The 142049-nt window shown below is 41.9% G+C and overlaps 2 protein-coding genes across 2 annotated transcripts; both read left to right on the forward strand.

Moving 5' to 3' along the window:
- The first annotated feature begins 50441 nt into the window (after positions 1-50441).
- On the forward strand, positions 50442-65604 carry API5 (apoptosis inhibitor 5). The gene is made up of 14 exons (XM_042868324.1): positions 50442-50572; positions 53623-53784; positions 54680-54773; positions 55683-55748; positions 56080-56231; positions 57143-57349; positions 57865-57969; positions 58617-58706; positions 59265-59446; positions 59593-59686; positions 60491-60547; positions 61439-61515; positions 61878-62014; positions 63478-65604. Exons 1-14 carry the CDS (start codon positions 50504-50506, stop codon positions 63555-63557), a joined length of 1572 nt encoding a protein of 523 aa, XP_042724258.1. The 5' UTR covers positions 50442-50503; the 3' UTR covers positions 63558-65604.
- Positions 65605-66436: 832 nt separating this feature from the next.
- On the forward strand, positions 66437-117505 carry TTC17 (tetratricopeptide repeat domain 17). The gene is made up of 25 exons (XM_042874881.1): positions 66437-66652; positions 77035-77124; positions 78870-79039; positions 79942-80053; positions 81177-81308; positions 81935-82044; positions 82303-82447; positions 82810-82949; positions 83188-83348; positions 83945-84057; positions 85561-85701; positions 86092-86207; positions 86726-86900; positions 87452-87529; positions 89547-89771; positions 91949-92135; positions 104676-104846; positions 105246-105496; positions 106091-106256; positions 108508-108628; positions 108949-109108; positions 109586-109669; positions 111776-111895; positions 113773-113916; positions 116390-117505. Exons 1-25 carry the CDS (start codon positions 66437-66439, stop codon positions 116519-116521), a joined length of 3660 nt encoding a protein of 1219 aa, XP_042730815.1. The 3' UTR covers positions 116522-117505.
- Positions 117506-142049: the final 24544 nt, after the last annotated feature.

Below are 142049 nucleotides of genomic sequence, written 5' to 3' on the forward strand. Positions count from 1 at the left end.
AGTACAGGAATGCCGTCCGGACTTGCAGATGTGGGATCAGGGAAGCCAAGGCGCAGGCATAACTGAACTTGGCAAGGGACGTGAAAAACAATAAGAAAACCTTCTACAGGTACATTGCCCAGAAGAGACAGGCCAAAATGGGCGTACCTACTTTGGTAAATTTAAAAGGAGAACTGGCTTCAACAGATGAAGAGAAAGCTGAGGTGCTGAATGAGTTCTTCACCTCGGTCTTCACTGGTGGCCAGGATTCTAGTCTTTTTCACGTCCCTGAACCCTGCATCCCCAAACCTCTTATGTGGGGACCAAGGAGGTAAATCCCTCCCCACTGTAAGGGCAGAGCAAGTCCGAGAGTGCCTCCTTAGACTGAATGAATACAAGTCTATGGGGCCGGACGGCGTGCATCCCAGGGTCCTGAAGGAGCTGGCTGAGGTGGTTGCCGAGCCGCTCTCCATCATATTTGAGAAGTCGTGGCTGTCAGGTGAGGTCCCGAACGACTGGAGGAAGGGTCATGTCACTCCCATATACAAGAAGGGGAGCAGGGAGGACCCGGGGAACTACAGGCCGGTGAGTCTCACCTCCGTGCCTGGGAAGATCATGGAACAGATCCTCCTGGACAACATGCTTGGTCACATAAAGAATGAGCATGTGATCCGAGACAGCCAGCACGGCTTCACCAAAGGAAGGTCATGCCTAACTAATCTTGTGGCCTTCTATGATGGAGTGACGGCATTGGTGGACGAAGGGAAGGCGACCGATGTCATTTACCTGGACCTGAGCAAGGCCTTTGACATGGTCCCCCACCACATCCTCATCTCCAAATTGGAGGGAAGTGGATTTGATGGGTGGACGACCCGATGGATAAGCAATTGGTTGAAAGGCCGCAGACAGAGGGTGGTGGTCAATGGCTCTATGTCCAGGTGGAGGCCGGTAACAAGTGGTGTCCCCCAAGGGTCTGTCTTGGGACCGGTGCTCTTTAACATCTTTATTAATGACATCGATGAGGGAATTGAGTGCACCCTCAGCAAGTTTGCTGACGACACCAAGCTGAGTGGTGCGGTTGATACGGTGGAAGGAAGGGATGCCATTCAGAGGGACCTCGACAGGCTGGAGGGCTGGGCTCGGGTGAACCTGATGAGGTTCAACACGGCAAAGTGCAAGGTTTTGCATTTGGGCCGGAAGAACCCCAGGCACCCGTACAGGCTGGGAGGAGCGGTCCTTGAGAGCAGCTCGGCAGAGAAGGACCTGGGGGTCCTGATGGACGAGAGACTGAATATGAGCCAGCAGTGCGCTCTGGCAGCTCGAAAGGCAAATGGGATCCTGAGCTCCATCAGGAGAGGGGTGGCCAGCAGGGACAGGGAGGTGATTGTCCCTCTCTACTCGGCTCTTGTGAGGCCCCATCTGGAGTACTGTGTCCAGGTGTGGAGCCCTCAGTACAAGAAAGACATTGAGATTTTGGAAAGGGTCCAGAGGAGGGCGACTAAGATGATCAGGGGGCTGGAGCACCTCCCCTATGAGGACAGGCTGAGGGAGTTGGGCTTGTTCAGCCTGGAGAAGAGAAGGCTGCGGGGTGACCTCATTGCAGCCTATCAATACCTGAAGGGAACCTACACCCAGGTGGGGAGTAAACTCTTCAAAAGGGCTGATAACAGCAGGACTAGGGGAAATGGTTTTAAGTTGAAGGAGGGAAGATTTAGGTTGGATGTTAGGGGGAAGTTCTTTACTAGGAGAGTGGTTAGGCCCTGGAACGGGCTGCCCAGGGAGGTTGTGGATGCCCCGTCCTTGGACGTGTTTAAGGCCAGGTTGGACGGGGTCCTGGGCAACCTGATCTGAATGTGTATGTTTGGTGGCCCTGCTAGGCAGGGGAGTTGGAACTACATGATCCTTGGGGTCCCTTCCAACCCGGGTGATTCTGTGATTCTGTGATTCTGTGATCCACCAAAGACTGGCTCACGAACCTAGGAATGCATCAATGGAACTACATGCATTCAGTTTCCCTGTGATGACAGTGCAGTTTCCTATTGCAAATACCAGATCCTTAGAATCAGCAAATTAAAATGTAAGTTTTCTTGTCCTTGCATTCTGCTCAGTTTCAAAATAAAGGACATGAGAAAATGACCAAATTAAGCAGTTGCCACATTACCTGCTGTGGCATAAAATTTCAGTTAGTAATAAAGAGTAAGAAACTTGTAATTATCTCAGATTTACTTCAGGTTCAGCCATCCATGTAGATGGCTACTGGAGAAAAGCTTGCATATTTTTCTAAATTGTGAAACCATTTTAATAGAGTAATGTAGGACACTTCTGGTGCTTAAACACCATGATAAGGATCTTGAACAGAACAGGGCTCAGGATCAAACCCTGCAGTATATTTATTTCCAGGGACCTTTGACCTTCCAAACCTGATCTTTAGCCAGTGTTTCACCTCTCCAGTTGTCTGCCGGTTCAGACTATAATGTTCCAACTTGGATACAAGCATATTGTGAGAGACTGCATGAAAGCTTTGCAAACACTGAGGTAAATGACATTTATAACTCTCTCTTCATCCATAAATCCAGTTATTTGATCATAAAAGATAATCAGGTTGTTATGGCATGATTTATTGGGCAATTAGTGCTGACTGTTTCTAGGCACCTTCATCTCTTGCCCAGAAATGTATTCCAAGAGACACTCCTTTTCTTTCCAGTAATTTGTATATGACTATATAACCAAGACTCCTAGGTATTTTTCCTAGGAAAAACTTCGGTATTCCTTAGTTTGGTCAATTTGAAACAAGGATAAACTATGACTGCAATTAATCTCATGAGAAGTAATTCTGAATGCATGGATAAAGCAGAGAAGGCAGCATACTTATTAACATGCTATTAAATATTTTACATTTAAATTCTTATCCCATGTTGACAAAAGCAAAGCTGCAGACATTACTGTAAAATAAACTCAAGAAGTACTCAAGAAGTTTCCCCGTATTACATATTTCTGTGCAGTTCTGTTATTTCCACAAGGATGCTTATTGGTATGGCAAAGATCCATTGTCAAAGAAGTTGAGAGTACCAGTCAAAAGAGGTTGAACATTATTCTTCTCACACTGAATCCTGTTGCAAGTTAGTGCAGTAATTAAAATGGACACAGCCAGGAACCTGCTCAGAAATGTAGCACTACAGATAGTCAGCAAAGACTGATTTCATTATGAAATAAAAACATAGCCGCAACACCACGACAAACCTGAAAGAAAGCAGAGGTGAAAACAGAGTCATCTGCCTTGGCAGCCTGGCATGTCTTCATTTGCAAATCATATACTTGGCAGACACGTATTTGACTCTACTCTGTAGGATATGCTCTAGCAACAAAATTATTTTCTTTATTAAATGACTGTAAATTTATTTTTCTCTGCAAAATGATTCAGTAACACAAACCATTGTACCAGAAAATGTGTGATCAGGATACCTAACACCTTCCTCTTCCAGCTTTATAATATTTCTAAAGCTCTCTCTCCCACTGCTCTAAATAAAGTACAAAAAGTGCCTTACAGCTTTCCCTTATTTCTTAAGGATTTCTCAGTAGACATTTATGAAGCTTAAGAATAGACAACCACGAGGCAGCTAACGTATTTGTAACTTGCTACACACATATGGGGGACATTTCTACCAAAAGAGGGGAATAGGTGGGGTATCAGGAACAAAAATCTTTATTTCTTTTTGTCCTCACTTAGAACATTAGGCAAGTAGTCAGGCATCAGCCTGATATGCATTACAAAAAAAAACATCTAGGCAGCAGTGAATATTTAGAACAGTGATAAAGTGCAGAAGTGAAATCACCTACTTTACTCAATTAAGTGTGCCTCTGAGAAAACAATTTATTTATTTTAAGTGGTCCTGCTGGATATTTTGAAATATCAATGCTTTTTAGTTTTTATTATGTCTTTCATCCCAAAAGATCTTTAGAGGCATGTCCATTTGCACAAGCTCCTTCAGTTTTGCTTGAAATTAGGTTTTACAATCATTAAATATGTGACCGCTTAAGGCAGAAAGTAGTAGACTGGAGCAATTAAGTTTAAATTTTCTTCAGGAGTTGAGACATTCTTTTTATGTAGTCTTCAAAAGGAATCTTTGACTGTTGCCTTACAAGCAATGGAAACTCTTAAACTCCTTCCTTCCTGGCTCTAACAGGCTTGAAATAGGTTCTAGATGGATTAAATATGGATTTAAGTCTTTTTACCAATACAGATTTCTCTAACCCTGTCAAATAACTAGTCAGACAAAAAGGTATTATGTTAGAGTTTATGAAACCATGTAGTGTTCACTTGTAGGAGAACTCAGTTTTTTGCTGGGCCTGAGTTCAGTGACGTTGGTGACTGGTGGGTCAGCCAGTTCAGAATGCTCAAATGATAGCTAGCAGACATCTCCATCACCTCTAAGATGAGTCAGCTGGGCAGATCATACCATAATATTTATCCAGTTGACATGTGATCAAGCTCTATTTTACTGTAGTGTATTTTCTAGTAATCAAGCATTTTACCTATATTCTGTCTTCTGACTGTATTAAATTATACACTATGTCTGCATGCATAGTATCATGTTGATAAGATTGTGATGTTTCTAAAGCTCTCAGCTAACCCACCTGTACATGTTTAGTCATCTAAAACATTTAAACATTTAAGTACTAACACACTGAGATACCAAAACTAGTAGGAAGGACTGTACAGTATTCCTAAGATGTATTTCACCCTTCATTTTTTGACTATCAAAACACGTGCTGTTATTATGTAAATACTAGTATGAATATTAATTATCGTGCAAATTAGAACATGCTTAATTTGTGTTCCAGTTCTACATTTCTGTACTCCTAACACAGATATGCATCATTTTGCTGATTGTGCAAACTGCAACTGTTATTTACATTTTATTCATAGTAATTTTGCAGGAGTGAAACAGTCTGTGAAGAAGCTAGCACACAGGTCATCAATAATATCGCTGTACAAAAAAAGGTAGAGTCCTTCTGGTTAGTAGCATGCAAGCAAGCATGAGACTATTAAATCTAAGATTTGGTTTTAAAGTAGAACATTTTTTGCATTTGTTGGATGAACAGATTTAATTTGGAAGTACAGGAAGGCAATAAATACACAACCCCAAGGTGACATTTTATGACATTTTATATGAATGTATGCTGGAAGAAAATATTTTTTAAGCACCTGAATGTATCATAATATTCCTGCTTTTACTGAGTTACAGACAAATGGCAAATATTTTACATTTATAAAAGTAGTAGTCTTAAGCATCCCTAGCTGTGATTTTTTCATTCAATTTAAGCAGAGTTCCTGTGCTCAGAATATTACTCATAGGTTCTAAGATTCAATTCCCAAACAACAATCAAAGCAAAATGAGAAATACCAAATGTTACAGTTAGAAGTCATAGGTCATGAATTTTCACCCAAGACACCCATAAGTCTAACCTTTCTGTTCAGATCACAAAATTAGTAAGTATGGAGAAAACGAAACAGTCTGTAAGAGAAGCCAGAAATCTTCAAAATAGGATCTACAAAGCATGGGTGATTGCATTAAGAATATAATCAACCTTTTAAAGGTTATCGAGTAATTACGTCTCTAACTTTTTTTGAATGTAGATCAGTTCACTATGCTGAGATCCATGAGAAAAGGGAGATCCCTGGAGTTCTGCAAGAATTGTTGAAAGAATTTTAATTGCAAGAGAACAATGGAGATGCTTCTTTCAACAGAATAAATAAAATAATGAAAAGTTACTAGGAATTTTCATGCTTATTGTGAAGGATATCAAAAGAGGTACTCCCAGAGAGCCACTTTGTTCAGTATAAATGCAAAATAATATTCCCTTTTTTTTTCCCCTAAGGAGATTATGTTGGGTCCATGGAAAGCAAAAAGATCAATCTCAAATATCTTAATAATAAGGTGGAGATACTGAAATGAAAGGAAGAGTCTGTTTTCATGAGCAGTACAACTCAAAAGTGCTTGATGGATAAATTAAACTGATCATCCAGATAAGGCAGTCTCACCTTGAGGTTGATTTTATGTGGTTATTATCTACAATTTCCAGCTGTCTCAATGAATTAGAACAAATATTTCATCACAGAAATGTCTGTGAAGTCCATAACAGTGGAAAAACTATGAAAACTAAAAAAAGCTATACATATACATATACTTTTCTTCAGTTTGATAGTTCCTCTTAAAGTTTTTTCCAGAGCTAGCAAATATTGCAAGTTAACACACTTGATGTTTTTTTCATTGAAATTCTCTTGGCTTTCTCACTTGGGTGAATCTAAGGAACCTCCTGATGGAAAAATCAGACACTTCTGCTTTACACTTTTAACATCTGAGCTATTTTAATGGCTCAGTCATTTGCAGACCAATGTATCACAAATAATCAGATTTCATGAGTGGGGTACAATTTGAGCACCGAAAGAACTTCCAAACCTCTGTAAAATCATCATGTATTTTGACTTGTCATGAGAATTTTGGAGAATTTCTGTGTATGAGTTTGTTTAGTTAGTTGCTTTTTCCTCACATTAAAGAATTAAATATTAGATACTTCTAAAATTATCCTATATGACCTCCTAGGACAATGATCACACAAAAGGGATATGACAGGGATATGTCTTTTCTGTTATATAATAAGTAAATGATATCCCTCTGCGGTGACAAGTATCTTCCTTCTGCCTTTAGAAAAAGAACTGGCCAGGATTTTGCATCCAAGAAAGTGTATAAAAAGGGAGTCACCATTTCTAAAATATTTCAAGTAGTTCTTCAAGTAACAAAAAAGAAGATCTGTTTGTTAATAATTTCATTCTAATTAGATACTTGATTTGCAATAGTGGGACTGCATAAAACATGTAAATGAAACATCAATTAACCTTTAGTTCTGAGATTTTTTTCCTTCCAACTAACATGGGTCAGTTACCATAGAGATTATACCTACAAGATCTGCAGATGTGACTCAAAAATGGCTGGAATCTCCATCTCAGCTGCAGCTCGTGTGGCATTAGGATAATTAAAAATCTGCTAAGAGGGGAGTAGAAGTTCATCTGAAACGCTAAGAAAAAAAACCAATTAAAGGAAAATGGTTATGGGCGGCAAGCACTTTGAAACTCTAGGGGAAAAAAGTCTCCTCTCATCAAGACAAGCTGTCCTGGCCAAACCGTGAGAGTCTCCTCTGGAAGTCACCATGCTGAGAATATTTGGTTCCTCCACGTTGTTCAGAGAGCAGCTCAGCACAAGACCTGTACCATTCACCTGCTGAACTCAAAGTGTTCAGCACTCATTTCCAAACCATACACTAATACCGTACACTTCTATCACAGAGCAATTGATTCCAGCTACCTCTGTCTGTAGCTCTCTGTGACTGTTCAGGAGCACACTGAGACACTAGAGTAATTTTTCTAGTCAATGTCTTATAATGAACGTAGTTGACAGGAGTGTTCATCGTTTCCTGATGAAACTTCAAGTGCTTGACATCAGCTTCCTGAAGAGTCTAAAAAAGAGCTAGAACATTGCAGGAGTGTGCTGTAAGGAATCAAAGAAAAAGAAGCTTTCCTAGTTTTGATTAACCTTCTACTTAGATAGAGTTACATTTTGGTTACCCTTCCAGAATTATTTATGTAAGTATTCATATGATACTTGCCAGAGTTCAGCTATGAGCTTGTACACAATCTTCTAAACGGAATAGCTGTTTGCACAACTTCTTTTAGGCATCATGTGAGAGATTTAGCTAAAAGTTCATTTTACAATATGTTCAAAAGGAACTTTGACTCCACATTGTTCACTTTTATAGCTTGTATATCATTGCAATAAGTAGTCTGGGCTTCAAGGAGTGTGAATGGTGCACAGAGTGCTTGAAAACAGATGGCCTTTTCTTTTGAAAAATAAAGGCACCTTAATACACGAAAAGAAAAGCACTGTCTGTGTCCCATAGATTGATCCACACAGTGCATCATCAATCACAGTTTTATTGAAATCATCATAATGGAATCATGGAATCAGAGAACACTTTTAGCGTAGTGTCACATCACTCGTGTTGGTGCATCACAAAGAGCTTTTCTGATTGAAAAGTCATAGACCCACAGAATTATAGAATGGTTTGGATTGGAAGGGACCTATAAGATCATCTAGTTCCAACTCCTCTGCTATAGGCAGGGACACCTCCCTCTAGACCAGGTTGCTCAAAGCCCCATCCAGCCTGGCCTTGAATGCGTGCATGAAGGAGGGAATCCACAGCCCTGCTGGGCATCCTGATCCACCCTCACAGTAAAGATTTTCTTCCTAATATCTAGTCTAAATCTACCTTCTTCTAGTTTAAAGCCATTTCCCCTTGTCTTGTCACTACCTGCCCTTGTAAAAAGTCCTTCCCCAGCTTTTCTGTAGACACCCTTCAGGCACTGGAAGGCCAGTGGAAGGTTCTCCTAGAGCCTTCTCTTCTCCAGGCTGAAGAGCCTCAGTTCCTTCAGCCTCCTCATAGAGGATGTGCTGCTCTGATCATCTTTGTGGCCCTATTCTGTACCAGCTCCAACAACTCAATGTCCTAAGAACATCCAAGGAATTAAACAAACTATGTTAGCATAGTAACAGAAACAATTTATCTGAATATTTATGGAGATCTATAAAAGGGGTATCACACTAGTCTGTATGTAGTGCCTTTTAGCTGACAATTTCCCCTTTTTATTGGTTGGAAAACTAAGGCAAGGATGTTTTGTTCCTTTCACTCTGAAGTAATTCAGTCGACACTACAGCCCACATTGCCTGTGCTTCTAAACAAAGCCTTGAAAGTAAAGTGGGTGAGGGCAGGAAAAACAGAGCTGAAGAGATAAAAGCATAGAGAAGTTAGAGGATTTTCAACTTAAATATGAAGAAAGATATTGAATAAACAAGGCAGAGAGACACAGTGCAGAATCCTGGAGAAAAAAGGCCTTTTTTATTTGGCTTTCTTGGGGAGATGAGATAACTGTGTACCGGAATTCTAGAACTCCAAAAATGTTACTTGATGCCTTGAGGAGCAGGAGTCAGTAGGGCATCCTTTAAACAGCCATTAACAGCTTAGGTTATGTGCCTTGTACTACTAGTTACAGCCATCTAGAAATAAAAATGGAAAGGATTGATTACATGGAGCCTAGTACATCCTTTCTGAATTCTATTTCTGAGATTATGATGATAGAAATTCTTATGGGTTATTAATACTTCAGAATGTAAATCACTGTTTCTTTGCAAGTCCTATGCATTATTAATGGTATCATCCCAAAGAAACTAAACATCTTTATTCTCTGGGCAAAATATGTAGATATTAACAAGGAAAATAAAGTAGTTTTTCTACAGAAGAAGAACACAGCTCTCCTCTTTGAAGTGAGTCCAGGAAGTAATCCCAGATGGAGATGTAATACTTGACATGGGAGGCTGAATATCATGAATGATACCATACTATATCTGCATGTGAGACACTGGAAGTGCCATTGCTTCCACTTGTGCATGAAATCTTATTCAGACTGTTTCAGTGATATGGATGGGAAGGATAAACCTGTCACTTGGGATTGCTTAATGAACACTGTAATTAGCAGCACCAATTTACTAATTGTTAACTTGCCAGAATGTAGTATGGAAGCAGCCAGCCTGCCTGTATGTGTTGTCCCAAGTGATGTTTTAAACTGAGGGAGTCTTATGGTATACTAGGACTCCTTAACCTTGTGGTTTGAAACTGATGGCTTGGCATTTTTCTAATGCATCTATCTTTAATGGAGAAGCCATCTACCTCTTTACAGAATCCCCCAGTACCCATATAAGCACCGCCCTGAAAAACTTCCAAGATGGTAATCAGAAATTATAGAAAGGCTGATACAGCCAGTTTCAGAGAAATCCTGTATCCTGAAAGTAATTGTAGTTTTTAGGAACAGGGTAAAAGACAGATTCAGCTGGTATGAAATTACAATCCTACTCTAGGTGCACAATGCATTAAATCCATGCAAGAGCTTGCAGTCTTGGACTTTCCTGTCAACAGACATACTGCAGGACAGCACTGCACACCCATGGCTGACACTGAGCCCAATCTGTCTCAAAGAATGTGCTGCAGCTCCAGGGAAGCCTCCCACACCCTCTGTTTTCTGTTGCTTCAAGTCCAAACTTTATAAATGCATTGTAAATGCAAATGCTTGCCAATGATCTTGTAAAAGATAGGTCTACTTTAACTACAGCCAAACACAAGCAAGTTTCATAGAAGTGATTGCTATAATATGTAGCAAATTGGACCTTTGCCATGAAGGAATTAAAGGAAATGGAACTTTAAGAGAAAGTTGCTAGGGCTTTCACCTTATTTCCTGCAGATTTTAAGCAAAATGCACATTAGTTTCTGAATGAATCAAACATAAAATGCTCATTCAAATAAGGAGATGCAATAGCACTAGCTAAATTTAGATACTCTGTCATTTTCTTGCAGTCCCTAGGCATTTCATTCTTAAGTTTTACTCAGGCAGGCACAAGTCAATCAATGAGTGGAATTGTGCCCATGCAAAACTTGGCTTTTTAGTCATGAGCCACTCTCACTGCTCTACTAATACGTTTTCAACAGCCTCTGGTGCCTCAGGCCCCACATCCTTCTCAGAGTGTTGTCAGTTTTAGCAGTCTGGATGGCTCTGTCTGAAAATGTTATATTTGTTTATATGTCAAAAGCATTTCCATGAGGGATTTCAGTGGTTTTGGACTCCCTGTAACCACATCACACAAAAAAATGCAACTTCTTTCCAAAAACACTTGCACGTAGGAAGATGTATAACACTAAGAAGCAAAGAAAATTGAATATGCAGTCTAAAATGTTAATTACATTCTCTCAGCCAGTCTATTTAGATTATTTCTAATGTATTAACTTTATGCAATGGAATGGGCTAACATTAAGTCTGAATCTGGCAGCCATTCAGTGGTACAGCATAATAAAATCAACATGCCAGAATGTTCTATACATTCTGATATGCTGCCTCTGATTCTGATGATATGGCAGGGATGTTTGTAGTCTGCAAAACTTGATGCGGCTTTGGAACAACCTAACATAGATACCACAAATAGCCTAGTTATGGTAGCATAGATCTCCATTTCGACTCACTTACACTTCACCCAAGCAATCTTTGCTGCAGTAAAATGTCTCTTTCTGATGCAGTAAATTTATGGGGGAAAAATAGGCTGCAATTTGCAGTTCCATGAATGTGGACATAGAGCCACGAAGAGCTGAATGTTGGTGAGCCCTCAGTAGGCAGAATTTTATCTCTAAACTGTCAGTGACACAGGCTACTGGTGAGGAGTTACCATCAATTGCCTCAACAGGAGAAACCACTGACAGCACAGCTCCAGTGGCAGCAGCCTGCCTGCTTTACAAAGGCTATTTGCTAAGCCCAGCAACATGCAGCCTATGCCACTGCCTGTCTTCTGGTTCCTGATGCACCCCCTGCACTTCTGTAAAGCTGTTTCACGTTCTTTGTGCAATTCTGCAGCCTCACAATGCCACAGACTGACCTGAGCTCTGACTTGTCGAGCCTCTGGACCATTCAGGAGCAGACATTCCTGTTACTGCCAACAAGCCTCACTGAACGCATATGATATTTGCAGGAAACATTAAAAGAAGAAGACACTAGTCTATTCTCTTGCTGGCAGTTACACAGTGGTTTCTACTTGAGTGGGCCATGCATCACAAACAGCCTCTCTCTTTCAGCAGAGGCTCTTCTAGGCACCTGATAGTCTGCTGTGCCAGTGTCCCGATAAACTGTGACTGTGAGCCTCCACCATATCAAAAAAGCTAACACCTCAATTAGCATCAAATTTTGTCCAAGTATTATATACCAGAAATCTTTTGTTTGACTCTTTTAGAGGGGTAAGATGACATCAATGAATTTTACAGAGTTTAGAATGCTGTTATCTACCCTTCACTATCACTATGTGTCCTATGTTAGCAATCTCTATTAGGGAATACACATCATGATGTTATCTTATTTTGAGCCCACAATAATAATTAAAAAAATCCAGACCACCTAGCTGTGTGCCAAGAGCACATCATTACTTATCTTTTCTCTTTTTAGTGTAAGACTGAGATTCCTTCATTGCCTGAAGGTTTTTTTGTGGTTGTTTTTTCTTTTTTTTTCAGCTTATCTAACTTCAAATGTGCTTTGTAATACAAACCTATGGTTTCACAATAATGACTCTTTCACATCTTCTTATCGCTTTTGGGAAATTAAATCTGAAAAGCATTGATATATTTGAATGACAGCTTTGGGTCTTGTTCAGAGAGACATTCTTAGCTGGGGCATCAGTAGGTTTGAATGGCACAGGAAGGACAGAGGAGCTGCTCCATGCTGTAAGATGCCCTTAGAGAACAAGAAAGTGGGAAACGGCATAACACATTTATCTAAGGGTAAATCATTTGATAACAAACTGTATGAAGGAGAAGCAATGAAGTTTGATACAAAATGTTCTGAAGGGATAGGAATTTTTTTAAGCTGTTGTCCTTTGTATTCTGAGCATCATGTAGTATCCCAGACAATTGAAATTATTATTTCTCATTTCTAAACAGGAAAAGCAAGCAGACACATTTTATCTGTTCGAGTTTGCATAACTAATGACAAAGAGGAAGAACCCAATAAAGAAGAATTTGTAGCAACAACCAAACGTGAGAGTGCTGGGTATAGAATTTCCTGACTCCAAATCTGATGTTGTACTCAAAACATTTCTTTCCATTTGTTCCAAAATCTCTTCTGCTTCTTGAAAACGTTAACTGCTTATTGGTAAGAAGCAACAAGTAAACTTGAGTTAACAGATATGTTTCAGAGAAGCATCTCATGGGAAGTATGGGACTCTTGAAAATAATTTCAGATATTCTAACTTCACTTTGCCAGAACTCAGATAATAGATGAGTATTGTTTAAATAAAATGGGTATGTTAGTACTGGGCAACTTCAGGTATTTAGTGTTTTATCTTCCATTCAGGGCGTGAATGCAAAAAAGACTTGCATTTTTTAAGTGGAAAAACAAATGACGTCTTTCATAAATAACTTCCTCATTAAGTTTTCCTCTTCTTTTGTGCTTCCCAGTACACTAGATTACTCTAAGTTAAGCTTCCAGTACAGCACAGCTGAACAGTCTGTATTTTTATCTTCTTCCCTGGAAACTGTCAAGGTCAATCTACTAAGCAGTTCATTTTTCTCAGAGATCCACAAGGGTTGATTACCCCAAGGGCATCACTAATTAATATTCAGGATTGAAATAGAAGACAGTTAAGCTTGATACTAATTAAAGCTGGAGAGTGCCATACCCAGAAACCCTCAGTGAAGTTAGTTTTAGTGCTAAAAAGTCTACTGCATTAGCAGTTTGTTTTTGCTCTTACCCTTTCAGAAATTTCTTCTGGGATAATTTGTGCCAGGCTATTCCTCTGCCCAGTTTAATAGTCTGAGACATGTTTGGTTAGTTTTAAAATCTCAACTATTATTTCATATGTCATCAGACACCTTACACTGTGTTTAGTTCATGGAATTTGGAGGGACGTATAGGAACATTCAAGAAACCCCACAACTTAAAACCCATGACATACACATGCTGCTTCCTCTTGAGGCTTCTTCCTTCACAAAGTATTTTTGTGCATATGAATGAGTTTGGAAGACTTGAGAAATGGCTTTTGGCCTCACCCATACAAAGCTGGTTATGATACCCATAATATAAAGCTCACCGAAGACCTCTTCTAAACTGTAAAATCAGTGGGAGGACTGCCATCTATTTAAATGGACTCCAGATCACACCTTACAAAGGCACACCGAATTGAAGTTTTATATGTCCCTAATATATATTCATATTTTCAGATATCTTTACCTTACGGAGTTCCTGTCATTCCTCATTTACCCCTAGATACATAGAATAATTATTCTCGATACACTTCAAGAGCTATCAATAGCCTATCAACTTGTCATTTCCAGGTCTATACACAGGGTGCTGCATCATCCTCTGTGTCACTGACATTTGATGTCCTGTATTTGCTTTTCTTGATGGGGTCAGGGTCTCTATGGGACAAAGGATTGGAAGTAATGTGCAGCACCCATTAAAATTAATTGCATGCAAACATTAGAAACCAGCCACCCATTTCAGTTATGAAATATGGATAAGGATTTTCTGAAAGCCATTTATATTAAATCACTTTTATGATAATATTTAACTTTTTGATATTAAATATTTAGTGTCCTTTTACCACCCCAATGAGATGAACCTTAAAGATCCTGTATTTTTGGAAGAACTGCAGAAAGTGTCCCACTAGTACCTTCAATTCTTGTCTTCGTGCCTATATGCTTACTCATGAAAGTGGGAACAGGCAAATAAGCTAAAAGCATGAGTGCTTGCATGATGCAGCACTGGACTAAGTGCCAACCAGTTCAGAGTAGCATAGTGCATACATTCATTCTATCCTTCCTCAGAAGATCTCAAAGAATATCAATAACGTGTATTGATATCCACCACATTTTGCATAAAAGGTAACAAATATCTCCAATTTCTTTCACATTAGGCCTTTGTCACTAAATTATCTTTTTCCTGACAGTGAGTCAGCAATGAGTGGATGCAAAACCAAGTTCTGCCCCCTTGACCCTCTTGACCCCTGGGCAGGGATGCAGCCTATGACTGTACTTGTGTGTCCAAAGCACTACACCCCACAGTTGGTCTCAGCTCAGGGGTTTTGGAAGAACTCACTGAGACTACGTGCCATCCCTTGTGTCATCAGAGAAATGTGAGGCCAAGTGCAAGATATCAACATCAAAGACTAACTCCAAATAAACTTCTCTGTTATTACCAAGAAAAGTTAAAAGAATTTTGTTAAAGCAACAGAACCATTCCACTCAGCTTTAAGCTCTTACTATAGTAAAAACTGAGCTTCTGCTTATATAATAAAGTTTCTCTATTGCATTTTTTGTTGTTGCTTCACAGTAATTTAAAGGAAAAAAAAATCCATCAAAAGCAATTCTGCATCTCATCCTCAGTCCTCTTCCCAATTTACACAAACTTGATGTTGACTTCATCTTCCTGGTTAGTTAACATGGGAGCTTTCTATGTACCAGCTACCATTGCTACTATGATGATCAAAATCAATAGCTCAAATTATATTCTACTAGCAGCAAAAGTTGCTGCTCAGCTGCTCGTAAGGGAAAGACCAGAGTGAGATCTGCATTTATGGTTTTGAAATATTGGCCTCTGAACAGCCTGGAGTGATAATATGATACACAGAAAAGTACCCAGCTGCTGGTTGTGAACAGAATCTCAAGTGAAAGATCATGCAAATAAAACCTGTTTTATCACTGGCAGTATCAAAGATTATAGAAGGAACATTCACTGTGCTACACAAAGCTGCTCAGTCCTGTGGATGCAGAGGAATTAACCACAGGAACATTAACTGACAGGGAAAAGCTTTCCCTCTTGCTAAAGAAGTGTATTTGTCTAGGTGGCTGAAAAACTGTCCAGAGGAGTGTAATCATGTCTGTGGAAAATATTTTATGTCATCCATGGATATCTATGCTTCATTTCATATTTAATTTCACTTACATTAGAAATTATAGCACAGTGTTGAAATACTAGATTAATATTTATAGATGTTTACTTAGCATTAACAGCAAGTAACTGTGTTGAGTATATCTCTTGTGAATATAATAAAGGCTTGCAAAAGCAGAGGTGAAATTGGACTCATTCTGTGTGAAGACAGCTCAGAGTGGGTTCCAGCTATTTTGTGCCTTTCAGTCCTCAGGTAATGACAGAATACCTTCAATCACATTGCACGCCTCTTCAGTCTCCAAGAGAAGCCTCCCCCATCTCTTCAATCAGAATAATTAGCTCCTTCTCTCTCCAATCTCCTCCACTATCAATTTCCTTAGTCTTTTCCCTGAAGGTATGAAAAGCTGGGCACTGCCTAAATAAGTACTGCAGTATCTTTTTGAAAATGTCTACACATGTTTCTTCATTTGCTCGGATTCTTCAAGGAGAGTTTAGAGAACACAAAACAATCAGTCACTGTCAGCAATAATCAGAGGAACAGCTCTGTTTCTCTTTCCTGTGTCCAGTCAAAGCTCACGGATGAAAAAAGGTGATCAAAGTTGAATGCAGACAAAACAGACCAAGTGGCTGACAGCACTGCTCATGGATTACACCGTTATGGTGCAGGCAACTTAGGCTACTGATATAAAAGCACCTTTGGTGAAAAGTCTGCATAGACAATTTTCTATGTCCTCAGTCACATATGCTGAATTCTCACAACACTTCTTATGAAAATCCAACTAGTAAAGAAAGCTACAATACATTACCTCAGCCTCAGTGGTTATGGGAAATCCACCTACCAGTCTTCAGCTGTGTACATGAGCTTCCCAGAGTACAAGGAATTAAGTTCTTAGTACCAGTCTCTATCCTCAACTTGGCCTTGATTTGAGGCCAAAAGAAACTAGAAGCTATGCACCCAGAAAATGAGAAACACACATGCTGTGTTTAAAAGAAAACAAAAACCTGGTTTAAATTACTTGTCAATTTCATAATAGAAATTTTCTATTAATATTTTTACACAACAGATGAAGAAGCAGAGGAGCAAGCACAGAATATGCTTCTGTGCTACCAATTCCATTTCTTCATGACACTTGTCTTATTGACTGCACTTAGGTTAGCATTTCAACATATGACAAAAGCGCTGTACATGGAATGATTTCATGCACTGTGCAAGCCTGACACGGTCCACAAGCAGGGCCCTGCTGTGCAGTGAATGAGATTCCATGAGAAAAGGTATGCCATAGCATCATCAAAGAGCACGTCCTAAAACATAAAAGAATTACAGACAAGATTTCAAGGGCAAGTTTGGCTACATCTACTTTTCTTGCTGGGGCTAAGCCCTGTATCTGAGATTTCCTACTTATTTTGACAGCTTAATGACATAGAGTTAAAAAATGAGCAAATACTATACAATACAGAAATCAGCTTGTTTGGTCTTGAGTGTTACCGAGGCCCCAATTTATTACAAAAAAAGCCAAAATTTTTCAGTATTTCCTAGGTTTTTGTTAGCTGAATTCACAGGTTACTGTTTCTCCTGTCTTGTGTAGCCTCAAACTTTCCAAAAAATTGTTACCAAAGAGCAGTAGCTGAAAAGCAAGTTCTTCTGTGGAGGCAAAGCCAAATGCTAAAAGAGAGTGATGATCCACCAAGGCTACCAAACTGTTCCTAAGAACCTTGTCCCTGTCCATAAAATTATTTCTTTTTTCTCCTGTATCTTAAAGGTATCTTCAGATACCTTTAGATCTTCAGGTACCTTCAGATACCTCTTCAACTCTGTCAGATGCCTCACCACTTTACACAGGGTAGACACCTTACTAAAACCTGTTTGAACTCTTTCAGTTCATCTAAATCTTTCTAAAATTTATAACTTGAAACTCCACATGCTGCTAGTGAGGTTTCTGTTTCTCCTGCCCTCTATGTTTTCCTTCGTATCTTCTCTAGGATATTCTCTAGGATCTTCTCTAGTGCATTGATAGAGCAGAAAGCAGAAAATGTCCAAGGTACTCAAGTGTCTCCAAATTCTTATCACAGAAATAGGAGATAATAATCATGCCTCCACACTCACTGAAACAACAGAGTCTAGAGGGATTTACCAATCAAAGAAAAAGGCAGTAAGTAACTTTCCTAACCATCTAAAGGAGTTTGTGTCTTGGTGACAGCATGTTAGAAATATTTCAGAGAAGCTGCTTGTATAAAATCACAGTATATCAGGAGCATCTTCTTTCCATCCAGTAGTGTGGGTCTAGTTGCTGAGCTGCATTTCAGCCTTCTTCTTGTAATGTACAGCAATCCTCCAGCACTGAGCCTCCCTCATAACATTTCACACTATGGCCAGCTGTTCTGACCACGATCTGCCAGATCCCAGTGCTTTCCTCACTCTGCTCCTGCATATTGCTTCCTCACTGGGTGAGTGCAAGGGTGCTGTGATTCCTTAGCCCAAGGCTAATCACGTCCAATGTCAGGCTGAGAACAAATGTTGCAGCGTATGCCCAGCACTCACGAAAGCATAACATTTGCTTCAAATACAGCAAATAACTTTGGCTGTATGTACCATGTCTTGGCAGAGTAAACACAAGTCATTGAGGCTAGTGACATTTTGTCTGCCACTTCATACAGATGCTCACTTGTTACAAGTAAGTGTTGTGTTTATCTCCTGCTTTGTATTATTTGTCTCTTTGCTTGGATTTCAGTGAAGTGGTTTGAAAAGAGACAATGGTTCATGGCAAGAGAGGGACAGCTTAAGAAATGGGTTTGATGTCAGCCCAAAGAGCCATTAGAAGCAAAAGAAAAGCCAATCCAGAGCTGGCAGGGTGTTATGAGTGCTTTGAGCGCACACAACTGCGTGATGGATGTGACAATCAGATGATGTCCCAGTCGTCCTTTCTTATTGGAAAAAGCTTAAATGCACCATCATTCTCTGGGAGATAAAATTATTCTAGGGCAAAAAGGTTTTGTTTGAGGGTTGAGAGGATACTGAACGAGCTTAAACTTATTTAAAAAAATTATTCATAACCACTGTTTTTATTAGAAATTCGCAAGGGAAGATGAAATATAGCAAGAAGGTGCTAAAAGCATATGCATAAATTTAAACCTCTACTGAGTTAAGAAAGCAAGCTTATGTAGCTTTCCTGATTTACCTGATATAATTTCATGTTTTCATTAAGTCCAGTTCCGAAATCATTTTGGTTATCCCAATCTTCAGAAATGCTTACAAGAAAAATAATATTTTATTATCAATAAAATGATGTTTTCTGGTCAGCCTGTGAAAATTTCAGATCACAATGTTCTGAATATTACTATGATGACGATTTTTTTCTAGAACAACTCATAATTTGACCTCATTACCTAGAAAGACTACTGAACTCTGAGACAATCTCATGAAACTAGGGCCTTTTAAAACTACTGTAGCTGACTCTGGCAAGGAATTCCTGGAACTGCTGCCATCTCTACTGAGCTCCTCCAATTGTCCCTGTGGAGCCCTCTCTGGTATATGGCAAAGGAACAGATGCCCACACATATTCTTCATCCTTCTGAGGGAAGAGCTATGCTGCTGTAGGCACAGCTGTGGATTGAGTATACAGCAGGGATGGGCATATTCTGATTTGATTGAATGCTGAATTTTGCTGAGCAGAAAAATATGTGTAAAAATATCTTTGGCAGAACATCATCCTACAGCGTTAATCCTCCCTTCCATCTCTGCATATCTCTGCATCTGAGGTTCTCTCCAATGTTATTCTAATGCCAGAAATCTTGCTCGTGTCACAGAGCTTTTGGAGAAACAAATACAAGTGCATGTATGCCTGTGTAATAAAACTTGGAATATCTCCATCATTGTCCATGGAAAGGCATCAAGAAGGGGAGGATGCAGAACATATGCAAGAACTGGTGAATTAGTCACCTTTACAGAATAATTTGCCAGAAATTCTCTTCTTTAACACTCCACACTCCCTCTCCCTCCCAGTCCATGTCAGCAAAATGTGCTTAATGGATCATACTGAACCTTTACATAATAGCAGCTGCTCATTTTACAGATTTAATAAATTAAAAGCCAGATTCAATGTGCTATGGGTCTGCTAGCACCAGACATTAATTGTTCCAAAAACACATGCTAAGCCTCTTCCGTGACCTTCTTTTTCCCAGACTACTGGCCAAGAACTTGAGCTAAATGGATAGCCACAGCAATAATGAATTGAGAGTTTGTCAAAATCAATAAAGAAGGTCCCACACTTGGAAGCCAAGCTCAGTCCTATTCATTTTATAGTTCCAAGGTATATCCCAGTTTAGAAAAAAGAAAAAGTCTGCATTTATTTAACAAAGGACTTGTACTATTTTCAGTGGATTTTGAATTTATTTATTTTTTTCTGAGAATTTCCTGAGTCTCTCTGGTATCCATTCTTGAGCTGGGTTCTTAGCCAGAGAAGTCAGTGTGAGCTAATAATGGTTTTGGTCCAAGGAAGCATTCAGTCACATCCTAACTTTGACACTATGATTAGTCCTATTAGAATCAAACTCACAGCTCAAATGCTCAAAGGTAGACACACATAAAAGTATTTTTCTGCCTAAATCCTCCAAATGAAGAGCTAACATTTATAAACAGTAGGCAAGCTGAATAAAAGCACAGAGAGATCCAAAAATGGAGACTGGCAAATGCATTTGCAAAGTGTTTCCAATCAAGAAAGGAAGTAGAGAGAGACTGAATGGATGCAAGACAGATCGCTAAATGTAGAGTAGATGTAGTAAATGAGCTGCTGTATTGAATAACAGTACTGCTGAAGGACAACTTTCCCCAAATGCTTGACCACAGTACTGCCACTGAGGATGTAAATAGAATTAGATTAATAGGAATGTGAATGTCCCCTTTGAAAATATAGCTGCTCACGTACACAGTTGCAATTATTTTGTGTTTAGCAGACAAGAGAGATTTGTATGTGAAATTAGCAACAAGGAGAACTATTGCAAAATAAATAGGATGGGAAAGTACAAACTGCACAGTCAATGCAGCAAAGATCCTGTGTTCAGCCTATGACTCAAGGAATGAAATAGAAAAGTTAAGGGCTCACGCCATGAGCTCCCAGCAGCGTGACTGTTTATGTGCAACAAAAGGACTAAGTAAATACAAGGAAATGGGGAGAAAAAAGTTTCATTAGCAGTTTTTAACCGTATGTTCTCTAATGGAACAACCTGTCATGGAACTTTAGCTCCACTTACTGGCTGTAAATTAAATTCTTCATAGATACACATTCAAAGGACAGCTCTCAATTTTTGCTGCTTTCAGTCTGGTCTCCCTCACTGTTCAGCTGAGCCACCCAGACTTTCCTTGATACAGCACTGTTTAGAGGCACAGCAGCCAGCAGAAGGCAGTGAGGTCCACGTGTGACTGGCCACAACAGAATCCATCATATGTGTGGTGCTCTGAGCCCTCTATGCTACCTACTGCTATTAAGTGGGTCCACACCTAGCTAGACAAAAGAGCATGCCTGGGTATGCAACCATGGTTCATGAAGCAGAAAGATCCTATAAAAGCCTTCATGCAGTTGCAAGACATCAGTGTTTATCAGCATGACACAGTGGCCCCACCTACTCAGTAGAAAAAATCATGGAATCATAGAATCATGGACTGGCCTGGGTTGAAAAGGACTTCAGAGATCATCTAGTTCCAACCCTGCTGCCACGGACAGGGTCACCAACCACTAGATGAGGCTGTCTGGAGCCACAAAGCAGACAAATCCCTCATGAACTACAGAGAATTGGGAGAAAAATACAAGCTATCGGTGGTCAGTGTAAGGGCATTGCATTATCCTAATTAAGATTGAACATCAAAGGTCAAAAGTACAGAGCCACCTTTACAAGCATCATAAGGTGGACTCAGAAAAGACTGAGACAAACTTCTGCCACAAAAGCACACCCTTGTGATACCTGTAACATCACATCATCCTTGAAAACAGAAACAACTTGCTTAGTCAACCTCCTGTTCTTCATTACTATATGTTCCGGACATGTGTGTAGCTTCACAGTTACCAGTATTCATAAACATTTTTCTGACCTTCAGAAGGGAAAAAAGGGGAGGAATTTTCCTACAGACTCCTAGCTGTGCCCTGTGGGAGGAATCTGGAGTGAATTAACCGTCTGCTCTTTTAGCTCACCCTCACATTCACCTCACAAGTGCCTGATGCCTGTTGCAATTTGGGAAGCTGTGGTGGTATGTACAGGCAGAGGGTAAAGCAGGAGCATAGGTGCTACAAAGCACTACTGTTATGAACACTGAGTCTGCAGGGAGTCAAGACTACCTCCTGACCTGCTCAATTGAGGTAAAAAACATTGCAGCACAACTACATTAGCAAAATGGTCATCTTTATGTCAGAGTTAACTGCACCCAACATAACCTTATTTCTGCTCCTTTTTCTAGCCTAGAAAAGCCCAAAGGAATTATGCAAAGTAACATGCACTAAGAGGGACTACCTTGCAAAGGTTACCTCTTCATTTAATCATACATTTCAATTAACATAGCTCATGCATTTTCATTCCTTTATTACAGCTGCAGTATCTTTAGACTTGAAGTTACATGGCTCTGTGCCAGGCATTTACTGTCATCTGCTCAGATAGGTAAATCATTTTCTTTTGTGTAGACTGTCAGCATGTATCCTTTTGAAATAGAGGATAATTTCTGTGGTCTTTCATGAGGAACTACGTCTGGTGTGCAGCACAGTGAGAGAATGCCTGCTTCTTCTCAGCTCCATCTGAATTTGGGTGGGAAGTATGCCCGGCTGTGTGCAGGTTTGGGACCCATCCTCACCTCTAAAATCTTCTACTCATCAGGAGCTTTTGTTTCTGCACAACTGGTGATATCTAACCTCTCTGCCATTTCAATGAATAAGACTCTTCAGAAGTTCAGAAAGAATGATCAGGAATTTCATAGGCAGAACATCTCTATAATACATCAAATTACCTCAGATCACAGAGTGAAAGATTTTGCTTGCTTATACAATAGTTTGCCATCATGATTATATTGCATCACACACTAGAGCACACAAGTGAGAAGAGATCCCTAGGCAGAATAGTTTGGCAGAGCCCTGGAAAGAATTAGCTGTAGCTCATACTGAGCTTCTTGCCAAGGTGGTCAAGCTGATGTCAGGGCAAAAGCCAGTATCTCCAGACAAGGTTGCACAGCAATACAGCCTGCTCATTGGTTATGCAGAGACCTCAGCCCACACTCCAAGGCATTGTAGATGAGACTTCTGTTGCTTATGTTCTCAGTGAAAAGCATTTGTAACCAGGGCAAGTGAGTCACAGTTTTTGTCTAAAGTGAACTCTGGCAGCATAAACTGTATTTAAAGCATCTCCTTTTTCCTCTCCCAGTGAGGCTCATCAGTCACTTCAAATTCAAACTGTCCTGTATCATGCACACAACAGCTACTGCCCGAGCTGCTTGTCACTGTAAAAGGCGGAATCTTAAATGGAGTGCTATAGAAAATATAAACTGGGTTCAAAACAGGAATTCTACAATATACTGTATCCATCTTTTGGGATATCATCTTCCATAGGGAAGATCCATAGGAAAAAAATGCACATTAAATAATAGATACACAGTGATGCAAAGCTACTTTGCACAAGCAACTACTGTGTTCTGACCCACAGGGCTGTTTGACTCAATTGCTAAACTTGAGATGATGCTGTTACGGGGAATGGCTTCTGTGACTCCATATGCAGAATTGAAGGCCTTAATCTTACATCTTTTGCCTGGATAGGGCACAGAGTTTTTATGTTAGCAGTCTCCACAGGTAAGAATTATCCTCAACAAAAGCCAGGACGAAAAACACAATCACAAAAGTCTCTCTAATAGGAATGCATTGGCATAAAGGAGAAGAAGAAAAAAACTTTGAAACTGAAGATGGCTTTGCTTGCCCAGAAATACTTAGCCATTTAATATGAACCCTCAGGAAGGAAACGCAATAATCTACAATATTATCACTGAACTGCTGTATTATCTAAAGTGTACATTAAAAAGTCACCCTGCTGTGAGACAAAAAAATCATTAACTTCCTGATCTTTAGAGCAGCCAAGTCCTTCAAGGGATACTTAATATCAAAGCAAACCTATCTCTTTCAGCCAAAACAAGGCTGTACAAAGCATGAGAGAAAAACAGGCCTTATTTCCATTAAGTATGAAAGCTGAAGACTACAACAAAAACTTTTGATCTTCACATAGCTCTGAAACAAAATACCTAAAGAGAAAGAGAACAACTTCATCAAGAAATGGTCCATCTTTTTTTTTTTTTTTTTTTTTTTTTTTTTTTTCAGATTTACTTTCTCAGCATTTGAAATATCAGTTTTCAGTTGGGATATAATTTTCCTTTTCATTTTCTTTTTTTTTTTTTTTTTTGTTCCTTCCCTGTGCATTCCTTCTGGTGTTTCAGATAAAGTTAATAGTGATGGAAATGTGCCCACTAGGTGGAAAAGCCCCATGAATGAGTGGAGGAAAGAATGGTATTCCCTAGGAGAAGATGAGTGAAATAAATAGATTGTAGGGCACATACTTCATTACTTATGAATAATTAGTTAGATTGTGATTCCCCTGGCTCAGAAATTGAGCTTAATGTCTTTGGATTTCTTAAGTCTTACAATGAATATTAAAATCATATAGCAGCTTTGGACCATTCATTCTGAACCCACTTCCCACCACCCTGGTCTTCCACTGCAGTATTACAGGTAGCACCCTGCCTGTATTCACCAGACACACTTCTGCCAAGTAAGGTGATACACAGAAATAAACAGGAGAAAATAGAATTTTATACAAATATGAGGCATTGTTCCATGAAGATTGCTCAGAAATGTCACAATTTATGAAAAGATCGTGGATCTGTCTTGATTGTTATTAATAATGTGGAAAAGACTAAGGGAAATAATACAAAGATAGAGCAAAAGAAAGACTCAGTTCAGAAGCCAGCATGAATAAATGAGCCATCTTTGTATGCCACCTGCCAAAGCAATTTGCAGCAGTTATGTCACAGCCCCACCGCAGCATCAGGAGCAGTACTAGCTGACACTAGTTAGCTAAATATGAAGGCTTTTCTCTTCCTGAATTTTTGGTCATGCTTATGGCTGCTGTATAGCTCTCAATCCTACAGAGATCTGACAGCCAAAAAAGGGCTGTGGATGAATTTCACTTTTTTATATAAAGTCTCAGCTAATTCTTCAGCTGTCACATGGGACTTGAGCAGTACATAGACCTCTCTGTGGCTCTCTGCAAGGAACAAATATCACTTTTTGGTACTGTATAGTTTACTCTGGCTGATTCTGCTATTCATCTGAGAAGTCAGTAACAGAACTATTAATAATGGAACTATTAATATCAGTATAAAATAAATATGAATGGAAATAGGAAAGCATCAGAAAAAATTGTCAGGAAAAAGGTCAAGGGAGTTATGTGTGTTAACTGCTGTGGTACGCTGCAGCTGTGATTTTGTGCAAGTGGCCAAAAAAGGAAGAAAATACTTGTTTCAACATAAGGTGGAGACGGGAACAGTGCTGGAGCCATAAAATACTCAGGTAAGTAAAAGGCAAAATTCATGAGTTTTATCTAAAGCATGTACAGGGCCAAGAAAAAACAAGAGTCAACTTTACGAGCATTATGCACTCCACATAAAGACACGTGTTTCTTACATTCCTACAATAACCTAACACTGCCCAAAGGTTTCAGAAATAGTCCATATATATTTACTTCCTTACTCATAAGTAAGTCATTTTCTCCTTCCCTTTATTATCTGATCTCATTCCAGCCTATCAGCATCCTCTCTTTTTTGGATGTCAAAAAAAGGAAGAAGTATTTCCAGAGTTCCTTCTGTACACACCCTCTCCAAAAACACATACTCTTTCATCTCCTTGGGTAGTTGCTAGGTTTGCTGCGTAAGTGGGATCCTGTAACAGCAAACAAATCATCCCCACCTCAGTCCAGTCTAAACAGACCAGCAGCCAGCTGCCAAGGAGGTGGAAGCACAAGAAGCACTCCATTTTTTAGCCTCGTGAGCTCTGGGAGAAGAAACTGTTGAAGTATACAGGAACAAATGTGTATATGCTTCTAGGTGCAATACACAGCACGTAGCTTTGCTGTCCACATCTAGCACTGGAGCAGTTAAAGAATTGGGACCCCTCAAAGCAATCAAGTAACAGAAGACATTGTTAAGTTTCTTTTAAAGATATAATTGAAGACAGAGTGGGTTTGGATGCCAGGTGAAACACAATTCATTCAGGAAAGAAACTACTTATCCCACTAAATGTCATGTTATTCTGGCCCATGAAGGAGACCATTTATTGACTTAACAAAGGAATATCAGGAAAGCAGTGGGTTAGGAGCAAGACTGAGAGTGATGGGAAAAGCAAGGGAGATTGATCTCTCTGAAGCCCACTGCCACTTAACGTAAGGTACTCAAACTGATGGATGGAGCACATTGTCACAATGGCTAATGCTAATGGCCATTCCTCTATCTGTAGCTACTGCAGTAATTCAAGTTTTGACACCGTGGCTTTCTTTCCTTCTTGTTCTATCCCAGCCAAAGCCCACACAGGGACACAATGTTCCTGCAAATCCACAGGGTGCAAAGAAGCTGATGGAGACAGGCCTGTTCCTCCTCAGTCCTGATGTTCTCAGTTACCACATCCTCTTCTGTGCTTTGCTTTGTGCTGTTAGAATTCCTGCAAGGAAGAGACAGTTGCTTGAAACACCAGCACAGCATGTGAGCTCTGATTTTTGTCTTTACTTCCAATCCACATACCTGAGTCATAGAGTATATGTTAATTCTCTAAGCAATTCAACAGCTTCAAAATTAACACTTTTGAAAATTAAATCTTCCATTTCTTCCATCAGTTCAGCTCTTCTGTATCTCTTTTAGATTTTTAAAATATTCTTATTACAGTTAAAATCAAGACAACAGATTTGCTGTCATGACAAGATGGAAGACTGACGGAGACACTCACATAAAGGCTGTTCCTCCATGCTTGGACTGGATTGACTGCATCTTTCCTAAGAGCTGGATTTCTTTGCTTTTTCAATGTAAGGTTATATAAAGTAATACACACTGCCCAATTGGAGCAGTTTTCATGAGAAAAACTCATACTGAATAACATGGCATGCTTTCTGCCACAATTATCCAGCTGGTGCTGTTTCCACATCTCTGTAGACTCTTGGTGACACTAACAGCATGGTGAATCCAACAGAATTACCTTAGTTTCTGATGTATTAGATGGCAGTTTTGCAGCCTAAGCTCGCTCCTCTTGTACATTTTAAGTCAGCTTCTTCTATTTTATTCTGGGATATGGAACAGAAGGGAGAATACCAGATGATTTGCCAAATGGAGAGGAGTTAAACTGCCAAGTGCTATCTTGAGTTTACTCACAGACACATACGCCCATTCCACAAACTGTCTTGTGGCAATATTTTTCCACTAATCTAAAAGTGGTGCAAGAGGTGTTACTGTGCATTTCTCCATGGATTACATGCTTCATGTGCACTCAGATGCCATTATATTGGTAATATGTGCCCTGCTGTTTTGAAACATGCATTTATGTGTCAGAATGTGGATGACATATATCAGTAATGAAAGCGTTAATGTCCCAGATGCAATAAAGCTTCAGGAAAGTTAGCACCTTCATCAGCTCAAGTTTATTCCTTGGAAGGCAGATAACACTTTTCTGATCATTTTGACTGAATTCCTTTACAGGAACTCAGATTTTTTATGCACCACACCTCAGCAGCAGCTGATCACATGCAGTGGTCACCCTTCTGTCCTGCAAATGAAGAGCATTTGCAGGCCCATAAGTATATTAGAGATGGCTGGGCTTTCTAAGCTGGACTTGTTCAAAAGCATGGTCCATCTTGTAATTGACTGTCAGTTTGATTTACAGTGGCACTTTTGATGGGTTTAGAGACTTCAATCCAAAATGCACTCTGAAATAAATGAAGGGAAAAGTCAACCCAGTGAGGCAACTCACTTTGTTAATATCATCAAAGAACGGGAAACAATTTAGGCAACACATCAGCCCCAAACAAAAAGCACTTAGAACAGAAGCAGCCCAGAGAGAGGCAGTTTATAAAACAAATCACAACAGCTGTAAAAATTATAGAAGCAGATGGAGGAAGGAAGGTCAGAAAGGGGAAGTAAAAAATCTGTCTATTCAAAAGTGAGGCAAGAAATGAGCAACAATTTTTAAGTTCTGAAAATTTTGACTTTTTTTTTGCCTTATGTCACTTGTGGAAAAAGCTCCATTTAAAGAAAAAAAAAAGTATATATGTATACATGGTGGGCTTGAATTGTTGCATTGCAAATCTTCCAGTCAACCACATTTTGCCTCAGAAAAATTGTGCCTTACGATTCAATTTTTGTAAAATGCCTGGAGCCCTGATTATATATTAAGAATACAGGTAAAGGAGAAGGACAGAAAATGCTAATGGAGAGTTCCAAGTTCTTTCACTGTTCTCTGGAACAACAGCCCCTCAACCATTTCTCCACCTCAGACCCTACAGTAATACTTTGCCTGATACTTCTGTATGGAAGCAACCTTTCTTTATGAAGGCAGCTAAGGAGCATTTTCACATTGTTCTGTGAAAAGTTAAGAAGCCTGAAATGAAGTGATTTTTGGAAGAGGAGCTGGGTTATTTCCAAATGCTTTTCAGTAAGTCTACAAGAACTCAGTAAGTCAAACAATTAGCCACATCAGCAAGCAGCTGGCTGGAAATAATACTTAATGCATGCCAGTTTTGAACTTGACATTGCAAACTGCAAGTGCTGTGGTTTGTGTTTGGGTGTATCAATCCTGTCTGTCAGGCAGGTTCACCTCTTTGGTAACTAAAGCACACACAAACAAACATTTATTTTAAAATCGTGAGTTTCTCCAAAGTGAGCTATTGAATAACAGTCACCTTTGTTCTCCTGCCACCAAAGAAGGAGGACTTTTGAATGCGTGATTCCAGTCAGAAAGGGGACTGTATACACATGCCCTGTATACAGGGCAAAGTCCCATTCCTAGTGCCCCAGTATCTGTCTTTCCTGCATACCAATGGCACGCTTCTCCCTCCTTGAGAAGGATTAATTATTTCTGGCTTTAAAACCCTTCATCTTCTTTCTATTTACTCAACTGAGTTGTAAAATTATGTCCATATTGTTTACAGAGACAATATTTACATATACGTTCTTCTTTCAGCTAAAAGGAATATATTTTTTAAAGAAAAAACATTCTGTTCCAATTTCTGTTGAAAAATATTTTACCTTACGATATCAGAAGTAAACATAAAACACAAATTCTGTGAAAATGTGTTTCAAGTAAACCGAAATACGAAAAACAGATGGTGCTTTTCATCAGTCTTAATTCCTTCTTTAGTTCAATTTCATCCCCATTTCTGTCGTTTCCAGACAGCCTAGTACAAATCCATTCAACTGCATGACCATTCCCTTTCCATGACTACCTATCTTCTTGGCTTCATTAAAAATTCTTTTACCTTTCCGCTCCTTTCCACCTCCTATTCTTGTTTTGATGTCTGTGTCCCTCTACAGTCAGTGCCTTTCAGTTCAGATAAAAAACAATGTTCCTAGCTTTAAGGTTCTATTACAGTTTCTCCAATTGATATGAACTATGGCAATGTTCCCTGTAATACAAAACCAGATCCATTAACTAGACATTTTCTTATGATGCCCTTGACCTAACTCATTGAATTTGGCCTTTAGATATTATTACTTACCTGGCAAAAACCTACAGTGTTTCACTAAAATTCCTTGCTTTTGCCCTTCTTCCCAGAAGAGAATGTAGGACAACCATATTAATTAAAATATAGATGGATCCCAAATTCCCAAATTCCCAATAACATACCCCATGAGGAATGTGCTCACAAAATTCCATCCATTCACATTCCTCAGGAACTGGGTTATTTTTTCAGCTGTCTGTAGCCCTCTTGGGATTGTTAGCTGGGGACTGTCTCTGAGGAACGCAGGAACTGCTGCAGCTGCATAATGCTACTGAGACAAATCTGTTAGCACATTTCCATACATGAATTACTTTATTAAAGTATTTTAAACAGAGCTGGAGAGGCTGAGGTTCAAAACCTCCTGAGTGGTTCAAAAAAGTACTAAGATGAATATGGGATTTGACAACAATGATCTTCAGGGCACTATTACAGAAAGGAACAATGAAAAGATTCAAGAATGATACTTTGGGATGGTAGAGAAACAAAGAAAAAAGTATAAAGGAAAAGAATAGGAGAGAAGATGTGGCTAAAGTGGAAGTTTCTAAAAATACTAGAAATCTTTGGAGACAATCTGAGTGAGCATACATCAAACATGGCATCAACTGTGTGTAGGGATCAGGGGGCTGACTTAAATTAGATTTAAATATGAGGAAGTAGATGCTCCCTCCATAGCAGCTGTCTTCTGGAATACAAAGAAAATGAAGAGAAGGGGAAAAAGAAAAAAAAAAAAAAGAGAAAGGATAAAGAATAAAATACCTATAGTTCTCTGAAAAGATGAGATGTGATGAGACAAAGCCACTCTGGGAAAGCTTTCTTTACAGGTTTCTGAAGAGTCACTGCTTTTTAACAGAGAACTCTGCTCCCCAGGAGACTCCACTACTCAGGTCTGTCAAACCTGCAGCCTGGCTAGCAAAGTGCAGCTGCCTAGAAAGTAAGTTTCACTGTGATGCTGAAAGAAGGGACAGTGTTCCTACTTTAACCGTGCTCTGTTCAAAAATGCAAAGAAGTGTCCTAGACTGGGGAAAGCTCCTGTGAAAGAGTGAAGGATTTCAAAGGGATGCACAGGAAGCCAGGAAGTGTAAGAAGGAATGGATGGCCAAAGCCTGCTCTGCACAGAGTACTGGAAGTCTTTGAAAAACTTGGAAAGAACTCTCATCATGTTCGGTAACATTTTTACATGGAGATCTGTGAAGGAAAAATTAACCTTTAAGTTCCTTACCTCCTTTGGATCTATCTGCTTGATTACTGCATCTAAGTTGTTACTTCTGCTGAAAGGATGAAAAGAGAGATACGAATGGAAGTATATGCTCTATGGAAGGTTATTTTGAGTGTAAAGGAGGGAGAACTGAGGACCGTGAATTAGCTCAATGCTCAGGAACAAAACCAAAGTTATGCCATTGGCATCTAAATGACCATTCCTTATTCTGCTGCCATAAATGACAGCAGAATCCAGCTTCAGCCAGTGATGGCCAAAATATCATCTGCTGTAAATGTGTGCGCCAGTTCTGGGCAAGTCCATCATCACTGGACAGAATCTGCACTGTGATTTCTGTTTGTCGGGCAGAAAATAATCTGAGGTTTTTGAGGCATCAGTTTTTGTATGCTGTCAGATACTCTCTTTTATAATAAATGGAAATGAATGTGAGCCAGCAACCTGCTTTTCTACCTTCCGGTCATCCTTCCTTCTACTCATCTACGTGAAGTACAGTAGAAAATCCAAAAGGAGAGGGCAATTGTAGAAACAGAGTAACAACGCGAAGTCCTCCTGAAGAGGTTTGGATGTACACACAAGGAAAACAGGCAAATGATAATTGCCCTAACGTCCTACCTCCAGCAAGGGAGGGAACATGGCCAGGATGCACTGGATGCTGTAAAGCTGAGCCTTTATTGCCAGAGGCACTTTGCAGTTGTGGCCAGAGGTCTCACCACCCAGATGTCCCCAGGCACATCTCCCCCCCTCTCAGCATGTGTGTGCTGTTCCACTGCCTTGTTGTGTCCACAGGAGGATTTCTGCAACATATGGGAGCATTCCTGAGCAGGGAGCTGCTGGAGAGAGCAGGGCAGAGGGGTTTGTATGTGACACTGAAACGATTCACCAGGTGCTAGCTTGATTTTAGGGATACCATAAGCTTTTTTTTTATTCTTTTTTAAAAATGTATTTATTTTATTCCTCTTACAAAAGAGAGTGGAACTTACTCAGCTCAAGTGGAAATCCGCTGACTCATTCTAGGGATAAATTTGCCTCTTATGACCCGAAAGTAAGCAGACAGCATTCTGGAATGATGAAGGAAACACGCCTGAACTGAGAGCTGAGACCATGTCCTCCGCTCTGGTACTTACAGGATCTCTGAAAGTAACATCTGAGTTTTACCAAGGGCCTGTAAAAACCCTTTTAGCTAGTGTGAGGCTTAAAAGATTAAGTTGTTGGTTAAAAGAAACACTGTTGAGACTAGATTGAGATTCTCCTGATTCAGCAGTACTCAGTGTGCCTGAAAGTGCTTATAAATTTCATCACTCAGCACCTACATGGATGACAAATGGAGATAGACTGGTGACAGCAGAGGTGGGGGGTGCAGCATTTCTCTTTGTTTTTTGCTCCTTAGTGAAACAAACGGCAACCAAATAACATGCTCCAAACTCCCCCTTCTCTGCAAGGTAACAGCAGCTGCAGGATGTACTTCTTCATTAGCTCAGTGGTTTGAAATGTAACTCGAAGGTCGGCTGGTATTTTTCACAAGGAATGAGGCTAGAAAATATAATTGGAAGGCTTGATGACTGCTTGAGCCTCATCTCTCATTTCTGTGATTTCGGCTGAGAGCTAAGTGTGAAATTTTGCATACAAAATTATGTTATAGAAATAATGCAATACAAGTGACTGTAGAGCTTTTAAAGAATCAGAAGGCAATGAAACCTTAGTTCTCACATGTTGGAGTATTATTAGTTCTCTTGATTAACTTGTATTATTGACCACTTTTGCCAGTATATTGATTTTGTACTGGTAAAACATAACAGAGCAAGATTCTTGGAACTCTGAATCCTCTATCAGAGGATAAATAAGGAACGTGCAGCAGCAACATGACCTCTCCATCTTTCACTATTAGTGTTTTCTTATTTTCTTTCGTGCAAGAAGCTGCAAAATGACCTCTATCCTTTCTTTAGGCTATATATATCCTCCACGGGTTCTTTGGGTGCAGAGTGAGAAATGCCAGGTTTGCTCCACCCTTTAGGTTTCTTCTCTTTAATGAACTGTTTTTAACCCATGGTCCAGCTGTGCTGGCCTGTTGTCTACATCCTCTTCATTCTCTGTGTCAAAAACACTTGCTATAGGTGCCCAAAATAGGTCCATTTGTCTTTTTTCCTACTCTGGATGTTTGAGTTCTCCCAGCTTCTTCCTCTGTATCTATGCATCTATTATCATTGACCCTGTCACTTTCTGCATTTCATTCACAGTGAGCACATACATCATATAGTTATGGCAATTGTGTTTCTTCATATTCAGCAGCTGTATCTCATCCCAGCAATGTCTGCATTCTGCAATCTGCATCTATGAAAACACAATAGTAAGGGACAATAGTAAAAAATTTGTTGCTGTTTGCAATCTCATTTTCTGTACTTCATTGGGTTTTCTGCTCCTGAAGAAATTATTTTCTTTGCCTTCTTGGAAGATAAAACTTTGCTATTTTTATGGTGTTCTTTTGCTCATCTCAGTAATGGTCTGTTGTTATTTCCCAGAAGGGAGCCCCAGGTGGGACCTGGGCCTGAGACATCAGCTGTTTAAACAAGTGGAACGGCTGTCATTAATCTTTGCTTCTGGAGCTCATAACAGGAAAATGGAGCAAGCAGGGAATTGGTTCTCAATAAAAGAAGCGTCCTTCAGCCTTGCACAGTTTCATGTCCAGCCACTAATCAATATATATTGTTCCCATAGATCACAACAGCAGCAGGTGAGAAATTGCTTGGACTAGAGGCTTGCGTATAGTGGACATGTGAGGATTTCCCATGCACACTGCAGACAAATCAATCTTGTAGAATAAGACTCAGAAGAAGTGTCAGGAAAAGGCAAGAGATGATACCAAGGATATTTGGGAACAGACCCCTTGGGGGAAATATTAAGACAAGAAGAAAGCCTTGCTCTTCTCGTAAGAGTTCTCTTGTACTGCAAAAATCAATACAAATATGTTAGAAAATAAATCTTTGCAAAACTATTGGTAGCTCAGAGCTAACTGAAAAGTGTCACATGGCTGCACAGTAGGATCTCTTTGTGTGAATGACTTTCTGGCTAGTACCTCCAACAGCTGCACCCTCAGGTCCACAAGGAGATCTCAAGCAGCTCTTTGCTCTGACCAACTCACCCCTGCCCCTTACTCCTCTTTCCACCGCAGTTTTCTACAGCAATGCTACATTCATCAATAAAAAGTGATTCTACTTGCTCAGGACAGTTCCTGAGTGCTGTGAGCTGACCCAGCTTTCTTTTTGCACTCATAAACTAATGCAGCTGTTGAAAGTACAATTTACAACAGACTATGAGAACAGCCCTGAGATCCAAAAGGACCATAGTGCTTAGATAATGGAATGCAATCTTCAGGATACTGCTCTCTGAGTCCACAGAGCTGGATTCAGTGTGGCTGAAGCAGTTCCCATCATGCTTCTGGCCCTTTTTTAACAGACACCAATTCTCTGGAGTTTGTGTACTACATTTCCTATTAGAGACTTGGGCTAAAAAAATAAATAAATGAATGAATAACCAACCTGCATCATTTAATTGGATTGAATTGCTTATCTAGCTCTGAGCTATTTCACAGCCCATGGTCCACTGCTGGACAGTAGCACAAGTCAGAGCTAGCATGCACTGAACTGAGCATCCCTGCAGGAGAAGTGTAACGGGCCTAATGGCTGTCTTTTCTGTAAAGAAGAGAGGGCACCTTAAAGTGGGCCACGATAGAAAATAAAGGTTTTAATGGCTAAAAATGTGCCCAGTGGATAACACAGCCCCTGTGGTTTTCTTCAGCTGTCGCACAGGAGAGGTTAAGGCAACAGGCATTTCAATTCCCAGAAGGAAAAAAGGATTTCTGGTTATATTACCAAAAGAAAAAGTGCTGTGAAATCAGTTCTGAGAGACAAGAATTGGTCCTGAATGACTGACTGAGTAAATTTTCAGTACAATTCAATTCATATGCTCGTTTGATACTTTCTTTTTTTTCCTCATAAGCAGGTGGTGGGCAGCACAGAGAGCAGCAAGTTCTTTTTCATGATTGGTGATTTAAACTCTTCAATTAAAAGTATGTTAGCAGGTTTCAGCACATCTCTGTGATGAGGAAGATGGAAGAGTTGTGTGTAAGAAGAAAGTCTTATTTTCTGTGTGCATGAACACCTCCACTCCTGTTTTAATCCTGTCATTATTTGACAAGGGGTAAGGCACCACAGCATGCTAGGGTCAAGGACTAAGCCATCCTTGCTCCTCTGCTTTTGAACACTTTCTAGTAAGCACTGGACTGCTGGATTGCTAAAGCAAGCCTGAACACTGACAGTGGTTTTGAAGAAGATATTTCACCTTTTTTTTTGCTGAATGACGTGCAATGAATAGTCAGATATAGAATTATAGAATTATTAAGGCTGGAGAAGACCACTAGGATCGTCTAGTCCAACCACCAACACATCCCCACCATGCCCACTAACTATGTCCCTCAGTGCCACATGTCACTTGTCACATGTCACTCATTGACACATATCCTGCAACTGTTAATATAAATTAATTTGTTTATCCTATAAATGATAGATGGTAGAACAACCTTATCTCATGTTTTTAATGAGATTCAGTGTCTTTGATGCTTAGATATTTCTATTGCCCTCCAAGCAATGGAACTTATATTGATTCATTTTATAAATAGCCATTATTCGATGGTCATGATTGCTGAGTGATTGTAAGCAAGTTTTTTCTTTTGTTTTCTCTACTTTATTTTAAATTACTCTAAGGAGCATCTCATTGAATGGCTTATATTTTCACTGCCTGAACAGTCCTGGGATGAAAAATGCTTGTTGTCTGTTGGCTGTGAGAAAAGCAGACTTTTATGGCCACGTTAGTATCAGCTGTACTCTGAGCTGGGAATTCACTGACTGTTATTTGCCAGACACTGAAACAACATTGTAAATTGGCTTGGTTCCAGCCCTGCTTTGAAAGGAGTGCATAAACAGTTCATATCGTTCAAACATATCGCATTCCAGAAAGCTAGTTTTGTTGGAAATTGGGGACACAGAGCCATGTTGATACATCTGTATGGCTTCTGGACTACAGGTGTTATTTCAGTTAGCTGTCATGTCCTGTTAATTTAAGGGATGTTCCTATAAAACTGCATCTCACTATCTAAATCTGAATTATTCTCTGAAGGTCCCTCTCCTTCTTTCCCTTGACTATACATATCTTGGTAAATCTTGGTTCCCAGTAAAAGTATCTAGCTTACACATTTTACTCTGAACAGAATGCAGCCAGTCGTGTGCAACCCCTCCTTCATTAAGAGCCATGGAAGGCAATACAACCCTGATGAATTCAAAGAGATTAAAACTGTGGTTTTTCAGAGAGACTGCTAAAGTGTACAGCCTACATCAGGCTGGATCCACAGTTTGGGAAGCTGAAAATATTCCCATTTTAACAAACGTTATCACTGGACCAGAAGTGGCTTGGCCATCCTATATTAACTTTAAATGTATTTAGACAACCAATACAGTGAGCAGTCCATTGTACAAACTTGTGTGGTATTTGGGGTTGGAAGATATTTTAATCAATATTGGCTGTTCTGGAGTATAAAGCACACTGTTGCATCATTTCCACCCACTCCTAGGCCCTTCCAGGTGATGGATTGCTTCTCTGTAAGGTTTCTTATGGCCGCAGGCTGTGTTACGGGTTGATAAGCTTGGCCTTTCCCTCTTTTGCGGTCTGCAGTGGCTTAGATCTAAAATGCACATGCCCAGGCCTTCCTTCAGTTTCCCTTTACGGCAGCAATGATAAAACCTGAGACATGTATCAAGGATGTAGCATTAAATTATTTTGACAGAGCTAAGATTACTTGCCCAGAGTGTCAGTCAGGAGGAAGAAAAAAGATAGCATGAGAAGTACAGCAGCCGAGGCTGGGGTCCAGAGAAGTGACTTGAGAGGTGACAAAGCAGCAGCCTGGGCACAAAGCTTCTTAGAAGAATTAGTCCTGGTAGCATCTGCAAATACTATGCATTGAGTCCTGAAAGAGTCTGAGAGTCTCTGCCCTTTGAATATCTATGGATGTTGAAGATAAGCAAGACACGAGCAGTGGTAATTAGCATCTCCCTATCTTTTGTATACTGTCACTGATTTCCCGGTACCATGGTACATGCACCCTATTGCATCACTGCTTAACGATGACTAAATCAACTCTTATCTGGATTTCCATATGTTTGTTATAAATATTCATGTATTTAGTTTCACAACAAAGCTATAAGGTACATAATTTATTATTACCATCCTGTGAATAAGGACCTTTCAGCCAAAAGACCATCATTTCTGTGTGTGGCTCCAATATACACTTTTTAAATGGAAATATGTCTTAAAGGAACATAGAGTCATAGAATGGCCTGAGTTGGAAGGGATCTTAAAGATCATCTAGTTCCAAGCCCCTGTCACAAGCAGGGTTGCCACCCACTGGATCAGGCTGCCCCAGAGCCCCATCCAACCTGGCCTTGAACACCACCAGGGATGGGGGTACACACAGCTTCACTGGGAAGCCTGTGCCATTGCCTCACCACCCTTACAGTGAATAATTTCTCCCTTATATCTAATATAGACCTACCCTCTTCTAGTTTTAAGCTGTTGCCTCTTGTTCTATCACTACATGCCCCTGTAAGAAGTCTCTCTCCAGCTTTCCTTTAGGTCCCCCTCAGAACTGGAAGGCTGCAATGATGTCTCCCTGGTGCCTTCCTTTCGCCAGGCTGAACAACACCAGCTCCAACTCAGCATCACAAGTAGCAAGTGAAAATATTCTGATGAATCTGTCAGGATAAAGCTCTATCTGCATAAATTCATTAAATATTAAAAAAAAAAAAAAAAAAAAGGGAGGGGGGCTGGAACATATGTTTGGGTTTTAATACAAATAATCTCACGAAATGCAGTTGTGGATAGATAAAGGGGTGGAACTAAGAGGTTATGAATGCTTTCTACCTATTCTTGAAGTTGGAAATTCGGTTCATAGCATTGCCATTCGAAAAATTACTTATTATATTTGTCATTAATTCTAGTTCTTTTTAATGCATTAGCACAGAGTCTATAAGAGCTATGGGAACTGAGACATTGGAAGCTACTTCTTACACATCAGTGAAATAATGAAACTCTGTGAACTAAAAGAGGAACATGAGTTTAAAAGAACAAATTGCATCTGGAAATTTTATTTATGTATCAAAACTAATTATTGTAAGTTACACCTCAGTAGCACTTGGGGATTTCATTACAAGATCTAATTGGACTTATATGTACTATAAAAGTTTTTTATCTTTTAATTGGTAGCAGAGATCAAAGCAAAGAGAAAGAGAGACAAACTTGGTATTTGTTCCAAAAACTCATCTTCTGGCTTCATTTGCATTTACATGGTTCTTTGGAGTTGCTCACAGTGCAGACTTGTATTAGCATGCCAAGAGAGAATCTGCTACTGGTCCTCCAGTTCAGTGCTTCAGAAGTTTGTCAGAGTCATTCATCCAGTCAGATCTTAATTATCAAAGGATGTTGCTTCAAGCTCTCCTCAAGCTTCCCAGGAACATGTTTGGTGAAAAGACAAGTAGCAGCTGTTGTGCTATTTTAATGCATGTTCATGATGAGGTGCAAGCCTATTTTCCCAAGGGTGAATGAATCCTTGGAACAGCTCATCTGAATTAGGTTTGTGGGTCTGGACCACAGCCCTTTTAATCCTCACCCAACCTGGCAGCACAAATATCTTTTTGGTTCTACCTTAAATGTAGCCAAGCTGAAACCTCCTTCAGAACCCATGGATCTTGAGAATGAGAATGGCTAAATTCTGCCTGCACTGTCCATTGAGGTTTTGTGCACTCCACTAATGCCAGCCCATCTAACACCAAAACCAGAAGCATACTTGCTGTTCAGTTTGGATGTTGGTGGCTGGATGCTAGTGTTACTGACATACCATACAACCAGATAGAGCAGTGGGTAGAGTTGGCTTACATGGTAACATCTCCAATATTAGAAGTAGTAAAGCAGCAGTGGGTCACTTTAGAGCCTCAGTGATGAAACCAGTGAGAGACCAGACATTGGTGACACCAAAATATCTGCTCACAAAATTCAAGCAGCATTCTTCATCTGAGCTGAAGTTAATCTGACCAGAGTGCATCACTGGATGCTAACATCCAATATCAAACTGTAAGTGGACACAGAAACAGGGAGGGAAAAAAAATATATAATAGGGTCTTTTGAATGTTGAGCATTCATCCTGGCAGGCTGAGAAGCTGAATGAAAAAAAGCTGCCCAAGAGACTGAAGATTTTGAGTTGTAATTATTACTGATAACTGTTCCTGATTTGATTTGTTATATTTTACCAAATAATAGGTCTAACCTTTCTTCCTTTAAGTTTCTGTTTTATATGCAAACTCAATGTTTACAAGGGAATTATCAGCAGTTCAGGTTTCAGCTGAGAGGAATATAATCTTCCCAGTCTTCTGCATGTTCGAGCCAGTTTTGTGCTACAAGTATAAGAAGCCTACACTGGTACTGTCCACCTAGACTGGAAGAAACCCTGTGTGTTAGAAGTGTAACATCTCCCTATTTGAAACCATGCATGCTGTCATACTACCTTTCTGGTTCTCCAGCAGAAAACAGAATAAACATATTCTGAATCTGCAAATAGAAATGACCATCAGGTTGCATTTACATCACCAGCAGAAGTAGAGAGGATACAGGAGCATTATTTTCAGAAGTTGCTGACCTCCTTGCTGTCACCTTCCTCTGCCACCTTGTGGTTTTTCACTTTGCTGTATTGAAAAAGGAGACCACAATACTTACACACTGTTCTCCGTAGGGTAGAATTCAATTGATTTGGGAACCTTCAGAGAAAATGACTCAGGAAAGACAAAAGACGATGCTGACCCAAATTATACCATCATTTTATCTCTATGATGGTGCTAGGATGTGACCTCCACTGAAAAAGAATCCTGCTCCCCTTGTATCTGAACATCAGAGGAGTATTAAGGAGAGTATCTCTGAGGAAGCCCTTTGTTTTCTTTTTCTCCAGCTCGTTCTAGCTCTTACTCTCTCCTTAAAAAGGCCTAATGGTTTCAATAGTAGATTCTTCCCTTTCTTTTCCAGATATTAATTTAGAAGTTCAATCTCCAATTCATTTGTTATAATAAAATAACCAAGAAGTATAAAGCAATCTAATTTTCTGTACTTCACAGAGGCCAATAAAATGATCACTTTGGGGCTTTAACATAATGATAGAGTTTAAGAGTTACCTAGAGCCATGCTGAAGATTCACATGTTTATGTAGGTTGTGGGTGTTTTATTACATCCTCATTACAAAAAAATTTCTTATTCTATGATGAGGAGTTCCACAGTGACTGAAAGCAGCAGATCATGCTTTACAAAAGCACTTGTAAAAGCAGCCAACTTATTATAGAACGTATGTGCAGTTCTGTCTCTAAATTAATAGTTGCTCCCAGCTAAACAGCTGCAGAACTGATAGTGATCTGTGATACAGCTATACGTGCATTTGTTCCTGAATCACGACAGCGCGCTGCACTAGGATGTATGAATATGATTCTAAGTCAAAGAAAGGTTGCTGCTTCCCTCTCATGGCCAGTCTGCCCCAGTGGCAATGCTGGGAAGTAAATCTCATTCTTAACTTATTTTTCCTAGCTGAGAAAATGTATTTTTGAGATATGATTGTCCACACTCAACATGAAACAGTCCATATTAAGAAAACTGACTGAAAAGCCTCACCTGCAGCTTGTACCTTACAAGATTGAAGAAAAAAACAGCCATGACACACAAAACCACCAGAAAATAAAACAGACTACATTAGCTCCTTTGCTTTCATAACTACATGTTTATTTACTGTGGTAAATCTCCTGTAAATGAGCTCTTCATTGCATGAAAGTTCTCCTCATTCATAATCCTCTGCCTGGAAAAACCTTAATCCTCTGTTTGCACAGGGGTGACCATACTTTGAAGGGCTAAACCACTGGAAAAGGACACTTCACAGACCAATAGCCCAAAAATGCATTTGGAGCTCTGGTGTATCAACATATACATGCAAGCTGATATACCGCTGCCTGGGCAATCATTTTACATCTGTGAAAATTAACATCAAGCTTCTCCATTTTAATTAGTTGAGTTTCAACACTCTTTATGAGTAAGTTTAAATGACAACCTAAGCAGCAAGACAACAAAAAATCAAACACTGTGATATGGATATGCCAGCTCAAAATGGATAAGACAATAATAAAACAGATTAGCATTGTGGTTTTCTTGCCAGGAATCCTAACATAATTTACATACTCGACAGGAATCACAGGAAAATAGATAGGGACATAGGATTGGCAGGGATTGCTTAAGTCATTGAGTCCAGTCCCCTGCTATCACAGGCAACCATGTCATATAATCCCTCTCATAAATCCTTTGACTTGCCAGTGAGATGCAGCGAACACAGGAGAGAACACTGCAGCTGTTCAGTAGAGCAAAGAAAAACCCACAGCCTGTTTACAATAAAATATTCAATTGAAGTCATACAGGGTTTTAATAGGGGTGAACATAAATGTTGGTTTAATTCATCTCTAACTCCAAAGTTTTCTGGCAGGTGTGAAAGGGCTGCATATGAGTATCTGATGCAGGAAAGTCACATTCCTCCTTCACATATGAAGAAGGTCTATGAAAAGTGAGTTTGGGTTGCAGCACCAGGATGGATTTTGAATCATCAATACCGGTCCAGTATTCCAATTTACATATCATTTGAGGCATATGCAAGATGACATTTGATTAGGTTGTCTGCTGGCTCCAGGAAGGCAAATCTGGAAGGAGGAATAGAGCTGGTTCTTAATTCCTATTCTGAGCCAAATATCAGAGACATTCACCTATGACCTGTAGAGTTCTGAGAAAACCACAGGTTTTCTCCAGAAACGTGAAAGCTTCTGTTCAATATGTACGTCAGACATTTATTTTTGTCTTGCTCTATTTCAAGATACAAATACATAAGCCATTGCCAGCTGATTTGGCTGCCAGAAGGGCCAAATTCAGTGGCAAGAGAAAGGGATTAAGTGGAATAGCTCACTGAGGCTGATAAAACTAATGAGGAAACAGTCTGTATTGTTCGCTTCTATCAAGTGCACATTAAGCAGTTTAACTTCTTGCTGTTTCTTTGTCAGTGGCTGATATTTATGTCTCCGTCTTAATAGGATACGCGTAGGTCTCTCTTTCAGAGCTTTTCATGCTCTGGGATGTATTCTTAGCAAAAATATGAGCAGTAAATAATCAAGACCTTTGAACTAGGATAGTTCCCTGAGCAAAAGAGAGCTGCTATCTATTTATTCCCTGCGGAGGCAGTTAATATTGTGAATGACCGAGGAAGAGAAGCATAGCCGTGGAGCATCTTCTCATCTATCTTGCCAAGTCTGGACAGAGAAGTGGCTGCTTTGGTCAGCAGTAGGTAAGGGCTAAGAATTCATTGGTGTCCCGTTGTCATAAGTTCAGTGCAGGAAGAGGAGTGAGTAGGAAATGAGGAAAGTGTAGCTAGTCCACAAAAGTTGCCATTGTAATGCTCATGCTCAGTTACCTTCACTAGCCACAGGTTTGAAATATTTTAAAGGCAGAACTGAGATTAATCCCCTCCAATCGAGCCCTTCCAAACTAACGTGAGATAACATGGTGGGTGTAGCAATGTTCTTAAGTGAGTATTGCACTTCTACTATATATTCTGCTCTTTTTTTCACGTTGGGTGTAAGATTATATTGTGATTTCAGGTTTCCTTTATGAAAGGATATAATTTAAACTACAAAAACAGTTCATTAGGGTTCTCTAAAGGACACAGAGAGAAAAGTGGCACTACATCAAGGAGCAAGTGCTTGTTTAGAATATGGGATAGATAAGATGAGGAAAAGAAAGAAAAATGGCCAGTTTACAGAGCTGAGGTACCATTCTTCCAGAGGTATTAATACAGATGTGTACATAATGAGCTATTCTGGCCTTTGAGCCTTGGAAAAGAGAGAAACAAAGAATAAATGTGAGAAGTAAAATAAGAATTAAAACACTGGCAGAAAATGATAAGCAAATGACTTCGAGTCTGTTAGTGCCAAATATATCCAGAGGGTTCCAGTAATGGCCTGACTTACCAGGAAAGCCCTCTTACTGTCACCTTGTTCAAAACACAGAATGTTGATGTTTCTGTCTGTATATCACAGTAATTTGTGGATATTCAGTAGACTAAACTTTCTGCAGCATTCCTGACTACTTATAAAAGTTAGATGTTAGTGGGTGTTGGGTTTTTTTTGCCATATGGATGAACAGGACGGAGTGGTAACAGTTCCCTTGCCTTTGTCTGTAGACCCGAACTGGTAGACCTCAAACAGAGACTATACCCTTTTAAGGGAGGTCAAGAAATTCAGACATGAAAAACACACAGACAAGTATCTCTAAAGTAAAATAGTAGAGTTTTTGGGGGTGCAAACTGCAGAATGCAAATGCAAATGCAAAGTCTGGAGAGGCTTTGTCAGTCAGCAAGCTTAGTAAACAGTAACACTTATTTAGAAAATTCATGAAGCTTTATGTCCTTCTTCAAAAGCCTTAAAACATTTTGAAAAGCTAGAAGTATTTTCTTAAAAACCTTTCATTGTGAAGTTTCTTTGTTCTTATTTCCACTATTGAAACTTACAGCATCCTCTTCACCAAAGCATATCCAACAGCGCAGAGAAGTTATTTCCATCTCCTGTTAACAGTGGATCTATATTCCCCACATTTCCCTGTCACTTGCTAAGGTCCATGTTTTAAGGTCCATGGAGGACTTTAGGTCCATGTCCCTCTGAAAAAGCAAGGAAGGTCAACTGTGTACAGTATTCCTAACATCACAAAATCACAAAATCTTCACACTGTTGCCACAGTGGATGTAATTAGTGTCCTGTATCTTCTGGGCTGACCAGGTGAGGAGCTGACAGGCCCTCCTCCTGTGAGTTCCTGAGTGCCTTGGGATGCCCAGACGGATATGAGTGAGAGCATCAAAGTGACCAGAAATGCAAGAGGGAAGGCAAATAAACTAAACTGCACAAGAACAGGACTCCGCACACTGGGCAGGAGTGGCAGAGCCCTGCCAAGAAGTGTCACTGCTGATATGTCTCGATGGCTGCTGGTATTTCCTGAGATTAAAGGCTGGGAAGGGATAATTTCTAAGAGCAGCAAAAAGAAACAAAATATAAGACAAGGAGAAACACTCACTGCTGCCACATGTTGGAGAGTAGAGAGAAGAATAAGAGATAAAAGAAGCAGTAGCTAATTAAGGAGTAATGTACTTTGTGTCTCTCCCTCCTCTAATTACAGTCACGCTGGCAACTGACTTGCTCCTCTTCCTCTGCCAGGAAACAGCAATGCTGACAAAATGCACTTAAACAGTGAAGGGTCCCCAGTGCTTTTCCTGCAGAGTGGCATCATCTGTCCATAGAGAAAGCACACCCTCATCACTTACAACTGAGACACACTGTGCTGTTCTGAGGGGAACGAGACGTCACCCGCTCAGTCACTAGCTTTCCTGCTCAGTACCCTCGTAAATGCACCAGATGATACTAACAGGAGTGGACTGAGAAGGGAAATGACTTGTTTCTTCCCTACCTTTCATCCTGTGCAGCACTGCTTACCTACTTATATGACACACTAATACAGCCTGCTGATGGTTGCAACTAGTCTACCTCCTTCTGGGCAGAGCTCCCTTCTGTCTGAGGTACAAGAGCAGAGCATATTGCAACTGTGAAAATGTCACCAAATTACAGCAAGGTGAGCATTTACAAGGGAAAAAAGGAAGAAAAAGAAAAAGACCTGCTAGCCAGCAAGCATTTTTAAAGCATGTTAACAAATCCAGCTTATCTCACATGCCAGTTCTCCCCCGCCCCATTCCCATTCCCACTGAATAGACACTAATTGAAAATTATGTTTTCAGTGTGAAGCCTTTTTCTAATTTGGTCTTGTTTAGAAGCATTTAGGGATCCTATGGTTTGTTGTATTTCTGAAGTGGCTTGCATGAAGTCCCCAGGGAAGCCAACAAAGGGCACTGTCAACACTTTCTGGCAGACAGCAAGGCTTTCAGCTCAGCACAGGATATTCATGTGCTCCAAGGAGGACAGATTTCTGGGGCAGAGGATACAGATGCAGAGCTCCAATACAAAGCATCTAGCAAAATATGCATACAGGGGAAATGGTTTCAGACTACAAGAGGGGAGATTCCGATTGGATATAAGGAAGTTCTTTACAGTAAGGTGGTGAGGCACTGGAACAGGTTGCCCAGAGAGCTGGTGGATGCCCCATCCCTGGAGATGTTCAAATCAGGCTGGACAGGACTCCGAGCAACCTGATCTAGATTCAAATGTCCCTGTTCATTGCAGGGGAGATAGACTGGATGGGCTTTAAAGGTCCATTCCAACTTAAATGATTCTATGTTTCTGTGAAAATGCCGCAAAGTCTGTCTTTCTTCAGGGTTCATTTGCAGTCTTTGAGCAATCAAGGAAGAATTCAGTATGCTGAGTGTATTAAAATATTAAAGTATTTTTTTAATGAAGAAGGTAGAATTACCAATGCAGTATCATTAGATATGCTCACAAGCATGCTTCGTAGTCTTTAAATCATGTATACACATCACATTGCATATGCAAAAATCTTTTCATGCATTTATATACACTTCCACATAGTATGACAAATGAATATACAAATTATAAAACACTTTGTGTTTACCCAACAAAGTATGAAGTCACACACTCAGACATGTATTATGCATATGTCTAAATATTTGGCATCTGCATACCAGACATTTTTTATATAGGCATATATGTGCAGTGCATTATAAATGAACGTCTTCCCCAGTCAGACAAGGCACAGGAGCAGCATGCACCTTTCAACATGCTCTTGTAGGATCTGCCTACCATCAGCCCTCCCAATAAATTTCCGATTGGTTATACCTATGTGCATTAACAAAACCTGTGTGGTTTACTGCATCTTCGAATCTATACATATAAAATACATGCCTGTATATTCATTTACTTAGTACAGCATGGTAATGAGGAGAAAAGCAATGCAATGGAATGCAGTGAAGACTTCAGAAAACAATTTATTAAACAGAAAGCCCTGTTCCTATTTTTGAGTTTTCAGATTAGTGTAGGAACTGGTCTACGTCCCAAAGTTTTGCTGGCACAGCTAAGTTAAGAAGATAACAAATGAGCACGTTAATTGACATCCCCATGACAACAAAAGTCTTACAGCTATGCCAGAAGAAATCTCCTTGACAGTCTAATTTCTCTAGCTCGTGAAATGGGAGAAGGGAAAATAACATTTTCCTCTATTTTTTTAGGATAATTTGAGATACAAATTACCATCAAACTTTTTCCAACTTAACAAAGACCTGAATCTGCTTAGGATGATTTCTCTCATTAAAATGGCTCACAGTGTTAAAGGAATGTTATTTAACTCAAATCTAGTCAAAATCTGGATTTCTGTTCAGATCTGACTGCTCCCAGACTCTTTTTAAACTACAATACAAGAACAGTACCTGCTGCAGGCTGTGGTTTCTGTAGCCACGCTCACACAGCTTGCTGCCGTATTTCACCCAGGTGACTGAGACCTTTCATAAAGTGTTAAGTGCTATTTTGAATGGCTATTCCATTTATTTCAGATATTCAACCCTATATACTTGGGATTTTCCTTAAGTACCTCTGGAAAATATTTCCAAAGCCTGCTAAGAATAAACCTCAAATCCTTCTGATTCTTTTCTCTCTTTTGTCACCATCCATCTCCTCCCACACAGCCTGCACCATTTTCACAGTCTCATCAGCCAGCACAGATGAAAGCAGCACTCTGTGCCATTCCAGTTGCCACTGCAAACACACAGAAGCTGTGGAGATGTTCTCACAGATTGCTGCCATGTGGCCTTAGCTCTGTAACCTGCCACCATGCTGTGGATTGGCCCTCAGGGTTCTGGACATGGTTACAACAGCTGTCCCACCAGCTCAGGAGTGCTGGAAGATGCAGGGGGCAGGAGAGTCAGCATTCAGGGTGGAAATTCTCTTTTTGAATGTATAATTCAAGAGGCAACTGGTAGGGAATGTCCTGGGACAATAGTCAACATCTGTTGGGTGTCTGGGTAAAGACAGGTCAAATTTTTGGATGTCTGTGCAAGATTCGGCTCAAAGTCACTGCCACTTACTTAAGCATCAGAGTTCCTGAAGGTAAACATGCCGCCCATGTTTGTCTAGGCTCAGTTTGGTGCAGACAGATGGGATGCTCTGCTGGAGGTGGGCAGTGACATGAGAAAGGTGGTGCCAGCAGATGTTACAAGGCATGCCGCTGCTCACAGCTCACCGAGGGCTTTGTACACACATGGTTTGGAGTTTGAGAGGAAAAACACTGAATGCTCTTACAAGGTGTCAGAACCTGTTAGTAGAAATGGGTACCAATGCATTGGGCTGCAATATCTGGATGAGTACAACAGCAGGCTTACTAGTGAGAATGCAGATGGTCTGGAAACTTTCATATTCAATAAAACTGGTGATCACCATAACAGACATAAATGTTGTTCATATTCTCCCCGTAATTCCCTAGACCATTTATGAGTGATTAAATCTTCTACTCAAAAACGTACACACTAGAAATGAGTTGTTTAATCATTTGTAGCTTCAGGATAATATTAGAAAGCATTTTAGTGTCAAAAAGGGAAATGTAGCTGCCTCTCAGTAAATGGGAAGACCATAGAGGGCTACCCGTTGAAGGCAGAAGCAGTTTTGCCCAATACTTGTGAGAACAAGGTGGAAATGTGCTCTAAGCATTGTGAGGTAGCCATGCATAATTCCTTCTCCAAAGTGACAGCTGCCTGGGACATGTACGCAAGGATTCCTTATGTTCTGATTTTGTCCTTTTGCTTCATTAAACTTGTAGTTGCACTGCTTTCTTTATGCTTGGTGTGGCATTCCATCAATACTGCTATGAAATTTCATGAATTTAACAGAGTATCAAGAGACAGTGCTTCATGGATGGTAGCACAAATGTTTTATGTAGTTACATGAAATATTTCACGAGATACCTGATGAGTATTTCGTATGGTCTGATTTGTGTGATTCCAGGGTTATGTCTTATTCAAGCTGTAGAAACACTTAATCAGAATGGCAAGGAATAATTCATGAAATATTGCTCGAATATTCATATGAAACTGCTTGAGATGTTTCATGACTAGCCATACAACCATTCTGGAAGAATTTTTTACAAAGCTTTCTTTTTGTACCTTCCTCAAAATATTACTACCACTTTTCAATTATGCTAATGTTTAATTCAAAAATACTTTGAGAACAATAGCTCTCTTTCCTTCTTAATGATTGTGTAGACGTGAAAGGGTTTTTCAGTAAGTACGAAACATAGGCACAGACACTGGTTTAGTTTCCCAGTTCATTAGAGCTTTCTAAACATCTTCTTCCCAGTTGTGTCTCTGCACCTCCTCCTCCTTCCTGGGAGTCTGGAAACAGCCAAAACTAAACAATGGGTGCAGATGGACAGCTGCTGTCCTGCTCCAGCATGCTGTTTGCAGGCCAGCAGTAGAGACACACAAACACCTGGAGGCAGAAGGTGTCTGCCCGAATTATTTTCCATAACCAGTATTGTATACACGTGGATCTTTATAGTATGGGTAGAACAAACCTAGAATAAACCAATTATCCACCTCCCTTCCATAGATGTCCTTTGAGCTGTACAATCTGTAGCCACTATCTCCATTTTTAAGTTGCCTTGCCAAACGTTACACTTCACAGTCACATTTTTCTGTGCTTTGAGATGTTTGCTCTCTATTATTACTCTATGAATGGTCCAGACAAACAAAATGCAATTGGCTTTGGCAAGTGTTGAGTTTTCAATCTTTACATGGCCTTCCCTATGTCGAAAGGCACGCAGCATTATGGGATCCAAATAATAGTGCCAATTAGTGATAGTTAACATGCAAGGCACGAATGCTTCCTGCCAGGCCCTTAGCAGCTTTTGAGCAACAGAAGAGAGCTAAGATTACTACCTGGCTCACAAATCCTTAGAAGGATGTTCTGCAATTGCTACTCAACGCAATGAGGTAAGTGGCAAAACTGATATCATCAGGCTGCTATCACACATACAAAGTCCACAAGCTGGAAAAATAGGAAAAATAAACATTTTATTTCCCTTATCTCGTTCTCCTGCTGATTTTGGCGATGTCACCGGGAACAGCCTATTGTAACGCTTTTTCGGACAGAAATGCAGCGTGGTTCTCAATGCTGCATAGAAATCGTTTAATAAAGACTCAGTACTGTTCTGGCAGACAGCCGAGGAAATAACTCTTCATCTCCTCGGGATGGCTGAGCTGCCGCCGCTGAGCCCTTCCCGACGGGAGCGGAGGCTGAGACACCCCGCTCCATCCGTGGTGGCCGAGCGCCGCCTGCTGCACAGCCCGGGAACCGGCGGGCGGCCGGTTAGAAGAATTAGAATTCGGGACTGATTGCTCGTCTGGCATAAACGGATAAATGGAACGGGATGACCTCTAAGGTTCCCTCCAATCTAAGCCATTCTATGATTCAGTGAGTTGACTGCGGTCACTTTATCTTCCAATGGGAATCTGTTCCACAGAAGCTTTTCAGCCCTGGTCCCTGAGGATTCATGCAACTAAACCACTGTTCCTGTCAGAATCTTCTATGCTTGTCCACACACAGTCATAGCACAAGTCTGTTAAATGCAGCTTCATCTGGTCTGTTCTTCACCAACGGGCAGGGCAGCTGTGGGACATGAGCAGTAATGTTTTATCCTGAAGACATAAACAAATTCCAACGATTTCACAAGTAAATTGTTTTTCCTTTGGAAAACCCACTGAAAATTGTGCAGAGGTCTGCAATGATGTTATTGTATGGAGTTTAGTGGACAGTGTACAGTAATGGAAGTCAAGTGCGCAGTGGTAGCAGTTCATTATCAAATAGCTCTGTAAAATTACCATAGGGCAATTGCCACTTGAACTGGTGCGAGAAGACTCAGGAGAAAGGAGAGATTAAAATCCTGACTGATTGATTACATCATTTGAAATCCAGGAGGCATGTACTGCACAGCCTGTTAGAAGCTATGTTGCCACTCATGGATATGCATTTCAAGTTTTTGAGTTTCTAGAGATGCATTTCTTTAGATATCTCCATTTTAACAGACCAACAGCCGCCTGATTAACATTGAAAAATAATTTTGGTATCTCCTAGATTTGTATCAACTTCAGCTCTTTGTTCATTTTCTTTCCATATTAACAGTAAAGACTCGCAGTAACTTGTTTTAAAGTTCAGTTACAAATATGTATAGGTGTGTAAGGTGGAAGCTAGAGAGTGGAAGATGGAAATGGTTGTAAGGAGAGAATTTAGGCACTTGGGGACATGGCTGTGGCACAGAGGGACACGATTAGTGGGCATGGTGGGAGTGGGCTCACTGTCGGACCAGATGGCCTCAGAGGTCTTTTCCTAGCTACACTACACAATTCTGTGTATAACGCTGCAGTAATGATGCAAAGCAATAGGAAAGTAGATGAAGAAAAAAAAAGAAAGAAAAAAAGTGATGCATAGAATGAGGAAGACAGCAACAGAATAAGCCCAGAGGACAGTTCTTCTAAAGTGGCTCTGAATACCCTTTCCCCTTCTGAAGCCTGTCGGAGCAGCCTTGGCGCCCCTTCTGGAATCGGTGCGATTCGTCGGGTGCTGGTGATTTATAAACGCAGCCAACGCTGCACCGGGCCCATTTCGTTTCCTTGAACCGCCGAACGCCCACAGGTTTCGCACAGCAGGGCAGGCGGTCCGCCGGCAGCCGCGCAGCCCTGCAGGGGGCGCCATGCGAGCACCGCTCCCGCCGCGCCGCGGCCGCTCTGGGACTTCCGCCTCGTTGGTGCTGACGGCGGCGGCCTGCGCGGAGCGGCGGCGGCCCGAGCGGCGGCGGTGGCGTCAGCGGCGGCCTCGGTTGCAGCGACGGCTCTGCCCCTTCCCCGCCGTGCCATGCCCACCGTCGAGGAGCTTTACCGCAACTACGGCATCCTAGCGGACGCCACAGAGACGGCGGGCCAGGTGCGGTGCGGCTGCGGCCTGCAAGGCCTCGGCAGGCCTGGGGCTCGAGTGGTGCGGCGGGGAGCTCTGGGCTGGGCGGGCCGGGCTGCTGGCGGGGCGACGCTGCAATGGGGGCTGCTTCCGTGCTGGTTGCGTGCGGGTTTCCACGGCTCGGGGCAGGTTGTGGAACGACCCTTACGGCTGCGATCCCGCGGGGTGGGGGGGGGAAGGGAGTGGAGCAGCTCCTGCGGTGGATGCCCTTCGCTTAGATGCGGCTATTTAGGAGTCAGTAACAAGAAGCGGGCTGCTCGTGGCGTGGGGACGCGGAGTTTCTCCTACCGGGTTCCGGCCTTTAGGAGGGTTTCGGTAGCCCTGCTGGTGTGGTGCGGCGCTGTTATAGCGCGCGTAAGTAGTGGATAACACTGCGTACCTAACAGTGGATTGTAAGTATGTACTACGACATGAGGTTATTTGGGCAGTCCTTTAAGGTTTTGTAGTTTGTTTTTAAAGTTAGTTTAAGCTCCAGTCTGTTTACTTTGCTTGTGTAACTGTGCCCCAGCGAAACAAAGTTGCAGGCAGGTCAATAAAAATATGAGTTCAGAGTGTTGAAAATATGGAGCTAAAATGTTGGGAGCTATGAGGAGAGAAAATAAGTCGATGCCATAAGTATGCTGTTTTAAAGTGTGTAGTCACTCATCATTTTCACAGTTGTGGGTAGCTCTTGTAAGACAGGAATGGCTGCATGAGGTAGAACAAACTTCAGAATGGCTACAATTGCTGCCTGTAGCAGGGATCGGTACCCCCGGAGCTGCCAGAACCTCTCAGTGTCAGAAGAGGGTGATGGAGAATGATGGATCCTGGTGCATTTTCCACTTACAAGTTTCTAGAGCCTCTTTGTGATTAGTGTATTGTGCTGGGTTGATCTTCTCTAGTCTTTTCTGACACTTTTTTTTAACTGATTGTATTTCTGGCATGCAAATGTTCTGTGACAAAATGTTCCATTGCTTTGTGAAGCAATTACCTTCTTTAAACTTCTCATTTCATAATCACAATGTCTCTTATTTCTGGATTCTGAGAAGCAGTGAGTAATTGTTCTTTATTCATCATTTTTATCCCTCTCCATTATCCCTTAATATCCCTGTGAATGTGATGTCTCACATTCTTTGACTATAAAAAAAACTCATAGTCACACTATCTCAAAAAGGGAAGTTTGAACATGAGGAAAAGAGCCAGGAGACCACTAGAAATATAACGTTGAATGGAGTAATTTAAAGCACCAGAAGTATTCGGCTTCTAAAAGTATTTCAGTTGTGAAAAGGACTGATAGGATGGGTCTGCGTCACAAGTAGAAAGAAGGTGAGAACATCAAAAGAAAAAAAACAACTATCAAGAAGTGGTTTAAAATAAAGAAGACAATGAGCTTTTCCATAACACTTTGTTAAACTTGTCATGAGGTGTTACAAAGTATTAATCAGTTCAAGAGCTGATTAAGAGAAATCAATGGATGAGTGTTCAGAAGCTCAAACATTCTTGTGTTAGTGATTGGGAGGAAATGTGCAAAAGTGCAGGATTACTATTTCTGCAGTTAGCTGCTATTTCTTGGGCATTGATTGCTGCTAGATGGGTGTTAAGACAAACTTCTGCCTCCACCGAGTATTAGGAGTAATTAGCATGCAGTAACAGAAATTCCTTTTCTTCATTTGCTTTCTGGATGGTTTTTAAGTATATGTGAAGTTTAAGCAGTTTGTTTCACAAAAATTCATTATTTGCATGCAGCCTTTGAATTTGTAACCGTAACCGAATTTGTATTTGATCATTAGTTTGCGCTGGCTCGTTCGTGCACATGCTGTGCTGCACAACAGGGGGGCAGGTCAGATGGGGGTGTGGGTCAGCTGGAAAACAAATTTGCCTTGGTAGTTTTCCTTCCACATCAGTGTCTCAGTCTGGTTCAGAATCTGGCACAGATGGGTGTCAAATGGAATAAGGAGTGTTCAAGCAGCATTGGTCCTGAATATTAAAATACAGCTTGCTATAAAGGGAGTAAAAGTAGCATACTGCTTTGTAAATTAGTATCTCTACTTGCTGCAGGTGAACTTTTATATGGAGTAGGAGTGATGATATGTGTGACTCTAAGAAACTCAGAGCAGATAAAGGAAAGTGTCCTGTACTGTTGATGTTGCTCTTCAAAGTGGGATACACTGCCTAAATGTTCCCTTCACAACCATTAAGAAAATTAATGATAGAAGATGATGATTTCTGCTAGCATCCTAGTGATAGTAACTTTTATTTCTAGCAGAAGGTCTCCCTGCCCATGGCAGGGATAGAACTGGGTGATCTTTAAGGTCTCTCCCAACGAAAACCATTCTGTGAATAGCTAACCACAACAAAGGCTTGAATTTATTGTGAAGGTTCGGTCCTACAGGCATGTCAGAAATGACTGTGTGGTTTGGTTGGAAGAACTGGATGGAGACTTTTCCACACTGTTGCTTAAGTGCTGTTTTTTCCTCAGTATTTCAACTGCAGGTTTATTTATTTATTGCATCCAGTCCTTGCTATCAGATTTTTCAAAACTCTCATACATCAATTCAGCCATTCAAATAGATGCCAGAGATGCTTGAGAGCAGTAAATCATAGAAGTCACTCATGATTTGTTGCAGTTGTACAGTTGTTGGGAGAGGTAACCTCTGCATAAGAGAGCAGACAAAAGACAAAAACTTGTCGGAAAAGTAATGCTTAAATTCAGTGAAGAAATTGATAATGTAATTCCTTTAGTCTGCGCTAATCTAATGACAAGTGGCATGTAAGAGCTGTTAGCCTTAGGCTACTTTTTGAACAGTAAGCACTTGAACAGGTACTGGAACCAGAAGAACAGTACAGTCAATAGGGACAAATTTTGTTGGATCAGTGAGATTAGATTGCTCTAAGAGAGAAATGCACTTCTTTGTATGAGGCTTGTATAATTCAGTTCATTTTAATAGGTGCAATAGAAAAGGAGAGAGAAAATTCTTTCATTTCTTAAGAATACACCAAAATTTTTTCTATTTGCATGTTCTGTGTTTTTCCTCTTCCAGCACAAGGATGCCTACCAGGTGATCTTGGATGGTGTGAAAGGAGGCGCCAAGGAGAAGCGACTTGCAGCCCAGTTTATTCCAAAATTCTTCAAGCATTTTCCTGAATTAGCTGACTCAGCTATCAATGCCCAGTTGGACCTCTGTGAGGATGAAGATGTTTCTGTAAGAATGGGGACCAGAAGCTTCTATCCAGTTGCTACGATGATTTATATTTTGTTCTCATTTTCCTTTCTTTTTAGTTTCTTAGCCTATGTCTAGGAGGGGAGGGTTGGCCTCTGGAAGCCTTGAACACGTAGTAGTATTCCTGCAATAGAAAAATCTATTGTGTGATGGTATGGGAAGATAAATCATTTCTTCTTTGTCTTTTCACTCCCATCATTGATCAACAGAATAATTCTGTAGAAAGAAGCTTAGATATGGTTTCTTTGAATATCTATTGCATTTCTCCTTTCAAAGCACTTTGTGGAAATGGACTCCAATAAATCTTGCTGGAAGGCAAGAAAATTTCCTTTGCACCCGAGAACCATAAGGTTGTGATTTAAAAGATGTAAGCAGATGATTGAAGGAGTTTTGGCAATGCTGGGAAAAAACATCATTTCTCTGCCATATGCACACCTGTAACAGTGTCCTTTCCATTAGCAAATAAGACTCCATAATAACTCATATTCCAGCCCTTTGTTGTGTTTGTTACTTAAACTGTTGATCAGATTAATTATTCTGTGAATGTAGTTGCTGGTCAAATTGTCTTTTCTCCAGTTCTGCTTGAATCTAAGAAAAATATATTTTTTTTCATCTTCCAAAGTATGTCTTAATAGTTTCATAGCAAAGAGGATGGTTGGACTGTCATCGGAGTCTGACAGTTGAGCATCACTGTGAGAATATGATGCTCCTGCTTAGAGGATATGTGGTCGTTTCCTCAAATTTGGCTGATTTTTTCCGCCAAGCTTGATATGGGAGTTAAAATGCCCAAGTTCTTTTGTACTCTTTAATCTTTCTTTTTGTGGTACTTTTCCACAATTTTCCATTACTTTTTCTTTTGATGGTGCAAATTCCACAGATCCGGCGCCAGGCCATTAAGGAGCTGCCTCAGTTTGCCACCGGAGATAATCTTCCCCGGGTAGCAGACATACTGACCCAGCTTCTGCAGTCAGGTAGGAGATGCACACCTGGACATGTATGCAGTTTGTTCTGTTTTCTGTTGATTATTTTGCTGCAGAGCAGCCTGTCCCAGTGGCACCCACACCCAGCTGTTGCTCCTCTTCCCCTCTTTTGTTTACTCTCCCCTTATGTTGCTACTATTGTGAATTATTTTGTGAATTTTTTGTGAACTATTATTGTGAATCTTTTTTTGCCTTGAACCTTTTTCATTCAAGTTCTTTTAAAGCAGGAGAGGAAGATAAATCTGCAGTTACAGACTGCACTAAATTACCTTCTGACCAAGAGCTATTGGATTTCTAATCCAGAAACCTTAACGAAAAGATGGAATGCATTTTTTGTACAAAATATCTAATTTGGAATTTCATATACGATGTTTTTTTAATAATTCAGTGGGTTTATGGAGTGCTAAATATTAGATGTTCAAAACTGTATTAAAAATGCATGCTTGAGTCTCTACAGTATTGCGTCTCAGAAGAGAAATATTTTTAAGGGACATGGGCATATCTTAGTTTAGGGAAAATTGTTTCTTCCATTGGGAAATTCCATAGATTAAAAAGAAGGTATTGTTTCTTTTGCCTGAATTTAAAGAAGGCGAGCTTATTCAACTGCTCCTTAAAATTATCAAACTTACTGCGTTAAAACTTTCAAGTTTTCAAGCCTGCCACATTTGTAATGTTGAAGTTCTGGGGGGCAAGGGAATGAGGATGGGATGCCAAATGGCCTTTCTCTTTTGACTCCATCTTTCACAACCATGACTATTTCCACAGTCTAATAGCAGTTAAAATACAAGTTACATTATTTATAATGCTGGTGATAGAATCCTTCTTGTTTGACATCAGAAATCTTTATGCATTTATGTTTGCTTTTCAAGGATATGAATGTGATTTTTTTTCTCTCTTCAGATGATTCTGCAGAATTCAATTTGGTGAACAATGCTTTGCTCAGTATATTTAAGATGGATGCTAAAGGTAAAGGACACATTTTTCTGTAAATGTATTTGTTTAATACTTTCTACTACCTAATGCGGTGAGAGCTGGACCAAAATTTGTGCTGTTTTAGTGCAGTGCAAAAGATGGAGATGTATTCATTACTTTGTTTTGCAAACAGTACTGGAATTTGTAATAGCTGTGGATCTGAATTATACAGATTAACAAAAGAATCGTATCTCTTATGTCAAACTATGAAAACTGTTTTGTAAATGTTTTATGGGGTCTTAAAGGAAACTACTGTTTTCTGTATGGGTGGCTCAGCTGCTAAGTTTTGAAATAATTGGTGTTTCCTGATTCATTCTCCTTTCAGGGACTTTGGGAGGCTTATTCAGTCAAATTCTTCAGGGGGAGGATATTGTGAGAGAAAGAGCCATCAAATTCCTCTCTACAAAACTGAAAACCCTTCCTGAAGAGGTGCTGAATAAGGAGGTTGAAGAGTTCATATTAGCTGAATCAAAGAAGGTGAGCATCTTATGCTACAAGTTTAGATATTATTAAACTATCACTGGCAATGTTTTCAGGTCTGTTATTTAAAACCAGTCACAGTAAAGACTTAGTAAAAAGTGTAGCTTGTGATCTTGATCACATGCTCTTAAGAATTGGTGTACTGCTGATAGGTGCCACCTCTCTCCATTCCTTTACACTGAAAAAGGCTAGTTTCCTTAAGCTCTTCTCTTAGGGCACGTGTTCCAGACACTGTTGGTCTAGGTGGCTGGACTTCTGGAGCTTATCAACAGTTTTCTTGTGGTGAAGGACCCCCTGCTAGGAGCAGTATTCCAGAATCCTCGATCCCCTTGCTTTCTTTGGCATACTGGTTATGCTTTTGGCCCAGGATATTGTTCACTACTCAAAGAATGCTCTAATTCATGCAACCTCCTGTCCCCAGGTTCCATAGTACATTTGCAGCAGAGCAATTCCTCAGGCACTTGGTTCCCAGAATGTGTGAGCGCAGGGCAGGGAGTTTTTCCCAGATGCAGGACTTGGTATTTGTCCTTGTTAAATTTCATGAGATTCCAATGTGCTGCCTCAGCTGAGAAAATAAAAATGTGTTAATACAATGGATACTAAATTGATAGTCATTTAACATTTGTTCTGCCTGAAACATAGTTCTATAGGTAGGAAATGTGTCATAAAGTTAGTGTTCAAAAAAAAAAACATGACTTGTGTGCAGGTTGATGGCGGTTACTTTGTCTCGGAGATTTGTACAATTACACTGTGTGTTCTTCTGTGTTCCTTTAAACTTCCTTCTAAATAAATAGGGGATGATTTAAATGTTAGGTTGTTGCATGCTTTATCTTTTTAAATCAAGTAGTTTTGGCCTGAAAGTTTGCAAATGACTACAATGGAAATATGTTTTCTGGTGTTTTATTAAGGTACTGGAAGATGTGACAGGTGAAGAATTTGTTCTATTCATGAAAATACTGTCTGGATTAAAAAGCTTACAGACAGTAAGTGGAAGGCAGCAACTAGTGGAGCTGGTAGCCGAACAAGCTGACCTGGAACAAACATTCAATCCGGCAGATCCAGATTGTGTGGACAGACTTCTGCAGTGTACTCGACAGGCAGTGCCACTCTTCTCAGTATGTATTTATTTCTTTCATATGAGAAGTAATGTGGAAAGTTGATAGCCATAGCTCATCTTCAGTATTCTGAGTGATTACATTAGAAAGAAAACATACCAATACTTCTCTGCCTTTCACGTGTTAGAATGTTGACAGGCAGCCTTTAAGCCCACGAATAGAGAGCTTTTGTGTATTCAGATGTTTTCTTTCAAATTTAGATGTTACAGCCAATTATGACAAGACTCTCACACTAGGTTTGTATATGTGTTTGATCGATTCAGGTCTGATGCCAGGCAACTGCAGCATGCATTGTCCTTTTACCATGTTATAGGAACTCTTTTTAGCCCTTGTTGCAGAATGTCTTGAAGTTTAAGCTACCTTAGAAGGGTCTTTGCATTTCAGAGTTAAAGATAAGTTTAATAAAGCTTTAAGGTATATCTGTGTGGTAGACATTTACAAGGCTGGCAGAGTGATGGGGGGGAGTTTTTAATTCATTCAAAAGAGTCATCTGAAGCCTGTGTTGTTTTCTGCAGAAGAACGTTCATTCCACAAAATTTGTTACTTACTTCTGTGAGCACGTGCTTCCAAACCTCAGTGCTTTGACTACTCCAGTGGAGGGTCTTGATATCCAGTTAGAGGTAAGACAAGGTTACAGTGTCTTTGAAATCCTGAGAAGTATGCATCTGTACTATTGTAAACCTAGCTACACTAGGAAAATGATGTTTGCTGTATTGAAGCACAGCTGAGCATTGACTTTTAAAGCATGTTATTTGTCCAAGCTATTGAGACAAGGCTAGAATATAAATAGATCAGTGTAATCATCTTTATATTGCTGTCAATTTTTTTTTAAGCATGTAGCATTTACGGAAATTATTGTTGCGTAGCTTGTGTTAATTTAGTCTCCTAAGGGAGTGGCTTAATGTCAGTAATTTTGCTTACATTAATCAGTGTTGCAGTTGCACTTAAATCGTTATGAATCTCCATGTAAAGGTGAGCTATGCATGAGAGAACAAGGTTTTTGTTTGCAGAAAAGTGTTAGTGTTGCTTGCTGAGAGTGGACAGCAATACCTGTGTTTCTGTTTGGGGATGTGAGCAGACTGGGCATATTCCCACTTAAATTCTTTCCTGAGACCAGGAGTTTGATTTCATTTTTTTTTTTTTTTTAATCTGTAGTAGCTGGCTTCTACTGCACCAACAATAATTACATGATGATTTCATTTGGTCTGAAAGTTCAGTTTCCTTTCCTCTCTATTAACACATAAAAAACAACTATCCCTATGTGTAGGTCTTGAAGCTTCTTGCTGAAATGAGTTCATTTTGTGGAGATATGGAAAAGCTGGAATCAAATTTGAAGAAACTATTTGATAAATTGCTGGTAAGACTAATTCAACTTTTTACTAGTGTAAAACACTAAAATAAACACTTTTCATCACAACAAGTTATGCTAATCCATTAATCTGTTTATCCTTTTCAAAAGTAGCTGTATCACAGGTAACGTTCTCCATGATACAAGGACAAACGACATTTGCTATTCAGAGCCCTTCTGAAAATAAAGAAAGGCATGTTGGTCTTAATCCAGTACACTTGCAGGAAAAGGGGGAAAAAAAAACAACATAGCAATGAGAGACTCGTGTTGAATCTCATTAAATGCTATATCTGCACTGCTGGTGTTAAACAAATTCTGCAATATTTCAGAAACATTGATGCAGTTTCTTGTTGCTTTCTGTAGTAGAAGTGCTACCACAGTATCTCCTATGACTCAGAGATGTCAGTGAACGTGAGTGTAGGCTAACTGCATGAACCAGGACTTGTGGAGCAGCTCCGCGCAATAGTGTCAGGATGGGAAATTCTTCTTACATTGTCAGCAAAAATGAAGCCTCCAGTTCCTCATTATATGTGCCTCATATATTTGTTTCTCCTTTCTGTTCATTAGGAGTATATGCCACTTCCTCCAGAGGAAGCGGAGAATGGGGAAAATGCTGGTGGTGAAGAGCCCAAATTGCAGTTCAGTTATGTTGAGTGTCTCTTGTATAGCTTCCATCAGCTGGGTCGTAAACTTCCAGACTTCCTCACAGCCAAGCTGAATGCAGAGAAATTGAAAGACTTTAAAATCAGGTAATTGTTTAGGGGCAGGTCTTGGAATTCTGTTAAGAGGTGTTACTGTAAGGATTTTTCTTCATGGAAAAATGTTTAGAACTTCATTTTGCTTACACATTTTATAGGAATATGTAAAATTAACCACTTGCTTTTCAACTTTCTAGGCTACAGTATTTTGCTCGAGGGCTGCAGGTGTATATTCGGCAGCTTCGTCTAGCACTCCAAGGTAAAACAGGAGAAGCCTTGAAAACAGAGGAGGTAAGTGTTGTGGAAATAGTGACTGTATAGTTGAGTGTACAGAAATAACCACTGGTGCATAATGATAGGCTGCCACCTGTTGTAAGCATGCAAATAGGTGAAGGGAGCATGCTGCCTAATATCTATTGGTGCTTTCTCTTTACACTTATTTGTGTTACCTATGTTTTAGATGATTGATATAAGCTCAGCTTGTCCACTAATCTTATTTCAAAGATGTGGTTTTATTTTGTTTTATTTTTTGCATGTGAGATTATGGTTCATTATTAAAATTCAGGTACCAACTACTAAACTTCATATTTCTGGATCCTCTCAGATATGAAATAACGGAAAAGGCTACAGGTTATATAATTTAAATAAACTGAAAATGTTGCTTGGCACTGAGGACCCTGCCTTCAACTTGGTGTGAGTTCTGCAGGTTGGCCAGTTTCAAAATAATCAAGAAGGCTTTGAATAATACTGAAGCTCTGCTGGGGCTGCAGTTGTGATAATGGTTCAGTACCCGATTGGGTTATTGTTTATCTTGCATGATTTCCTGAGCATTGTTTTAAAGTGGGTCCTCTGGTGTAACTGCAGTCTAACAACAGAAGAATGCACTTGGAGGAAGGGAGTGGGAATTACACTGGAGCATAACAAGGAACTGGCTGTTGCAGAGCTGCTGGAAGCCTAAAAAACTGTAACCTTGAGAATGTGCACACACCTTTCACTGCTGCTACAGCAGTTCACTGAATAGCAACTGGTATAATTCTAAGCTACTGAAACAGCAAGTATTCAGTGGTAATTTTTAATATATTTTTTTTTTAACAGAACAAGATCAAAGTGGTTGCTTTGAAAATAACCAACAATATTAATGTTTTAATCAAGGTAAGTCTTAACATTATGAGCAAATAATAAGTAGAGTAAGCTATGGAGAAAAAAGGGAATAATTTGAAACAAATTGTATCATGTTAAGTTAGTCTTCGCTAGTGTGCTGCCTACTCTTCCATTTCTGAAGAGACGTGGATCTGCTGCTTCTGCTCCTTTGCCACTATTTGGAAAGGGTATGTATTGAGGCTCTTTTTAGTGGCAGCAGTTGCCAGCAGGAGTAGATAACCTTGTTTTAAGGGAGTGTGGATTACAGCCTTCTGAGCCTTCTTTCCTTCTCATTCCTGCTGTGCTAGAGACAGGTAAGGAATAGTTCAAAGAATTGCAAAGAGATGTAAAGGAAGGAAGAGGCAAAGTAAACTGCCATTTAGAGCTGTTTTCTCCAGTCTGGAAGAGATGGGCTGAAGAAATATACTTTCATCCACAGACCTTGGGAACATTCTTATTTCTTTGAACAACATTTTTAAAACCACTAATTTCACAAGCTGCCTTTCTTCATATCCCATCCCTCATCTTTCCCATGCTATCAAGAAACTTTTTTTAACCTTCACAACAGGAATATCAGATGTGCCTGCAGGAGCCATTTAGTTCTTTAAAAGATAGAGGGTGTTTTTTTTTTTTTTTTCTTGCATAGGTAGAGAAATGAAGTGTATTTTTGCAGTATTAGGTGTTATTCTGGTTAATTCAAATCTCTTTTGAATTTCCTACTAAAGGATATGGAACTAAAATAGTTAGCTTCTGTTCCCTTTTCTGCCACACAATTGTAAAGGTTTGGGTTTTAAAACTCTTCAAAGGCACGTGCTTTTCTGGAGCTTCAATGGGCAACTAAAACTTTGAGTGCATTGGATGTGGATTGACTGCAGAATGAATTCTCCAATTTTGTCTCCACAGGATCTCTTCCACATTCCTCCTTCTTACAAAAGTACAGTCACACTGTCCTGGAAACCAGTACAGAAGGCAGATGCAAAGTAAGAGGTTTTTCATTAACAGCAATGATGAAAAAAATGTTGTTAACTTCTGCTGTTCACAAAACACAGATTCCAAGTGTGCATTTATATAATGTACACAGCACGAGTTAAAAGTTTCACAACCAAAATTGAAACCCACCCTGAAAGGACTTAAGGCTGTGATAAAATAATCTTGGTCTTGATTTAGGGATATGATAGACTGAATCAACTAGAGACTAGTCTACTTGCTCTTCAGAATTACTGTTCAGGACATCTTCAGTAGTTACTGCTAGTTTACAGTTATTAATCTTTGAAGCTGAATAGTCATTCCTGTACTTGTCACCACAGGGGTAAAATGATCTGTTTTTGTTTTCTTCTGTCAGTCAAAAAAGAACAAGTGAAGATACAACCTCAAGTTCACCTCCAAAGAAAGCTTCGGCAGGACCAAAAAGGGATGCCAGGCAGATATATAATCCTCCCAGTGGAAAATACAGTAGTAACCTGGGCAGTTTTTCGTACGGTGAGTTAGGCAGCTTGCAAAAGCTTTGTCCAGTTACAGTTGTGCCTTTTGGGGTGGGGGGAAAGGGCAAATTAAGCACGTTCTTAGAAGCTCACATTGTACTGTCACCAATTTTTGTGTGTAATGACCTTTTTCTAATTGCTGATCAATTAGTGTTTGAGTACTATCAGCCTATATAGACTGTAATGTGACTTGCCAAGTTAGCTTTAGTACTGTTTAAATACATAAGCTTTGTAAGGTAACTGTTTCCAGTGCTTTATCTCATAATTGAGAACGTACCCTGGATTTCCAAGTGGCAGATCAATTTCTGCAAGCGACCCCTGCCTGTCTTATGACTTGACCTGTGTTCAATTTATCTTATTGCTAACGCTGCAGCCCTCTTCCGAAGCTTTTAGGATTTGTCAGATGTACAGTGCATGCTCCCAGTGTCAATCTGTCTTTCTGAAAGTTTTTGTGGGTTACAGCAGCTGCAGGCTGGATGAACAATTGCAACAGTGGCAGCGGCCTGTTCTCACCATCTTACCTAGATGTCTGTTGGGCCTACTTCTGCCAAGTAAATGTCTTGCCATGACAATTTATCACCTATGTCCGTAGATAAAAGAAAAAAAAAAAAAACTGATATAAAACATTCTTATATCTAAAAGAAGGAGAAGGGGAAGTCTGAGAATTTTTTAGTGCAGACTTGAGCTGATGCAGTTCTGTACTTTAATATAATAATACTTGTAATTATAGCAGTTGTAAAAACTAGAAACTTCTTAGTTTGCTAGGTTTTTTTTTTTTTATATTGAGATGCCAAGGCCTCTCATCCACTTTAAGTTTCTGTACATTTTAAGATATGCCCATGGTTCTCCTCATAGATTAAAAGACTGTACGTTGAAGAGAAAGCATAGAAGAAGAATGAGAGTTCAATTCACTTTTTTTTTTTCCACTGTGATGATTTTTTCTTCACAGGGAGAAACAAAACATCTTTTACAGTATAGAAAGTAGTTTGTGTGGTATCCAGTTATACCTAAGATCTTTCATTCGAATATACATTGGGGTACCAGCTAACAAAGAAACTTAAGTATGCCTATAATTTAAGGATAGAAAAAGGCAGGCTGAAAAAGTTGTGAGTTTCCATCATTTTATAAAATCCATAGGAGCAAGTCAGGTGAACATATGACAAGATCAGCATGGTGTTATTAGACTGAAGGATGAACTAGATGGCCAGGTGGAGTTATTTACAGCCCAGTTTTCAGGGCTAGCTCAGTCACAGTACACAGAAAGACTGTGCTTAGTTTAAAGAGGCTGGTTCTCCTGGCATCCTTTTACAATTAGCACTCCGGAGTACAACTCAGATCTTACAACAAGCAAGATTAACCTCAGAGACTGAAGTCAGCCTCAATACCTCTAGCTACTGCTGTTTAGTTCTCATCAGTATACAGCATGAAACCTGTATGACGAGTTTTTGATTTCTATTTCAGAGCAAAGAGGTGGTTTCCGGGGTGGACGAGGAAGAGGCTGGGGAGGACGTGGCAATCGTAGTCGAGGAAGAATCTACTGAGCAGACCATCGTATCTTCCATGGTCTCTGTGGCCTAAGGCAAAAGTACACTCAGCAAAAGATTGCTTGGAGTATTGTTTCCTTCAAGGACTGCCTTCCGCTAAGACTGATTTAAATGTTCTTTATACCTTTGTATGTATGATCTACTTTTCTAACGGACTACAACTTGTCCATAGTGAAACTACAACTGTATTTTTGGCTGCTTACAGTCAGCAGTTTTGGGTTCTTGTTTTTGAAGTGTCTTCAGGATTTATTCAAAATTGGAAAGGAGCATAGGTGTTTTATCAAAATTTACATCTTGATTGTTTGCATATTAACCTAAGAATCAGCTACCGCGTTACTGATACTATGTAATTGATTTTATGTATGAAGTAATGGATAGGAAAGGCATGATTACAGAGATATGTCAGAAAAGCTTAGCACCTAAAGTAATCCTTTCCTAGTCTGTAATCGTATTTTGCAATATGTGGAGAAGAGTACCGTTGTTAGATTTGCTTTTATTTACTTACAATGAACTTGACTGAGAGACCTGCTGGTTTTTTGAAGTTTGCAACTTGGTTGGAAATTTATTTTGCTTGCAGCATGAAGCAGTCCTTCTACTTAGAAAAGTGGAGAATGTGGTGTTCTTTTGTTTTGTACATCTTACTCTTCTCCGTGCATTGTAATGCAAAAGTGGTGTTTTGCAAAGGAATTTTAAATGTTTGATATGAATACGTGCATATAATTATGCCATGAAATTACAGGAAATGAGCAGGAAAAACAAAACAATAAATCACTAGAATTGTTCCAGGAATGGGTGAAGACTGATGCAGTGATTAAGCTTTGTAGACTGGAGCTGGACCGTAGCAGTACCTGGCTCTTTTCTGTGTTTTGCAAATTTCTGGGTTAGTTGGTACTCAAGGGTTGTGTTTTTGTTTTGTCTTTTTACCAATACAGTTGCATTTAAAAATATATAAATAAAATTGTATTTTGGGTAACATTCAAAAATTCCAGCAGTGTAGTCGAATTCAAGTGGAAAAATTAACAAATCCATGCTATTGCTTTTTTCATAGCAACTTGGAGTTCTTATTTACTGGTGTACACCCAGAAAATACAATGTAAGAGCACAATGCTTTTTTTTTATTCTCACCACTTAGAATTTTTACTTCTCAGGTCACTCAACATTGTAAAGGGGTTAGCTGATAGTAAAAAAGAAAAGAAAAAAAAAAGTTGGGGCAGGGGAAGAGAATTTCTAACAAGACTTCCAGGGCATGTTGGTGTAAAATAGCTTAGGTTTTAGAAGAATGAAGATCTTTTCTTATCTTTTTTTTTTTTTTTTTTTTTTCCTGCAGTCATTTGGTATCCACATATGAATGCTTGAAAGTGATGTTTTGCCACCTAGTTCCATTTGTATTTGCTTGTGAATCTGACTCAGGTGTCTTCAGTAACACTTCCATATTTATCACTGCAATCAAAAGGGCGGAATACCAGAATTATATCGAAGTTGGGGTTATTAACCAAATTGTGAGTCTATTTTTGCTCAAGTCTGGAGCAGCAGGCATTAAACTTAGGACATTCCAAGACAGGGGAGCTTACTTGTGCTTCTGAATATATGCCAGCTGCAAATCATGTTTGTCTCTAAAAGCAACAAACTTAGCAAAGCATTTTTCAAGTACAAATTCATGAGATCAAAGTGTCACTCTGAAAACAGGCACTAGATGGTAATAAGCTTTCATTGAAGGAAAAAAATATATTTTGCACTTGTGGCTATAATTTGTTGTCTTGAGGAAATCTAAGAATGTAATCTCTAAGCCTAAATGTAGCTTGCATTTAGACTAGTAGCTAGGCACTAGCAGCTTATTTTCTCACTGAGTTTGGAGTGAGTTTTCGTGGGGCTCCTGTTTTCCAGAGATGACATGCAAAGTTCTTGTGGCCTCAGAAGTAGTTAGATTTTCTCCCTTTAGTACCTAATTTTAATGCAGTGAGTTCTTGCAGAGACACCTGTTTACCATCTTGATGACTTGTAAATGTTCCCTTATGCTTTTGGAATAAATTCATTTTGTAATTTTGTTCGGCTCATTGTTTTACAGTTACTCTGCAGCATTTTATGCTGGCTTAGTAGCAGGGTGCTGTGCTACATTTTGGTTTAGGGACTTACTCATCAGATTGCCATAGATATATCGGGCCGTTTGTCATTAAGGAATATTTATCAAGACTGTATGAGCTGCTTCAGTGTGAGTAATTCAACTTAAATGCAAAATCTTGCACAGGCATTTAAATATTCAACACAAGTTGCATGTCTCACAGATCCATTATATTTTATTTGGGAATGTATTGTGAAAAGGAGACGTCACACTCACATAATATTCTAGATGTTGGCAATGCAATAAAATATGTTGGTGTCTTGACAGCAACAGCAGCTTGGAGTAACGGCCTGATTTATTTGGTGAGGAGTGCAGCGTGCCTCGTGTGAAAACCTGGGCAACTGTAAGTAGCACAGCTGCAGGACTGTATTCTCCATCTGCCCTTAAGGAACGCAAACCCTTGTGTTAGCCAACTGCTCCATCAGCATTTGTAAGCTTTGTCCTTAATTGTAGGTGCTGGCCGTGTGTTACAGGCACGTTTTTCTGTTCGGCAGGCTGAGGAAGGCTGGTGTTCTGGAGGAGCACAACTGCCCGCAATTCGGCTACAACGGAGGGAAAACTGAACGTGGAAATCCTGCTTGGACCTGGGACAGCGTGGCTGCAGCTGAGCCGGTGTAACTCGTGGTGAACGTGGGTGCCGTCAGCTGGAGAAATGAGAAGTAATTCAAAAGTGTTGGAAGTAACGGCGGACCACCCCCCGGACGGCCCCCTCGAGAAGCGCGGCCCCGCCCCCCCCTCCCGGAGCCCACCTCCCAAAATGGCGGAGCGAGCGTTTCCGGTTCCGGGTGGTGCGGGCAGGCCGGGATTGGGGAAGATGGCGGCGGCAGCGGCGTCCGGGTGGGGCGGGCTGGGGCGGGCGTGGGTCTTCTCTGGCTGGGCGCTGGGCTTGTGCTCGTTGCTGGCCTCGGGGACGCGACCCGCCGCCGCCACCACGCACTGGGTGGTCACGGAGGACGGGAAGATCCAGCAGCAGGTGAGGCTGGGAGCGGGGGGCGGCCGGGAGCCGCGGCGGTGGGGGAGCTCCTGCCCGCGCCGCCCTTCGTCGCAGCCTGAGCCCCTCCCGGCCTCCCCGCGGCGGGGCGAGCAGCGGGAGCTCTCGGGCCGGCAGCTGCCCTACTGCCCTTTGCCGCGCGGCCGTTGCCAGCCGCCGAGCCCCGTTAGCTCTGGGAGCGGCTCTTTGGACGCGATCGGTGCGGTTGGGCTTGTGAATGAGTGTGCGATTTCTCGTTCCACCGCCCCGCCCCGCCCGCTTTTCGTTTCTTCTGGAAGCAGAACGTTGAAGTGGCACCGTGGCAGCTGGATGCAGGGGTGTACTCTGGCCTCCTTCGGTTCTTGTGGGAGTACTCGGCGTGCCTTATTTTGGTGCTGGGCCGTGCCTCACACACGCTGAGAATGTTTGGGTTTCATGTTGGAGTTCTGTCATACGGGCTGCGATCTCTTGTTCATCTGTTGCAGTGTCAGATGTGCTTTGGTTGTAAACGTCACTGCCGCGGCTGTCCTTGGCTGGAGTGGGAGGCAGTCATTGCAGAAACCTATGCCTCCATCATTTTTTTTTATCAACAGTAGAACAGCATGGAGCAATGAGAGTCTGTTAGCATTGCTTTTCTTCTGAGAGGCTTTTGCTCGGCTCTCTTGTGTGCATCTGTAGTGCTGAGGCAGGAGGAGCAAACTGCCTGGAGGAGGCCCTGCTGCCTACATCAGCCTAGGCAGTGCCTCATGGGCTGCCTGCATGGATCCCAGCACTCAGTGTTATTTCTCCTCCTTTTCCCACTTATGTGAGTGGGGAAATGATGAAAGTAAATGTTAATGGACTGGAAGCATCCGTGTGTGTGTATATTAATTGTATATTATCAATTCTGGGTGAAGTGTTGATTTTGATTATTGCATGAAAAGCAGCTGTGACTTGAAAAAATCTAATTAGCTAAAATGACTGGCAAATCTAATTAGCTAAATCCAGCACTGCTTTTAAGAAGTGTCTTTTTATGATGTTGCATAAATGATGGATGCATTTAGAAGCTTCTATTGAAGCACTGCTCTGCTGTAAGTTATTTAATTGCATTAGTCTTCTAACTAGTGGCAGTCTCATGTTCCTTTTGTAAACTACTTGAAAACTGAGTTGACGTGGTAAAATAACATCTGTAGAACAAGTTAACTTTTTGGTTTTTTAACCTGTGCCATCAGAATGAATTCACCCACTACCAGTAAGGAAACCCAAATTATAAATACAATATACTTGGGATATGAGAAGCTGGGTTCCTCAGTAGCTGGGATGCAGCACTTTTTCATGAAGTGGTGCTTATTCTTCAGTGAGTTATTTGTAATAGCATGTACTTCAGCATCTGTTAGCTTTTTCTCTCTGGCTCTTGAAAAAGTGGACCTGATCTTTGTGTCTGTTGCTATCGCCCCCCCTGCGGAGTACCTCACACCTTCACTTTTTCCATTTATTTGTGTGCTGGAAAATAAGAGATGTGGACGTTTTTCTAGAGTGAGCTTATATTTTAAGTGTGTATGTGTGTGCATACATACATATACACAGATATAAATACATATTTTTCCGCTATGTGTGTATGTGTATTGCTGCTAAATGTTGAATCACGATAGATGACCTCTTCATTCATTGGTAAGGGGGTGATTTGTAACAGATTTATTATCACTTCTTTGATAGAAGCATAGTATTCCAAAATAACTGAGTTCTTAAGACGAATACACAAGTACTTTTAACAGAACTTAAAATTTCCCTTCAAAGCATTCTTTTAAATGTTCAGAGTATCTTTAATTAAGTTGATATTTTTGTAAGAATTTATTTTTACTACTACAGTTAGTAATTCAGTCATCCTTTCTGGGGCTTTCCTCTGTGTTCTTGCAGATCCTTGGCTGTGCAGTTTCTTGTGTCTCTTTGCAGTGTCCAACATTTCAGCTTCCCAGCTTATGGGGAGCAGTACTCGTCATCATACCAGTTTTTCTGCCAGGTTTAATAAAACTGTTGGAGTTTTTTTTGCAGAAAAAAATATCATCACATCAGGATTCTCTGTATTACGCCAGTCTTTTCCTTTGAACTTTGAAATAATGGTTCGCTGTGATATTTCCTGCTGTGTGCATGGCAGTCCATGTTTGGATTTTGAAGGACCTTATCTACTATATGACAGCGTGTAAGTGAGGACTCACATTTGGAACAAGCTTCATGTGCTTCTGATTTGAGTACAAAAACATAAAGAGAATCACAGGGCAATGCTGCCTTCCCCACAGCTCAGAGCAGTGGCAGCTAGATCAGTTCACAAGTTCACACAGTGCTTGGCTGTGTCTGTGGATGGAGATTCAAGGGCACCTGCTCCAGGGCTCAGCTCTTTCAGAGTGTTGTTTTGTTTTTTTTTCTTTGCTCATTAGAATTTCCTGTCCATCAGCTTTGGCTGATTCCTCTGATTATGGCACCACAAAAAGCATCTGGCTCAGTCTTCTCTGCACCTTCTTGAGGAAGCTGGAGGCAGCAGCAGTGTCTCCCTTTGGCTGGCTCCTTGAGGCTGAGCCTGATTTTCATCCTTTCCACGTGGGTTTTGCAGGGCTTGTTCGGGTGTGTCAATGTATGGTACCATGCCATGAAAGCTGGTGAACTCTCACAACTGCTTCACTTTCCTTGGCCTGCTGGCTCCAGTCTGCAGCCCAGCATGCAGCTGACCTTCTTTGCTGCACAAGCATGTGCTGCTGACTCATCATAAATTTTTCCCCTAGCAGAACCCACATGTCCGTTTCTGCAATGCCATTTCTATTTGGTCAGCCCCAGCCCTTCCTGGTGCAGGGGCTGTCCCACACTGGGTGGTGTGTTTGCTTTTGCCTTCTCTGATCTGCACAGTGACTTCTCCAGCTGCGTTGCTTCCAGCCCTTCCCACTGCTGTGCCACCCGTGTTTGCAGAGAGCGCCCAGCTTGCTGAGGTTTGGTTGTTCCCCATTTATGAAGACATAAAACAGTGCTGGCCCCAGGATTAATCCCCAAGGGACGCTGCTGGTGACTGGCCACCACTGGACTTTGCACTGCTGAGCACAGCAGACTCACACTGGAAGTGCCCAGTGCTGTCCGGTGACAAACAGTTGTGGCATCAATTAGTATTTCTGTTGTTAGGTTTAGTAGGAGTGTTAGCTTTCTCAGAGTGTGAAATGCATTAAATTGTTGCCTTTTTGGGAGCAGAGGGAGTTTAATTTTCACTTGGACTAGTTATCTGAATGAAGCCCAAATAATTAAGCTTAAGTGATAGTCAAATCCAGGCATTCATGTTGTGAGTGGTTCGCTAGCTGTGGAAATCCAGAGAAGCACCAATGAAAAGAGATTCCCTGCAGCCTTGAGTTTGCTGCGGTGAATTGCATTCCCCTTGTTACCAAAGAACACTGTGGCTTGTGAGTGGAAAGGCTGCAGATCCTGACCTGAGACAATCTGACTCTGAGGGAATAATTTATACTATTACCTTAAAATCTCCATTAAGTGTTTTCTCACAATACAGCAAGTATGTAAGCCTTTAATATGAGACTGTGTTCAAGTGTGAATGATGTTCCTATAAGGTAGTTAACAGCCTGACTGTTAGTTAACAATCTGACTGACTGATAGTTAACAACCCTGACTGCCTTCTGGAGCTCCTGGAGCTATAACAACCAGGCAGGTGGCAGAGCTATGACATACCCAACAGTTTGCAATGTATCAGCAAGATCCCATGCAATAAATGGGAGTGTTTGCTAAGTAGGCACTGCTGTTCCAGTGAGCATTTCTGAATGATAAAGCAAGTTAATTCTCGGCAGTGAGACAAGAGAATGTTACATGCACTAAGCCATCAAGTGAAAGCCATCAAGCTCTGTCTTTTGCTCTAGGAGCTGTTTTCAGGTCAAATACATCATTCTCACTCAGATCCTGTTCTTTTTTTTTCGTCTGAGTCCTTCAGTTGTGTGTTCCCGGAGAGCTGGGGGCAGACCATTTACTGAGATGATATCTACACAGTGTACGTGTTTATAAACCTTTTCATTTCACAACTTCCAGTATAAAGTTCAGACTGATATATAACCTGTTTTAGGTTGTGCTTGTCTGATAGTAGGAAGGCTGGCTACCCTACTGAAATACAGGTGTCCTTCCAGATAACGGAGAAACGTGGCACAAGGAGGATGGATTAAATACAATGCTGTAAGCAGTTCCAGCAGTCAGTTGCAGCTCTGTTGGTGCAGACTGGCTGCTGCCGTGTACCAAAGACATAAGTGAGCTGAGGTGGATCCTTGTAGATACTATGTTTGGGCTTGGTGGAGACAGCTGCAGCCCAGCATGTTGTGGGGGGGAAGAACTGCCCTCATGTTAGTTCTGAGCTCCTAGGCAGATGGTTCAAGTCAGGGCTGAGGAAATATTGCCAGGAGTAGAGCCTCTGGCAAGGCCTCTGAGTTGGCAGAATGTCATTTTGCTTTTGATGTGCTGTTGTAGATTTTGAAGTTTGTTAAGAGATGAACTGGAGACCATCATGGAAGTACAAGGCTTTGGTCTGTCCGGTGCTGAGAGTAAAGCTCTTCAGTAGGAACAGCACCTGAATTCCACGCAGAGCAGCATTGTGTTTGTTTCTACTTAGTTCATGAAGGGAAACATTACCCAACGGTTCTTCCTGTGGAGACAGGTTTGAACATGAGTGTGTCCTAAGCTGTGGCATGACAAGATGGCTCATGGGTGGCTGCAAGGCCTACAAGCTGTAAACCCAGCTGCTACTGCTTGGCTATGGACTGATGGCACAGCCCGGGGCTGGAGCCCAAGTTGTGTCCAGGCGTATGCTTAGAGCAGAGAAAAAGCAGCCTCCAAAGCCAGGGAAGCAAAAATCTAGTGCAGACAAATGAAAGGTATTTGCTGTTTCCAAGAACATTTTCTGTGATACATTAAACAGTTGCTCAGTCTCATCTTGAAAATGATGGGTGGGTCTTTGCTCTTCTGTTTCTTTTAAGGTTCTTTTACTTGACCACACAACCTTTTTCTTGACTGAATCTCTTATCCTACTGAGTCTGTTGTGTGCTAAACAAAATCATTTCCTCTTTCTTATGGAGGTTTGTAGTGTAGCTTAGTCTGTAGATTTTCATGTTTGAAGTGCTACACATAAAATTTCTCTACTGCCTGTAGCTCCACTCTTCTTAACGATACCCATATGACTGATGCTGCTTTTTAACATACTACAGCTGTAACTTTTTAAGTAGCTGAATATTTATTATTAAAAAAAAATCAGCACCATTTTTTCTATGTGAATCTTTGTGACATCCATTGGAACCTTCTAACACTCCCTGATCATCATTTAGGTAAGCCACAGAGTCTGTCTTCCAATTTAGTAGCTTGTCTTGTCTTGAAACTCACACAGAAATTTCTGCAGCTTTTTTGGAAATGCCATGGTTGTATCGCACTATGTAGAGCATCTCCTGTTGGCAGGAATATAACAAAATGCAAGTGTCAGTTTTTAAGATCCTTGTCTCCTCCTTGAGGCTGCAAGGAGTTCTAGTCTTTGAGTGGGAATTGCTTTTATTTTGCAAGTAAAGTGACAAAAGGTTCAATATTTATGTCTGTATGACAAGGAACCCATTTTGCTGCACACCATAGGTGAACGCAGTGCCTTTTCCAGCTTCTTCCTCTCATCATCTGCTTTCTGCCTATCATGGCTTTTAGGGCGTGCTCATCTGTTCTGATTTTGGTGCTCCTATGTCTCAATTAGCAGTGGGATTTCTGCATTATTTTTAAGAAGAAAAGAAAAATATTACCTAAAAACAGTTGATTGAGGCATTAATCTACCCTTCATCTAAAAAAAAAAAATTACCTCCTGGTATAATGTAACTGGACTGTAAGGAAAAAAAATGTTCTGAAACAGTTGGGAAACCTTACAAGCCCAAGTGTTCAGAGGCTTTGATACGTGCAGGTAATGTAGGAGGCTTTCCAGAGCTTGAGGGATTGACTCAACTCCTGTGTTTTTTTGTTGTGCAGATTCGGTGTGTCTTGCCGAATCAGGTTCTGGGTGTGCGTTGTGACAGTGAATAAACCTGAACTGTGCTTTATAGAGAAACTTTCACCTTTGGGCAAAGATGAACAGCGAACACTTATTTTAGAAGTGGTTTCCTGGCAGGATTTCTGCAGCGTAGCTGTAGCACTCATTAGAGTTCCAAGGAAGGCTTTTCAGCGCTATTTTTTCCCTGTTTACTATGCTTGACTCAAAGTCAGATTCTAGCATTTCAAGCAGTTTGTCTTCAATGTCACCATTTCCAGAGAAGAAGTAAATGAGCACAGAGCTCTGCCAGCAGCCAGGTTAAAAATAAATAATTGGATGGAGCATCTCTTCTGGCGCAGGAGTCCCTGCTAACCTGAGGCGTTCTGCAAGTTGGCTTCCACTGCTTTTCCGCCTGAAGGAGCATTCTGGGGAGCTTTGCAGGAGATGAACTAAATGTCAGTAACCACCTGTGGTTTTGCTCTTTGTCACGATGGGATGAGAGGGCACATAAGGTGCAGGCGTTGAAGGAGTGAAGGATCTGTAGCATTGACAGGCCGCTGTCCATATTGCATAAAAGCACGCTATAAAAGCTAACGTTTCCAGTGCCATTTGAATGAATGGTAACATCCTCAGCTCGTCCAGGTCCCGATAGTGTTCTTGGCTGGATCTGAGAGTGGAAGGCTGTGTGGTCAGGGCAGCTCCTGAGCCATACTTCTATAGGGTGAATGGGCAGCGATGTGCAAGCTGAGGCCAGCTTCGGCTGGTAACCAATGGAGTGGTCCTCTTAAATTACTTCTTAGCTGAACTGAGTTAGCTTTCTCACAGTTGAGCTGGAAGACTACAGATAGTAACAAAAGGGAGGATTCCTCCACCCAGCATGGGTGATTTTTTTGGATTCACCTAAGCAAGTCAGGGAACAGCGCTTCAAATTCTGTGACGTTCTTAAGCATGAGCACCATCATCCTCCAGGCTGATGCCTGGTGAGGACCAGGCCATTGCTATTTTTCTGATTGGTAGGCAGGGTCTCTCTTGTAGTTTTCCATTAAGAACCTGCTTTTCTTTGTGTTACACAGTGTTCCTCTGTAGATCTGGATGCTTTGTGTTTCCTCAGTTAAAAACTGAAGAAAAGTATTGATACATAAAATCATAGAATCACAAGATTGGAAAGGACCTGCAAGATCATACAGTATAACTGTCAATTGCATACAATTCCATACATTGCACTAAATCTGTTTTATGAGCTAACAAGATGATTTGAGCACTTGTATATGCTGGAGTTTCCTTTGCAAACCTGATATTGTCTGGTGTTGCTGCTTAATTTTTTCCCATTCAGGTTGTTCTTCGAAAATGATTGGATCCAAATGGAGTTTTATTTCTGGGAGCCAATAGCGAGTCTCTGATAATTTCTTACAATGGAAATCTTGACATTTCGTTGTCAAAAATGGTGAAATATAAATGCAAGGTTAGGTGGACTACTGAGGTTTTGGTTTTAGAGCTCTTTGTTCTGACGCTACATTGGGCTTAAGAAAATAATAGCTGCTAACATTATTTCCTAGTAATTTTCTACTAGGTTGAAATCTTTTGCTATCATTAGAAGGTCCTCATTAGCAGGTGACAAACTGAGGTCAGATCTGGAAGCAAAAACCTGAAGATTGAATAAAAACTTACTGAGTGCTGCTTAAGCTGCTAAACTTAATAGCATTTCCTGGTGGATGACGTAACTTTTGAGTGAGTTCAAGGACGTTTCTGTTCGGATGCTTTTGTTGCTTTTGTTTCTGCTGCCAGGTATCATTTGACAGGAATGTGGAACCACTCATAGTTGTGGCACCTGTCAGTGCTTTTCTGTCAACCTGTGCATGCATGGCTGGTACTGTACCACCCCAAATTCCCACACCCTAATCTCAGAACTAACTCTGATAGGATTGTTTTGTCAAAAATTGAATGGAAGCCATTTCTCTATATCATTCTCCTTCTGGACGAATGATCACCTGAGATCATTCAGCTTTCTTAATGAGGTTTTTAAATGGTGATTTCTGTATAACCTTTTGCAAACAATCACTCCCCAGGTACAGTTAGTCACTGAAGGCAGAGCTCGTTGTTACCTTTGCTCTCAGCAACTGTAAAGTATCATGAAAGCAGCCTTCTGTAGGCATTAACAATCCTCCTATTTTGGAATGTGGAGTTAAACTTAAACATTAAGGTGTAACTTCATTTTCTTTGCAGAGCCATGCTACATTTTTTTGGATGTACCACGACAGTTCCTCTAGCAAATGAGCTACGAACTAGTTCTTCAGTCATCACAGAAACTCAGTTTTATGAGCAACCTGCTCAAAGTGAGGTGGAGCCCATAGGAGGAAGTAAGAAATACAGCTGTAGGCAAAGTTCTGTGGAGTTTAGTAATTCAGCTGATGGTGTTGTTAATTTTTTTCAATACAATATTTTCTATGCTTCTGGGATCATTGTGGATAATCTATCGTCCTTTGGCAACAGTGAAATCCATACTTTACAGGTTCATAGTGTAAAATCTAACTGGTATCAATTATTACATCATCTGATGGTATAAGCATCAATTCACCAGGGAATAAGATGGGGCATGAGTATCTGGGCTGTGTAGATAGCCACCCTTCAAAATGTCTGCTTGCTAAGGGGAGCAGTTCAGCTTTTCATTTGAAGAGGAATTGAGCCAAAAGTGACATTGTGTAGATTATTGTTTTATTTTTGAGGTAGAGGGAACACAGGCAAATGCTTGTCTTTGCCTAGGAGATACGAGTCCTTGCTTACTAAGGGGGTTTGTAAAGAGGTAGACATAACAGTTAGGAGTTGAGGGAGAGTAGTTCTGAGCTTCTTACTTGACTTGTAGCCAACAGAATCTGGCTCAAGGCTTGATCTGTTGAGAGGTCACTTTAAAGTGAGCTGGCAGTTTGCTGCTGTCCTGCTGGATCTGCACTTCTCTGCAGTAAGAGAGTTCCTGAAACATGCCCAAATTGTTTGGAAAGGTGGAAAAAAAAAAAAAGGAGAGCTCAGAGGTTCTGCTGCACATGTGTTTGTGGTAGGCTTTTCCATCCAATTTCAGATAGACTACATAAAGGCAACAAAAAGCAATCACTTTTGGCACAGAATGTTCCTATTATTTCAACAAATTAAAAAAATAGGAACAGATTATGGCAGGAAGTGGTGGGCAGCCCTTCTAGGGGAGGTATCAGTGCTAACACAGGCGTTGCGTATGTCTTTATGCAGTAGCTGGTTCCATTTTCTGAAAGCTTGAATGGAAGCTGAACAGATCCACACATACCTTTCTGTGGATCATCTGTCTTAGCAGCTTGAGGTACAATCCTATGAAAGGGAATGAACTCATCAACATTCAAAAAAACATGTTAAAAATCTGAATTCTTGCTGTCCTCACCAGCCTTCTTCTGGTCCTGTCATCACATATTCCCATCCATTTCCTTTTGTTCTCATATTCATTCAGTCTTCCTCGAGCTAATTTTAATTTACTAGTTCAGATAAAGCAGCCAACAGCAGATGATGTCCTGTTGAACTAATGAGCTCCAGAGATGACACAAGGGACTGACTGTCGTTGTGGTGACAGAATGGGGGAACCAGGACTGAAAGGCTGTGGTGACACCCACAGAGCATCTTTTCCACTGTTTGGGCTTTCCCCTAGCCTGGGCTTGGCAAGGAGACAGGGCTGGGATATTTCAGCTGCGGAATGAAGAGCTGCATCTTACTGAAGCCATTTAGGGACTAGTGAAAGTCAGCATATAACCTCTCTTGTCTGTGACTTATCCATAATGTCACACTTTATTGAGCTGCCAGTTCCTGTATGTAGCAGTGGAAGCTGTGGCATGGTCTTCTCTAATAGTTTTCAATCTTTGATTACCTTTTGATTTTGTTCATTTATTCCTTAATCCTGAATGCAATAGAACCTTGAAAGACTTAATGCTAGGCCAGCGTGTTAAATTGGTTGTACAGAGGAGTTGACTTGAATCTGAAGTACTTTCTGCCTATTGAGAGTCTTGATGGAGGCGTTTTAAAGCTGTAAGAGAAAATAGATTTTTGCAATTGCTGTTTAAGGCTAGCTAGTACTTCAGCGGTAAGTACTCATAGTGATGTTACTGTGTGAGGGTTTCACTTGCCTCTTGTGCTTAGAACTTGTACTCCTAAATAAACTAGAATAGGTTTGAAAATAAAGCATTGGTTGAATTGGATTTTCAAATCACAATGCAGTTGAACATACAGCTTAAAAATCCAGGTGTATTGTGAATGTTAAGTGAGCAAAAGGCCTCTGAATTAACAAACTGTAGCGGAATGAGCATGGATTCCTATCTTTTAAAATCACTTTCTTTGGGGAATGTCTTACTCAGGCTGTTGAACTGTCTTGCAGGTGGATTCACCAATGAATTTGAGGAACCCACATGATTTGGTAATACTAATGAGACAAGAAACAACAGTTAACTACCTCAAAGAACTGGAGGTAAAGCCACTAACATTTAAGATATACATTTTTCTTGTAATGGTGTGAGTGATAGATGTAGACGAGGAACAAAAGCCATTATCAGCACAACTCCAACAAATGGATAAAGAATTCTTCAGATTTCAGGATTTTTGTGGCTTGGGTTTGTTGAATTGGTTATCATTGTCCTCGGTTGCATCTGCATTTTTGAACTTGAACTTTTATTGTTGGCTGTTGTTTTCCAGAACTTTTTATGGAAGTGTTCTCTTAGATTTGTTATAGCAGCTAATGAGAGTACGTCCTGTGGGCAGTGAGAGTACACACACAGGAGGCTGTGAATTTCCTTGTACACCTCTCTGGACTGGTCAGACCATTTTCACTGCTCTGTGTAGGACATGTGAGAGAGCAAGTCACCACTGTTTTATTTAAAGCTCCTTTATTCCAAAGCTTCAGAATGGCTGAGGTTGGCAGAGACTTCTGGGTCCATCTGGTCCAACCCCGAGCCAACCAGAGCAGGTGTCCGGGTGGCTTCTGAATGTCTCCAAGGACGAGACTCCACAGCTTCTCTGGGCAACCTGTGCTCTGTCACATGCACATCACAGAAGTGCTGCCTAGTTATTGTTGAAGTGGATCTTGAAAACACGGTTCTAAAAAGAGCTTCAGTGAATTTTGAACTGATAACTTTCATGGGAATTAAAGCTTAAATGCCTAAAGCTAGTGCTCTCAGACTTTCTTTTGGCCATGCATTCCCTCCTCTTTCTCTTGTGCCAGCTTGCATTTTGTCAGATAAGAGTAACTGGCTAACTAAGAAGTTAAATGAGCACCAGAGATAACCTCAGGCAAATAGAACAGAGACAGAGGAATGGAAAAAAAGCAGGACTACCCCGTATGAGACTACATTCAGCCAGTCTTTCTTACTGAGGTATACTCATCTTCGAGTCATTGGGCATTTTCACTGTGGATGAAAAAAATTACTTTAGGCTGTTCGGGACATGGGTTGCAGGTTTGTAAGTGACTAATGCACAATTCGTGCCATACAAATAACTTTCAGCAAAAATGATTTAAGATTTTGCACAAGATGTCGTCAGTGTAAATATGTTGATTATCGCATGTTAGTGTGTTAGTGTATGGCTTTAATTAAAAATGCAAAATTTCTTCTCATTTAACACATGCAAATCCTGATATTTAATGGATTTTCAGTTTGCAGATCTGGGTGAGAATTAGGTACAAGGTGATGTCCTGGGCAGAGCCTCCACTACTTATAGGAATAAGGTTTCTAGAGTGAAGCGTAGCCCCAAAGGCACACTGTAAGCTGATCAACAGAAATTATTCTCTGCTATTCCTTTTAGTCTGCTGCCTCAGTTATAATTTACATACTGACTTGTTAAGATTTCATTTGTTTACAGTCTCTTATACTAATTTTGTGAGGTTTTGAAGTTTGACAGAAGGGTTCAAATATGACAAAATTGATGTGTTGTTAACTACTACTTCATTTTCTGAATGAGCAACAGTGAATTTGAAATCCTATAGATTTTCTTTCTAGGTACAGGAGGAAAAATAAAGGCCTGTTTAAGTTGTATTGTCTCTCTTGAAAGTACTCATTTTCTATCTAAATAGAACTTTTTGCATATCCTTTAAATTGACTTTGATTTAAGAAAAAAAATGAATTGTTCACTTGTCCGCTGTATAGTACAAGTTCACTTGTACTATATGGTTTGCTTTTGTCAATGTGCATTTTTCTATTTTCCTTTTTCTATTTCCAACAGAAACAGTTAGTTGCTCAAAAGATTCATATAGAGGAAAATGAGGACAGAGACACGGGCCTGGAACAAAGGCATAATAAAGAAGACCCGGACTGCATTAAAGCAAAGGTGCCCTTGGGGGACCTAGATCTGTACGATGGCACGTACATCACCTTAGAGAGCAAAGATATCCGGTAATGAGGTGTTCTGTATTTTAAGATCTTTACTGAAAGGAAAAAAAATCTTTTCTTGCAATTAAAAAGAAAAATACTTTCATGAGACTGTTCTTTAGATGACAGTTGTTTTATATTAATGTGAAATAACATTGAAACAACATCTGCCTGTAGTTACAAAAGGGAGGCACTGTCTCCCTCAAACTCGGTCACCTGAGACTTCTCGTTGCTTTTCCCAGGCTCCCAGTCAGCGTAGCTCTGTAATGATATGAGCAGACGCTTGCTTGAGTGTTGGGGATTTTTTGAGCTAGATGTGCTTCTTGTAGTGGGAACTGTCATAAATTTGTATGGAAGACCAAGATGTTAAAGCTCACAGTCAAATTTTTTCTTATGCCTTTAGCAAATAAAGGCTGTATGGGCAGTCTGATATGCAGCTCTGTTCGTATTTTTGCTTCAAAGCTAACTGTTTTTATTTTGTACGTCTGTTTTTTTGAACATGAGGTGGGAAAAGATGATTTTTGTCCTCAGATACCTTCATCTGCACCTGTAACTACCTATTTGTTCTTGTTTGATTGTGAAGTTTGGTTTGTGGGGGTGCAGGGCATGTTGAGTTTGCATGCATGGTCATTTGCCTGGCATATAAATCATGAATCATACCCCCAACACTAGATTGAAGTGATGCATTTTGGCGACTGTCCAAATGTTGATATCTTCTCTGAAGCAGATACCAATTTATTTATCCTGCTGTGTTGGCATCCTGGGAACTGAAATGTGGGGAGGCATCAGAAGTGGTGTAATGTGTGGAAACAGTTTTTATAACAGTAGGTGAAATCAGAATACTGTGTCTGTCAGTTAAAACATTGTATCTCTGAAACTGTAAGGTATCTTGATCTGGAGTCCACTGTGTTATGTTCTGTCCTCAGGCCTGAAGACTATATAGACACAAAGTCTCCAGTGCCTCCAGACCTGCAGCAGCCAGATTGTACAAAAGTTCTTGATCTTCCATACAGCATTCATGCTTTTCAGCACTTACGGGTAAGTGAGCAAGTGGAAATGTGCTATTTTATTTTTTCCTCTATCTGGAAGAGAAACAGTAAAGTCCTAGGGGCAACTGTGAGTCAAGGCTGAAAGGTAATGCAGTTTTTTGAAGGCTGTCTTCGTCTTCTTTAGAATCACAATTTTGCTGTGATTGAAGTACCTGATTATAGGAGAATGCTTCTGTCAGAAACACATTTGTATCTTGTTTCTACTGGTCTTATTTTAGAGAATGTTCTTAGGATTTTGTTTTCGTGACATGTTTCTTCAGTAAAATGGCAGTTTTTTATGTATATGTTTAAATGTTTCTATCTTGTGGATTGTTTCAGTTGCAAATTAGACAGCAAAATGCTCAGCAGGATCATTAAGCTGTATGGAGATTCAGGGTCAAAAAGTTGTTTGTATGGCTGTCAACGTTTTATAACGTAGCTGACTGTCGCTTTGATATCTGAACGCCAAGCTCTAAGCCAGTGGATGAGATAATTGCTCTTTGCTAATGCAAAGTTCATCTGCTACAGAATGATCACAGCTGAAGTGAGATGCAAAAGTTGCTTTGGTCAACAAAGTTGTATGAGCAGATTTTCTAATACAGACCTAGCTTTAGCACTCATCTCATTATGTTTATTTTATTACTAGTCTCAAAATTAATTTTTCATCTACAAGTAAGTATTTTCTCATAAAGAAAACAGGAATGGAAATTTTCTAGTTCTGTTCCTGGGTTTGGTTGTACCTCTGCTATTCAGAAAACAAGAAAAGAGGACAATTCTGTAGTGTGTAACCTGATAAACATGAGTTAAGTGCTTCAGTGGTGACCAATGATGCCAATAGCTACCAAGTAATATGAAGCTATCAGAAGTTAATGCTTATCCTGTAGCATTCATCATGCAAAGGCTGCTCTTGGAAGAATTGGGATTAATGACTGCTCAAGTGTTTTCTTATCAATAGTAATATATGTTATTCATCTGGCAAAGGTGACACTATCCTGTGAAGTCAGAGATCTTGTTATGAAAGGATGATAGGAATGTGAAATAGTAAAACTGGAAATTTTCCTGGAAGTCATGTTCTTGTGCGTATTTCTCAGGAATTTAGTTTCTCTAAAACTAATCTTCATTTTTTCTTTTAGGGTGTCCAGGAAAGAGTTAATCTTTCTGCACCCTTGTTACCTAAAGAAGATCCAATCTTCACATACTTATCACGGAGGCTGGGAAGAAGTATAGAGGAAATAGGTCATCGTATTTATGATGGGCTAATGAAGGTATGAAGCCGTAAACTTACAGTATGTTGAAAAAGTGTGCTGGAAAGTCCTCAGAGGATTAGACATACCTAGTACATGCAGTCACATTCAGTACAGCCTTGCACATATATTCTGGTTTTGTGTTTCAGTTACAAAAGATAGAGTAAAAACATTTTCACTAAGGTAAGCAGAGACAGGAGAAAGCGTTAGCAAACCTAATAAGCAGATGCTGTCACCTTTTATAACTCTTTTACTTCTGTGGCCTAGGGAGGCCACATTCATTATTGTTAGGATATAAGAGCTTTTAAACAAAAATGCTGGTACTTAAAGGTCACACATGCTTTTTTTAAATGCCTTCCTGCAAGACATAGGAACTCTGCTGTTGCATAAAACGCCATCACTGCTTGTTTCATTTTGAATTTTCACCAGTATAAAATGTAAGAGTTGTGTTTCTTTCATACATCTGTGTGCCGGTTCATTCTTCCTGAATATTCACAGGCATTGCCAAATGCCAGCTTTCCAGAGGAAGAGGAAAACTTAGAGCAGATTAATGCTCAGTTTTCCATCCCTGAGTAATTAAAGCCGATGGATGACCTTTTAGTTCATCTTAGTTGATAGTACAGTTCTTGTGTTTCTCTTTACTGCAGAACTCTTCTTCCTGGGTACTTTATAATATGGCTTCTTTTTACTGGCGAATAAAGAATGAACCGTACCAAGTAGTAGAATGTGCCATGCGTGCCCTTCATTTCTCTTCCAGGTGAGAATTGCTGGTGAAGATATTTTTTGTCAGATTGCTTTTCTAGTTAGCCTGATTACTGAGCAGATTTTTAAGAATGAAAGAAATAAACACAGTTAAATATTCTTAGGCATATATATGATTTAGACACTTGATTATTTTTCTTTCAAAAACCATATTTAGTATGTAACTGAAGAATGAGTGTGTCCTTGTGCACAATCCTTACCTAGTCTGACGTTTTAATGGCTTTTTTATTTCTTTTTTTTTTTTTTTAATTAGGCAAAATAAAGACATTGCATTGGTAAATTTGGCAAATATTCTGCACCGAGCTCACTTCTCTGCGGATGCTGCTATTGTGGTCCACGCAGCTCTGGATTACAGTGACTTCTTTACCAGCTATTACACTTTGGGAAATATATATGCAGTAAATATTATCTCATTTTTCAACGACTGTAGGAAAACAATACTTAATCTTTCTGGCTTAACTTATAATGCTTTAGTCTTTTATAGTGCATTTTGTGTTACACACATTACATGCTTGATGTTTATATTTCTGTTTAAATATTTTCATTCTGTCTTTGCCAAAAGTTTTTATTTGCACTTTGAAGTAAATTCAAGGGAAATTTTCCCACAGCCTCACCTTAACAGATAGAGTGGCTTTAATTTCTGCAGGCAGGCCACTCATTACTGCAGATTAAATTTTGAGTTGATTACTTACTTAAAAGTCAAGAAAATTGATCAAATGTTACATGCTCATTCTCTCTTTGTCTCTCCATCATTCTTCAGATGCTCGGGGAGTACAACCACTCGGTCCTATGTTATGATCATGCTCTACAGGCCAAGCCAGGGTTTGAGCAAGCTGTGAAAAGGAAGCATGCTGTATTGTGTCAGCAAAAATTAGAGCAAAAACTGGAAGCTCAGCATAGGTAACTAAAGCACCACTGTAGTGGAAATGCATACAGTCTCAATTTATTGTTCTGCTGCATCAACTCTTTACATTTCCAATAGAATAATATTGGCTTACTTTTTAAATTTCTTAGGGTGCATGATAAAATTATTACTTTAAGCAACCCAGAACAAGGATGAAAATATACAGTGTTATGGGAAAAGTTGTTATTTTTAAAAACATTCAAAGCGAATCTTTTCTACTGTCCAATTTTCAAGATCACTTCAGCGAACCTTAAATGAATTGAAGGAATATCAGAAGCAGCATGACCATTACCTTAGGCAGCAAGACGTTTTAGACAAATACAAGCTCATCCAGGAGGAACAAATCTTGAGGAACATAATTCATGAGACCCAAATGGCGAAAGAAGCTCAATTAGGTACAACTTTTCAGAGTTCATGCTTATTATAGGAATGAAGAATTGCATGTATTCAGATTAATCACACAGAATCTTTTGTGTTGGAAAGGGACCTTTAAAGGCCATCAAGTCCAACTCCCCTGCAATGAGCAGAGACACCTAAAGCTAGATTAGGGTGCTCAAAGTCCTCTCTGGGCAGCCTGCTTCAGTGCCTCACCACCCTCACTGTAAAAAACTTCTTCCTTATGTCTGATCTGAATCTCTCCCTTCTTTTAGTTTGAAACCATTTCCCCTTGTCCTATCACAACAGCTCTGCTGAAGAGTCTGTCCCCTCCTTTTTTATAGATCCCCTAATGTTAATGTCAGGATGCAACTTCTTAGAATATTTTGGTGGCCCTGAGTTGCTGTTCTGTTTTGCTTATTAAAACTAGTGATTATGGCATGTTCTCCAAATGGGTACTTCTTGAGTCTTTACAAGATGGAATTCGTGATGAGTGGGTTTAAACAATAAAAATAAAAAACTACCTGGGAGGAAGTGGAGCTTTTTTTACTGTACACTTCTCATCTCCTCAATAACCTCACTTAGACTGTAAAATAACATGTTTTGTGCTATGCAGGGAACCATCAGATTTGTAGACTGAGCAACCAGCAGCACAGCTTGCACTGCCAGTGGGACCAGCCTGTTCGCTATCACCGTGGAGACATTTTTGAAAATGTGGAATATGTTCAGGTTTGTCTGTGAATTGATACTGCTGTTTGAAGTTGTGCCCTGTTTTCCCCATTAGTAAAATAGTGGAGTTGTGGGTTGTGGAGTTTTTGAGCTGGTTGGATTTTGGGTTTTTTTGAGGCTCATCAGAGGAGGACGTACCTTTGGAGTTTGTAAATTATAGTAAGAAGTGGCTTAGTCCCCTTTTGAGAGTTTGAAGTATTTAATGCTTGTTTACTTTGCTAGCAGTGCAAGCTAAGATCAGTAGTAGATTTTAGGAATGCCAAGCTTTTATTAAGTAAGGCTTTGTTTTACTTAAAAAGAAAAAGAAAAAAAAAGATTATCATTATTTACTTTTTTTTTTTTTTTTTTCTGAAGTTGTCTTTTTCTGACAGATTTGAGCTACTTGTGTAGTCTTCTATGCATTTTTAACCTGTATGGAACAGCTAGCTGGTTCTTTCTAGGAAGGACGAAGATTACTCACTTGAGAAATTACAGCTTTCTCTCATTTAAATGTGCTACATTCAGGCATGCTAGCAGGAGTAAATGTTTTACTTGCCTTCAAAGAGGACAGGAAAGAGGCAAAGATTCCTAAGGACTTAATTTTCTTTTCAAATATACATGTGGAACCTGGAATAAGAACTACTCCTTAATGGAAACAATATTTCCATAGATAGCTCAGATATGTGTTTAATATTTCATTAATTATTTCTACAGCCCTTACGTGGATTGTAATTTCTTTTGTTATGCTATTGTGTGACTCAAGGAAGGACTTCTTCCAATTTAATATTTTGTCTCTACCAGAAGGAGCAGAAAACTGCAATACACAACTAATAAATACAAGAGCAGAGCTCCGTTCTGATCAGTTTAATGACTGCTTTTGTAGCCCTAAAATAAGGTGTTAGCCTGATTTAATAAGTATTGACTATCTGTATATCTTCAGTTAGACAGTTCACCAAGGAAATCTGATACAGGAATATTGGGAAGCTTTGGAAACTTTGGAGGGTGTGCTCTAACCCTGAAAACCCAGATCAAAAACCAACACACTGATGTGCTAGAGCTACACATAAAAATTGTTGTTTGTTTTGTAATGTGGAATGTGTTTTGGAGTTTCCTGTCATCTGGCTTAAGAAAACAGGAATATTTATTTTTAATTATGTTTTCTTCTTGGGTGTTCTTCCTGTTCAGGTTATCAGGATGGGTTTTGCAAGCCGTAAGACTTACTAACTCCAACTTGAATGGTTGATATACATGGTGTAGATATGTCGATTTTGTATATGACCTGCTAGAAATGTTTGCTTGATATATTTTAGCATTTTTTGCTTATTTGCGGTTGTATTTTCATTGCTGACTTTTTTACAATATGAGTGTTTTTCTATGGTGTGAGTGGATCAAGCTTGAATTTCTATTTTTTAATGCTACCCAAATTTTAGCTCATTTGTGAAGTTCAACTAAATAGTGGGGTATACATTCCACTTTTTTTAGATAGACATCTCTCTTCTTTATGGAATTCTGTTTTGTTCCTAGTTTGGTGAAGACTCTTCAACTTCAAGTATGACATCTCTGAATTTCGATCTTCATGCAAACCAAAGTGGCCACAGCCAATCCTTGCAGTCTTCCCCTGTTGCTCGTTCCATCGTTTCAGTGTGGAGTGTAGAATCCCATAGAGTGAGTGAATGGCATAGGTTTTGCTTTTTTGCTCCTTCAAAGAGGTGTTATAAAAGTGTGCATCTTATCCTTGTTTGTATGAAACTTCTTAGCACTTCTTTAATATGCTGAACATCTCTGTAGTTTCTGTGGACCAGTTTCCAGTCATTTGAAACTTTGCTATAGCACCGACAGGGTTGTTTTTCTATGGCAGCTGAGAAGAAGTCTGCTGCAAGTATAGCTGTACAGCTAGAAAACTGAGCCGCTGTTCTGGAAAAAATTGGAAAATAATAGTTTTAAAGATGTCTATTCTTTTGTTCCTCCAGATTATTTCTTGTGTTCTTAATTAGCGTGTTCATTAAAATATTGAAAATGTTGAGAAAATAATTTAAAAATTCCTTTTCCCTTTAGGACAAACAGCATCTTCTTTGGCCTCAGCGTTCTGAGTGTATGAAATCTTTCCCCAAAATTCCTGATCCGGAAGAGCTGCCAACTTATTTTCTGCCTCCGGAAAATAGGGGATTCAGGCAGGTGTTAATTTTACTTTTGAATATCTCTAATTTAGTTTCATATTTGTAATTTTTGACACTTAATGTTTTAATGAACATTTTCTCTCTGGATAGGATGGATGCAACTCGTGTTCAACAGCACAAGTGCTTTCAGATCTCTTCCTTTGGCCATCCCAGTGAAGGAGTGATTTTCCTTTACTGTTGTTATTTCTATAACTGTAACAGACCCAATTTCATGATGATTGTTCCCTGACATTTTAGTACAAGGTGAATGCATGAAACATCTACAGTATTACTAAAAGAATGAGGATTTAAGTGCAGGTATGAACGTGGATTATTCTTTTGGGACAGAGGTAGAAAAACAGCTTAGTTGTGAATTAGCCAACAGTGCTTACTATTAAATAGGGGAAAATAAAAGTGTCTGTGCTGCAATAGCTAATTCCATAAGTCATGATAATTTTATACTGTTCTGTTCACTTAGCACTGCAGTGGTGGTAGGGAAGCTGTTGATTTGTCTTGGTTCTCCTTATTGCTAGAGTCCAGTCAATCCTAAATATCCCAAGAGAAGCTGTTGGGCATGAAGACACCCAGGTACCAGACTGTTCTTCCATTACCGATGCTCGTAACAATGAATCTCTGTACCTACTTGTCAAAGAACTAGATGGTAATCTAGATTTGAAAATGAAGATGCCGGATGATCAAGCAAGACAAGTAAGAGAAACATCTCACTGCTTCTTGTCTGTTTTAAATTTTTCCTCTTTTTTTGCCTTAGAAGTCTTGTTCAGGAAGTCAGCCATTTCTGATATTTAAAAGATGACTTGCTTGCTTCCCTTTTTTTCTTTCGGAAGTGTGGAATCAAGTGCTTTCTAATATTGCTGGAGGAAGGGAGAGCTTGTCACTCAGCATAAGGCTATTGCCTGTCCTCTCTTAAATGCTGACCAAAGCACACGAAGTAAGAAAATTAATTTATTTAAAATTGCTCCTTTATTTTGAAACTTCTAAGGGCTACTTGACATGATTCAACTTCTCGGGATTTCCAGTATCTCTTATATTCTTCCAGATTGGCAACTTTAAGGTGAAATTACTCGTTCATATTGTTTTTTGTAGATTGGCTGCTTATGTGATGTGAATATATAATGATTGATTTAGGAATTAGTTAGTAAACTAAATGAAATATTTGGGGAACTGAGACTTAAATGACCAGTTTAGCTATATATTGTAAAATTTCACTTAAAAAAAAAAAAATAAAATCCTCTGTTCAGATCTTGCATTCTCGAATCAACAATCAAGCTATTACACAGGAGAAGATGGAAGCGTTTCTTGATCATGCTATGAAAAAGGTAAGTCAAAATTTATAGCGCAAGATAAATGAGGAATTCTTATTTAAAGCTTCTTTCTATACTTATAAAATGGTCAGATTGGTTTTAGAAGTAAAGATTTGATGTGCCTGTGAGTGAGATGAAACTAGCTTGATAATTCAGGTTTGTAGGAGAAGCTCAAATATATAGCTATTTCCTTTAGCTCAGTGTATACCACACAGCCCCATGGTTACTTGTTCTTTTTGTGACTGCAGGACGTTGGGCATCAGTGTATCAGCTAATCCTGGCAGACATTTGTTCAGACCAACATAACAGCTTGCACCTACTCCCTCTTCCACCTCCCGCAACACATCTGCCTTTTGCTCTTCCTCCTCCTCAGTTGTCCCCCAACCCTGTACTCCAAAGGCAACCAACCCACTGTCAGTCTTCTGTCAGGATAATTAGCACTCTGGGGCAGAGCATGTACACCTGTGTAACACCCTGCAGAATGCCACCTCCATCTTGCGTGGGGCCTTTGAGTCATCACTGTTCAACTGACAGGAAGCATTGAGATAGAGGTTGGCTCTTTTTCACCTGTCAAGCTGTTCTCTCTCAAATTAAGTATCTTCTGTAAATTGTGTCAAGGCAGTGTATGTATGTATTGTTTTGAGTCTAAAATCAGTAGTGTTTACTATGTGCATCTGTCTTACCCAGAAGAGGAAAAATCAGCAGTAGGAGTTGATTTCTGTTATTACGGTGATCAGAACAGTCCTATATATGTCTAATGTCTAACTGTTGCAGTGCATAGATATTTTGTTTGTAACTGTAGTATTTGGTTGCCTTCATGCTGAAAGTCTGAACTTGGTCATTCTTATGCTGATACAGGAACAGTGCTATGCCTATTCTGTTAATTATAAACTCTTCTACTGAAGAAGAGCAACAGCTAGCATCCTTGTACTGAGAAAGACAAAATGCTAGTAATTTGTTTGGAATTTAGTCAGAGAACATTAAGACCTCTGTATGGAAAGCAGTTCAGTGAGGAGTTTGTGAGTAACATGCAAGTAATAGAATGTATGTGCATTGCAAAATAGAGGCATTAGGTAATCTTACAATTACTGATTATTATATAAGGTACTCATGAGAAAAGGTAATGTATCCTACTGATATCTTCCTATGCATCTTGAACCATAGGAAAAGCCCTTCTGTATGAGGTGTCTGTAAAACCTCTAATATCTTTCTGTCGGTTAACTTTTTCAACACGTGTAACTGGTTAACACTGAAAATACTTAAAAAACCAAAATGGAACACTGGTGTTTCTAGAGCATTCTATCTGCTCTGTCTGAAAGAAGTTGTTTTATTTAACTCTGCCTACTTGTCAGGATTTTAAAATTTTGCTATTTCTCCTCTAGGATGAGTGTTTGTTTCCTCTGCCATAGGTCAAAGAGGAGGAGGAGGAATTCAAGGTGTATTTGATGCTTTCTCTGTTATTACACATGCCTTCACTTGTCACTTGCTGTTTTACTTTAAGCAGCATCTCATGCATGTCATGTTGACATCTATTCATAAAACATGCAGAGATAACTAAATTTAAGAAAAAACAACTTTGAAACCTTAAAACATCTTGATGTAGGATATAGGACCTGGAAGCACATCTAACTAGTAGTTGGAAAGTGATTGACCTTCAGATTGGTAACATCTTTTCACAGACCCATGTTGATGTAATTTTAAGACTCCGAAGCGGCTCACAAATGTTCTTCTGAAGCAAACTAACCATTATCAGTTGTGTGTTTTAAGGGATTTTGTGGTTACATTGTAAGATAGTCGTACAAGTAAATGGTGTGAGCAACAGGTCCTGCTAAATTACAGTGCAGACTGTGAGTTGCATCAGTTCACTAACTTCTCTGCCCTGATAAAACTCAAGCCGTGAACAAAGCAACTTGTAATGTGTACCTAGTTAGACAGTGTGCAGAGGTGAGGTTTTTTTGTTTTTACCAGACAGCAGTCACTTCTGTCTCCCTGAAACACCTCTGTGGGTATTTTCATTCTAATTCTCCTGTAGCCTCAAGATCCTCTATGGCTTGTGCTTAATGAAGCAGGATTGTACTGGCGTGCAGTTGGAAATAGCACCTTTGCTGTCGCCTGTTTGCAAAAAGCATTTAATTTGGCTCCACATGACTATCAGGACATCCCTCTGGTCAATCTTGCTAACCTCTTGATTCATTATGGTCTTCATTTGGATGCCAGCAGGCTCTTGCTTCAGGCTTTGGCCATCAATGCCTCTGAGGTAAGACGATGTTTTTTTGTGTTAGTTCAGCAGTGGGTGCCTTTCCATTACTTGGTTAGATACATGTTATGTAACTGTGATGACTTACCTGAAGTATGCTGATTAGCTTCCAGCTTGTGGTTTGAAAGGAGTGTTAATTTTCATTTACATTCTTGTTCTAACCAGTTGGTGCTGGTTACTGAGAACATACACATCTGGAACATAATGCTTCTATATAGATGACAGGTTCTTGTTTCCAAAAACCTGCATCACCAGTGGCTCAAAGGAATCCAATCATGATGTTTTGGGAACTCTGTCACCTTAAAAAGAGATTATGATGGTGTTGTTCTACCTTGGTTTGAAAAAAAAGAAACTCTTAAAGCAGCAGATGTGTCTTGAAGGTCTTAGGCTGCATAGACATCTTTATCTGCCACTTGTTTTTGTAGTTTTTATTATATACAGTTTTATTTGTCCCTAGATTTAAGGTATGTAGCTGGGTATAAACCTGTGTTGGAGTTCTTTTGCCTTTACTTCCAGTTGTAGATTCAAAACAGTTTTTTCATTCCTGAATAGTAACATTATAGACATTTTGCAGATGGGCACCTATCTAACGTAGAAACTCACCATGTAAACTGATTAAACTGTGGAACTGGCCAGAGCAATTGTGAAATGGAGAGAAGAAGAAAAAGAATTAAATTGAGGTGGGACCTGAACTTAGATTGGTGTGTATGTATCTGTGTCACACCGCCTTTTATTTGGCAAGTGATTTGGTATTAAATTTGCGATACTTCTGTAAGAAGTGAAAGCTAATATTTCCCATGCTTGTACTTCTGCACCGAGATGAACAGAGGGCTGTAACCCACCAGCCTATCAGGCACCTAGCACTTAAATGCAAGAAGTGGCATAAGCCTTTCTAATGTGAAGCGATCTGGCCAATGTGAGTCGCAGGTAGGAGTGCAGAAAAGAGTTATGAAAAAAAAAAACTTAAAGACATGTGCCTTGAGAGGAACACCTGAAAGCACAACACTGAAAGTTAACGAAGGATCACACTGCCTGGATTAGGGCTTTCCTCAAAAATGTTGGTGAGTCTTGCCTGCTACAGAAATGCCTCCTCTTATTTTTTTCAGTCAGTCACAGTCCTGTAAAAAAAATACTGCTTTAAAAAATTGGCAGGAAAATCTGCACTCAAATGAAACTTCCTGGAATATAATGAAAAGTAGATATAAATCAAAATGAATTACAGATGCAGGAGTTAAGTGTGTGCTCTGTGAGCAAAAATTTGTATAAATAAATAAATAAATTAGAATGCAGTTGCTCAAGTTGCATGATTTTCTGAATAATGCTTAATGATAGAAGCTGAGTCTGGCAAATATGAAGCTGTTGGTCAGTCTCCAAATTTTCAGATAATGAATGTAAAATTACTTGTAAGGGAAAAAACAACTAAAACAACTATGTTACAATATTATAGTCATTATTGTAGCGTTATATTAACTATTATTTTTTGTGTGTGTGTGATTGTTTTCAGTCAACAAATAAAAAGTAATGTTTCACTTCGTGCCTATATTTGCTGATTAAATTCTATCCAGTGAAAAGGGTGTTTGTAATCTGTACTTCACCAATGGATGTTATGCAGAGACTTGCCAAAAGCAGAGGGCAAAAATATGAAGTTTTATAAAGAGTTGAAAATAAATGTTCATCTCTAAGCTAGTGTGAAATTGATGTTTTCAGTAGCCCAGTTCTGCTCAAGTAAGTGCTGAATATTATTGACAAATGAAATGCATCTGTCCTTCTAGAGCTGTAGTAATATTTCTATGCTTTTGCTGACTTCTAGTAGTTCTAAGATATCTTCAAACATTTAAGTTTAGCTATTGCTGTTCTGTGCAGTGACCATTTTGTTTGTGATGGTTTATAGATAAGTATTTAATGCTTCATCTCAGCATGTATTTAACAGCTGGTTTTCATCGTGGAGAGTTGGAATCCAGAAGACAACCTTATGTCAGAACAGCTTTTGTTTAGCACAAATGCATCAAGCTGTTAGTTCTGTGTTTGAAGAATAGGCAATCCTTACTGAAGAAGTTTTCCAAATTCCTTCCAGACAAACTGGGGAGGGTGTGGGTTGGCAAGAGTTTTGCCTAGTTAGTTTCCATTTCAGCTGCTAAACATACTTATGCTGAGGTGTGTTACTCTTTTCTTCATAGCCCCTGACTTTTTTGAGCCTGGGAAATGCCTATCTGGCTCTGAACAACATTAGTGGAGCCCTACAGGCCTTCAGACATGCACTGGATTTGACTACCAAGTGTTTGGAGTGTGAAAGCAGCCTGAAAATGATCCGCTGTCTACAGTTCTACCCTTTTCTCTACAACATCACCTCTTCTGTATGCAGTGGTAAGCAGTTGCTGAAAGATGGACTGTGAGTGAAGTACTGTACTGTCCATATCTGCCTTGAGTGGTGCACCTGGAATTCATGTTTACTGTGCTGCTGCTTTTCAAGGATTCTCCTTTTTGCTTTGTAGTGTATTCTCCCTCTGAGGACCGAGGTTGAGGCACTGCTTTTAATGGAAGAGTTATGGTCCATTAAGAAGTGTTTGAGGATGGCTTCTTAAATATCTAGAGGGCTACCAGTGAGTGCAGATTACTGCCTGAGTATGTCAGTAATACCTTAACAGCCTGACTGATAGCTCTTACTGGTAAATGAGGAATGCTTAGAGAAATGTATGGCTCAGGTACTCAACAACCCCCTTGTACATCTTTTCAAATTTTACAGTCAGATGGATTTGTTTTCTCAAAGCTGAAGAAATTGGCAAAGAGCAGCTCTAATTTTCTTATCCTTCCACTGTGTTCAGTCCATTGGATGTCATTTTATAGTGTTCAGTCTTCATGGAATAGACTGAGTGATGTCAGTACAGTAATAATTTGTTTATATGTGGTCTATGTTCACTGCTTCTAAACTCACAAAAATCTATAAAAAGAATGTGTTTGAACCCAATCTCTCCCAGTTAAAATACTTTTAAAAAGTTGAGGCATAATGCTTTATTGCTCTTAGTATCTACTTGAATAAAATCCCCCACAAATAGCTATTGGAGACAGGTTTTGTTTCTGTAGGTCTCACTAAATATTTCCAGTACTTTCCCTGGTCTTGCACATAGCTAATATGCTGGTCACAAGCAGTCTTAAAAAACATTTATGGATATGCTTAATAACCCAGATTTCTTGCAAATTGTCACTAAAGTATCTTCTTCCCTTGTGAAAGAACATGTGAGAGTAATGCTTTTAATTTTTCGTGTTACTAGGACTTTCTCTGTTGTGTTTTTTTTGTTGTTGTTGTTACTGTTTTGTTTCTTGTATTGTTCTATAATTCCACATCCAGGTGAGAAACATGGAAAAAGCTTCCTTTGATTTATCATCTAGAATTAGGCTGCCTAAATGCAGGCCAGAGGCCTTATATACCTCCTAAATATGGATTATTTTAATGTAGTTGCTATTCCAGGTCTGTGTCAGTAGAATAATAGTATGTTTTATGGCCTCCTGCATTTTCACTAATTTACAGCATGCCAGTTTTGCAGAGAACTGAGTGCTATTTGGTTAAAGTAGCAATGGGTATGAAAGCACATCTTGGGGGTCACTTTCTGACTCAGAATTGTAGTATTTAAGTATTCTACTCTTTATTTATATTTTTGCTTTTTCATGGGACTCCTTCTGTCTTAATATTTCTCTCTCTTTCATTTTTATCTCTAATACCCTTTAGGTCATCTTTTGTCTGGGTGCAAGAAAAACCTGAAAGCGTGAACCTGACAAATAGTGTAAACGTTCTTTGTACCTTCTTCTGCAAAGTATAAAATAAACACGCTGGCTAATTCAGCTTTGGTGATGATTTGTGGTTTAAATAAAAAATGAGAATTAAATGAAAAGGCAGACAAATCTTATTTTCATATGGTTTGGGGAAATATTTTTCCCCTGCTCTTCCTCTCATCAGACTTGAAAGGAAACTTGACAGGCTATGGGAAAGTTGAAGGTGAGTCTCCAAAACTGATATTTACCTCCTCCGTCTCCTTTGAGAGCTAAAGAAGAGCTGTTTTGCAGTACCTGGTCCACTGAAAAAAAAAATCACCCAGAAATTGGAATGTCAAGTATTGTCTCTGGTCTAATTACTTTGAGCATTTCTTCACGATTTTTGAAAGTAACAATAGTAGGGCTGCCTGTGCTTTAGGCTGCACGCTCTTGCAGCAAATGCTCGGAGGAGTCAGGTGCATGGTGCAGTGAATGGAATATAGGATCAAAAGTTTGAATTTGTGATCTGGTATTGGGTTGCATTATGTGTCATGGTTGCACATGTGTCATGTGTCCTTCAGAAAACGGGAGTTTTCTGAAGCACACTGGGACATTTGTTGTTAGTACAGGACTTAAAGTTGGTGCACTGATGCTGACTTACTGGATGCTTGCTAGTATGTTCCTGCCTGCACTGCTGCCTCATGCTGTTTTTTTTCTGTTTCTGTTTTAGACATAAGTTTGTTTCTCAAACTCAAATCACTTCACGCACGTGAGAGCTCATGCCCTTCGTGTTCTTTTAGTCAAGATCAAAATTCAAGATCTTAAACGTATTAGTAGAATGGTATTCCAGACATGAAGTGTAACATGTTTAAGCTTTGAGTGTCTCTAATCGTACTGTTTCATTACTTGGTAGGTGCTTTTACAAAAAGCTTTGTGCAACCCTTCTGGAAATAGAGGCACTGAGAGCAAGGAATTTCTCTTTATACACTGTCAAGATCTCCAAGTACTTGTATGTAGTGAGTATATAAGTTTGTAGAAGCAGCACGTACTTGTTCACGTTCTGAGCTCTGTGATGTGTTCAGCTTAGCGACAGTGCTTTAAGTGTGGGCTTAGTGCCCTCTTGTGGTGCAAATACCCCATACCATATGAAATCATAACTCTTGGTTTATTTTATCTGCTTCATCTTAAAATAGAACATGAGGAAAAAGGTATTTGAGCACTTAAGTGTATACGTTTTCCTTTATTTCCTAGCACATTTAAGTCCTACAAAGTTAGTAAGTTCTGACCTTCAAGTACATAGACCTGACAAGGGAGAGGCTCACCTGAAGAGAGAATCTCCGCTTAAAATCCCATTTATATGGGCAGATTAAATAAATAACTTAAATCAACATCACAGTTGAAGCCTTCAAATCTTAACTTATTAGCTGCAATTGCTTCAGGTTTCATATAGCAGTTTTAGCTACTCAAACACTAAACAAAGGCCCTGATATTCCAGGACAAACATATGTTTCCTTTACAATATGGTGTGCTAAAGCAGAGATGTGAAATACTCATTTTGTACGTTCTTAAGCATTCTTAATTTAAGTCCAGAATCTGCCAATTGAATAGAATTCTGGAACTGAACACTACTTTTTCTTTATCTTGCTTGTCATGTCAAGGCGGAATTCTTTAGTTCTCCTGAAACACCTTTAAGCTATCATTTAATGTTAGTATTTTTATTTATTTGAGTACATTAATGGGAGGGATTGGGTCTGTGACCATTTGTTTTTGTGTTGCTCTTACTCTCACTGCAGTCTTATGGGAAAGTTCATTGGTGCAAAAGGAATGGTCTCCCACAATAGATTTTTCAAACACAGGGATTTCTACTAAGCATGCAAAGTGCACATTAAAGCTTCTAGAAACATGTCATGGCAGATGTTTGTGTTGTCACTTAATAACCAGGTAGCTCCATACAGAAACTGGGTCCTGTCTTAAACAGGAGCAGTTCTGCAGTTACTCTTGTCAGTTGAAGTAAAATTCTGCGTGGCTTGTTTCCACACCCCCCGTGCACACAAGTAAGGACGCTGTGCCCAGTGAGCTTCATGGGTATCTAAGAATGGAGCTGGAGTCTTTCTCACGTATCCCTGGCAGCAGATATAAGGTCATGTGAAGGAGCTGTTGGAATCTGGGTGACCTACGTTGAGTTCAGCAGTGCTAAAGGAGTAAGGGGAGGTTACGTGTAGAATGAAGGTATGACATCTGATGCAGGCAGGTGGGAGACAGAGAAAGAGGGCCACTTTCGGTGGAGGTGTCTGCTACTGTCAGCTGCATCTCTGACTGGGAGGTCCTTAAAAAACCTTATGTGGGATTGTGCTCTGTGGCAAAAATGAGATCTAGTTCTTGTTTCAGTGTTGCGTGACCATTTCAGCTCTGCTAGCACAGCAAGAGAAGAATCAGTTCCTACCATCCGACTTTGCTGGGATATATATGGAATTCATAGAGTTTTGGTGCTGTGATATGGAAGATTTTTGAGTAGATATGTTGTTGTCAGAGGATAAATCTCTTTTCTAAGCTTACAAACTGTTGCATTTAGAAGCATGTTTCTTTCCTTGGGGGCTCTGTAATACTTCTTACTATTTTATTTGGTATCTGCTGTGTAAATTAAACCTTTCCCTGAAAAGTCTTCGTCTAGCTTCTCTTGAGTCGCTGAAGGAAGTTGAAAGTAAAGGAACTTGCCTTACAGAAAAGTGAAAAGCCATGCTGCTTTGAAAGAAATCTTTGCTTTCCAATGCTCCAACTGTTTTTGTCTTCAATACTGTGCAGAGAAGTATAGATGTTGATTCCTCACCTTAAGAATCAAATAATGTAGCACTGTGTTAAACATGGCATTTCTAGCTACTACCTGTTTCATATTCTTCATAGTCCATGCACACTGCTTCCAAGCTACTGCTTGTTGGAAAGCTGTTGTGTACCTTAAAGGCTCCTGTATCCACCAGACAGTGCATGCTGTTTTAAGATTGTGTTCCTCAGATGTCCTTCTCTATTGCATTTGTCAAACAAGCTGATGATGTGAGTGAACTTGGTCTACAGACTCCTTTTATGCTCATATCAAATGATTTCTGTACAATGTGCAAAGCCTGTCTTGCTAGCTTATGTGCTTACTCTGCTTATTTGCGGGATAATGGTGTATCTAACAGCTGCTCTCAAAACTCACTATTGTCACTTTGTACCATCTGAATATCTGCAAAATATAGTGTTCTGCATTCATTCTGTCTTTTCTCAGGACCAGAAGACCACAAACTGGCAGTGGAGGAAAGAGAAAAAAGCCATTCTCTCAGCTGCAGGACTAAGGAGATGGGGATAGCATGGTGGAGAGTTCAGTGAGAGTTTACAGATGCAAAACTATTAACACTGAAAGGAAAAGTAGTACAGTATTAGATTAAATATAGTATGACAGTTCCCATTTTTGTCTGCCTTCATAGCACAAATGATTCTTCCTCATATACTATCTGGATCTTTCTGTTACTTCAACATAATTACATGTTCATGTAATAGGAGAATTGATCATCAGGGGTTAGGATGAAAGAGGAAAGATTCCCTTTCTGACTGAATCTTTCAGAACTTGATACCTTCATTTTTAGTTTTCAGGTGTATTAATGTTTTTCTGCAATGTTCTCGGTGATTTTTTTTTGTGCTACTGTCTGCCTTCATCTCCTTTTAGGAGGCTGCATTAGCCAGGGGTGATTTCTTGCATGCAGCTAGACCTTTTTTAAAAGCTGCATCAACTACATATGTTTGAAAGGCTTTTTAGGGGTAGTTCCCTAACTACATCTCAAGGCAGATGTGTTTGTGTGAACAACTGTGTAGTAAAACTGCATAGGCTGAATTAGTGAGTTGGTTAAAGCATATTTGGAAGGAAAAGAGCATGTGGCCTGGCCCCTGTGTGTGGGGGAATTGACAAGGCATTGTTTAGACTCATTAACAACTTGCCAATAACTTGTAGGCTGTATTCACTTGGCTTAAATCTGAGAACTTCTAAAGTGGTGATGTGTACCTTCAGCCTGTAATGAGCCATGTTGAGATTGTCTCAAAGCAGCATGTGATGCCATGTGTTCAGATTAAAATGAGCACTGCATGCTGAGCCATGGAGTGCCAGACACTTAACTACCCCTGATCTGTCTACTTTATTGATTTGTTTTTCCTTTTAAGGTTGGTTGCCTGATTCATGTGAGAATCTGCTGTGCTCTGATTATCCTCAAAGCTTGAAATCTATCATCCATTCCGGCTACTAGTGACCAAAACTAGGACAATTCCAGTTTCCCCAGATGAAGAAATAGATACTTCTTGGATGCAGCAGTTCTGGGGAGGCAGGAAATTCTTCCAAAAATCCCTGTATTTTTGCAGGGCCTGCTTTACTGGTTTGTACAATACTGGTATTGCGAGGAGAGTGTTTTCCTCTTGAATCCTAAGCTGGGGCAATTGGCAGTATTCTTGTCTAACTTCATTTTCTGCAAGAGTTTCCTGCCTGGATTCTAGAAAAGGCTAATCCAATTTCTGCTTGTTCTTCATTGCTCCATCAAAACAAGGATTGATTTTTGTCTATTTCATCTGGAGCAATAACTTTGCTCTTTTTAAGGAATTGTGTAAAATATAACCTGTCAGACAAACAGCTGAACGAACACTTAGAAGCTATCTTAGTAAGGGGCACACTTGCCTGGCAAGTCAACAACTTCCTTTGTTATTTGAGTGTGTCTGTGTCTCTGTGCTTTGATCTTCAGTAAGATTGTGCAGATATTTGTCCCAAACAAATCTGTGAATTGTTGTGGGTTAGTATTAACCATTAATCTGCTCTGGTTAAAGAGTGTAATGTAGAGAAAAGATGCACAGATGAACATAAAATACAACCTATCAAAACTATTTTCTTAAATATGCAAAATCAGTTCATTCCAGAAACCCGTTTAAATTCACCATGTAGCACAAACCTTACAGACTGTGGTAGTTAAATCTACGTGCATAACACCATTATACACCCAGCAGGTGTATAATGAAAATCAGGCTTTCCAGTGTCAGCATGGTGAGAAAAGTGGAAAGTTAGCTAACCCCATTATGAGTAACTGCTAGCTGTTCATTTTTAAAGAATGGGCTACTCCTGTGTTTAGTCCTTTTTAAACTTCAGTTCGTAGATACTGAACGTAAATAGGGGATCTAAGGGTTGGGCTTGAGTCATGCAAAATATTTAATGTTTAGTTTGAGAGGTATATAGGGCTGAACATAGAGAGAAGACAAGAAAAAGAGCAAAACAAACATGAGACAATGTCTCTGTTTTATGATAACAATACTTAAAATAAGAATTTCCATGGCTTAATCCAAGCCTACTTCGGAAGTGTATTATGTGAAATCAAGGAACCAAATACTGGCCATTTAGTTGTCCCAGCATATGTTGTGCTATGATCTGTTGTAGTGGGCATTTAATGTTAAGAAATAAGTAGGTATTTTATATGACATGAGAAAGAAAAATACCTAAGCATGCAGGAGAACTCACTGAGGACAAACCTTAATCTTTGAAATTCATATGTACTTGTTTCTCTTACTCTCTCCCCCTGTCTCTCTCTCTTTCTCAAAAAAAAAAAAAAAACTGCTATTTCTGAAGCACAAACTGAAATCCAGGCTGGCATGCTGCTTACCTTGCTACTCTGCCATCATACTCTGAATGAGATATATTCCAATCTCACTGACTGACTGACAGGATTTGAGAATTTCAATTTAGATGTTTCTATATTTTGGATACTATTCCTAGGCATCATAGAGCAAGTTATGGCTTCTAGGTATGCCTCATAATAAAGCAAAAGCAAAACCTCTTATTGTAATGGACAGTGAGGAAGGAGCGCAGTGAAGGCTTTAGATAGTCAACTTCCTTGATTTTCCCTCCCTGTTCTTAGTTATGAAAGAGGTGTTTGGGGGTTGTTTAGTTTGAAGTGTTCTGTTTTGCTACGTGGTATACACTGCTGAATTCTTCTAGAAGTTTAGCAGGCATGTCCCTTGCACTGTGATCAAGTTTAAACAGGTATGTCTTCCTATTTTGTGTGTGTGTGTATATTTAATGACTTATATTTCATAAAGAAAATGTGGTGTCTGCATTAGGGACTAATCTGTTACACAATGTTGAGGTGTTTCTATCAGCATGAAGAGATCTGACCGTGTGTGGTTGGCATCTGTGTGTTTTTAAAGCTTTACTCAAAGCTGTTGTAATGAGACAAATAGCTAATCTTCAAATCTACAGCTAAGCCAATTTAGAGGCATCTTTTGGTTACAAATCACATTTTAAAACTATTTCGCTACAAGTGAGTGCAGTTGTTTTACAATATAATCCTCTTAATTGAAAATCCATTATTGGAATAAATAATTTTAAAAAATGAATGCTTCATTTTGTGTGCATGAGTCTAAACTCTGACCGTGTAAATTGTTCTGTTGTTTGCTATGCATCCAACCAAAGCTTGTTATGTAGCGCACTCTTACGACTACTGGGTTTGAGTATGCCCCCCTGCATCTTTGAGGAAGTTGCTACTGACTGCTCTTCTAGGGAAGGAACTTAAGATGAGGTAGGGATTTATGAAACTTTTACAATGCTTGCTACTACTTTCATAGAGCTTTTCATTGCTGCTTGTTAAGCTTTTACCTTAGGTTAGCAAAACATCCTGCGCTATCATATTGAAACAGTTTTTTTAGGTTGTTGTTTTTTTTTTTTGAGGGGGTTGGGGGGGAGGATGTTTGTTTTGGTTTTATCCTGTAACCCCAATTTTGGAAAGGAGCGTTTTTATGAAAGGAATAATGCTTAAAATAAAGGGTGCTTCCATTTTGGCAGAAAACATATCAAAAGCTTAGTCCAAATGTTGAGACATGGCTGCTGTCATTCTCAGCTAGTATCAGTATTGATACCTGACTAGAGATACTTGGCCTGAGAAGCAACTTACTATTCTCTGTCCTTTGTTATTCCAGAATAGTAACAGTGGTGATACGTGGATGGCAGGGGCAATTTGTAGTCATTACTGGAGTACGTTACAGCTGTAAAAGATACTGGAGGTACATTTGTATTTGGACTGCAAAACCTAGTCGTGCCTTGTTGAATCTAGCAGTGGGCAAGACTTAACTGCTGAATGGACTGCTTTGCTTTTCAAGTGTGCAACAAGGCTTTTGGCAGTTCTGTGCTGCTGAAGATGCAGGCTGCCCTTCTGCTCTGTGTCTTTTCTGAGCCCTAGAGCATAGAGGGAATATGTCGTAAAGCTTGGGTATTCTTCCTCAGTTAAATATAGACCCATTGAGCACTTGTATCAGTATTGCATAGCCAGGTAATTGTTAATTAAAAGCTTCTACTTTTCTTCCCACTTCCAGTTGTCACTGTTAATCATTTTCTCTAAAAATAAACAGAGAATCCCTTTGTTATATGTTGCTATTTTTGCACTTCAGTGTGTGGTAAGCACAAAACTTTGATACAGCTACTGGAGCACCATTCAGTCATGCAGCTCGGGTGGATTTGTTGTGTTTCCAGTGACAGCTCTGTTCCGTCATTGCAGTGTGGTTTGCAGTTTCTGCTTTCCGAGCTCAATCGTGGGGTTTTATTTTATTTTTTGAAGTCTAAATGCGTGTTTTGTTTTGTTTTGTTTTTTTTAATTAAAAGAAATGAGTAAGAAAAGGAATGCATGAGTTTTAGAGCAAAAATCATAATACAAGCATAACAGTTTATAATTCAGTATAGCAGAGCAGCAATGGCTGCTAAAGATGTTCCTCTTCCCTTGTTACTGTTCATCCTATTGATTTGAAAAACTCATAAAATAACTGGCCTGGATTTTTTTTTTTTCCCTTTAACAAATTCCTAGATCTAAAGATTATCAGTTTCTTTTACGACCAAATATCTTTTTGTATGCAGGCAGAATAACACGTTTTCTGGTAATAGCTCACAGGAGCTTTATGAAATGGTCTGTTCACCTTGAAACATCAAGGTAATTGGGTTGTGCAGTATGTAATCCCCAGAGTTATTATCGCTCTCCAAGTCAGACCTCGTGTTTTAGATGTTGCCTGAAGGAGGGTTCCTCAAAGAGCACTGGACAGGACTTGTCCTATAAAATGATAGATGACAATTCTTCAGTTTCATTTCTCTAGTGAATATATTTAATACTAAAAATGCAGTATCACTGAAACAGCAGGCACCCCCAAAGTTTTCATGTGGTCTAATGAGATTGTTATTAATCTTCATGTTTAAAGGGTAACATAACTCTCTTCATAGGAAAAGATAGTTATTGTCACTGCATCTCTCTGTGAAGAATATGGTTTTGAGTGTGCATCAGGAAACATGGAGTTTGACTTCTTGCTGTGAGGTTCTTTAGCTGTAATGTCTGTAGTAGGCACTAAAGCTTTGGTGGAAATTGAAGAGGGGCCCTTAGAATCAAGGTGGTCAATTTTAGATGGAAAGGATGACCTTATCAGATCTTTTCTGTACTTAAAATGTATGCTGTCCCTTCATGGCAGGGTGGTTGAGACCATGTGTTGCTGTACAAGCACTTCTACATCAGCCCCGGAATTAAGCAGATTAAAATGACATGAGGAATAGAGACTTCTAGCATCTAATACTGTTTTCTGCTTTTCATCTTTAGGATCTCCATGCTTTGTTTTAGAATCTGTGTTGCTTTTTCTATCTAGTGGATTTGCTTTATAGCTTATGAACTTTTCTCATTTCTTTTTCTCCCATTTTTTTCATGAAATAGGCACAGTCAGACTATTTATTTGTCGCATTTCCCTCTCTTATGAATAATAATAATTATAATTATATTATTATTAATGTTATGTAAAATGCAAAAGACTACATGTGTTGTGTTGGTAACATCTTTGTTCCACTGACTGGTGAGTAACAACGGAGTCTTAGAATACATGAGGTAGAACAGTCTGATACACTTTTATCTGGGCTTTCTGAGCTCGGATGTAAAGTCACAACATCTGTTCCCAGAAAATGAATGAGCAACAAAGATATCCTTCTTCAGTACATTTTCATGCAGTAAGCTGGAGGATCAAGTACTGCGAAGTGGTTTTAGACTTCAAATTTTGTAATTGTAATCCCTGTGTCTGGACTTAACACCCAAAATTCACATGTGCACATTTGGACAACCAGAATATTTCTGAATAAGAATGAATATTGTATAACTGAGCATTCCTAGGGCAGCGGTCACTTGTGTCCTTCACCAAGGTGGTGTGCAGTAGGTATTGAAATGACGTGGGTCTCGCTCTGCTGCCAGGGAATGTTTCTGGAACCTGGAGCTGCGTTGTTCCTTTGGTGGAACTTGTACTAGGTGTTCTTCCCTGTTGCTTTGCAAGCATGCAGCTGATACAAGCTGTAACATTCTGTGGGTGGTGTTTCCATACCACCACGTCCATGGTAAGCTCATCCAAGACCTTCTCTTCTTTTTTCAGCCAGCCTTTTTTTCCTCCTGTGACATCAGGCAACTGAAAGCAGTAATTTTAAAAAATCAGGCCACTCGGATTTCTATATATAGCAGCTCTCAAATCCCAAGAAAACCAGCACTCTCATGTAGTCTGTTTTTAGCAGTTAGTATTTGTAAATTAATATTGGCAAGGTTAGTCTTAAGCAGAATTGTGCCTTTTTTCCCTCTCGCTTGCTATTTCTAGTTTTTTTTGGGTGTTTTTATCTCAAAAATAATTGTCTGTATATGTTGTTCATTTTGCTTTTTTTTTTTTTCTTCCCCTTCATACTAATGATGAATTGACCTTCAGCAAAGGGAGTTGTGGTCATTACATTACTGAGTAGCACCTGCCTTGCATCAAAATCAGACTGGTTGTGATGGCAGGCAGGGGGACTTGTTTAAGCTTTAGTGTTCTGTGCATGCCACTCTTCGTGAAATAAACATGAGGATCTCCATAGATTGAAGAGGTTTTTTTTTTTGTAGAGAAACCAATGACTTTTTTTATTGACAGCACAGAGGGAGATGTGGCAGGATTAAAGAAAGAGTCACTAATAGGATAAGTAGGAAGGGAAGAATATAATTATGTGGTAGATGTTAGGACAGTTTCTGAAGTTATCAGCTTCTAGTTTGAATGTTTGCTTATCTAATGGCCTTCTTGTCTTTTCATATTTGGCAGAAAACTAGTTTTTACTGAACCTTTTTCTGGAAAATTCGTGAATACAGTTATTTGTTTGGTTTTTTTGACATCTCCAGAGGTGTTACCTGAATGTTGACATGCAGAAGTACAGAGCATACAGTGTATGTTCCATCACTGACAAGTAGTGGAACAGGTGACACCTATCTGAGAGTTGAGCCATCCCCTTCATGCTGGCCTGATGAAGAGCGAGGCATTAAAAATATTCCTTTGTAACATGGCATCATCGTGTGGAGAAAACTGCCGTACTCATATTCTTCGTAATTCATGCTGCCAGTTGGAAAAATAGTGCTTTCCATATGCAGTGTATAGTACAAATAGCTTTCACAAGTAGAGCAGGGAACATACTTGAGGATCTTGCATTTAGCATGGGCTCTTTGATTCGCTACATGCTTCTTAATTCACTTGTGTATATGAGCTGTGTTCGCTTGTAAGTGATTGGAAGGAGAAAGGAAGGATTTTAGAATAGTAGTTTAGTACTTGGAATATCTGCTTTACTTCTCAGTGACAGGCTTCCCGTGTCTTGGCTCTGTAGCTGTGCCACAAAGTGAGGGCAGCTCTCAACCCTCACACCGCATGGGAGATGCACGTCCCTGTAACTGTGGAACTCTGGGGAGGTGAAGGGGGTCAGTCCTTTGGACACTGTGCCTGAGAATCTGACAAGGAATTACAGTTAAGAAATCTGAGATCTTTGGAAACACTCATTGAAAGTGCTACCACCACACAGTTATTTCTCAAGTACTGTGCAGCTTCCTGTCAAAAGATGCTTGTGTTTTCTTTCATTAGTCATTCACAGTGTGTAGGTAAAAACATTTTCTGTAACTTTTTTAGGTAATCAGCCTTGTCAAAAGGCAGAGCAGGGTTGTTTTGGTTGGTTTTGTTTTCCACTAAGCAATGGCTTTGATACTTTGTGAAACCCTACTACTAATCTGTGTGTAGACAACTGCAAGATTGCGCATTTATGACTGAAAGGAGAAGTCTTATGCGGTGTATCAATAAATTCCTCTCTTTCAGGTCACTGTCATGAGAAGAGTCCAGAAGGTAGTCATGACAAGGAGAAATACTTTGATGACCACCATGAGTCAGTCACAGAAATGGCAGAAGGACACTCTGGGAGAGGTACAGAAGATACAGAAATCCTTACTCAGCATTCGTTAAGAGATCCCTCCATCCTGAGACTGGAAAGTAAGTCAGCCTTAAAATTCAGTACTGACAGATTAATGATTTTCTAGACTTTTTGGAAGAGCTGCCTTCCTTCCTCCAAGGACCTACATTATTCGCTTCTGCCTGTAAAGTGGAAAGTGATCCTTAAAACTTAGTTTGTGGTATTTACTGTTCTTCTCCAAGTCTGGCATGAAAAGTGAAATCAAAGGTAGGATGCTTTCCAAGGTAAAGGATGTAGTCTGCATTCTCCAGTCCCTTTCTCCATATGCAGCATGGAGTATTTAGTTTGTGCAAATGAAAGAATCAGATCACAGGGAAAAAAGAAATGAACAAACCTTTTTTTTTTTTTTTTTTTTTTTTTTTTTAATAAAACTTATGGATGAAGCTATGAAAAAATGAGGTTATGGTATTCCCTTTTAGACACTGTTACTGCAGAAAGCAATGGTTCAGAAGGAATGGAGAGTTTAGAAGATGATCAGATGTCTGAAGAGATGCTGGCTTTGGTGGATGAGTTTGAAAACTCATGGCCTCAAGAAGCTTTTGAAGGGGCGCTGGAAGTAAAAGGTCGTCGAATGGACTTACAGGGAATCCGTGTCCTAAAGAAGGGAGCTCAGGATGGCCTGGCAAGCTCCTGTTTTGGGGACTGTGGTGATGATGATGAAGCTGAATGGGTAAGTTTGGGTGAGTTTGTAAAAAACTTGTACCAACTTACTGTTACAGAGGGATATACTAAGACAGTTTCTGGGAACTTCCCCTGTAGGTTACACGGAGCTGGTTTGTGTTTTACGTGAAATGAGCTATTAGTTTCAGTCCGTTCTAAAGGAAAGGCTTCCACTAAAACTAACATCATTGATTATCAACAGCAGGTGATTGGGTGTTGAATGTTGCTGAGTTCCTCCATGCTACCTGTACAGAGTTACAAAGGAGACAAGATTTTAACCAAATATCCTAGTTAGCATGAAGATAACAAAAATACCTGTAGTCATCATGTTGCCAAGGAAATATGTAATGAGAAATGCATTTCAGCTCTTCAGCAGTCAAATTGGTTTTCTCTTAGGCTAGAGTTTGAAGTTGTATGTTGTTTGCGTAGTGTGATGCATTAAAAATGAGCAGGCTCAGAGAATGAGTTGAGATGGGGAGGAGGTGAGATCTCATCATAGCATCTTTGGAATTGAATCCTTGGGCTAAAACAGGTAGTGTATTGGAGCAGCTAATTCTTGTGATGTTTCTTAATGTTAACCTTGCCAATATTGTCCTTTTGGTAGATCACTTTTCAGGTCAAACGTTTAAAAAAACCAAAAGCTGATAGCTTGGATCTCCAGGAGCCAAATGGGAGAAATGGAGAAGAAGGGGCTAACGGAGAAAATGAAAACTTCTACCAAACTGCCTTGGAGATCAGTGGACCAAAGATACCTTCTCCTGGACCAATAGGTAACTTGCCACTTTGAGAGAAAGCAAATCCCTTGCAGGTTTTGAATTACTATACAATCATAGAATGGTTTGGGTTGAGAGAGACCTTTAAGATCATCTTGTTCCAACTCCCTGCTGTAGGCAGGGACCTTCCTCTAGACTATGGTTTATTTCATGGCAGCTTTTATTTTACATTGGTTTATTACTATAAATATGTACCGCAAAGATGACATAGTGGAATATAAATTCTGGATGAGAATGTGGAAAAACAACAGCTCTCTTCCATGAGTACCTCCTACATGAAGTACAGCATAACTTCCTCCACTGTATGAAAACTTTCTAGATAATACCCAGAACTTCTGGAGATAAAGTGGTAGAAGTGGAGAGTGAAAGACAGTGATAATGTCAGTAGGAATAGTGAATGGAGTGGGGAGTTAACTAATTCTTTTTTAGTAGAACTAGTGAAGAGTGCAGTCTTGCACCAATGTGGTTGAGGAGGTTTGCAGAAAGAGAGAGAGATTTTGCTACTTAAGAAACAAGTATTGTGGAGAGATCTATTAAAATAGTGCACGTTAGTTCCATCAGTGCATTCATTTGGACAGAAATCGTCAGCACTTGATTGCTTTGATTAAAATTTGGAATTTCTAGAACTTATTGATGCCAAGGAAGAGGGGATGAATAATTGTTCCCCATACGTTTCGTCTTACTATGATTTCAATTGATGTAAAATTTTAATGTTGTGGGCATACAAAAATGTGTTCTCTACATTCCAGTCATTGACAATTTGATGACCTAGAAAGTAATTCACGTTTTTGAAGGCTTTTACGTGAAGTCTTTAGCAAGCTTATAAAGTTATTAGCAACTAACAAATACAAGTTATTAAATTAAATAAGGAGGGGGTTGCATGACAACAAGTAACCGTTTGTGAGGACACACCTTTCCTTTTCTCAGTGTGTGTTCTCTCCCTGAGCTACTTTCCTAGCTTTATTACACAGCATTCCTTAATTGTAAAGTCATTAACTTTCTCACACTCCTGAGAGGCAAGCTCTGCTGACATCCTCTTTACAAGAACTACATTATCAAAAGTTTAAATAATGCCTTGGAGGTTCACTTGGGGAGTTCCAAGCAGAACAGGGAAATGACCGTCCTCTGTTTGACTGGTACTCTGATAACTGATCTGTCCCTGTGTAATATTTTCATGCCTTTCAGAGTCTTTTCCTGTTCATGCTGGTAGTAACTTCAAATCAGGTACTGCACAGTGCCACTGACAAAAAATGATCTTTCCCCTTTGGAATTTCCTCAAGTTTTTCAGAGTAGATTTTCCTTTAATCAGAATATTTTACAAAAGACATAGTGTTGCAGACTTTATCATCGTTTTGCAAAACTGTGGTGAAGCACTTAAACCTTGATGGGAAATAGATCTTGCATCCAAGAAGTCAAAATTTTAGGTAACCAGAAATAGGTACTAGAATACTGCATCTGTAGCTGATATGATAGACCTTCATGTTTGTGAATTTGGCCTCTCACTGTGCAAATTTAAGGCTACGATGAGTCGTTTTTGTCTTCAAAGTAGTTCAGATGATTTTGATGAGAGAAGCATGTTTCCTAGCAGTTAAGTTGGATTTGTAGGATTTGGTACAAGATCCATCAGATGTGAGGGGAAGATTTCAGTGGATTTTTGGATCAAAAGTGAAGATCAGATTCCTAAAATAAAGTGAATTATTTAACCTTTCCCTTCCTTGGTTAACTCATTTCCAAAATGAGAGGTTGTAAGTAGTTTCAGAAATGTTGCTGTCTTGAGTGTGAATGCAGTAAAACCTTTATTCATGGATAAGAAATGACAGTATATTTTGTCTCAGATCGTCAGAAGATGGAGTAATCAGCTTTTATTAGTTCTTACTGTAGCTGTACATCATAAATGATAACTCACTTAAGAACTTGAAGGAGTTAGAGATATGACTTGTGAACAAGAATGGCAATTGTTTTTAATCTGCAGCTATTGAAAAACTCTAACTTATAACTTGTATCTTAAAACTTTGCCATCAAATCTCATCAAACGTCAATCTGCCATAGCATCCACTTCTGTCTTTGGATCCCACAAGTTCTATTCAGTATATTTGGATATGGAATTGTTCTTAAAGAAATCTGATGGCAACTCTGTGACTTTTGTGTTGTAGGTATTTACTGGTGTATTTTGTAATTCATTGTACTAAGTCTTTCTGCTTGAAAATAATCAGTTTTATTATTTCTTTTTTTTTTTTCTTCTCTTCAGGAAAGAGGCATGACTATCGTAGCCTTGGGTGGCCAAGTCCTGATGAATGTCTGAAACTCCGTAGGGTAGAGCTCACAACTGTGGCCAGCACATGGCTCGCTGTTTCTGCTAAAAACATTGAGTAAGTATCTTACATATGGACCTTAAGCACTCACACAAAGCAAGGCAGTTGTATGGCCTCGAGTGTACATTAACTAAAGATTTTATTGTTCATTAAAGTAAGAAGGAACTATCAGGATTACAAAGACATTTGGAATAATGATGTGGTATTTTAACAGTAGACTTGCAAAGAAGAATGCAACTTCAGACTGAAGATCCAGTTTCTCTTGCTTCTCAAGCTGTTCAAAGGAGATTCTTCTGTGCAGTTTACATTCACTAGGGAGCTTTGTAATGACTCTTCTCTCTTCTTGTCCTGACTGATTCAATTTATTACCTTTGTAGCATTACAGAACACATTGATTTTGCAACACAACTGCAAGAACCAGCCATGGAGCCCCTTTGTAACCCCAATCTGCCAGCTAGTATGCATACTTTGGACCACTTGCAAGGTGTCTCTAGTCGAGCAAGCCTGCATTACACTGGAGAGAGTCAACTTAAAGAGGTATGCCACAGTTGAAGGCTGTCATACAAAAACATCTATACCATGGCAGATTCAAGGTATGTTTAGTGCCCTGTCTCCCAAAGTGCCCTGCAGTACATGTACACCTGAATAAGACTGTAAGAATGATGCAGGCTAAAAGTGATTTTTAACCAGAATATTTACCAGACTGTTTTCCCAATCTTCTGTGATCTGAGCTGAGGGAAATACTAAAACACCATTGCTGTCTTGGTATTTATCGCTCTAGATAGATGAGTTAGTAGAATAAAATCAGAATATGCACAAACTTCTAGAATTCTCAGTATTCAATGGCATGGAGTTAAAACATTCTATGATGATAGTACCAACTCTAGTTGTATAGTGATTGTTTAGGTTCAAACAAATCAGTGATTTGCAAAATGCTGGGTGAAGAGAGTAGCCAGCAAGTGAAGGATATCTTTTCTCAGTTTCCTTTAAGTACTTGTCCTTTCTCTTTCACAGGTGCTACAGAATCTTGGCAAAGACCAGTACTCACCACAGTCATTAGAACAAGTTGGTACTCGAATAGCCAAAGCTCTGGAAAAGGTACGTATGAATGTGAGAAGAATAATGTCTGGACATACTGCTTGGCTTAGCAGTCAGTCCAGTCTCAAACCATCTGTCTGAAATAAGGAATGAATTTGTACTTCGACTTGAGATTTGTGTCTATTCAGCATCTATAATGCCCTCACAGGCTTTTACTTGAGCACTATATACTTTGCTTACATTTGGGAGTCCCACTGTCAGGTCTTTTGCCCGTCTTTCTACAAAAACCTAAGCCTGTAAAATTTCCCAATATTTCCAACAGTGTTGTGAGCTGTATTGTTGGCTGACAATGGATATTATATACAGGAAGGATGCAGAGCTGTTGGAGTGGGTCCAGAGGAAGGCCATGAAGATGATCAAGGGTCTGGAGCACCTTCTGTGAAGAAAAGCTGGGAATGCTGTACTTATTTAGCTTGGAGAAAAGAAGGCTCTGAGAAGACCTCATTGCAGCCTTCCAGTATTTGAACGGAGCTAACAATCTTCCAACTTTTTACATTGTCTGATAGTGATAGGATGTGGGGAAATAGCTTCAAACAAAAAGAGAGAAGATTTAGGTTAGATGTTAGGAGGAAAAAGTTTACTGAGGGGGTGGTGAGGTGCTGGAGTGAGTTGCACAGGAAAGCTGTGGGTGCCCCATCCCTGGGAGGCTTTTGAAGCCAGATTGGAGGGGGCCCTGGGCAGCCTAATCTAGTGGGTGGCAAATTTGGCCGTAGCAAGGAGGATTGAAACTGGATGATCTTTAAGGTTTCCTCCAACCTTAGCCGTTCTATGATATTAAACTGTTTTAATAACTCTCAGTCTTTCTTCAGGTGCTACATTCACTTGGAGCTTAAGGAAAGTCAGAGTTAACCCATGGCTCAGCTCTTCCAATTGCACTTGTGGCAGGAAGACAGTTCTTCTCTTTCCTACCTATTTGTTTTTTCCCTATGCAGTGTTGAGCTGAAGTGTCAGATGCATTCAGGCAGTGGTATAGCACCATATGCAAGGCTGTATATGTGTGCATATTTGTGTTCCCCACTGAGAAAACCAAGCTTCCTAGATAGATCAAGGCTACTGAGGGCCTCACCTGGAGAGGTGCTTAGGGACATGATTTTCCAATGACATACAAATCAGAATGCAGTGATTGCTGTATACTTCCAGTGTTGTCAGGAAGATATCTCAAACTATAACACGAAAGAGGGATCTACCAGAACAGTTTGGTGCCCCTGGCCTATTCTACTGAAGGCTCTATAAGGAAGTTACTGTGGTTTGAAACTGAAGTCAATAAGCCTTTATTGTTCCCAGAAAGTGAAGATATTACTCTTAAGTTTGCATAAGCTTAGTTTCTTTTGACTTTAGGTATGCTAAGTCTTGTCTTATGTGCTACACTTGACCCTGCAAACAGCAAGCTTTGTCCAAATACATGGAAAATTTACTACTAACAGAAGAGAAACAGAATTCTTCATAAGGCTAGCTGTGATGAAAATAAAGCACAGTTCTTCTGTCTACCAATCTCATTCGTTATTCACAAGAGTTAATCAAATCAAGATGACTACTTAATTAATTGCACATGTGAGCATAAACATTAACTTAAAGTGTCTGAGTCCATTGAATTCAAGCACGTAGTATTTTCCTTTCTAACATGTGGCATGGGAGTCCGCCAACTGGAGGCAACAAACTTGATCAGCTAGTCTGTTCAGGCTTTTGCTTTGAGTTGCATCCCAGAGCATCCTTTCTCTGTTGGTGGCAACAGAGAGCCCAAAGAGAACAATCAGCCATCTTAGCTGGTGAAAATTGTTGATTTATATATGGTAATGTATGTACACATCTAGATGCTCAGCACCTGACAGCTGGTTAGAAGATACTGTGACTGCTGAAGCTGTTGTTACTGTACAAAAGATTAAGAAAAATGATGTTCTGCTTGGAATTTGTGTTTTATTTGGCTCATTGATGAGGCTTTTGCTTATATGTTATTAGATAAATTCTTAAGACACTTTGGAATAGTTGAATGCTATTTTTAAGTGAAGCATCCTCTATCCCGATATATTGAGTAAATTCGAAGAGTGAAAGGCAGGAAGGTTGTTAACTACAGGTGTCTATATGACTCATTTTCGTGTTCTCTTGCAGAATCAGACTTCGTGGGTCCTCTCTAGCATGGCAGCTCTCTACTGGAGGGTGAAGGGCCAAGGAAAGAAGGCGATTGATTGTTTGCGGCAAGCATTACACTATGCACCCCATCACATGAAGGTGTGTACACATCTGCCTGCTACACAGATAAAACAATGTTGTCGTCGTGAGATAGCTGCTTAGTTTTCACATACGATTATTAAAACTAGAATTGTGCGTATCAGGAGTCTGTATACGTACTGTATATCAGGTACTTGTGATGAAATTGCAAGACTTTCACCACCTGTGAATGTGGGCTACAGAAGAGCAATTTCCTGCATTTCAGTGGGTTTAACACTTCTCTATTGGGCACTACAGGCTTAAACCTCCTTCTGCTATGTAGGACTTTGAATCTTTGTCAGCCTCATCTTGTACAAGTCTTTGACCCTAAAATATGATTGTGCTTTTAAAGGGGTGGAAGGAGGTGAGATCTGAAAGGATAATTTAAATGCTGAAATCATAACTGCTTTGGCTGACTGGTGCCTGATTTTGAGTGGCAGTTTTGTGCTTTAATCCAAAAAAGGTAATATTTTGGACATAGCCCACTGTTTCAGTTGACTGCAATGCTTTGCACCCTTAGCACTGCCCCATGGGGTGTTGAATATTATGTCTGTTCTTAGACACCAGCTTCACCCTCCTGAACTGGTAAATGCAGTATAGGCCCTTAACTCAGCATTGTGGATTTCACTTTCAAATTGTTCAACATCGTAAAATGCAAACCACTTTTTAACTCTTGGTCTTAAGTTGTTTCCTGAAAATCAGAAGACAAAGTAGTTTACACTGTCATGTTATTATTAAGAAGATTTATCCATTAACCAGAGAAAGGCCTCAACTCAGAAATGTTGATCTCTTCCTATTTCACATCATTACTATCTTTTGTCTCCTGTAATTCTATCTTTTTATCATCATCCTTTTAAAACGAGGTTGGAACCAAGGCCCAACACAGCAAGCCTGTCTTTCTATTATGGTGCAGTAGTGCTGACTGTTTTCTGATACCATGATATAAAGCTGACTGGGACTGGCTTACACCAAATCCATGCTTAGTTTTTGTCCTGGCTCCAGAGAAAAACTCTGAGTCTTGTTTGCAAAGATACAGCTGCAACTTGGAATTAGTGATTTAGCACTGGATTAATAGCAATGTATTATTTGTTTAATCCTCCTTTTTGGCTTTATGTTCCATCTCACCTTTCCTCATCCAAATAAGTAGTAATTTTTTTCCTGTGGGTTTCTTTTATGATTCTAGCTTCCGTAGTATCTGCATGGCATCAAGGAGGAAGGGATCAAATTGCATCCTAAATTTTTAGTTTTTCTGTTGAATGCATCTGCAGATCACCTCTGAGTGGTATTTTCCCTTCCTAGGTGTGAAGTCCAGCTCCCTGAGAGCTTGTTACAGCTGTCAGGGCTCCACAGTTTTGTCAGTCAGACACAGTCTGGAAATTCAGGAAATAAAAACATTGGTGACTACCTGAGAAGATTTTGTTTATAGCTGTTAGCATCTTATAGGAAATCTGTGTCAGGGATGGGATAGAAAACAACCCGTGAGTTCTATTAATGTTTAACTCTTTTTTCACTTCCCTACTTTCTCTTTATTCGTATTCCTTTTGTGCAACTGCTGAAGGAGAGGGATCAAAGAGCTTCTCTTGTCTCTCAGAGTACATCTTATCTTTGGGGAAAAAGTAACAGCATCTTAAGAATAAATATATGTGCTTGGATATTTAATGTGAGCTAATTTTTGAGTTGTCTATGCAAAAGCAATGTTTGCTCACTTTTGTGAGCGGATATATGTATATGAGTTACTGTTTTTGTTCATAGCTCAGGGTCAAGTGCCTTTTTTCTGGTAAGTGTAACTCATCACTTTCAAAGTGACCAGGTGGTGGAGCCTTCTGTCAGTCTTCTCGCTCCTGAAACAGTTTCAGTGGAAAGAACCTCACTGTTGATCACTTTCTCTTCTCTTAAAGGATGTACCACTAATAAGCCTGGCAAACATCTTCCACAACGCCAGACTTTGGAATGATGCTATCATTGTTGCTACCATGGCAGTGGAAATAGCGCCGCACTTCGTGGTTAATCATTTCACACTGGCGAATGTCTACGTAGCAATGGTGAGCGTGTTTGTTACTCTGATGTGTCTTGTTTATGACACATGGAATTCATAGTTCCACAAATAATTTTGGAGAAGCAGCATTCGTGAAAGAGGGGGAGTGTCAGTAAGAAAATATTTTTTTAATACACTTTTTGGAGCTTCAAAGCTTTTTACTACTCATTTAATACATGAAGGTAGTGTTGTTACAGGCTGGCTTCAGGATGCTGCCTACAAAGCTTTGTTAAGACAACAGCAAAAAAATTGATGATTTTGACTGGCTTCCATTCTAAATAAACACAGGATATTTTTGTTGCACTGGGAAATTAATGATAAACTAAGTTTCCATCCTGAAGAGCTTAGTTTAATGTAGTTAGTAAAACCCAGTTTGCAGGTGCAATAAACAAGCAAAAGAGATGTTTAATTTCACTATTTGGATTATCAACACCCAAAATAATTTACAGATTGAATTCAAAGTTCTTCATACTTCCTATGAATTCCAATCTGTAATTCAGCTTTTGCTATTTCACACAAATGCAAAATGTTCATTCCTTTTTCCTTACTAAAGCTGGATTGGTTCTTGGTTGCTTTTTTTACTTCAACAGGACCAGTATATTTCAAGGTAAGGGAGGCACCATTAAACTGGAACATAGTTGATATGTATATTCATGTCAAAAGTATTTTCAATTACACGTGTTCTGTCTATCCCTGCCAGTATTTAGCACTTGTCATAGATCTGTCTGTAATGGTTTGCTCTTTTGGCTGGGGGGGGATCATGCTGATAACAGGATAAGTTTGAGAGGTAATGGTGTATTGTGGTTAGCGGGGTTGAAAAGACTTGAAATGTGTGGTACTGTTGAACACACAGTAGAAACACACTGAAGAAAGGAATGACTTTGTTCTATTAAGCTATTGCTTCTGACAGTAGTTTGAAAGAAATGAAGTTTTATGCTTGAGTTGCCAGTGTCTTTTTCAAGTGAGCACAGTGCCTAAGGATAACTTTATTCTCCTGGATCTGAGAGATTTCTCAGTGAAGCCACATATTCATTACGTGAAATGGTTAGCAACAGGACAAAACTTATCTTCTGGATCAAATTATATGGATATAAAAGTGAATTTATTTATTTTGTATTTAGGAGGTTATCTTTAAGAACTGAGTCTGCCCAACAGATTGTTTAGAGAAAAAAAAAAAACAAAAAAACAACAGTAATCAAAAGTGTAGCATCATACAGGCCAACGTTCCTTAATTTGCAAGACTTTTCAGCCACTGCCTTGAAAAGTGGAAACTGTTGGCCTTGATAAAGAGTAAAAACTCTGCGTGGATGTTACAGAAGAAATCTAAACAATTGTCAAAGTAATACCAGTAATACTGGAAAAATCTGCTTTTTTTCATTTTCGTTTGTCAGTACTCCCATAAGGTAATATGGGATTTCCATTGTAAGTCCTCTTGACACTGTATGGAAATACACTTTTTAAAAATCAAGGCTTTACAACTCCAACATTGATGTAGTTAGTGTTTATAATGTGGCTAAAAATGAGCATTACCTGAAGTATATGAACAAATTACTGAGAAAAAGGAACTTGACTGAAGCTGAGCTAATGCTTAGAGTGAGATCCTGGGGAGTTCCAAGTAGGGAGCAATAGTCTGCCCGAAGTTCTGTCATCTTTTATGTATAAAGAAACTTGAGAGTCTAGAAGTGCTGTGCCACTCACTGCCTGCTTTCACGTGGGGATGTTAGTTTAGCTCTTTACCAGTAGTTCATCAATAGCCTTGCCATAGGAAATACTGAATATGCTGTTTAAGAGGAAAGGTGCCAAAATCCAACACTGTTTTTTTTGGGGGGGGGATTCCCTTTAGTAGATTCAGGAAAATAGATAAATAAATAAATGAAATAAATAATCCACGGTCTGAAAAATATAGAAGCAGCTCAGTTCTTATAAGGAGGAAAGAGGAGGGAAAAAACATGCAGAAAGTGGCTGAAAAGAAAGATGAAATCATTTGAGCTGTAACAGACCTTTAAAGGTCATCTGACCCAACTCCCCTGCAGCGAGCAGGGATACCAACAGCTGGATCAGGTTGTCCAGCCTTACCTTGGATGTCACCAGGGACAAAGCATCTACCACCCCTCTGGGCAACCTGTTTCAGTGCTTTGCTGCCATTTTAAATAAAAGAAAAAGTTGTTACATTCAGTCTAAATCACAGAATCACAGAATTGTAGGGGTTGGAAGGGACCTCCAGAGATCATCAAGTCCAACCCCCATCCAAAACCCAAACCTTGGGTTTTGTGTTTGTTTGTTTGTTTTTAACCATTTTACAGCAAGAGTACCAAGATTATTAAAAAGAAAAGGCAAGAGAATCGGTCAGTAATGTTCTGCAGTTATTTGAATCCAGAGAATACAGGAGTTATCTGGAGGAGGAAATGAAAGAATGAGAAAGTTAGTGTTCACTGTTTTTAGAATCTGACTTTATGCAATCTTCTGTTCTTTTTTTATAGGAAGAGTTTGAAAAGGCGATGAAATGGTATGAGTCAACATTAAAACTTCAGCCGGAGTTTGCCCCAGCAAAGAATCGAATCCACACCATTCAGTGTCATTTACTTATGAAAAAAGAGCGACGGTCTCCATAGAGATTGGTGGTTTTTCTCTTTTTTCCTTCTTTTCTTAAAAAGCCATTCTTCACTACTCTGCTTTTAAGTGTGCTAAGATAAATTGATGAATCAAAATTTTTAACAAGACTTCTGAAAGGAGGTGGGATTTGGATCAAGGGTTCTTTTATCTTTTCTCAGATATAGAGGCATCTTTGGAAAATGTTTCACAGACAATAATTTTAAAACATCCATGTAAATATTAAACCAAGGAAGTTCCGTGAGTCCATAACCACTTGCACCAGGACCCAGGCACTGTTAGTTTCTCCTTAATGCTCAGATTGGCATTCAGCGTCCAAAATGACTTGCTTCATGTCTTATAATCTAGGTCAATAGAAATGCAAAGCACACACCCGTACCAAATAGTAAGAAGAGATAATCAGCAGTTCATCCATGTGAAACTCCTGCTTTGTCCAGTCCTGTTTACTCCTTGCAACATTGCCTGCTTTTTGGGAAGGAGAGGCACAGAATTTCAAACATTTATTTAGAAAACAAAATAAAAAGGAGTTAGGAACATCTAGCATTTTTTGAATGATTTCTTTCTGTTGGAGATGAGAGAATGAAGGTGGGGAACAGCAGGACTCTGAAGTCAAAGTGTTTTTTTAATCTTATTTGCAGGGAAAAAGAAAAAGAAAAAAAAAAGAGTAGAAATCCCAATAAGATGTTTTATATTTGTCTGTATATTCATAGCCCTCTGCCTCCCTGAATGGTTGTTTTACTGATTCTTTGTTCACTGTATTTCTAGTCATTTCAGAGTAAGGTGCAAGTTTCTGCTCTCTCTGAGCCATACTTTCAGCAGCTCAGGAAGGAGCAGGGAGGCATTGTCAAGGTATCATGAGCAAATGAGTCAGGTGGAAGATTTCCAAATCAGTTTTCTCTTTGTTTGGTGGAGGACGTGATTCTCCATACATCATTGTTGAATTAACAAGGGCACATATTTGAAATAAATTGTTTATGAACAAAGCATGGCTTCTCCTCTAATCTGTGTGTCACGCGCCGTTTGAAGGAGACTAGACTTGGGGAGAGCTGCTGCATTTGTCTTGGAGCAAGCAGAGCTGGGAGTTGACACAGCCTTTAACATTCTTAGTTAGATAATAGTTTGCTACATATCCATAAAAAACTCCTCACCCCTCTTTCAGTAACAGAAATTAAGAGCCTAAATGGCACGGGCAAACCTATGGACATCAATGTAATTTTTGTAATTTACTGTAGCTTTTCAGTTCATAAAATAATCCCTGAATATTTTTATATGTAATTGAAGATGATCAGTTCTAATGCAAATGTTTACCTCTGTTTTACTGCAAGTAATTTTTTTTATTAATTCTAGAAAGCCTCACAGAGGTATGAGCAAGTACTGCTGTTGGGTAAATTTTTATTAAAAACGTGCGTGTTGAATTTCTGATTGTCATCTGAGCCAACAGCAAGTCAAATTGTATTCCTTTCCTAAGGCTGTTTGGAAGCCTGATAACGTTGACTGGAGATCTGTATGCATAAGTTCTGTTGTTGAGAGTCAGATCACTTTCAGGAAAGTCTAATACAGCACCATGAAGATCATGGACTTGGGAGAAGGAATTGCAGAGACTCCTCACCTGGTGTTTTGGAAGAAGCCAGTAAGGTAGGTGCATGTTAAAGGAAAGAAGTTCCATTCAAGTTGGGAAAAAAATGTAATATGCAAAGTTTTCTTACCTAAAAGATCCAGCTTGCTGCTTAATGCTCCAGTGGGTCATATGGTTGAATCAAGTGATTGCCACACACACTGATTTCTATTGTGTCAGTCTCACTGGTGGTGAGCAATGTCAGGATTTAAGTAAAGAGTAAGGCTGGTCCCTAAGAACCTAAAGTAGCTGTACGTGGAGCACAAGTGGGCAGTACTGGCTTTGTCAAAGGTGGAATGGAAGTAGACCTTTTCTGGATCACGTAGCATTGCTCACAGACTGCACTAATGCATGCTTAAAATTAGGCATTAATACCCTTGTGAGTTTACATCTTGCTTACAGCAGTTGGGTTGGTCGGTTGGTATTTTCTTTAGAAGTGTAGCAACGAGCATTGTGTATAGACATCATACCATCATACAGAAGGTAGGCAGGTGCCCTACATTTTGTGTGGTGATCATACCATAAATTGGTGTTGCCACCAAGGAGGTAGCAAGCTACCTTCTTCATCTGTTTGCATTTTCAAAGAATTCATACCTTGTAATGGTTCTTCAAAACCACAGTAGCCTGACTTCATGTATTTTGTTGTGAATATTGGCTAAGTCCTTCAGGGGAACGTATGTTACCTTACTCATAAAACACCCATGTACAGCTGTTTATTTGTTACTCAGCTGTTCGTTGCTGCATCTGCCGTGCAACTAATTATGAAATAGCCCCTGCTTCCCTGTTAACTTCTCTTCATAAATTTTAGGTAATTCTTTGAAGTGTTGTAATGGTTTCCATCAGCTGCTTACTGTGCATAAAATTGATGCAGAGAAGAAAACAATTTACTCAACCATAAGCTTGGGCTAATGCCAGCAGTAAGGCATGTGCTGGCAGAGTCCTAAAGACTCTACTTTAGGCTCTACTGGGGAACACTGACTCCCATCTTGAAAAATTCAGGTGGTTGCTCTTCTTTCTCATTTCTGTCTCTTAAACCCCATGGCAAAAATAGGAAAGATGGTGATTTTTAATGTTCTGGTTGCATTCAAGTGCTAGGGAAAAACTCATGATGCCCATCTTACAAGGAGAAGACAAGTTAGGCAGCATGTTGGGAGAGAAATAATGAATTTGATGGAGCAGAGGTGTGGCTCTTTGCAGGATGAGCTAGCTACTTAAGGATGAGCTCTCCTTTCATTTAATCCATTTTAAAATAAGCTGTCTAAGCTTGTTGTGTGCATCTTCAGCAGATGGAAAAGGTGATTATCTCCAGAGGTTGATCCACCCTCCATATGACAAGTAGTCTCTTCAGCCTGTTCCTTCCCTTGACTGCTCTGTACCTTTGACCAACTACCCAACTACCGTATGATTTCTAATGGTGATGCTTAATAATACATTTTGCATTGACTAGTACTGCTAAATGCATCACCTAAAGTTGTCTAATCTAGAGATGGCAAAAACCATGGGTAAGGAGCAATATCCTTTTCCACCAAAAAAAAAAAAAAAAAAGAAAAAAGTATTCTCCCTGGTTTTCAGAGTACATTCAAAAGTTGAAGTACAGATGAGAAAAAAAAAAAAAAGTCCCTTTGTTTGCAGATGGCATCATGCACATAACATCAAAGGGCTTTTGAGGGCAGAACATTCAGATACTTTCTGCCTATGGAGTGGTGGCTTTGATTCACCATTGATGGCATAGTTGTACTGATCAGGGCTGCACTGATCCTGTACAAAGAAGAAAAATGCAAAGTACTGTGTCAGTTCCCAGACTGGATTTTTAATTCCCATCACCTGCAATCTCTTTTTATCAACTTTGATGACCAACTTTTATAATAGACTAGAATACAGATCAGGAGTTTTCTGATGGAACTTACAATCTGCTTTTCTCCTACTCCCAAACCCTCGCATCTTCTCTCTTAACCTACAGGAAGGAGAATAAAAAGGAATAAAACCCCATGGCAATTGTACAATAGCCAAAGCTGCTCAAAGCTGTTGTACTAGCTCTATCACAGCACTGGGATGCTGCTCATGGCATTTTACTTCCTGAGACACTCAGTATCTCCCACGAACTTGTCTGGTTAGCAATTTTGGACCTCCTGGGGGTTAGAGCTGCTTCACAAACAGTAGTGTTCCAAGTCCTGTCCTCCTGTGTGACTCCAGGCAAAGCATTTCCCCTTCTCCCTGTACCTCTGCCTCCCACACATTGTCTGATGGCTTTGTAGAACATATGGCTTTTTTGGAGCTGCAATCCTTGCTGTTTATGTCTTTGTATGAGAAACGGTTGTAGTGCCAGGGAATGCAAACAGTTACAGCACAGATTAAAAACAACTACGTGAGACCTATGAAGCAAGAAATGGGAAGAGCTTAATAGCCCCTGGATCAGCACTGAAAGAGTGAAAATGCTTTAGAAGGACTTCTTTCTGCATTCAGAAAACTACAAGCTCCTTTCCTCCTCCAGGAAAGATCAAGATGGTCCTCCCATCTCAGGCAACACTGGAGGCGACCATTGGGAGTTCTACAGGTTGCCTTGGTTTCCTAGAGGAGCTGTCCAGCAAGACTCCCCAAAGGCATATCCCAAAGAGAGGTTTGTCACTAAGGGGTTTGCTCTTGTTGATTTTCTCTCTTAATTTGCTGAGTGTACTCAAGCATGCCAGTATTGATTCAAACAGAACAAATGGGTCTGTGATGCTGAGGCTTATGAAGCTTTCCTATCAATTTGTGGTTTTCTGGCTGCCACCTGATGGCTGGTGTGTGTGTGAGCCAGCAGAAGTTGTCCTGTGAGCGGCTAACAGGAAGGGGCAGGCAGGGAGCTTGTGTGTCTAATTATTATTTCTCTATTAGGAAATCTGGATAGGACTGATTCAATCTATATTCTGTATTTACAACGTTAAGAAAGCATGGAGTCTTGCTGAATTAAATGAGAGTGTTCTTATACTTACAGCTTCTCTCAGTTTTAAGTATCAAAAAGAGCAGGATGGCTTTGGAACGATGCCCTGGTAAGGCTGACTGCTTAAAAAAGCAGCCCTTAAAATTTTGGTTAATTGCTGGCTTTGAACCATTTATGCCAACTGCTAAAGCAAAATTAATAGTCACCAATTCCATTAGTAACACAGGAGATACAATAGCAGTGCCACAAGAAGAACCAGTTCAAACACAGCTGGTTGGAGTTAGCTTTGTGATGTTTTTGACATAGAAGGACTGTCTTAAGGTAGGTGTTCCGATTGATTAGTATTATTTTAGTTAGTTTCGGACTGTTTCTTCCATGTTCAGTCCTTGAGACGTGGATTATTACCAGCCTAATAGAGTTTTGCTATTTATACCTATTTGTGCTGGTAGCAGGCCAGATGTTTCACAACGAGGCAATCTCTGCTCTGAAGAGAGCGCAATCAGACGCAGGCCTGCAGGAAGCTTCCCACGGCTGTGGGTTGTGTCGGTGGAGTTCACCCAGCGGTCAAGGATCAGGCAGCCGCTCACCGAACCGCGCTGCCTGCAGTGCCCCAACAGGGACATCTCTGTGCTTCGAAGCGTCTGAGCAGTCCCCGTTCCTCTGAGCAGAAGGCAGCTGCCTGCCAAGCCAAGCATCCGTCGTCTTCTTGCATTCATGGAAATCTCTCAACCTAAATGCATTTACTGTTCTCTATGGTCTTAATTTGATATTATCTGCTCTCTACAGTTTTGTAATTCTACGGTAGTTATGAAAGAAAACAAAAAGAAAAGAATCCCAGAGCTGCTGGAGCTACAAACCACAGCATGACAGTGTGAGTTACCCACATTGTGTCTTGGGGCTGCCTCTCGCTGTGCCCTGCCTTGTGTCCCACATGCTGAGGGGCAGAGAGGTGAAGTCCAGGAGTCACTCGGACTGATGAATGGGCAGATGAGATCCAAACAAACCGAATGGATGCAGGAAGCCAGTTGTATCCAGCAGCGCTGCCAAGAGCTCAGATAGGAAACGGTTCTTCGGAAATGGGGGAAAGTGACCCAGTGTTGGTGATGGGACCCTTGAGAACTGCAGGGAAGTGCAGAGGCTGAGGGTCCTGTGTGGTAGCAAAAAACCCACTTCTGACTGTAGGTCTGGGCAGGGTTAGAAGGACAGGGGCAGTCCAAGCAGAGTGGGTGGCTTCTGGTAGTCTGGAGAATCAAAGTGAGAAAGGTACCTGAGTGCATGCAGCAGGTGCCTGCTTGGCCACATGTGCTGTAGGCTCTGCAGCTGCATGGGATGGCACGAGCACTGTTCCCACATTGGAATGCAGTGTAATACCATTCGGTTTGCTCCCATAGTGTGATCAGCCCATTTTCTGACCTTCGTAGGCATCTTAGTGTCCATAACCACTTACAGCAGGGAGTTCCAATGTTAGTTTGATTTTTGGTGAGAAACTTGTTTGTTTTATTATTTGGTCCTGCTTGTTCCTGTTTCTTGGATTAGAAGAGACCATGCACAGTTGCTCTCCTTCACCTTTTCCACTTCATGCTCATCTATGACAACACTGAGACCTGACCAGACTTGTTTTGGCTTTTAACCTGGTGACTCTTCTCTGGGACTATAAAACACTTGCTAAAAATTGCAGTTTTCATCATGAGTGTGTACAGCATCTGCAGCCTGCTCCTTTTCCTGCTTCTCTACCTGTACCACAGGCTCTGCTGGAACAGAATGGTCAGTATGTGGCTCAGGTAAGCGAGATGCTGGTCACACACTGGATGCAGCAAGGTCTGCATCTGACCACACAGCATGGGGATCTAGAGGGTCAGGGCACTGGAGGAAGTGTTCTGAGCAGGCAGAAAGTGTTAACAGCTCCAGCAGAGTTCCCTCAGTATGGTGATGGTATGCCTGGCTGCATTGGCTCAGGGGTATGGCAGCAAATATCTTCCTCATTGCCCCCTGCCCCACCACACCAATCTCTGCACTGCAGCATATGAAGGCGCTGCTGTACTGCCATGAGAGCCAACCAACCAACCACCCCGTGGTTAATGGTAACCATGGGGTATGAAATTGAATCACTGATTCATCCACTAGGCTGGGGCTGTGCGCAATTAGACTGCAATAACAGAAATCAGAGCTGCAGCCTTAGTAATCTGTGTGTTATCTATGGGCAGTTGTGTCTCGTAGCCTGCTTCAATGACCCAACAGGGGAGAATTAAGTGACCTTCCAGATCCTAATTCATTAATTGCTGATTGTCATCCCAGGACAGTTTTAATTATTTGGAGCAGCTTGGTCAGCATTAGGCTGCAAGAATTCTGTGAGAGTTCATTTCCTAGCCTACATGGACTGTCCTTGAGATCTCTGTGGTGACACCTCCTATGTGCACACTGTCCATGCTGAGAGCACACCGAGAAGCTCTCAGATACTGCAGCCCAAACCATGTCCTCCTGTCCGGGCAGGAGGGGCTGCACTCCTCTGCACTGATCAGGTTGGTGTACACTGGTACTGGTGTCCCGATCTCCCTGTCCTCTGTGGCAAACAGGATATTGTGTGCTTGTAGAAACCCAGAGTGTTTCTTATGAACCAATTCCCCCTAAACAGCTTCAAAAGCATTTTGACCAGAGTAACAAACAAGTGAATGTGTTTTAGTGCTTTGATGAGGCTTTCATTCTTCAACAGGAGGACCTGCAAGATGGGGAAAAAGAAAAACAAATAAACTGGGTGACAGTTTCCTTAAAAACTTCCAAAGAGAAGCAGGATAAACCCTTTCTGTCCTGTCAGCCCTTCTCAGTGCTGGGCAGAGGAGCAGAGCCTGCCTGTGAGCTGCAGGGAGCTGTGAGAGGGATTCTATTCAGCTTCGCATTGGCTGAGCCCTGGGCTCCATTTATGTTTATCTACGTGCATGTGTGTATATGTATATACCCCTATATATGTGTATAGGGGTAACTGAGTGACAGGTGTGGTTCTTTCAGCCTGGCTCATCTGTCCTGGTGCACCAGGTGACTTTGACTGTCCAACAGGCAGTCAGCCCTTCAGGTAGCTGACTTTAAGCCTGTTCTGTTGGTGAATGTGAAGAACGACAGTTTCTAATTCTGTCAGAGTGCTGCTAGGAAATTTTGTGAAGGGAATTAGGTGCGTAGCTGAATTCATAATACTAGTTTTAAAAAAGTTGCTATTGAATTGCATGAGCTACATGGGTGCAGCAGATGAGATGGAATTGAATGCGTCCTTGTGGTGCTCCCTTCCACGAGCCACCAGTCACCTTTGGTTACTATCTTGTAGCCATGCTCTGCTCCTGATGTCCCTGGTGAAATGGCCCTGGCTGGCATAGCTGTCTGGGGAAGGTCAGCAATGGCTTTTACTTTTCTTTTTTTTTCCTTGATCCTGAGGTAGCTGCTCCCTCCCAGAGCTGTGATGAGTGGCCACAGCTCCCAGGCACTGCATTACCCTGAGCTATGCAGCCTGGTCACTGCTACTCATCCCGAGCCTGAGGAGACTGTGGGGACCTGGGCCTGTGGTGCAACAAGGCTGTGGCAGCTGTCAGCCTCTCCTGCTCCTTGCCATCTCCTCCAGCCTCTCAACGTGGCTGTGTGGGAGGAAAGAGCAGCACCAGCAGCTGGAAGGAGGTGGGAGGTAGAAGAGGAAAGTGCATCTGGGGGCTGGGAGCCAGGCTGGGTACCTTCTCCTCCACAGCCCCCCAGGTCCTCTCCTGTCATCTTCTGGGACCGAGGGGCTGGGGCATTTTTCACCTGCCTCGCCCCTGCCATGCTCCTGCCTATGTACCAGGATGAGAGCCACGGATGATGTCAGCCACCCCAGAACTGCCACTGCCTGGCTCCTGGATGCTCTGAGCTCCTGAGGGGGCAGCTGAAGTAGAAATGAGAAGTGGCCAAGGCAAAACTGCTGCTGCCTCCTCTCCGAGCGTTTTGGACTGGTGTGGATGGCTGTCTTACTGGTAGGAGCTGTCCCACCCCAGCACACCCACCCCATTCCATGTGTGACCTGAGGTGGCAGGATGCAATGCCCATTTTGTGGCTCTGCTTGTGCCAGCCCAGCAGCACCAGGTGGCCCGTGGACTGTGGTCCTCCCCCCCCCATCTCCCCATCCCCTGCCATAAGCCTCGGACCTACGGGCGCCTCCTTTTCTGCTCCGTTTCCCACAGCCCCTCTCTTCGCCTTGCTTTGTTCTCACACCCGCAGCCCCGCACCTTCACACCTGCAGCCCAGGCACTGCGACCCCCATACTCTGCCCCCGGGGCTCAGCTCCACACCGCTCCCCCCTCGCCACCCGAGGGGGGGCCCTGCCGCAGGCTCGGCCCGGCGCTCCCCGCTGCGGCCTGCAGGTGGCAGCCGGAACCCGGCGAGAGGCGGCGGGGCCGGGCCGGGCGGGGCCGGTGCTGCGGGCCGGGCCGCCCCGTCGAGGCTGCGGGGAGAGGCGGGCGCGGGGATCCCCTCCCACGCGTATTCGTGCCGCGGGTGTTGCGGGAGGGATGCGGCCCCTCCGGGAAGGCGATTGCTCGATCCCGGCTCCCGTCGGTGTAATGCTGAGCCATTTCCAGCGCGTCCCGAAAGCCGGCTCGGGGCTGTTTCCTTAGGTGTTCCCCTCGGGCTGCGGAACTTGTGGGATGGAGAGGGGCGGGGGAGCCCCGGCAGCACGGGGCAGAGCCGGCACGTTGCTGGGGGATCCCCGCCCTCTACACCCAGAGCCGGACTCTGCCCCGCTCTTCCCCTCCGGAGGCAGCCGCGCTCCGGGCACGGCGTGCCGGGCCTCCCGCCGGGGCGAGGCTCGGAACGAGCCGCGGAATCTCCCCTTGTGTTTCTTGGTATGTAAAACTCTGCAGTGCCGCTTGGCAGGGCGAGAGCCGCGCCTTTGTTCGGCACTGAGCAGAGTGGAGCTGCCCGCAGCCCGGTCCTCGGCGGCTCGGGGGAGAGCCGCGAGTGGGACCGGGGAAATCCCGCCGCCTGCACCGCTCGGACCGCCACCGCACCCGTCCGTCGGGGCCGTCCTGCAGCCCTCCGCCTGGGCACGGCTGCGTGCGGGAGCGTCCGGCTCCCTTCCCTGACTCGGCGTGGGGCAGGCGCTGTCCAGCGCTGCGTCTGTCCCGAAGCACCGGAACCCAACCCAGACTCTGTCCACCTCCCTCCTCTCTGACTGGATCCTCAGCCAGGGAACAATGACACCACTTTCTTCCAAACTGATTTAAATTCAGTCAAAAGCCAAACGGGGGAGTGACGCCCAGAGACGGCTTTGGCTCGGGACTGGCACAGCTCAGGGCCTTTGTCCTTTGGCCTCCAGTCCCACCCGGGTGATGGCTGCCTGCTGGCAGACCCAGAGGGAAGAGATGGAGAGGGAGTACCGCTATCAGCACCCCGTATCCCACTGCCAGTCTCTGGTTCCTGCTCAGCCTCCAGAGAGCTGACGGGCAGCAAATGGGGCTGTGCCCCTGCAGGGTGTGGCAAGGGCACTGCGCTGAGGTAGGTAACGCCAAGGCCATGCTGGGGACTCGTCCTGCCTGTGCCTGTGTGTTCTTTCAATAGCTCAGGGTGTTAAGGGGACTGCAGTCTACAGGGCTCCCAGTCTGCCCCCCATTTGCCAGCTTGAAATGCTCTTTAAAATGTAATTAAAAAAAAAAAAATCCAAACACTCTTAAATGCAAAGAAATCGTGAAAAACAACAAGGAACAAAAGCTCTCAATCCTAGCTGAGCACTGCACAGACAGGAACCTGCTCTGACGTACATGAGCACCCCATAGGGATTAACTCTCTCCTGCCCAACAAAGCCAGCCTCCTGGTTTCTACTTTGCAGCGCATTCTGTGTGCTATAAATGTATTTAATCTATCCAGATAGAGAGATTAAAAGGTACAGGCTCAGTACCTTGCTGCAGTTGCCTCCACCCAATTAAAAAAAAAAAAAAAAAAAAAAAAAAAAAAAAAAAAAAAAAAAAAAGAAAAAGAAAGAAAGAAAGAAAGAAAAAGAAAGAAAACTGGTCCAGGATTTTTCTGCCTCTATGATGGATCCAAAGAAATTTCCCCTGTGAAGCAGACACAAGAAATAGGCAGCAGAAGTGTGAAGCAAAATGAAAAGGAGATGCTCTTGGAGTCATTTTCCCTTTGCCCTCCCATGGTGAACGTGCAGGAGGGGCTGTTGCGTGCCTCCCCCATGCCAGTTTGCATTTTGTTGCCCTCAGCCCCTTTTTGGGGTTCCCGAAGCCCTTTGCAGCTCCTGTTGTCACCCCACTGTGGCCATGGGCAGGGGAACCTGTGGGCAGCCACCTCCCAGGTAATGCCTGCAGCAGGAATGAGGAAGCTGCCATCTCGGCTCTAACTTTAACCTTCAAGTTGGGTTTTCCTCCTTCTTCTACACCTGCAGTGCCAGACCACTGCAGTACCAGGCGTGCAACAGCATCCTCCATTTTCTTGCCACTGTTGGTGCCACAGTGCATACCCTGCAGCCTGCAGACCATCACTTGCCTTCGAGGAGCCTGCCACTAGAAAGCTGGGCTAGGAGAGTGCCACTTTGGGCTACCTGCTCTATCCTTCACTTCTACAGGAATGGAGCCTCCTTGCTGGGAAGGGCGTTCTCAGAAATGAGTTGCTGTAGATACGGTGGCACTGCACATGTCCTATGCCTGAGCACATCCAAAAGGTCTGGTGTTTCTCCTGACATGCTGCCTGCTCCCAGCCCTCTTTGTTCTCTGCATCTCCAGGCAATTCCAAGTCTTTCCATGGGACCATCTGCCCAGGGATGCAGCCCTCAGCAGGTCTTGGTTGTGGCTGCAAGAAGAAAAATGGGGAATGATGTAAGGAATGTTCCCATTGCTGTTAAAGTCAAGGCACAGCACTGTGTAAATGAGCTTGTCCTTTTCACTGTAATCAGAAAAACTTTGGTTTTCTTTTCTTAATTTCAGGTCTGATTGGACACAACCAGCATCCTTGGGTGCCTGATGAGTATCTGTGTGAGAGAGAAGTAGGCATCACCCCTTTCTTTCCTCAATAACCAGTTACTGTGGTACAGCACAGGACATAAGCAACTATCAGCAGAGCCTGAGATGGCAGTGAAACACTCACGAAAGGGGGTGGGTCCTTGGAGACAGATAGGTGGCAACAGGTATGACATTTTCTTTGAGAAATCCAAGTGCCAAATATTTACCTGTTTCTGCTCTGAAGGAAATTACAAAAAGAAATTGAAATTTCTCCCTCTAAAAAAGAGGTGAAATGGCTTCCTAGGAAGGCTGGAGTTGTGGTAAGGAATGCCTCATGTCTGCACACCTGTTCTGGAAATGGAAAACATTCATGAGCTGTATCCGATCGCTGTTGAAATCTTCTCCCAAAACACTGCCTCTGCTTTTCTTGGTCGTGGGGTGGTACAATTCTGGATTGTGTTCTGAGTTCATCCTAAGACCACAGCGGGTTGAAGATGCCTGCTTAGCACTGCAATAGTAGAACACTAAGCATGCAGGTGTTACGTGGTATGAAACGTGTGGTTACAGATATTGAATTCAACAGCATGCCAGCAAGTCTCTGGCCAACCCTGCCAGTCTTTTTCCTTGTGGTTAGTGCTTTTGCACTCCTCACGCATCAGTGTAATGTAGAAATGTTGAGGAATGTGCCACAGGTGATGTCCTGGATTTTTCTGAGCCTTTTCAGTTTCTCTTGGGACTGAGGGTTGTAGACAGTGCCTGGGGCCCCTGTCCTGTATGGAGCCCTATAGTCCTGCATGTGAAGTTTCAGAGCAAAGCAGCTGAGGTTGTTGTGACTCAAAGTGGGTGAGCAAAGCAGGGAAAGCAGCAGCTGACATTCAGAATGTGGGGGGAGAGGGGAGGAGGGGGAAACCAACATCTTTTGAGGGGCTGTGTTACTCAAAAGCCACTGTTCAGTGACATTTGAAGAGAAAGGAGGACTTCTGCACTAAGACCAACCTGTCATCGGCATGGTTCAATGGCAACTGCACACCATAAAGGAAGGCTTAATGTCCCTGCGGTGCTCCTCATTTCTTTACATTCATCTAACTCTAGGAAGCCTGGCACAGGGTGGTTTTCATATTTTTTTAAGTGCTCTAGAACTTGAGATTGAAACCTAAATCCTCCCTCACCTGTGGCCCTCCCCTCAGCAGTGAGACCACAGCACCACAGATCCTCTTAAGGATCCCACCTTAAAACTGCTTCCTAAGCACCACTCCTCTCGTTGTCTCCATTTTCTAATTGTGAACATGGAAACCTGATAGCCAGAGCCCTCATGCTCGAGCCTTACAGATCTGTAGATTACATGGTTGTAATTAAATTGAAGAAAGTGATGGGAAGGGAATTAATATATTTATTAAAAAAAGAAAAAGAAAACAAAAATGATGACAACCTGACAACCCCAGAAATCAAATCTATGACAATGAGTTTAAATATATGGTGTGTGGCCAGTGACATATGAGTCACTTGAGCCTATCTTTATAAGAGTTGCAAAGTATGAATAAAGCAAGCAGCTGGCGTGGTGCCACTGTCCCTGTGGATAGATCAGCACATAACAGCAGCCTGCATTGTCAGCTGAAGGCTCGTTGTCATCAAGACCAGTGGAAATGTTAGTCCTGGTGCTCAGATAAGGGTCATCCCACACCCCAGCCTCCTCTTACAGCTCTTTTTCAGAGCCAACCCCCATAGCTGTATTCCTCTTCACTGCCTTTACACCCCGTCCCCATTTGATATCCTGTTCTGTTTACTAAAAACCAAAAGGAAGGCCCCAGCTGCCCTTTTCTTGCAGTTGCACAGCCCACAGACCAAGCACCTCTGTGGAGTAGGTTCAACTTGAATGGGCTTTTGTGTTTCTGTGTTAACAGGGCATCAGCCAGTCAAGGTGATGGAAATGATGCATGGCAATGAAGTCCCTTTGACGTGGTGTGAACACAGGCTGCAGCCAGACCCAGTCAGGCTCTCCAGCCATGGTCACCAAGGCCTTTTTCACTGGGGCTAGACGCAGTGGTCTCCCAAGTGAGCCATAGTGAAGTGGATGAACTCGTCTTGGAAGCACGAGGCAGAGCCCTGCCCTGTGCGGTGTGTGGGGTGTCCGTGAGGGGATCCCTCCTGCTGGAGACTGCTTCTGGAGTGTCCCGGTGGTGTGGGGCAGGTGTGTGGGGCTGCCCAGTTGTCCTTCCTTCTCGCTTTCAGCTCTGGGTAGATCCCAACCACACACATCTATGTGAAGGCAGGTTATTCACAGATGTTGCTGGATTAGCCAGAAGTGCCCCAATGCAACCACCCCTCTTCCCCCCAGGAAAGCAGGTGCAGCCTATTGCCTTTTGCTGTGCCTGTTCGTAGGGGAGTTGAGAGGGAGCAGCATGAATATGCAGGCTGAGCACTCCAAGTTTTAAAAAACATACAGTGAACACCACCCAGACCTCCGCAAGCCAAGAAGCAGACAGAGGGCTGATGCTGGGATGGGGCACAGCTCTGTTCCTTCCAGCATACATGGCTGCATGCGCACCATACAGGCTGGGACACCTTCAGTGGGAACTTCCAGCATTCCCAAATGGATTTTGCTCCATGCCTTTCCCAGCTGTTCCTACCCGGCTCTACACAGCTCATCCAGGTCAGACCATAGCAGAAGCCAGAAGAGCCTGAGAAGAACCACCTCCCCATGCTGTCCCACCTGTCAGGCCGTGCCTTTCCCTGTGCACCCAGGTGGGTACTAAACGTGATGCCCAGGTGGGCTTTGCCAACAAGCAGGTGTTCATTGACCTCCACATTGCGTTGGCAGTTAATGACTTTGCTTCTGAAGCTGCCTTGCATGGGAGATGGCTGAGCAGTAACACCAAGGAGGAAAGAAATAATGAAGCATCATTTTGGTTGCATGGCAAGTGTTTCATTGGAATGGAAAAGCAGTGATTGCCACAGTCTCATTCAATGGCCTTGGGTAAGTCACCCAGCATTTATTTACTGATGATAAATTAAACACAAAGGTCTTCCTCTCCTCTTGTCCTTATTCTTTTGTTTTCCTTCTCTTACTCCTCTCTTCACCTGTTGAGGTTCTTGTGCAGTCCTTTACTGCCAGGCATGCATCACTCCCAGCATGTCACAGTGCAGATCTCCATGTGTTGTTTGCCCCATCGCCTGATACACATAAAAGTCAGGATTGAAATCCCCATAGAAATTCACATGCTGGGAGAGGTTATTTCAGGAAAGACAGGATGAAATAAAAAAAGGATATTGCTAAAATGCAGATGCTGCCCTTCCCAAGTCTGGCTGAGTTCACATCCCACAGTAAAGTGATCAATACCACTTCTTTCCCTGTGCCCACCAATGCTTCAGCAACAGTGAGCAGAGCCTTTCTGCTGCAGAACGCCTCGTATCCTCAACTGAAGAGGGAAACAGAGAATAACACAACCCCCTGATACCAGAGCTCTGTTCCCACTGTGGGAATCCCCAACCAGGAGCTATGGGTGACCTCCTGCTGCAAACAGCCCCCCAGGTCAAAACATTAGCGCAACTGCAAACCTCTGGGCAATTGCAAAATATTTGCTCTGCTCCTGCCCTGCCCTTTATCTCTGGGGCCTCTCTCTGTCACTAAAGCATCATTTGACAAGCCCTCTCCAGGGCCCTCTCCTTCGGTGATCCCCACCGTTATTAATGGCGACAGGCTCCATGGCCAGGTATTTAAAAATACCCCTTCTCTAAATATAGCCAATCTGTGTGCACTCAGCTACTACGGGGCCGAGAGAGCGGGACCAAAATATTGACACGCACCGGGCGTGGATAATGTGTTTTGATCCCTGCGCTCGCTCCCTCCCTCCCTCGTGCCCAGCTCCGCACGCTGCCCGCACACCTTGGTGGAAAACCTGTTATTATTTAGCGGCAGGAACGCGGCCGCCTTTCGGAGCCGGAGTTTCCTTTGTTTATTTTTCCATGTTCTGTCCAAACGGTGTCAATGGGAGCGCAGCTCTCGGCGCTATTTATAGCCCGCGTGCTGCAGGCACCTCCTGCACACTGCAGCGTGGCCACGGTCGTGGGGGGGGGGGGGGGGACGGGGGGACAGCCTGGGGACAGCGAGGTGGGCGACGGCAGTGCCAGGAACGGAGCTGAGAGAGGGCTGGGGAAAGAAGGGAGTGCTGGGAGGGAAGTGGCCGTTCCCTGGTGGGGAAGGAGCTTTGGGGGAAAGCATCCGTAGTGGGGCAACGCGCCTTGGGGCTGGGGGCCTGAGGGGTGGTAGCAGGGAGCCCTGGGAGGAAGCCTGGGGATGCAGAGACGTCCCAGCTTGCCCGCTGCACGGGGAGACTTCAAAGGAAAAAGAAAGGGAAAAGGAAAGCACTGCTGAGTTTGTCACTTGGGGGGGGGGGGGAGATGGAACCGATGGGAGTGATACTGGGGGCTCTGAGCAGGCAAGGGCGGTGCTGTGGGGATAAGGTGTGGGGTGTGCTCCCCCCTCCATTCCCAGCCCCACCTCTCCGTTAGGGTGCAAGCGCTGAGCTCGGCTTGGAGCGGGGGGAGGAGGGCAAAGGGGCGAGCGTGACCCACCCGCTGCAAGGGGACTTGGCTGGCGGCTGTATCACGCTGACGTTATGGGCTTGCCCTTGGTGCAGTGTGCAGGGCGCTGGGTGCTGAGCAAGGAGCAAAAATGCGGGGGGATGGGAGTGGGAAAGGGAGATATGCTGGGGAGCACGTGTCCCTGCTCTCCCCCAGGTGGGCACCGGGAATTGGGGGCCCCCTCGTTTTGCTGCTGGGGTGCGGGAAAAAAAAGCTGCAGTTTCTGCTTGAGGAATTGCTGGAGCTGGCAGGGAAAGCAGAGCTGGCCAGATGGAGGATGAGCGGGAGGCAGGGAGGGAGCGAGGCAGCAGCGCAGGGAGGGGGAGAAGGGAGCCAGACACCTACGCAAACACAGAGTGAGAGGAGATCCTTGGATGCAAACACAGACACAGGCGTCCTCCTCCTCCTCACATGCCCCTGATTCATTTCCACATGCCATACACGTGACATGCTAATTCAGGGCTACTACAGAACTCCAGGGCGAGAGAGGAACGGGGGAGAGAAATAAAACCCAGCAAGACGCCAAACCGCAGTTTTTTAAGGGGGTTTCGGTGCGGCTTAGCAGCATCCCCGCTTCTTGAGGGGGCGGGGGACTCGCGGCAGCACTCGCCCCCGCAGCGCCCGGTTCCATTGGCCACGCGTGACCCCGAGGCGCATGCAGCATGGAGCCGCGGGCATCGCGCCCGGCCCCGCTTCTTCCGGAGCCCAGCTGCCGCAGGGCAGGGGGACGAAGGGGGGAAGCAGGGCCGGGGGAGAGGAGGTGTCGTTCCGGGCAGGGGGTGACTGTGCTTTGGGCCAAACGCGTTTGTGAGCCAAGGGGAATCCCCAGATCTCTCCCCAGTGCTCCCATCTCTGCTGGCATCCGAGGTGGGAGAGGTACTGCCAGCATCAGGGACAGCAGAATCTCAGCACGGGCATCTTTATAGCAATACCCTCATTAATTTAGTGGCCATGAGGAGAGGGATGCAGCAGAGTTGCTCTCTCTGCAGCGCAGAGCACCAGAGCTATTCGGGCTGTGTTACAGCCTCAGGATGCATTCGTTAACCAAAGCAGCCCTCCTGACATCCCCAGCAGGAGCTCTGAACCCCAAAGGGCAAAACTACCGTTGCTTCCTGGATGGCACTGTGTGTCTCGTGCCTTAATAAGGCACAGAGGTGAAATCTGGAGAGCTGAGCTGCAGCCCCTGTGGCTTTCTCCTGCCACCAGGCACTGACCCTCACCCCCATACTGTGAGCCAGCACCCCCAAGGAGGACATTTTGGGGAGCTTCTTTCCCTGCCACAACCCTGGGAAGGAAGCAGTGATGCGCTTGTTGCAGCCGCTTCAGCACTCCCTGTGTGCAGAGGGGCTTTCTCAGCAAGACTGGATGTTTTGAACCAAGCCCTGTGAAGGAGAAAACACAAAAATCCCCAGTTTAGCAGCCTTAGCCTTTATGAGAGACGCTCTGCTCTCTCACGAGAACAAACCTGTGCTGCTTCATGCAAAGAGCAAGTGAGGAAGGTGAAAAGCATTCCTGTTAAATATTCTACCCGAATGTTTGAAACTGACAGCCACACAGAGGAAAAAACCCCACACGCCATGTGAGGCTGTGTGAGGCTCACTGCAAAAAACGGCTTCTGTGCGAGGCAGAGGGAGAAAAGGTCACTCACAACACCCACTGCCAGTTGTATTTTTAAACCCTTATTATGTCCATTTTCAGCAGCCCAATCCATGACAGAGGTCCCGGTGTGTGCTGGCAGCCAGGTGAGATGCCCACTCTTGCATGCTGGTAATGGTGGAGGAGATGATTACATAGGAAGGGGTCACCACCATGCACAAAGACGCATGTATGTGCGTGCTTCATGTCAAGCACAGTAATTACATTACCACCTGCTCTTCTCTCACTTTAGCTGGTTTCTCATTTGCTGCTTTCCACCTCCTGCTATCAGTAACCCAGCCATGCAGCTGTGGGACCTGGGTGCAGCCTGGCAGGGCACAGTGCTACAGCAGACTTGGGGCCTTGTGCTCTGGCTGCCCTTGGGAGGTTCACTCCTCTTCTGGTTTATTTGGGTTTTGCTCTGAGTGCTGAGGGCAGGATGGGACCCTGGCCGCAACTCAGTCTCGCCTGCAGGCCCTGCACTGCTGGTTTTACCTCTTTTCCTGCAGCTGGAGCACTTCACCCCTCTCCCCCCAAATCTAAGCAGTGCACCCTGACGCTCTCAGGATTCCCCCTGAGGCTCAGATCTCCAGGTTCATTTCAGGTCTCCGCAGAAAGTGCTTCGGGTAACTGAAGTGCTGCTGCAACCTAGAAAGCCCCACACTGGGGACGGGAAGGGGTTAGCAGAGGAAAGGCTGCGAAGCGTCGGCTCCACGTGTGCTCCTTCACAAACGTCAGAGCCATATAGGTCAGGCAGGAGCCATTTCCTCGCTGTGCCCGCTCCATGGAGAAGCGGGGGACTGCATTCTGCGTGCGTGTCAGCCGCGCTGCCTCCCAGCCCCATTAAATTAGCTAAGCCCTTCCGAAAACCGTGCAGAAAGCAATAGCCCTTCCCTCCCCCAGCAGCGGCTTTCCTCACGCCTCCCGCACCGGAGTGTCAGTAATGGGGGGCTGCCCCCCGGGGTCACCCCGATGCCGTGCCGAGGGGCCCGCAGCCGGAGAAGGGAGCGGAGGCGAGCCACAAGGGGGCATGGTCTGTTCTAATTCATAAAATGCGGATTCATTGACAAAAACGTGGAACAATCGGTGAATGGTGTGTGTGCATAAGTTAATGCTGCTGGGGAAGGCACTTCGGTGACGGTGGAGCTGGGCGGTGGGGCTCACACTCAGGGACACCAAGAGGTACGGCAGGGCGATGCTGTCCTAAAATGCACCCGTGGCCACCACACCAGCTTTCTTGCTTATGTGGGGAGCGCTGGTGGGGGGAAGGCAGAGAGGCGAATTCCGATTCTGGACTCTGCTGAAAATATGGACAGCAGCAACGCCAGAGCTGGAGGTGCTACAGCCATAGTCACAGGCTCCAGCCTGAGCCAGCTCTGCTGATGCCTGGGGGTTCTTTTAAGGTTTTGTAGCTAATGTGCTCAGCTGCCAAACATTTTTAATTCCTCTGCTAGACAAGATGGGAATGGAGCCTGATGGCTAAGAAGAATATTTGCACACGGAAAATGTATTTCTCAGCAAATCAGATATCCACCTCTATCTCCTCATGGGTGCAACAGGGAGCCCTTATCCCCCTCAGTCATCTCCTGTTGCTTTCTCCTGCCCTGCAGCACTAGGGATGGGGTGTATTTACACTGAGTGCACAAGGGATAGAAGAGGGGTTCCCAGACTGCAGGGGTGATTTAACCCAGCTCTGCCATGACTTCACTGAGTGCTTGCGATTGTTGTGGGGACAGGAAGGGCTGAGAAATGTTGGTAGCTACTGCTGGGTCCTGCTTTCCAAGAGATCTCCAAGTGCAATGGGTAAAGGAGGAGAGGAGGTGGGTAGATTTTTCTGCTGAGTGTCTGACAGTAAGTGGTTGGTTTATTGCCTGTTTTAGAGTCTGATCTTCTTGGTCCAACATGGAGCCAGGTGTGCTGGAGTCGGTCCCTAACATCACAGTCTGTGAGTGGAAACGTGCAGCTGGCTGCTGGTAATTCCAACTGCCTAGACTTCAGCCAAGGATGATTTTGGTAAAGAGGGGTGGTCAGGACAATGGTCAGGACAGCCCCCAGTGCTACCAGGTGTGTGTGTGCCACACCTGCTGCCCACAGCCCTTCCTGCAGAGCGCCCTGGCCATGCCTCTGACCCTCACCCACAGCCTGGACTAGCCTTTGGCACAGGCTGCACCCCAAGCGAGGAGCAGGGCCATGGTGTGGGCCTGACCCCGCTCTCTGGAATTTTTCCCTGCCTGTCTTTGACGTGGAGGGGGAGGGAATATGCCAGGCAGAAAGAAAAACTGCCGGCGCCATCCCCACAGCGTGAGGAGGGGGAATACTGGATTGCTCCATAGTGACAAGTCAGTGCGTCACAGAGAGCACCTCCTCCAGCCGCCTCACAGGGGAGGACCAGGCCCACAGCCATCATTATTCAGCTTCAAAGATTCAGGCTTCAAACCCTCCATCTCCCTCATAAAAGGCAGAAAGCCCCCATTGTGCGGGTCAGCAGGCAGCCGTGCCCTCTTTCTCTGTCTCTCCCCCGTGCAAGTGCAAGCAGGACGTGGGCACTGAGAGGCTTTGTACAAAGAGCAAGGCTGGATTCACCTGGGGTGTGAAATAGATTTAGGTCTTGAATGAGTTTGTTCAAAATGGCCTCTCTGAGACTTTGAGCTGCAGCGTGGTGAAGGCAGGAAAAACCTGCACAGGGCTTTATGTGCTGACAGGCACCCTGGCACAACAGCGGTGTGTGTGTGTGTGTGTGACAGAACTGATGGGGATATCAGCAGAGCTAAACCCAGTCCCCATATATGCTAAAGACTGGGAGAGGTACCTTAGTGCTGCAGAGGGGTCTCCTGTCAGGAGGTTTGTGGCCATGTTATGAAGCTGGTAGCAACATCACGCTGCTCTGCGACTGTGTGCCATGGGCAGAACTGTGCTAAGGGGCCAGGAAGCACGGCTCACCATGGAGCTTGTTTGGTAGGCAGGATGCTAAGATGGTAGGCAGGATGCTACCAGTTCACTGGGACTCCAGTAGTGCCCTAGCTGATAATGACTTTGCTTTTGTTAGGTTCCTGCTAAATCTCTATCCCTTGGGCTCTTTGCACTCTGTGCAAAACAGAAGTTTCACACTGGGCTCCAAGTTGCTCTGGAAAGAGAGACATCTTCTTTGCCTTGGGGTTGTGCACAGCCCCATCCTTGCACGCTCTGCCAGCTGTGCAGCTGATGGTGGCCCGAAGTGCCCCATGACCATGTGCCACGCATCCCACCTGGACACGAATCTCCCATCACAGGTTCTTCTTACAGGTCTGATCCCTCCACAGTCATTCCCAGTGACTGCCATTTGGATTAAAACGTGGAAAACAACAAGATCTGTCCATCCCATCTCAATGCAGTAACTCACCTTCCTCATCCTCCTTCTCTTTTTTGTATTGGTCTTCCTCACATGGTGTCTCATTCACACTGCAGTCTTCCTACATTTGACCATAAAGCACAGTGTGCACTGAGCTGTCTTCTGTTGCTGTTATTTAGTGCTCAGAACATTTGTTGCTGCACAGTTAGCGTGGTGCCTCTCTGCTCTTCTAGAAAGCTCCGATATCCACAGGACTGCAATGCCTGGGAAGCCAGGAATGAAATGCTGAAAGAAAGCAATATCTCTCCCCAGCACCACCTTAACTGTGTCCTGCTGGCACTAGCTCCTGGGAATGGCACAGCAAAAAGTGAGGAGCCTAATAAATAGACCTGAGACACTCTCTTTGGGTGTGCTATTATTAGAAACACAGACAACGAATTGGAAATCCGGCATTTATCTGCATCTATTCTGAGTGGATTCACTGTGTTGACTGTGACTGTATTGATTATCAGTGGGAGCAGCTTGGAGAAGCTGCAATCAGGATACAGCACACGGTCTGTGCTGGGGAAATGGGAGCCTGTTACTTGCTCTGCCCACGGAGGTCTGTCCCATGTGCCCATGCCAATGTCCTGCAGCAAGTCCTGCCACATTCTGGGCCACGCAGACTTCTTTGGCCCCGTCCCTCCCCACAAACCCACATGAAAAGTCCAGCTACCTGCATGGATCACTGCTTCCATGCTGCTCCCTCTGCTCCCCTTCCCATGTGTGTGGCCCTAGGGAAGAGCAGGGGAACAGCCTTGGGCCCTGAGCACACCTCCGGGGATGGTGGAGGAGGTAACAGAATCATGCAGTCATAGAATCACATAATGGTTTGGGTTGGATCTTTAAGATCACCTGGTTCCAATCCCCCTTAGCAGGGATACCTCTCTCTAGTCCAGGTAGCTCAAAGCCCCATCCAGCCTGGCTTTGAGTGCTTCTAGGGAAGGGGCATCCACAACCTCTCTGGGCAACCTGTTCCCTCACTATTAAGATTTCCTTCCTAATATCTAGTCTAAATCTACCCTCTTCCAGTTTAGAACCATTTCCCCTTGTCCTGCCACTACATTCCCTCTAAAAAGTTCCTTCCCAGCTTTCTTGTAGGTCCCCTTCAGGCACTGGAAGGCTGCTGTAAAATCCCATCGGAGCCTTCTCTTCTCCAGGCTGAAGAGCTTAGAGAAAGGAATGGACATGAAGGGAAGGTGTAGGAGATGTGAAGCAGTGCACTCCAAATCCCTGTGAGGTACAGATGGTGTCTGAGAAGTTTGCAAAGCCCAGCTGGTCAGCTTGTCCTGTTCCTCTCCACCACTTTCAGCCCTGAATCCCTTCCTTCCAGCTCTTTCTTATCCCTTACCATGCTTCAGTGCCTCTGATCTCCCCATTGCTACAGCCACACCTTTGTCCCTATGCCTTCTGACATCTTCTCCATGTCTTCTCCATGCCCACATCATTGGCAGCTCTCCTCCTTCCTCCCACTCATCCATTTCAGCTGTACCCTTCTCTTCACCCCCCTCTCAGTGTGATTTTGGAGCTGTATGGGGACACAGCACCACACTGATGCTGAGACAAGTGCCAGGGGAAAGAAACTTGAAATCCAGGAGCAGTCTGTGTGAGGGAGGGATGTGGTACCAGCGCCTTACTGGGGACAATGACCAAGTCAAGCTTGTTTTCCTTGGACTGCATTACTCACCTTGCTCCAGGTAAACCAATCCAGGTTTTAATCACCTTCCATCTTTCCTCACTCAGTCATTAGTGATCTTCTTGGAGACTTAGGCTTCGAGAACAAAACCTGACTCTTAATTTTAGAGAAAGTGCTGTCTTCTAAACTAGAGATAGTGGAACTTGGCCAAAGACACTTTTGGGAAACCCAGGCAGTGCATGTATTGTGCAGCTCCTGACGGCTGTGGAGGGAGCAGCCCGCATCTCGGTGCATGGGTGCGGCTGAGGTCGCACGAGCACCATTGGAGCCACTGAGGTGTGGTACCTGCAACCTGCCTGGAAAAATGCCCACCCAGCATACACTCATGCTGCTCTGCTGCAAGCTGCATGCCACTGGCTGCTCTGGGAGCTGGAGCTCGGGTGTCTGCTGCTCATGCTGAAGTTCTGTTGGTGGGGGCCATGCACCAATAAAATGAATGGCAACAGCAGAGCAGCCTGAGCAGAGCATCTGCTGCGAAATGAAGAGCAACATTTGAAGAATGAATGAGGCGTTCGGGTCGCGGCCTTGTTTTCCTTCTTCCCCCAGGAGCGAGGGTGGAGCCTCCGTGCCCTCCCCTGCTAACCCTCAGTGAAGCGGCAGCCCGCGGGGACAGCTGCAGTGCACATGTGGCCACTGCGCGAGGGGAAGCGGCTCGTGAACCGCCCACGTGAAGCAGGCTGGGGGCCGGGTCCCGCTGCTCAAATGACCCTAAATCCACGGCATTACCTCCACGAGACACGCGGGCAGCAAAACACCGTGCTGGAGCCCAGCAACCCGGAGGCACGGGACGGAGCGGGGCGCGGCCACGGGGCTGGGAGCAGAGCTGGCTGCACAGCGGTGCTGCGGTGGTGGTCGCTCGGCCCGGCCCTGGTCCTCCAAACGCGTGGGAGTTTAATGTTACTACAGTGAGTAATCCCCTTGATTTCCAACTAGATTAGTCACAGCCTTAACACTTGGCACGTGAAGAAATGTTTGCAGGGTGAGAGCCCTATTTAAGGCCTGATCTCGCAAATTATTACTGTCTAGCACAGTGCTTCTGTTCCTGAATAGCTGCACTGAAGGAAAAACGCCTGTGTAGATATTTGTATATAAATTCTCAATCAGTGGAATGGTCTTGGACGGGACCTCTCCTGCACGATGGACAGCACAGGTGGAGGTGGCCATACGCGGGGTCTGACCCCACACCCCCTGCTGTCACTGTGCTCCAACAGCAGCCCCAGGGTTCAGATCCTCCTGCTGCAGCGTCAACGAGATTTTATTTTCTGTTTATTCTTAAAGACAGGGAAAAAGAGGATCGATCAGTTTTGCTCAGTTCGGGCTGAGACGAGAAGGAAGAACCGAGCGGCTTGCCCACGTACAGCAACAGCCCGATCGGATTCCTCCGGGCTGCGGTGTCCTTCGGGTGGAATAAGGCTGCATCGAGGGCCCGCGCCGCTGTCTGTGAATGTACCATCGCCGCGCATTACCGCCGCTCGGCTGCATTGTGTCCGTATGAATGGGGGTGACATGTGCTTGCCCACAGGTCCACGTGAGCGAGGTGGGGTGAGGAGGGAAGGATATTTTTAAAGCGAATCTAGAGGGAGAAAGCGGGAGCCGGGGCTCGGCGGCAATGTGAGCGCTATCCTAAAATAACCCTCGGCCCCCTCCCGGCCCTCCGCTCGATACCGCCGCCCGGTTCGGGGGTCCCGCAGGGCCGACGCCGCCACCGCCCCCGGTCCCTCGCGGCCGCCCTTGGGCAGCGCACGCGGAGCTAAAAACGGAACGATGCAACACAAAAGATACCGCAGTCAGCTCGCGGGGGCTATTTTTAGCTCAGCCGAGGGAAAGGAGGGGAGAGAGGGAGAGAGGAGCGAGGGAGAGGCAGCGCTCGGGCTGGCGGTCTAATTCGGGATCTCTTTCCTCTACCCCCCTCTCTCCCCCCCCCCCCCCCCCCCCTTTTCTTTCTTTCTTTCTTTCTCTCCTTTTTTGATTCCATCAATGGTATTTTCCATACAATCCGATTTCCCCCCGCTTTGCCGGGAGGGGCAGGGTTGGGGGGGGAGGAAGGGAAGGGGGGGGGGGGGGGCCGGGCTGAAGATTCTGGAGTTTTATGGCTCATTCCAGCTAGTGGCTCCTCTCTGCCAGCTGAATTAATTTGATACTATTTTTGAAAGTCAGTGTTTCTAAGGGAGACCTAATGACGCAATGACGTCAATGCAGGTCAATAGCACACACTGGAGGAACTGACTGTGCTGCCGGGAGCCAAGGGCTGCGCGCCCGCTCCCGCACCGCGGCTCCCGCACACGCAGCCCCAGCCCCGCGCACCCCCCTCCCCCCCACACACCCCCTATGAAGGAAAAAAAAAACACCCCGGGGCTGCGCGCTCCCCACCCTTCTACGAAATAAAAATAAAAAAATGAAAAAAGCCCGACACGACGACGTTCAAAGAGCGATGAGACGCAGTGCAGAGCGAGGCGCGCTACCTGCGTGCCGCCCACGGAGGCAGGCAGGGACACGCGTGTGCCCGCGCCCGCCGCGCCGGGCTATAAATAGCGGCGGGGGCGCGGACGGCGGGGGCGCGCGGGGCCGCGCTGTTCCGCCCGCGCGGGCACCGGGAGGTGCCGGGCCCGGCGGTGCGGGGGCGGCGCGTGGGCGGCTGGGCGGGGGGGGGCGCTCCGGCTTCGAGGCGGCTGCGAGCGCCAAGCGGGGTGCTGGTGGTGGATTTGGGTTTTTTTTTCTCCTCTTTTTTTTTTTTTGGCAAACTCGTGGCAGTGAAGATCGGAA

Source organism: Lagopus leucura, unplaced genomic scaffold, assembly GCF_019238085.1.
Source record: "Lagopus leucura isolate 7727_CA_CO unplaced genomic scaffold, USGS_WTPT01 Super-Scaffold_1, whole genome shotgun sequence".
NCBI classification, from domain to species: Eukaryota; Metazoa; Chordata; class Aves; order Galliformes; family Phasianidae; genus Lagopus; species Lagopus leucura.

Excerpts from the sequence above, each read along its gene's own strand:
- API5 (XM_042868324.1), top strand. The coding sequence starts at position 50,504 with ATGCCCACCGTCGAGGAGCTTTACCGCAACTACGGCATCCTAGCGGAC. Across the intron at positions 55,749-56,079 it reads ATTTAAGATGGATGCTAAAG|GGACTTTGGGAGGCTTATTC; the intron begins GTAAAGGACACA and ends TTCTCCTTTCAG. Across the intron at positions 60,548-61,438 it reads ATATTAATGTTTTAATCAAG|GATCTCTTCCACATTCCTCC; the intron begins GTAAGTCTTAAC and ends TTGTCTCCACAG.
- TTC17 (XM_042874881.1), top strand. The coding sequence starts at position 66,437 with ATGGCGGAGCGAGCGTTTCCGGTTCCGGGTGGTGCGGGCAGGCCGGGA. Across the intron at positions 82,950-83,187 it reads AAACTGGAAGCTCAGCATAG|ATCACTTCAGCGAACCTTAA; the intron begins GTAACTAAAGCA and ends CCAATTTTCAAG. Across the intron at positions 87,530-89,546 it reads TTGATCATGCTATGAAAAAG|CCTCAAGATCCTCTATGGCT; the intron begins GTAAGTCAAAAT and ends ATTCTCCTGTAG.